We start from the raw sequence: 144,179 nt of genomic DNA, 5'->3' as shown, positions 1-144,179 counted from the left end.
AAGGAAGGAAATAGCTCCCCTGGCATGGACTTTGACTGGAGCAGCACAGGGATTTTTGCTGAGATTCATTGAGGACTAGAGGCTGTGAGAAGTTGTGGTGTAGCTTCCCAGCAGAACACCAGGGTATGGAGCTCCAAGGAAAACAGACAACCTGTTTAATTGTCATAATGCTTACTGTCCTTTGCCTCCAGGATGAGCAAAGCAGTAAATGTTGAGCAAAGCAGTAAATATCAAGCAAAGGAGGTTGATTTGTATGCGCAGCAATTGTTGGAATAAAAATCAGTTCAGACCCCAGTGACTCTTGCCAGCCCTTGTTATGGCTGTGGAGATCTGAATTCACAGCAAGTAAATACAACTGAAAATTCAGGGTACCCATCAGATTGTAACTCCAGATAGATCCTTCTCCTTTGCAGAATTGACTGGAAAGTTTCCACAGGAGCAGAGAGGCCTCAGGGGAGCAGGACCTGTGGAATTGTGTTGTGTGGGGAGCTCTATCCTCAGCCCTGAGATGCTGTTGGCATTGCATTTGTTGTTAAGTAACACAATAATCTATTGCAGAGAAAACAAAATGAGAACTCTGTATCAGAGTGTAGATGCCTGACATGCATTAATAAAACAATAAATGAAATTAATAATTTATACGTGGCTGTTTTTACTTTTTGGGTGGGTTGTTTTTGTCTTTTTTTTTTTCTTTTTTTCTTTTTTTTTAACACAAGTAGAAGGATATTGCCATTCAAACTGAACTGGAGTGAAATTACTTCTGCTGTAGATAAAACATATTCAGATGAGCAGCATGCTTTCCCCACAAAGCTAACTGCAATCCCAATTAACACTTCTCAAAACTGAATTTATTTTTTTCCCCCTGCTTCCTAATGAGGTTTTTTCCTCCCTGCTGTCTTGATACAAAGCTTTATGCCGTATGAGTGTGTTCATATGGTGCTTGAGTGCGTTATCTGACCTTGATTGGTGTTTTGGGAGCCAGTTAAATAGATTACATAGAGGTTACCTTGACAACTGTCTTTGCTGATTTAGCAATGCAGTTCATTCTTGGGCACAAGACTCTCAGCAACTGTGGAATTCCACTGACTTCATATTAATCATTAACACAATGTTCTGGAGAGGCTCTGCCGAGCTAGCAATAAGGACTGTATTGAAATTATTTTTTTTTTTTTTTAGTGGGTAAATGTTATAGACCAAGATATGTTTACAGTATGAAATGTTGTTCACAGTCATAAAATGAAAATATATGTTCCTGTTTATTTTTTCCCTCTCTTCTAGTTTCAACAATAATATTGGAATAATAAATCTCCTATCATGTCTGATGGGAAAAGATGGTCTTTTAAATGAAACTCTTTCCTTAACATTGATCTTACACCATACCTTCTTTTAGGTCTGTGCTGTAACCTCGCAGGCATGACAGATAGTTAAATTCAGTGTGCAAAAGCTTATAAGCCTGGAATCTGATCTCTATTAACTTCAAGGAGATTGCTTCTGATTTACATTAGTCTTCCATATTGGTCAAAACCTGGTGCATTTCAAAAGATGTTGGTAGACAAGAGAGGCACTTTCTTCTTCGAAACTGTTGTCCAAAATTGTTTACAATAGCTCAAACATTAAAGCTCTAGTGTGATCAGGGCTTTGTCTTTAAAATGAATATTTTTACTTTTAAGTACCCAGATCAACCAGAATTTTGCAGGAGGATGTCAGGATTCCGGGGCTGTATTTTATTGCAAGAGGCTGGAAACCTTGTGGAAATTAGACAAAGTTTTTTATGAATTAAATATGAAAATGAATAATGTAGTCAAGAACAGGGGCCACACCAGGGTTTGTCTTCTACTGTGATATTCAGTGTTTCTCATAATGTCCTGTACATTGTCTCCATTTTCCATATCTGGCGTTGTACAGCAAATCTAACTGGGTTTTGGGTTGAAATTGCATAATTGTATCATACAAAATGTCATGTACTAAGTCAGTGGAGAACAGAGTTCAGGTCTGTGCCACATAGATTTCACACATGGAGGGAGATTGTGTGGGGCTTTGGGGTAGATACATTGGGCTAAATATTTTGCCAGTGCTATCAGGTAAAGAAATACTAAACTTTTCCTTTATAACCTGCCATCATTAGGTTTCAGAGTTAGTCCATTAGAAGTGAAAAAGTCATTTGTCCTTCCCAGAGCAGTTGTTTGCAAACTCAGAATGACAGGATTAATCATGGTGTCTTCAAGTCCTGATTGTGAGTTACTGTTTGCCCAGTTTGAGAAATATTTTCTTTCAACTGAAATTATACTGAAGAATAAATTCCCCCAGATTTGTTCTTCTATTCTTTGAGCAGTTTGTTAGCTGGGCCAGTACCACAGACATGAGCCACATTTTGTGTTTGGGGTGAGGACAGTGCACACATGGCTGGGCCTGTGGCCACTGCAGCTACTGAGGCTTTTTCTAGGTGTTTTCTGCAAAAAGTACTAGATGTAATTGGAGGTTTTCTCTGGAGCAGTGTTTGGGTATGGTCTCATACACTGTTTTCAGCCAAGAAGGACTTCAGCACAGAGAACTCCACATAACCCCACAAAGAGGCAGCTCTATCTAAAGAGATTTCACATTTTTTGGAGGCAGGTATCTACAGCCATTCATTCATGGATGGCTTAGTGAGACATGGTATTTGCCTTTGCACTTCTGATTTTGTGTCCCCAGAGCTACCTTGGCATGCTGACAGCATCAAGACATCAGAGGCATCATTTGAATAGTCAGTAGAAACTGGATTGTGTTGCTGAGTTCCTGTACCCAAAAAGGACTTTTCCCTGGCTCCCTCCAGCACAGACTCTTCTGCATGCCCAACTTAGGATTTCTTAGCATAAAAATACACAGGTCTGCAGCTGGAGCCTAATTTTGGATGTGCACCAAAGTACCTCTGATACAGTATTTATTTTTTGCTGGTGCAAGGTCAGAATCAGCCTGAAGCAGCCTGGTGGGGCTTCCTGGAAGCTACTCAGAAGAACACCCAAATCCTTCACTGCAAGAGTGAGTGGAACTGCTCACGGATTGCTTAAGGAAAGAAGGACAACTTTGTTACTAGAGATTTTAATCTGTCACTTTAAAAGACAGTGATTCTTTCCAATACATGCTCCAGGGTGTTCCACAATTGGCAGAGTTGATTTGTTTTGGAGGCCTGTAACCCTGCAAGAATTCAAAAGTAGCACACTTTGGGGCTTCCAGTTTTAAGATACAAAGCATAGCTTATGGAGATTTCCTTGACACAGTTCCTTTTTTTTTTTTTTTTTTTTTTTTTTTTTCCACATCTAATGGGTTTGACTTATTGATTATTTGATTATGTGGTGCTGGAGTATTAGTCCTCCTGGAAAAGGAGATGGAACGGCCAAACTATAAACAGTGATAGGGTTGGTTTAGGGGTTTTTATTGCAACTAGGAAAGTTCCTTTTATCAAAGCAACCTACAAGCATGAAACAATTTAACTTCTACACTTTGTACTAATAGAGTTTCCAGCTATCTTTGACTCATTTTAAAATACAAGGGTCAACAAAGTCTTATTTTAGAAGAGGATCCATTGGAGACTGCTTTTAGCCCTGTGTAATTTTTACACCCATGTACTCATTCCTGCAAGTTGTGACCTCATGTGATCAGAATCCAATCCATTTCTCCCATCTGCCCATCTGTCACTGCAGGAAATAAGGGAAATATTTCTGTCTCTCATGACAAATAAATATTTCCCTTGGTCATGTGTGAATGTCCTGTGTAAACCCAGTGGCCCTATGTACTGATAACTGCCACATTTCAACATCCAAAAGGAAAAAAGGGGTTTCATAACTATCAAATTTCCACTGGTAGGAATTTTAAGAAAATGTAATTTGATGCCAAGTATTTATGCATATCAAAGTTTAATGACTAGTCAAGACAAACATCCATGGTAACATCTGGGATATATTTATGCTTTAGCCATTCAACCAATCTGGTCAGAAGTTTCAAATCAGTGTCTATCTGGGCCTGAGAAAATGTTTCCAAGATGATTAGATATAGTTTGAGATCTATAGTCCTGAGATTAATGGCTGTTCAAGGCCTTTAAACTTCTGCAGAAGAACAAAAAAGCAGAAACCTTCACAGGCTCAGATAATGAAAGAGTCACTTATGAATTGCCAGGAGAGTATTTTAACAAGATACTGCAGAAACATTGTTAAATTATGAATAGCAGCCACTATGGTGTGTTCTCAGAAGATATGGTCAAAACCATCAATGCTGAAGTTATGCAAAGAGTTAAATAGGGCTTTCTCCAGGCTGATGAAGCAAATGGCTCTGGAACCTATTAATTCTTTTCCCAGAGAATACTCCAGTGGTATTGGTGCCTGGTGCCTGATGGGCTTTGGACTAGAACAAAAAGCACGTTTAGATGCTGATACTTGAAGCTGCTCTAACTTATGCTTGGGGACTGTCTGGCAATTAGGTTGGGATCAGGGGATTTCAGAAGTCACCTTTGCACCTCCTGTTTTGAGCTGCAGTCTGCTTTTGTATCTTCTATCACAGATCATACTGGGGGATGGGATTGGAGCAGTAATTTAATATATTACTTTTCCCTATACACCAATAAATAGAAAACATTTTGTATTTTTTTACTGATTTACTCTTTTGAAATAACTCCAGAATTTAGGATTTGTACAACATTTGTTCTGGGAGGTAAAAAACCTTTGCAAGCTTCTGTGGTTATATATGTTTTTCTAAAAGATCCTTAATGGAACAAGATAATTCCACCTGTGTGTCATCATTCAATGTAAGGGTAAAGTTGTCAGCAGACTGCAGGGAGATGAGCACTCTGGTTTCCTTCATATTGAAGTAAGATATATGTGTGTTATTTCTTTACATGTCACCTGGAAGGTTTCCCCTGAGTATTGCCAAGTCATACAATTAACACTGCTGAATTCCCCACGAGAACCTGCACTTCTGATTTCCTACCCACACTGATTCCAGCCCCAGACCAGCTTCAGTATTGAGTAACACCAGGTACAGGTAGCTGGAAAACTTGTACATGTTTATGCACAACAAAGGCTTTACTAAAGCAAGACAGAGCACTAGCTTAGAATACAGAATGATTTCTCCATCTTCACTTTATCTTTCCTTTTCTCAGAGGGAGGGGAAATGGGGAAAAACAACCTCTCAGGTCAAGGTTGGAGACTTTGTAGTGCAGAACAACAAAGCTTGACTGTGATAATATACAGAGCACCTGCCCTGAGGATAAACAAACAGTTCACATTTTTGTGCTTTCAAGTATGGTATGAGCAAAATAGCACAAGCAAAAGATTCTTTTGAACCTTATAGGAAAGGAAAAATGGAAATCTTAAGAGCAAACAAAGTATTTTATTCATCCTGTGATGGATTTTGTAACAGAAGCTGAAGCATGCAAATCCCATTGATCAAAACCAGCCACATCATAGATGATGTGATTGGATCCAAGACAAGAAGATGTCCTCCCAGTTTTTACCAACTCATTCTTGAGCTTCCATTCCAATGGGAGGCCTGGAGGAATGGCAGGATATTCCCCTATCCATGGAATTCCCCCCTGGATGGGCCAAATCTTCAGTTTACAGGATTTGTTCTAGAGAGGACCTGGGTTTATCACCCAAGATAGTGTAGGGGTTTCTGACTTCCTATTAGAAGGCCTTTAGGATGTTTGGTCTCCTGGCCTAATAAAATACTAGGGCTATGCTAAATTATCAGACTTAAGGAATTACAACTCTGCCTGCTAAGAATACTGACGATACATAAAAGTTATTTGAAAGGTATAGAAAAGAAAAGGCAAAAAATCATCTTGGCATCAGAATAATAGAAGCATTTATATGCAAAGAAAATGTGTGTATGTGTTTATGATTTTCCTCTGGGTTCTATTTTCTGTAGAATCAAAGTCCCAGTTCCCATTTCATGATGAATCTTAGTCTTCACTTCTGTTAGCACCACAGAGAAATCTCTGACAAGACAGATGTCTGCAGCCACCAGAAGCCTTAAACTGAACACCTAAAAATAGAAAGCTGCAGAATTTATAAATATTTTTGCAAATCAACCTTTTATAACTACCCTCCTTTTGTAGCAGTGGTAGTTAGCATTGAAATCCAAGTACATTTCAGCAAAAGAGAAAGCTGACCAAGCAGCCCAAGAAATTCTGCAGAGTTGTGCAAATTGCAGGAGGCCCAGGGAAGGAAATCACTGCACGCCAATTTTTCCCACTGATTTCTATTGTCTTTACTTATCATACGTAACACGAGGAATGCAGTGTGGAGCACTGTATCTTCTCCACAATTGTTACCTAACTAATAGCCCTGATTATGTTTTATGGCTTTGTATTCACATTCAACATCATTTACTCTTCAGCTAGAAAATATGACTGTCCCCTGAGAAACATCCAGGCCTTTATTCTCTTTGTTCTCAAATTAGTTTGGAGAAGGATCCACCGGTAGCGTAGAAAGCCTGTATTGGATCTGCTAAGATCTCTTCCTATTCAGATTTGCTTTCTGTGGCTGGAGGCTACTCTTGATAGTTATTTGGAATGAAATATTGTTCATCCCCTTAACAAAGAGTGAGATGGTTCCATTCAGTACTTCCATGAACTTCAGACAGTGTTTATACAGTGTGTATTCAAAACACGCCAGCTATTTCTTACCATCCTGTAGTTTCCCTGACATGGGCTGGGCTTCTCTTTCATCAGAGGACTTCTGTTTACCTGGCATCTCTTTTTGTTCTTTTGTATCTTTCTCTGTGCACTCATTTCCTACACTGCCTGAGCAAATATGATTGTGAAGAAGAAGAACTGCAGAATTTCCCTGCACTGGTTCCTTCAGCTTTTCTTCCAAAGCCTTGCTCCTGTCTCCCGGTCTCACACCTGAGGTTAGTACTCCCTTCTTCACTTCCCTGGCTCCAGCCTGTGGACATTGCTGTGGAGCCTCTGAGGAAATCACTGTGGACAATTTCCATTTATATCTCATGTCTCAGTACCTCCTCATTGGGATTTCTCTCTTGTGCATCCCATAACCTATTTCTTCCTGGTTTCACATTGCTACTGCAGCAATCTGTGCCAGGTAGGAACAAATTCAGGAGACTCTTTTAAGTAGAAAGTTACTCATTCCAATTTCACCTCCCAGGAGAGACCTTTGCTGATGAATAGATCTCTTAAAATTGATCTCTACTACCAGGACTTTGCCAGGGAAGTCAAACCAGTAAAAGGTTCTTGGTCCTGTGCCTAACAACTGCCTGTATTGCTAACCAGACTTCTCTAATTATATAAAACATCCTGCAGAAGACTTCGTTTGCTGCTATAAATTGTGCTAACTCAGGTGATTTCCTTTCTAAGCTATTTTGGCAAAATGCTGCCTGTGCAATGCTTTGTAGGCTAAAAGGATCCCTCATGGAGGACTATTTTGGACCAGGTGAATTTTTCTATTGGCCTGCTATGAATATCTATGAAAATCTAACTTGGGTCATACCAAAGCCTTTAGCTTAGCTGCAGGAGTGGGAACACGAGAGAAGGAAAGCAAGAGGCAGCCAAAAATGCCCCAGAAAGATCTCAGTATGCCCAGTCCCAATATTTAGCTAAGTGGCTAAGTATATCCAGTGTCACCAGAGGATGTGAGCATTGACAAAACATCCTTCCTCTGCTGGGTGATGAAGTCATCATGGACAAGATATATTAGGTATTTTCTTATGCTTAAGCAGCCTGTTGAAAATGCTGGGCCAGATGCTCTGCTCCTTTAGATTAATGCCAGTGCACCTCTTTACACCAGCTGACAGCCTGGGCCATAATGCACTAAATGCTATTTATTATTTTGTTTTCTTAGCTAGAGTGACAATGGAAATGACAGTGATACACAGGTCAATTCAATCCTGCTGGCATAGCCTTCAGGGGTTTTATGTTTGGGGTTTTTTCCTCCCCTCTCCCAGGAGAATCTCCCTTACAGTTTTATATTTGGTAAGGTTTGTTAAATAAGCTTGGCATATTAGCAGTCTCATAGGCTTGTTATTTTCTGTATCTCTTTATTTCTTTAGCTTTATTAATCATCATGGTACTTGAAATTGCTAACATGAAAAACGCACTGTAAGAATAAATAATCATTATTATCAAAGTGCTTTCATTAAATGATCTGTAGGATTAAATCCTTATTAAAGCAGCATTATTGGTCATGATTATCATTATTATTACATATTAATTAGTCGTACCAAGATAGTGCAGCTTTCAGAATTATCTTTACCAAAGTCAGTTAAATACAAAGGTTTCAAATTGCAATAGATTTAGTGGTTTAGGACACGGTACTGGGATTATAGATAATATTATTTATTCAGTTCAGTACTTGCAAAGAGCTGATGATGTGCTCAGTGCTGTGCACAGCAGAATTTGCTGTCTGAAACATATACTTTAACAAAGGGAAATGATATAGTTGCATTAGTGTAGGGAGATTTTTTTCTGAAATCCAGGAGTTCAGTGTTGTTTATGGCTCTGCTACTTCCTGTGTCTATTAAATTTTGCGCTTTTTCATTCATTTAATCTTTCTCTGACTCAGTGTATTGATGTGCACAAAGAACATTCCATTAATTAATCTGTGTACAGCATTTTGAATTATAGGTACCACGAAAGAGTGGAGCTTTTTTCCCCCATACCTGAGGAGAAGCTGCAGCTGACATGGATTGCCACATCTGTAAACTCTTCATAGATGTGGTGCCTGTTTGGTTAATGTAGCTGTGAGGTGATGTGATGTGTACAGCACACTTCCCTCTTTTTCTTTTATCTGAAGTGATGCTATTACTGCTGCCCTTTGATGGAGTAACCCAGCCAAGCTTCCAGAGACATGGGATAAGAAAAGCCTGACAAATAAAATATTGTTATGGCAGGTGTTGTGAGATGGTACTGTTATATAAAGTCTTCCAAGCTCTTTTTATTCCCACCTTATTATGTGAACAAACCTTCAGTCTTGGGAAGACACAACGTGTTTGTAAATTTTCTTGTGCAAGGCCTTGGATAGAGAAAGTCAAATAAATAATTCATTTTGTTGCCTCAGCCTGTGGATGGAGTTGTTCTGCAGACAGATACTCTCCAAGAGCCAGGCATTAGTACTCAGCTAAATTCCTGAGCAAAGCCATTGCCCTGCTGCTGCCATCTCTTTTCCAGGTCTAATTTTGCTTGTTGCCTTCTCCCTTTATGTCATGCCTCAAATTTAGCATCCCAGGCTCTTCAGGGGTCAGACTCTGTGTGAGATACAGAAATCCAACTTAGGCACTGGTTCTGCCTGCGAAGCTGGATGAGGTGGGGTAATTAAAAATGACAGACCCAGGAGCCACTATAGTGAAAGGAGGTGGGACAGGAGGAGATGCCCCAGGGAAGCATGCTGGCCTCTGAGTGCATAGGTATCATCTGGGATGATGAAATTTCTCCTGAGGGTTGGTACTCAAAGGAAACTGGCCCAACAGAGGGAGGGAGAGTCCACTTTTTAATTTTTTTTTTTTGCCTTTGCTAATTTGACATCTAGGAAATGGAAAGCTAAAGGTTGTTCTGCTAAATTTGGCATACAGAATTAAATTTAGGTCTCAGAAGGGCTCTGCCCACCAGGATTTTTGAGTGCTGTGGGCTCTCTCAGCCTCTTCCACTGCTACAATTTGTGTTCTATGCAGCGAAATACCAATGGCTGAGTTACTTGATGAGCTGTCCCAACTTTGTCACTTGCCATGTGAATGATATAACCATCGTTTTATGGGATATTCCTGTCACAGCCTTTTCTGAATGTTTCAGAAGGGCTGGACCCTCGTAAGAGATGGAAAAGATCTGGGTTGAGGTTCCCATGCCAGAGAGGGACAGTGGGGTTTAAAATGTGGATCACCCAGGCCACAGGCACACAGCTCAGCTCCTACAATTCAGGGTTTAGTTTAGTTTAAAGGTATTGACTGAACTGGTCCCTGCTGGTTAGTAAATAGTCTGCAGAGCTCAGTAACCTGGTCTAGATTCTTGCCATTAATGTGCCACGGGGGGCTTAACGTACTGTGGACATAATGGCTCTTCCTTTAAAAGCACCAAACTCCTCTTGCACTCTGTCATTTTGGGGTATGCAAGGAATGCAGGAGCAGGCTGCTGAGAGCAGCAGCCAGTCATTTGAGCAGTCTGAACTTTTTGCTTGGCTGCCCTATTTTAAATGGGTACCAGTGGAGCAATAGATTGGCATTTGATGTTAGTTAGGAAAAAAAAAAAAACAACCCTACACACTTAAGCGAAACAGTAGCAAAGTGATTTTTTTTTTTTTGGTAAATCTCTGGAATTAATAATTACAGCTATTTGAGAAGAAAAACAGTATCATTCATACTGAAATATATTCTCTTCCCTCCCACAGGGGAAGCCTGTGTAGGTGTGGAGCTGCAGTCTGGGAAATTAAAAAATGCAAATTAAAAAATGCAAATGTAAAAGAGAGGCATTGCTTGCTGCAGTGCTCTAAGGGTCTTCTTGAATAGCAGCAAATTAAAGAAATGCTATGTAATCAAAGTTTATATCAAGCCTATGAAAGAAAAGCAGCATTATCTCTAAATATAGTGATAGTACTCTGCTCCTGATCCTTTATATTGTGTACATATTACCAGTAAATTACAAAGATACTGTATTATGGGTTTCAACAAGTCCTTGAAGAAAATGCACATTACCCTTTTATATGCCACTTTATTGTGTTGTATTAAAACATGATGATTAGGAAGGCAAATGTAGTTGGGCTACTTACGTTTTTTCTACTCAGTTCATTCAGGTCTCTTCACTCCATTTCCCTTTGCTGTCAGGACCAACAAGAACTTCCCAACTGGAGATTTTTCCTGCCAGTGGCAATACAGGTCAATCAGATAAACTGCACTGATTGTATGGAAGTTTAGATAGTTCTGTCTTCCACATCCCCTCTCAATTTATCCAGATATAACAACTATCCACCTGCTTTTCTCAGTTTCACATCAACTTCATTTGTGGTCTGTTTGCAACATCTCCCACAAAAGGCCAACAAAAAGCCCATGTAGGGAAAATAAATGCACATGCAAATATTATCTGTTCAGTGTTTCAAGATAAGCAGGGTGCAATGAGAAGGAAGGTAAGCAACGTGGCCACTTAGGAACTCTCCAGCACAGGATGGCAATATCCAAATGGATTAACAGCACAGAGAGTGGGCAATGTGGCTGAGGAAAAGGAGAGGGAATCAGGCAAATGGTGCATCCTAGCAACATGCAGGTAACCTGTGGTCTCCAAGGCAATATGTAACTGGTTTTGAGAGGGATGAGATCATTGCCAACTAAAATGAAAAATAAGCTGTGAGGGAAACTCATATTTAATTGATTGGTAATTACAATCACTTTCTCCAGCAGAACTCGGGACATGTTGGGCACGACTGAAAACAGACATAGACAACATATCTGGGAGTTTCACCAAAGGTAAGGAAACTCTCTTTAGGTTTTGCTTGCTCTCTTTGAAAGAACTGGTGTATTGCTTTGTGCTGTGATGATTTCACAAATTTCATTATTTTTTTGAGATTCTTGGTCAGCAAACTCGCTGGAGCCAGAGGTTTGCCCATGACAGTCTCTGGGCTCCTGCAGAGATTGGGCAGAAAGTAAAACAGAACTGGAAGGTTGTAGAGTCTTCTTTCCTCAAATGTTGCAGGGGAAGCTTGCAGCCACAGCAAGGTGCAGAGCCTGGAAGTTGTGGAAAGTAGAGCAGGTTTGTATAAAAGCAACACAGGCTTTACTCAAACGCTTGTGACCAGAGAATTCAGATTCTTTTTGGCTGAAAATGTGCCTGCAGTCTGAGCTGTACACAGAATGCAGCTCTGTGGATTTGGCAGATTGAGCAAATGAAGACTTCAGCAGAATCTCTAGGTACTTGAAGAAACTAGGCCAAGCACAGCCAGGTAGATAGCCGCTGAATAAAATATTTTTTAGATCCTGATTTTAATTAAAATAAAGCATAATTACCCCATTGTGGCACCACTACAGTTTACAATTCTTTCTTCATTTATTTAATGAATCAAAGCAGATAAATCAGTGCTTGCAAATAGTGCTCACAGAGTCTCCTGGATTGAGATGAAACTCAGATAACCTTCACCAAATACGTTAATAAAACCACAATTAGCAAAATACCCCAAATACCTCTATAGATGAAAAATACTAAAGGCATTTGAAAACTGCTCCTAACAATAGTTGTAAAAAGCATATTTTTAAATTCAATACTGTAATACAGGATGTGCTGCTTACTGTTCATACTCATAAGACAGAGGGTATTTGAATAAGATATCCTGCAGTGGAAAAACCCTGGCATTTTCAGAGCTGTTATGACCATGTGATGTGGTGAAGTGAGCAAAGATTCCTCCAGGGCATCTTCTTGAGGTACTTCTTATATTTCAATGAGTTTCCCTTTCTCTTGGTCTGTCAGAGAGGGAATTAAAATAGAACTGCACTGGCAGTGCAAAACACTCACTGGTAGACTCTGAAAGTCACTCATGATGTGACCTTTACTAGCTCAGGAGGTGAACTTCTCCAATCCCAACCGATTACTGCAAAGGACAGTCATCATCACCATTTCTTTACTCACTTATTGTATCTTGACAGACATTTGTAACTAGGCTAGCTCTGCTCCCAGAGGGCCACTTCATTACAAAGGTACTTAAGTGCTTCCATGATTAGCATTCCAAATACTTGGTGGTACCACATATGAAACACAGGTCTACCTCTCCTTTGACATTTTCAGTCCTAAATTGAGATGGCCACTCAAATTTTACATTCTCTGCAGTGTGCATTTAGCAGCCCTGAAACTCTTCCAAATAGTCTGGCTTCAGCTGCTTAGAAGAATCCATTACTCTCAAATTCAAATACCATCATAAAAGCTGCTGTAACACCAGGGGTCCTCAAAAGGTCTTTGCCCAATTCACCTAACATTATCAAAGTGCTTGTAGCTGGAGATTTATGTTACATTCCTTATTTTAGTCTGTTTTTAATGTAACTAGCATTGAGAAAAGATAGTGAATTTCTCAAGGTCTTAAAAGAATCTAATATATTTTTTCTATTGGGTCTTCTATTCTTTACACTCATCCCTTGCTCCTGACAGCTAGAGTGAAGTTCTGCTCCCAGGAGTTACTGGTTTTATGAGTGTCAGTATTAGCTGTTCTGAAGCCTCAAAAATGGCTGAAGAAGTTACTGAAGTCATTATCATTTCTATGGCAAAACAAGTCAAGTTGTCAGGCTCGTCCTTTTCAAACCTACTAAATCATACCTTCCTGCCCTGACATCACTGGAATTGCCCATCTGTTTCCTGTATTTTAGTGCCTTGTTGATTTGAGAAGTGCCTCACTCATGTTTCTAACTAAAAGTGATGTGCTGAAACACATCTGCAGGCATTGAAGCAAGCTTGCAGCACCTATTCAGTGAATGGATTGAAGGACTTTTGCCTGTAAAGCTATTAATCTTGTACCTTCCAAGCAGAGAAATCAATAACATTTTGGAAAGTCAAACTGTTCATAACGGAACTGTGGGTGGTGTCAGTGCAGAAAAAGCTCATAGTTAGTGGAAAATACAGAGGAATATGTGTATTTATTTGATGTTGGGTGGTGTGTATCAGAAATGTAGCAAATATCTCTAGCAAGAGATGAACAAGGAACTTTTTGTAAAAGCCTTGTTGGCCACAGAAAGGAGGAAACAGATCTAAAACCAGAAGAAGCAGGTCTGTAAGAAGTAATAATCAAATGCACATAGTAACTAGAGCTAGACTACAGTGCATAACCTTTTCCTTCAAATGTGGATTGAAATCTTTCCAAATATCAATTAATCCCTAATCTACCATGCATTTCCTAGTTGCTTCCTGTGCATTATTAATGGACTGGTCACCCTGAGATGAAGGTAGGAAGTAAAAGCAATTAAATTCCTCTCCCACCCCTGCAGATACAATTGACCTAGAGGATTCAGCTACAAGTAAAAATTAAAAAGCTCCAAAGAAGAATAAGCATGGCCTTCTTGCCTGAGCCAGACTGTGAAGTCTAAAAAGCTGCATGCAAGAGCAACAGCAAGGGATATATTTTATATATCCCTTTATATAAAGTACCAAATTCTGTGATTCATGGCTGATCAAGGAAAAAAAGCAGGTGCCCAAATCTCTGCTGGTTTTTCCTGGTGTTGCCCTGTAGCTGGATGAAAACTTTAAACCAGAACTCCAGACACTGATTCTTTTCTCAGTGTAGAAAAGAAAAGCTCATCTGTCTCCTGGGAAGTATTGATTCCCTTCGAATTCAAAGAAACAATTTTAACTTTATGCTTTTGTGGAGGGTGATGGCCACAGAGTTCAGGAAGGCTCCTGACTGTGTAATACAGTTCACTGTGGCCTGAGAGGGGTACAGTCATCCCAGCCTGCAATTCCCAAACAGGTCAGTCAGCAGGGGTGACAAGGAGAGCTCTGTGGCTGCTGTTTGCACTCTAACGTTAAAGGTTCGTGTTTGTTTCCACAGTGTTGTAACTCGGAGGTGAAAGTCCATCCCTTTTGCTCTGTTCAGCATCACTGGAGATAACATCCTAGGCTCCAACAGGTGTATTTCCAAATCACCCCAATTATCCTTCTGTTTAGAAAAAAAAGGTCTCCTGGCTCCACCACGATTGTGTTACCAAACTCAGGGTGCATGAAGGAGGGAAGGAGGAGGAAATCACTGACAGGAAAACACTCCCCCTGTGCCTCCACAGGGAAGAAAGGGGAAGGAGTGTCATGTGGTTGTATTAATGCAGAGGTTCACTCTGACTGTGGGTGAGTGAGCTCCTTGCCTGTACCCACCCTGTGTGTCACCACAAGTATTTCTCACTGTTTGCTCTCTGCAGCCAGTGAGATACACAGGGAGTGAACCAAATCTGGCTCTCCATGCAGCCCTGCTGCTGCCAGGAGAGCCCAGTGACAAAAACCAGGGTGGGCTCTGGCTAAAAGAGTGACTTGGGCTGGCAGTGGAGGAAGACTCCAGTGGGAAACAGGAGGTGTTTGTTTTGCACCCTAATGAAGAATGGCTTTGGAGACAGGGGGTGCAGAAAGGTGGGATGTTGGGCAAGACTGAAGTGGCCATAAAACGACAGGCAGGATGCAAATTGGTACTGTCAGAAAATACTCGAGTAAAATGATATCAAGTATTAAAAACTCTGCTTTCATGCCAGCAAGAACAGAGCAAAGCTACAGAACAGGAGCTTGATTCTCCTCCTTTTAATGAGACCACTGTACCCGTTCTTCATACCAACATAAGTTAAGGAGAGAACATCCACTTTGATTCTGAATTTCCATGTTTGTCAAACTGAGTTTCTAAAGTGGTTTTTTTCACCCTTTTTCTTTTAGAAAGACAAAAAATATGGAGATCACAGTGTATTCTGATCACTTGTCAAAATTCCTTATTTAAAATCAAAGCTATTGAATGTTCAAGAATCCTTTTTATGCATATAAATTACCGTGGTTTACACTTCTATGATTTAAAACTGATTTTATTAATATTAGCAAAAACGCTCTCACAGACAGACTGAACTCTTGTGCCTGAACTCAAATCCCAGCTAATTATGGGTCAGCTGTAAAGTTATAAACCCTTGAAAAACAAGATTTATAAGAGAAGTATTGACACAGTGTTAACTATAGCCATGTGAATGGAGCCACTGTAATATTGTTTGGAAATAGTGTTCTGAAAGGGAATCTTTTATGAAAAGAGATGCCAGCTGTTCACTTTGGAAACATTTATTTCATTGGCTCGTGATAAAATTGGCTGTGAAAGATATTATTCTGAAACACAGCAACTTCTTAATTTCATTATGACCTGAAGTCACTGAGAAAGACATGATGCCTAAGAGCAGTGAAAAAGGATTGCCACTGGTCGTTTTGCTTATATTGCTTTTCAACAAATAGACACATTTTCTTAGAATAGTTCATGCTGGACAGGCCCTCAGAAGGTCATCAAATAACCCCTGCTCAGAGCAGAAGAAAATAACAATTAATTATTTTTTGTTTCATTTTTGCAACAAATATTTTCTTTTTTATTAAAAATAAAATATCCACTTGCTTTGCTTTGAGGGAGCAGAAGTCTAGAAGCATGGCTAGAACCCTCTGCCAGCCCCATCCATGCTCCACAGTCCAGGATTGCACAGGGATAGGTGGATGGGTGGCTGTAACCACAAGAACCCAAACCCCAAAGAGATAATTAAGGAAAAAAAAACCAAATTAAAGAAACAGAGAGGGATGTGTGCTGTTGACTGGCTGATGATCTGCCACGTGAGAGTCAAAAAGCATCTGGGAGTTGGCAGGGGAGATGGCACAGCTGGAAATGCTGCTCCACTGGCACCTTTCTGCAGAGAAGCTAACAGGAAATAATTGTCTGCCCTCAATAATAAGACCTGGCATGAGTCTCCTGTGCCTTATTCAATCACATGGGCCTTGTTCATCTTACAGGAAAGTGATGGAGTTGGTTTATCTCTGTGTGTGCCCAGGTACACCTGGCTAGGAAGTCCTGAAACTATATCCTACATATCCCGTGTTATATTACACATATCTTAGATTTTAGCATATTTTAATGGTGCATTATATATATTTTTATATATTTATATATGTCTGTGTATATATATATATATGTATATATATATTTTTTTAAACATATTTTAATGGTTCAAAACTCTCAGAAATGCAGAGGAGGAAAAAACTTTTGTTTCTTTGGGTTGTTTTTCTCTAATGTCCATGCAGTGCTACGACCCAGATCTGTGTGTGTTCATTCCTTATTGCTCCATCTCTCTTTGTCCTTGAAGAGTGCTGATGAGCTTCTTGCACTGGCCAGGCTCTGCTGCTGTTACTGACTGCAGTCTCCATCCTCTGCCATGTCATTGAACTTCCACCACCATTGGCTTCATTAGCAATTATTGTTTTGGTGAAAAAAATCCTATACCACATATTATGGGATGACCTGAGGCCATTATGGAACTGAGCGTTCCCATAAGGATAATCTAGCCATAATATATCAAAGTGCTGAGAAAATATCCTTTGTCTCAGGTCATGTAACCAATGTGGCTGTTAAATGTTTTAAAAGCAGTTATATAACTGGCATTTAAAATGTTTTATTGAAAACCCTTAATGCTACTGTAACTAAAATGACCTTTCGTGGAGTAACACACATCACATCTTAAAATGGGATTTGATTCAAAATATCAAATGTTATAATGTGCTCATGGCTCTACATGCACCATCCTGTCATACCAACCACAGAGGCAGATGTACTTGCTTTGGTTCTTCAGTATTATTTCCAGCTTAAATTTATAACCTAGTTACTTTACAAGGAGCAATTGTTATAAGCTTTTAAACATTCCTTGCAATATTTGACATATGAGCACTTTATTATTGGTATTTTTTTAGGAACAGGTGGTATCTTTTAAGGCAGATGTTCCCAAACAGAGAGCATTTGATCTAGGGAGAGTTGGCTGATCAGAGGCTTCTCACTGGCTTCTCTTCTCTTTCTGTGCTATGATTAGATCTTTCCGAGAAACAAAAAAAAATGCATCCATTAATCTGTACTGTCATAGAAGAAACCACAAAACTGCAAAAAGTAGAAAAGTGATTTTACATGGTAATGCAAAGCAAAACAGTCATGATTTTTTTTTCTCTCTCTCTCTTAAGAGACTGCCCTTACTAAAAGCAATTTCAAAAGCCCCACAGAGAAACGTACACTTGAAAAAATATTAAATGTCGTGTTACAAGTCATATACTGCTGATGTCTGGAGTTCTGAACACAAAACCATTTGAATAGTAAGAGTGGAAATGTTTTTGAACTCAAGAAAGCAAAGCTAGAAGTAGAACAGAAACAGAAGTGGGAAAAAAAAAAAAAAAACCAAACAAAACAGATTCCCTGAATGACAATTGAAGTGAGAGATACTTTTTTAAAATGGAGAAATGCTCTTGCTGAGGCTATCTAGCCTACTGAGAAACACAATTCTTTTTTCACTTTCAAGTACTCTGAAGAGGGCTAGGTGGAAAAAAACACCCTCACTCCAACAGATGAGAGCAAAAGATCCTTTTATCTTTCTATTTACTTTCTTGTCTAGTAGCTTTTTCCCTACAACCTCACAAGCACTGGTCATTCCAAACAGATTATCCTCACTGTTTTACAGGTAGGAAGTTGAGCCATAAAGGAGTAAAGCAGTATCCAAGATCACCAAGAAGGCCTGTGAGAGGTAGAAATCAGGAGCTGAACAGAGTCTGTAACACATGCTTTCATCACAAAAATATTCTTCCCAAATTTCACTCCCAGTGCCTGTGCAAATATCTCACTCGTAATAAACTGATAGGTGTATTAGGGGCAGGACTTTTTGTTGTATATGGGATTGGCTGGAGCAGGATTCAGCAACCCAGAACATGAATTTGTTACCAAGGTGTTCATAAGCAAACTGAACAAATACATGGCCAAAAGAGACATAAAGCTTTGAAAAATACCAATAGAAATACTGGGGGAAAGTTTATCAGGAGCGTTAAGGAAATAAGGGACAGCAATGAAATTTAAAGTTAATAAAACAGATTTGGTAACTTCCCCATATCTGTTCATGCTTTCAGAAAGTCACCTCTACCCCTGTGAAATTAAAAGATTTACACAAGCTTTTAAATACCTTGGTGCAGTTCTAATAATTGAGCAGTTACAGCAGTAATTTGGCAACAGCGGTGGCAAATAAGAGAGGGGAAGCTTTTGAGGTTTGCTGGGTGCTTCTGGGAAAGAGAGTGCAATGGTGAGAGGAAAGGCTGGATAATGGGAGCACTGGGAGGCTGGAAGAAACCCAGAGCACTGGAGGAGCCTGGAACTGCAATGAGGAGAGATGGGAGCACGAGGTAAGAACCTCCAGCTAAACAAGTGTTGTACTGACAGAGCTTGAGAAATGATATTTGAGGTATGAAATTTGTTTCTTTGTGGCTGGCATTTCTGACTGTGAAAATTGCAGAGGTTGGCTGGGCGAGACAGAATTGGTGCTGTTGTTGTCAGAGATGCTGTACATAGAATGGGGTCGATTTCTGGAGCCATGGGAGGTGCCTTAGGAGAATATTTTTGCATTGAAGGAAGTCAAGAATCCTGTTAAATGTGTTTAAACAAAAGCTCCTAGAAGCCTCTAATGTTGTTAGCAATTGTACAAACCCCCTGAAAGTTGAAACCAGCCAAGTGCTGGAAAGAGGGAAGTTTGAGGGGTTGAAAATAACTCCAGTTATGAGGATCATACTGAACACTCAGATCAGCATTTGTGCTCAGTCAGCCCAGGACTTGTCTGCCAGAGAGTTTTGGTTTTTGCAAGGGGAGAACAATGGAACTGCACAGGCAAAAAATGATAGTTTGTGGAGGGGAATGTTTCTTGACCAAAAGGGAAAAGGGAGCATCGGCTAAGCTGATGTTTAAAACTTAAAAATGCGAGCAAGAAAAAATGGGAAGAAAAAGAGAAATGGAACAAGCATGAACAATAATCAATAGCTCCAAAGGCACTGGATAAAGTAGGAATAATGGTGGTGGCAGCTCCTGTGTGCTATCATCTGTGGTGAAGATATCAGTGAGCTCGTAGTGTGTTACTTATTTTGGTACTTTTGCAATAATAAATGAGTAGAAACAACAAAAACGTTCTAATAAATGTCACTGTGGAGCTGGGAAATCTGTAGGTTTCCCGTGGAATTTCTTCTAAAAGGGGAACGTGAAATAACCCAGAGAACAGGAAATCCCAGTAAATGTTTATACACCAAACTTCACTCTGATGAGTAGCTCAGTCCCCCTCTGCTACAGGGCCCTGGAGTAGAGCTGGCAATTAATCTCCAATTGCTTGGGTGGGAGCAGTTCACAGCTCAGGGGGCTCTGTGGATTATAAATCTGGCAAGCAGAATGGGAACTCGGAGAAGTGGTAATGAGGGAAGTGCCAACAGTTGAAGCTATAATCACCAGAACTGCAGGGCAGATAGTCGACACCTATGTGGCAATTTTCAATTCAATAACTGGAGCTAACGGAGTTGCCTAACAACACCACTGAGCTGAGATTACAACTGGCAGCATTATGTAACTGTGACAACCAGACGAAGTGAAAGGGAAAAAAAAGAGAGAGAGAGAAATGCATATGTATTTCCAGTCCTAGTTACTGAAGGAGCCTGGGGGATGGAGCCCCATATTTGAAAGCTGCAGAAGGAACACACTACAACCCATTTTGGATACTCCTCATCGATACCCTGGGGATCTACAGACACACACAAAGAAAAGGATTACACAAAGACACTTTGTTTTTGTATCCTTACCATGAAAGTGGCACCAGCACCATATTTTTCCCACTGACTGAATAATGCAATCCAAATATTCTTAAAGAACCTGGAGGCATGGCTAGCCTCAGCTCCAGCCACCAGGATGGAATTTTTGCACTGCAACGTTCTCGTGTTCAAATTTACCATAGCAACCTCCACATCACATTTAATACGCAGAGACATCCCTCCTCTTTCCTGTTTAAAGAGCCCTTGTTAAGTGGTTTTGCTGTATTTTAGATGCCAAGATGTCGGTAAGATTGATGGAAGGGTGCACAATCAAACTTGCAAGGAGAGCCTAGCATCTAGCTCATTATGTAAGAGAATTAGCAAGGCAGTTCTTTTGACATGACAGTCCATTATGGCGGCTGTCAATCATACCTTAACATATGCTTTTTTTTGTCCTCTTTGGTGATTTTTTTTTTTAAAGTTGCTCCATTCCTGTTCCTCAATAAGGCAGCATGTAGATGCTTTGTGTGCATGCACAGTGGCTGTTGCAGGTCTGGATGGGCAGTGCTTTCTCCACATAATTGCTGGGGAACATGTAATTATGCACGCATGTGCAATCCTGACTCATATGGCTCTTTGTCCCAATTGTATGTGCACAGAGGCTTCAGTCTGCCACAGCTTCTCATCCACCTCAGAGCTTTGGCCCTCTCATATGAGTTAGGGTTGCACAGGTATTTTGGTGCAGAAAGCCTGGGTTTGCTTCCTGAGGAAAATGCACTTAAGAAGGGCAGTTAATATATTTACTCATTCCCCCTTCAGGAGAGGGAAGAAAATCTTGAAAATCTTGCACTAAGACCTGTCTTAAAATGGTATCAGACATTGAGACCATAATTATATGTACCACTTTTCATAAGAGGACTTCCATATAATGAATTTAACCTGGAAAATGATTTGGTGTTACAGTAGTTGGCAAGTGAAGAAATAGATGCATGAGGAATCTCGAGTTAGACTCCAGTTCAATCTTCAAGTCTTCTACAACTGAGCCATCACCTATTAGAAAATAGGGATGGAAAGGAAGCAACGTCTTAGAAAGGCTCTTTACTTCTCTGAAAGAGCATCAAAGAGGAGGAAGGGACACCAGGAGGACAGATTGTGCAGATGAACTTCTTTATTTTTCAGAGGCAATCTCATCTCAACTGGTGTGCTCATTTGAGAGGGATGGTTACTGGCAGTAATGCATGTTAGGAACCCTGTGAAGTTATCAATATCAAACAATATTGCACTGGCAAACAGAGAATATGTATTACAATGGAATTGTCTTTTCATTGTATTTTTAAGAAAAAAAAAATCCTATATGTTAGAAGGCAGCTCTTGTACGTTCTAGTTTCATCTGCTTTCGTTCACACATGTGTATCAGCAGTACAGTTGAGACTAGGAGATTGCTTTACTGGTTTTTGCCCACTCACTGGAGGGAACAGAGAGATAAGTTGGAAAAAGAGGCCTCATTACTGCACATCCATCTTTCTGCCACTTGTTCTTTCTGAATGTCTCTCTCTTTTCTAGCCCCTGAAGAGTCTATGTTCTTGTCTTCTGGGGCAGCACAAAGGTAACTGCTAACACAGAGCTGCAATGGAAAAGAGGTAACACACTTGTCCTAGCAAAGATGAACTTCCAGATAGAGGATAAGCAAGGAAAAATGCTTTATCTTGGTTACACCTTTTTTTGGGGTGAGTAGGAAAGTGGGATTGCAATTTAAAAGCAGAGTGGGAATTCAAGAGTTTGGGAAGGTTTCTTCCTGAAGTAAATATTTTCAGAAAAGTCTTTTAAAATATTCCCTAATTTTCCTTAGTTTTTCTGACGAGAAGCTGTGTGCTTTGTTTCATGCTGTTACCTGCAATCCTGGGTGGGACTGGGGCATCCATTTAATGCAGATCCATTACCCCCTCTGCCCCAAGGATCACACTGATTACTTGTTTCCTGGAAATTGCTGACTGAGGCAAATGCTCTTGCTCACATACATTGGCAATGATTTCAGGGGGGTCCTCCAGAGCCAGGGCTCAAGAGACCTCCCAGCAGGACAGGTCTTGGACAATTGGTATTGTAAGCATTGGCCTCAGTCTTTCTGCACAAATGGATCAAGCATCATTGACTTCATTGGTGCTGCTCAGATGTGCAGCGGTGTGCAGATGTTTGCTTCTGACCTTTTAACACTCTTTTCCATTAAAAATCAATAAATGATGCCCTGAAATACCAAGCAGGATGCACATCATTCCAGCTGATTGCAGCTTAGGTGTTTTTCCTTTCTGTGCTATCATTTCATAGTCCTTAATAACTATTCCTTTTTTTTCCTTGAGGGAGAGAAAATGTATATATATATTCACAAACTGTTAAACAACTTCAAGGATGCTTCATTCTACTGTTCCAGCCATTAGGTGACTCTTCCCCTAGTCTGATCTGCAATGAAATCAATGGAAAGTGTTCTATTAAATTCATTTGGCTTCAGATCAGATGCTGCCATTGAAAACTATAATATAGGCAGCCTGGTCTTTGTGATATCTACCATAATGGCACAGTGTGGTCCCAATCCTGCAGTCTGACTCTGGGAAAATCCCTATTGACTTCAATGAGAGCTCTCCTAAACTAAAGATTTCACAATCAGGTAATGAGAAGCAATGAGCATACGCTGCCCTCTCTATTAGATCCTGTAGTCAGACTACTTCTGATGGGCTTCTATAAAGTGATTTTCTCTGGCAATCTGTGCTTGCAGCAGCACCTGCTCTGTTAGTCTCTCAATTCTTCTCTTCACAAAACAGCTTGACTCCGCAGGTGAAAGATTCTGAAATGTTTTAATTAACTAGCTTGAGCACCATTTGATTTCTCTCTCCCTAGATGTTTCAGAAAATTGCAAACTGCTTGGTTTTGTGACTGCCATCAAACAAGATTTGAACATATGAAACAGGCTGCTATAAGAGGAAAAGGTGCAGAGCTATAACGTAAAGTTTATATCAGGCCACTGTAAACAGTGTGTGTACACAGCTTGTTATCACTGGGAGATTTGCCTGGCAATGTTTCTCAGGCTGCAGGAGTAGTTCTAGAAACCGTGGGCCAAATCTTATAGCTCTGATTTAGTCAAAACTCCTGTTGAGCTCAGATCTTTTGAGTTGAGGCTTATCTTGAGTTTTAGAGAATGAAATAAAGGATCAATGGGATGAGCAAAAAAAAAAAAAAAAACCCACCTAGAGTTTTTTAAACTATTCATTTTTCAGGTTACACAGGAATATGCATTTCGGTAGGCTGGCATTGTACAGAAGCAATTGGAGCTCTCGGTCACACAATTAAATAATTACTGCAGTGTTCTGGCCATATTAGCATAGCTCAGTTCAGTAGGTCAAAGCTGTGCACCTCTCAGAGAGGGATCAAAGAGAGGCAATAAAACAGTGCTGGGAATCCTCTGAGACATCCCACACCTCAGGCTCCCACACCCTGCCCCAGCCTCTCCCAGCACGGAGATAAGGGCTTGGTGTCTGCCTGCAATGAAAAAGGTTCCTCACAAAGGCCTCAGAATGGACCTGCCTTTAGCAGGAGTAGTCATTACTGTTTATTTGCATGTATCAGTAAGTCACTTGCTTACAGTATTTGATATCAGGCTTCTGAGGGAAAAAAAAAAAAAAAGGGAAAAAGTTGGTGTGTGAAAGGAGGGAAAGCCATCAGATGTCTTTCGTGGCCAGTGGGAACTTTTTTTAGTCCTGCCAAAATGATGAAAATATACCTTTAGTAAAAAAGATAAAAGCTAAAATTCTCCTGTAACAACTTGCCTCCATGATCTGGAATATCACAAGGCTTTTAAAGGGATGAAAGCTGAACAGTTTTACCAGTAGAGCAGCAAAGCACAGGGTACATTTGTGGAATTCAGGATTTGAACATGATTTAGTCTATATGGAATGGGTTTTAAACGTTCTACACACAGTAAGAAACCATTTACCAACAAATCTTTATTAATCAGTGAAGTGCTGCTGGGGGATATATTTTTTTTATAAGTCCAGGATTATGACACAGGTATCTTTGCAGAATTACACATATTACTGTTCTGAAGTCAGAAACCGTAATCTTTAGGGGTTTTTTTTCCCTCCTCACATTAAGCCCAGTAAGCTAAATGAAGTGTTCTGTGCTGCATTGTGTCTTTTCATAGTTCCTGAACAGAAGCCAATTTAAATAGTTAAAATCCATTTACGGGTAATGTTCCTCACAAACACTGCACCACTGAGACTATTTGTCTTTCTGAACTTGTGCTAGTGCTCACTGCATTAGCAGTTTAATCAGATTTGTTAATGAATAATGTTTTGCTTGCAAAGTATATCTTACGTGCATTAAGCTCTTAATTGTGGAGTTGCCACAAGCCCTGGATAAAAGGCGGCAGGCACTGAACCAGTCAGGAAATCCAGATCCCAGCTGGGTTCCTGCTCCCACTCCATCCTCCATGGAATTCCCACTGGAGAGGTAACAGACCCTGCTGAGCTCTCTGAGTCCTCTGAGCACCATCCTGCTTCCCTCTGGTCCTTGGCAGGGCTCAGGTAGCAGCGACAAAAAAGATGATTTTTCTGATGTAAGGGTTTGTTTGGTGATTTTTGGTTGTGGTTTCTTTTTTGGCAATTTGAAACAGAAGAGTGTACAGGATGTTGATTCCTGAAAATACTGATTTAACCCCATAGAATAGTTTCCATACTGTTGATTACTGGTGTGGGTTTCCCTACTGATGCCTCTGCTCTAGCCTTGGAGTTGTACTTTCATTCTTTGGCTTAGCATTTTAAGAAATTAATCAAAAAATGGAAGTCTTGAGCTGTTTTAACCTGCTATTTCTTAGTGCCTAGACCTTACTTTCATATTGAAGTTTCATTCGTGTCTTTTTCTTGAGTGGATGTAATTTATTAGTAAAATATATTCACTGCTGGGCATCACAAAATTCCATAGACTGGAAAAATCTTTATTAAAGCAGAAGCTACAGTCTACATTCTGACTAGTGATAAATCACAGCATTGTGTATGAAACTTCTCACTTAATTGCAATGTAGAACAGTGGGGCAGAAGTAGGAAGTGAGGTTTTATTTCTCTTTGAAGTTAAACATTCTACTTCTCATTTTCTTATCAAATTTTCAGTTTCATATGCCTTTGAAATACAGTGATTATATAAAACACGGCTTTGAACAATGTCATAGAAAACTGTGTGCCAAATTTTTTTAAGGGTTGGAAGTACATATAAACAGAAGTTGCTTCACATACTGTCTTGTTTTTGTGGGGGGTTTTTGAATGCAAACTAGAGTACTGAATCCAAGTTAGGCACTTGTTTGAGGACATAATGAAATCTAGAAATTATCAAACAGGAAATCAGGTCTTGGATCCAGGTATTAGTGATCAATTCCTTCCTCAATTCAGGTGGCAAAACACTTTTGCAATGTTTTAAGTATGTTCATTTTCCTCCATAGGGATTTCACTGGGTTCTTTTCCCCCCCGGGGAAGGCTCAGGCTGGATTATCTCCAATTGCCTTCCTTGAGGTATCTTTTTCAATATTGTGAATTGTAACTTTTATTGAGTCATTCTGAAATCTGTCCAGCTTCAAAGAAATGAGACAGACGTGCCTCACCAGGGTGGATTTGTAGCTGTCTGCTCTGTGCCCCAGCAGTGTGAGGAGCAGCCCATAAAGGGCACAGCAGGGCTGAGAGCCCCAGAGTGCCTGTGGTCAGCGAGCTGGGCTCGGTGCTCACTGTCCCGTGCCTCAGAGGTGAAGCAGTGTGTATGAAAGCCACCCCAGATCCCTGGTGCCAGCACCTTTCCCCCTCAGCCCCATCCTTTGTTGCACCCAGCCGCTCAGCACTTCAGCACTTCATGGTCCTCTTCTCCTTGAGTGTCATCAGAAGCTGCCTGCACACATCCCGCCCCAGCGGCCCGGGGAGGCTCAGGTGAAAGGTGCTGCTGGCAGCTGCGGCTCCTGGCAGCAGCACACGGTACTTGAGTTACACTGGCTCCCTGTTCAACCTTCCCCTGTGCCTGCTTCACTCACTGCTCCTGCCCTTCCCCAGCTGATGCTGGGAATTGCTCTGCTCAGTGGTGCTAATTCAGGAGTGTGGTGCTGGTTTGCTGGCCTGGCTCTGGGAAACTCTCTCCTGGGTTTTGCCCTCTTAAGAAGAAAAAAAAAAGAACACCTCTGGGCTCTCCTGCTGTGGTTTCCACAGGTCTGGATGAGCTGGTGGCACAGCAGCGATGTGGCACCACGGTGGCACAGCTGATTCCCAGGCAGGGAGAGGAGCTGGGGACACCGCGAGGCTCCACCAGCGGTAAAGTCACCGCGGCCGGCCGGGGGGACAGGCACCGTGTCCCCGGGACACAGCGGGGTGTCCCCTCTGGGGGCAGAGCGGGAGGGTCCCTCCGGTAGAAGTGGGGTCTCTGTCCCCTGGGGGCAGCGGCTAGGTGTCCCCGGGCAGAGGCGGATCCCATCCCCGCCGGGGCAGAGGCTCGGTGTCCCCGGGCAGAGGCGGCTCGGTGTCCCCGGGGGCAGAGGCTCGGTGTCCCCGGGCAGAGGAGGCTCGGTGTCCCCGGGCAGAGGCTGGGTGTCCCCGGGCAGAGGCGGATCCCATCCCCGCCGGGGGCAGAGGCTCGGTGTCCCCGGGGGCAGAGGCTCGGTGTCCCCGGGCAGAGGCTCGGTGTCCCCGGGCAGAGGAGGCTCGGTGTCCCCGGGCAGAGGCTCGGTGTCCCCGGGCAGAGGAGGCTCGGTGTCCCCGGGGGCAGAGGCTCGGTGTCCCCGGGCAGAGGAGGCTCGGTGTCCCCGGGCAGAGGAGGCTCGGTGTCCCCGGGCAGAGGAGGCTCGGTGTCCCCGGGCAGAGGCTCGGTGTCCCCGGGCAGAGGAGGCTCAGTGTCCCCGGGCAGAGGCTCGGTGTCCCCGGGCAGAGGAGGCTCGGTGTCCCCGGGCAGAGGCGGCTCGGTGTCCCCGGGCAGAGGCTCAGTGTCCCCGGGCAGAGGAGGCTCAGTGTCCCCGGGCAGAGGCTCGGTGTCCCCGGGCAGAGGCTGGGTGTCCCCGGGCAGAGGCTCAGTGTCCCCGGGCAGAGGACGCTCGGTGTCCCCGGGCAGAGGAGGCTCGGTGTCCCCGGGCAGAGGCTCGGTGTCCCCGGGGGCAGAGGCTCGGTGTCCCCGGGCAGAGGGGACTCGGTGTCCCCGGGCAGAGGAGGCTCGGTGTCCCCGGGCAGAGGAGGCTCAGTGTCCCCGGGCAGAGGCTCAGTGTCCCCGGGCAGAGGCGGATCCCATCCCCGCCGGGGCTGATGCTCCAGGCGGGCGCGGGGCCAAACACCGCGGGCGTCGCCGCTACCGACGGCTCTCCCGCCAGCCTCCAGTTCCTTCCTGCCTTTATTTATTCCTTGCGGTGAGCACCACTGAATGCGCCGTTTTATCCCCAGCAGGGCAGGGCACACCCAGAGACGAGAAGCAGAAAGTTCATCGCGGCTCCAGCCAAGCCGGGATCTCTGCGGGGTCACTGCACCGCGAGCGAGCGCGGCGCCTTTGGCTGGGAAATGTGACGAGTGAAAGTTAGGAAAGAAGGCAAAAGCAAACGTGTCAGCTCTATCCAAAGCAGAGCTTGGTAAGCCTGCTGCCTGTTGGGTTACACCGGCTGCTGTAACCACTGTTTCCTAGAGTAAAGGCACAAAGAAACCGGCTTGTGACTGAAAACCTCATCTTATGCCTTTTGCCACTCCGGCAATGTATTTCAGCAGTAGAAGGATTGAACTTTTTGAAATGAATGTGCATGTGATTGCTTTCTTTGTGGGTATTTCTGTGATGTTTATGCACGGATGGCACACTCCAGCATATCCCACTGATTCTGAACCTTCTCCTTCTGCTTTGGGACTTCAGTGCAAGTTTATCTGACTGATCTTCCCAGTCACTGTAAGATTTTATTTAGCACCAAACACCGTGTTAAATTCTTTTTCTCCCTTTCCAATACACCGTGTACTTAGGGGGCTGCTGAGCACCCTGTGGCCCAAGCAGTGCCACCACTTGCCCTTCAGCTGAGAGAAGAGTATTTCAAAATGTTGCTAAGCTGACACTCTTTTTCTGCCCATTTTTCCCTCATAAAGCCAGTAGACCTGAGGGAAGCAATTGCTCCATCTTTGGCTTAAGATAACTTCTGACACCATGTAATGCTTTATAAATACTCGAGAGGCAGGTTTTTCAGGAGAGAAGGCACACTGCCTATTAAGTGCATGAGCAGTCAGCTGTGGCTGATTTTACTCTGGTGTTTGGAAACTTCTGAGGTTTCACTTCAGAAGAACCAGGAATTCACCTTTCTGGTAGACACAGGATGCTCTCAGCAGTTCTGTGTTATTATCAGCACAGTCACATATACACCAAAATTATTATTTCATTTCTTAGTCCTGTTCCTGCTTGCAGATACCTCAGCCCTAATACTCTTTGGGTAACTCTGCTTTGTACAGTCTTATTTCTTTTGTGGACACAGCTCTGAAATAAGACCAAATGCCAAGCCATGGGACCAAGGTATAAAGTGCATATAAAGAGCAGACTGGCTCATCAGCAGAGCAACCGGTGCCACAGCCAGGGGTTTGTGTACAGGTTACATTTTTGTGTGAACTGAACTATGCTATAAACACAAGAGAGAAAAATCCCAAGTCAATGGGAATACTGTTACATAAACAAAGTCATATTTGTTTCTTTGGCCTAAGAAAATGTTGTGACTAAAACATGGAGGGAGATCAAAGAGGCAAAAAAATTAAAAAAAAAATTAAAAAATGCAAACTCCTAAGTAACACAGTAATAATGTAATAAGTGGTGAGTGCAGCTTCCCTCTTCTAAACTGGTGAGATGTGCCAGAGCAAGTTCTTAAGCCCTTCAGTGATCACAAGTGGAACAGTGCTGCAGAGCACACAGGAGGGGAGGCTGGTCTTGGCCAGGTCCTGACTAACACTGACAAGTTAGCTGAGGGTGTAGCTGTGGCTAAACCACTGAGCAGCAGTGAATACAGTGAGTGGGGCTGGACTTGGTGTGAAAATGAAGCTTCCTCTCCTTAAGAACACATGGAAATATCTGAGGAAAACTGATTTTTAGAACACTTTAGGAACTGGGCAAATGACAGAATAATGATATGTAAAACAATTAATCTAAGACAAAAGGTGCATCATGGAATTCTCAAGACATCTTTCATAATAACAAAGCCAAAAGCTGTGCAAGACATGGAAAGATAATTTTCTTTCAAGATATGGATTTTTTTTTTCCTAATCTTCTGGCACACTGTTCCTGTTTAGAGGCCTGGGAGCCTCTCCTCCATCTGCCTGCAAGGCTGGGTCTTGCTTGCACAAGGCATCACCAGTGAGTAAAGCTACCCAGACTTCATATTCACAAACAAAACATTGCTTTTCTGCCTGTGTGAGAAGAAATAAAATATTGAGACCTTACCAGTATTCAAGAAAGGACAATTAAATGTTCAGAAACAGATCATGAGCTTATCTACACTGATGTTAACTAGGATAAAAATCTTAAGAGATTAAAATGCTTATGATTCACAGCCCATGTAAGTACTGACTGATGAGACTTAAGGAACTATTTCCCTCTAGGGCAGGCTTTTCCATAATCAACCATTACAGGCACACTTCCTCTGGTCCATGATACCAGACTACAGGGACAGCAGGTGTGATCCAGAATGGCAGCTCCCATCTTCCTGCAAGGTAACAGCTGTGCCTGGCAGTCCCGGTTCTCTTGGAGCCATGCCTATTGCAAATGTGCACCCCATTAGGGGGTTTCACCAAGGCAATAGGAGGGGTTCCACTTATTTGTCTTTCATCAATTTAATTCCTTCCCAGGTAACCTTGTTAAAAAGGCTTCTGAACTTGCTGTGGATTGATTGTTGATCTGATGTTTGTGGCTAGTCCAGCACTAGCCAGTGACTGGTCCAGCAAGGAATGTTCTCATTCTTGTGTGTTGCTGTTTCAAGATTAGACTGCAGTTAGCCTGAGGGAAAATATATATATATATATATATATATATATATATATATATATATATGTATGTATGTATAGGGAAATTACTTCATGCTCTACTTTAGGCAGAGTCTTGCTTCTGTAGTTACCACCTGCCTTACTTCAAGACCAGCAGAAACTGTGAGCAGGACTGTCAGGAAGGCAGGTGTGACTTTGAACAAGTATGGTCCTGTTAGATCAGCACTGAAACCTGTCGTGTCCTGCCACCAAAGACAGAGGTCCTGTCAGGCTGCTGCTTCTGTGCTCTGAAACTAATGTATGGATGTGTTTGTCAGAAAAGAGAGGGTGTCTGATGTGCACAAGTAGGGGAGCAGCAGCTGGGGTTGGGTGCCTGTGTCTTGCACATCTAAGGGGCAGCTTTATCCACTGACTGGAACAGCTCAACATCCACCACAGTGCTGTGATCTTTAACGAGTCTCCTGTACTGGGAAGGCACTAAAAATTGAAATCAACTCCCTTTTCTGTTGACAGCTCTTTATGATCCTCTCACTGGAAATACTGAAGTCTGCAGTTAAAACGGAAATATGTTTAAGAAGTATACTTTTGTCTGTGTTTGCCTTGGCTAGAGGCTGAAGTGAGTACAGTGTGAAAATGTGGCGCAATAAAAGAGGCTTCAAGAAAGAAAAGAGTATGAGATGTGCGTGTTATAGATGTAAATATCACTAGCAGAGCTGTGCTGCAGAATAAATTGAAAGGTTTATAATGGGTTTCTGTCAAGAGGTTGCATAATGGTTAGGAAAGCGATACATGGTTCAAGTCCAGAAATGGCAGCAGATGGAAAAGTATTGATTTATATTAGTGACAGTAGAAAAATAAAGGAAATAATTGAGCTACAACAGCTAGTTTCATGCTGAAAGAACAGTGTTCACATTCCAGTTGCTTGCTGCTGCTAAGTGTCATGGTTGACTCCAGGAGAGATGCCTGTATTTCAACCACTGACTAGCATGTTTGAGGGCCAAATAATTTAATAGCCATCAACACGGAATTTAATGGCATTATTCTGCATTCAGCTAGTGCTATTGAAAGCAGAATTTTGCCTTGGTATGAAACAAAACAACCTGCATTTCTACCAGACTAATGTAAAAGATGTAAAAGCACAATTGTGCTCAGCACTAGAGAATGGGGAAGATGTCAAAGATGCAACTCTAGCCTCTTACATGCAGATCAATCTATACTGACAGACTCTGGATGACTTAAAAAATGATCATGAGATCACTCCATTCTCCACCAGTGGAATGGAGTTTACATTAAATGGAAGATCACTGGAGCAAAGCATCCCCAATACCCCTTTGTTCCCCCTTAAAATCCCTAATGAGATTGGAAAGGCACAGAAATCACTTCCACTTGGCTTTATCCCTGTAGTGAGGGAGGTTTTTCTTCTGGTCACATAAAGCAAAATCTGTTCCTTTGTGCCACTTTTACAGGATCAGACATTTCTAAGCTGGGATTTATAAATCACCTGTATGGGGCTGCACCTAGACCAGATGGTTTAGGAGGATTCCCTGTGGGTCCAACATCTCTGGGTGTGCAAATCAAGTTCCCTGGTGCCCAGGCAGCCAGGCTCCTTCCTGGGAAACTGGGAGGGCTGGTGGTGGGTGGCTGGGTCTCCCTTGACAGGGGTTAGCAAGACAGCTGAGGCAGGAATCTGAAATGGGGATGTGCTCCTGTGTCTTCCAGGCCGAGCCTGTGGCATAAACATGGGCATAAACCTGAAGATCTGCATGCAAAGGGACTCCTGCTGTCTGTGCTCCCCTTCTCTCCCTTCATCTCTCACCTCTTTTCTGAGCAGAACTGCTGAGCTGAAGCAGGCTGGGTTCCAGTTGAGCCTCATCTCCCACTCGTGCTCCCCTTTCTTGGAGTTTTAGGAGTGACAGAATTCCTGGATGTGGTTTCTTTTGTGAGTGTAGCTGCGTGGAGAGGTGTGCCTGAATGCAGGTCTTCACGTTACTTAGCCCTGGAACAATAAAAGAATTAGGACTGGGTGTTTAAATCTGAGCCAAAAACTTATACAAGGGTCAAGTAAGGCTGTGAACTGTGTTGTGCAAAACCCTGTATTTTCATCAGCCTCCTTTGCACACTTAACCCATAAGGTACAGGCTCCTGCAGCTGGATTTGCACTGTGGTGAGGCAGCTTTTCTGGCAGAGGTGGCCACAAGTCCACATTTGCAGAGCAAAGCCTGAAGGACCTTGCTTGTATTCCTCTGCAAAGATGAGGTGTGCCCAGTTCTGAGGGTGCTGCTGACTCTTCTGCCATCTTTCACTGGTCCATCTGCCCAATAAGGGACAGTGCAGAGCAAGAAAGAGCACTGGGATTTCTGGAGGGACCTCGGCTTCTCCTTAAAGGACTACTAATATTGGCTGCTGCAGGAGCAGATGGGATTTGCAGGAACCCCAAGCTCCATCTGTTCACAGTAGACACGGTGAGCCCAAGATCCAGGGCACAGCTGAATGCAGTGGCCAGCCCAGCATTGTCAGCTGGAGGTGAGGAACAAGTGGGTCAGAGCAGCAGGAGTAGAAAACAAGCAGCAAAAGGCTTCTTTCACTAGAAAATGGCAGAAAACACTTTTGACCACTTGAAATATACCTGTGGTAGAACCAAAAGTCCAGCAAGGCCACCTCCTAAATAGGCCTGGCTGTCATTTGAACAGCCTTATTTCCCTCCTAAGCTGCCCATGGCTGTGGCTGCACTGAAGGAGCCAGAGCTGACTGCAGCATGCAACCTTTTACTTAGTGGGTGGAGCTGGCACAGCAGCATTTGTAACCTCAGAAGCCTGAATAACCCAGTTTCTAAAATCATCCTACTTGCCAGCCTATGCAAAGAACATATAATTAGAGCAGCTTTGACTATTTCTGTTGAAATAGCTCTTGCAGCTTCTTGTTAGTTCTGATAGCAGGAATGTTGCTGCTTCTGCACTAATTGCTGTAACAATCTTCCAAGGGCTCAGTCCTGCAGTCAGGACGTACCATTCCTGCTGAGCATGCTGCTCTGAAAACTGAGGGACTGGCAGAGCAGGGAGCAGTGCTGGCTGATGTTCTGCACGTTTTTTCTTGCAGAAAAGGAAAAGACATCCTTACTTATTATTGATCTGGTTTTTCAGTGTAACCTGCTCAGCTAAACTCCAGTGTAATCTCCTCTGCTTCCATCAGGCTCTCCACAGCCAACTTCTGTCAATGTCCATGAGCTCTGCTGTGACTTTCAGGAACAGTCCCTTACTGCTGCAAAAAAATTGGGTGAATGATGAGTTCATCTAAGACAGCAGCCCTCACTGATTAATTTGTTATTAATGTGGAGAGAAGATGCTACCGTAGCTCTCTGTTACCTGTGACACGTTTACTGTTCTCCACAATGGGAAAGCCTTCTTGCTTTGGCTGTGATTCTTAGTTGTCACCTGATATTGCCACATCAAGAGCACCAGTTTGCCTCTCCACAGCAAAAACTCCTAAACCTGCTCCTCTCAGCTGAGGCCACATTTGAAGTGGACTTGTTTTGTCAGCTGTGGCAATCTCAAACTCCAGCTGTGCATGCACTGATCAACATCAGAACTTTGCACCAAAAGACAAAAAGCTTCCTTTTGAAAGCCTTGGCCAGTCCTGGTGGGGTCAGGCTAAAGCATTATCAGACCAGGATCTTGCCTATGTAACATAGGTTAGAGTAGTGTATTTGAAATACTTTAACAGGGATTTATCCCTCACTGCCTCTGGGGCATTTCCCTGATATGTTGCAATCATCTGGATATTTTAGCAGAGTTTCAATAGACTTGCGTCAAAATCATTTTGCCATCATCTTGACATAGTAATGTAGTCTCCAGTGACTGCAGTGACATTATTTTGCCATCATCCTGATATCATCTATTACAGCATTGTGGTCCCCATGCTCTGGCATTGCTGAGCACTTTGCCTCATTATACTATTTTCATAAGCTTGCTCTGAAAATTTGTGCAAAATAGCTCTGGTTTTCATAGCACGTTACATGCATGGGGGAGTTCCCTAAAATCAGAAAAGATATTTCAAGTATACTGATCTGCTATTTTAAGAACACTCCAGATTTTAAACATTTTTCCTTTAAATGACCAAAATGTTTAATTCATACAAAACTGCCAGAAAAAAATGTTCACTTAGGAGGTAAATGATGTTTTACTCAGAGTTTGGCAGGAGTACTGGAAACTGGTTCCAAATTATGCTTTGTTAAACTCTTCATCATTAAAAGCAACATAAACTTAATCTTTTTGGGGTGTACACTGGAGGAAACAGTGCTTATTGCAGCCTGAAATAGCCTCAGTATTCTTATGTTTGTGATCCAGTGACTTCTGTGTTTGGGATCAGGCTTATTTTGAACAAGCTCAGTCCTTGACTGTGTCATTTTAAGTCTTAGTCACAAACATATCCCAGATATCTTCAGATGCACAGATAATTTCAGAAATTGAGGGTATTCCTGAATTGTCTTGGATAGGGAAAGGCTTATGTCTGGGCTTAGCCTGGCCACATTTAGCTAAAGCCATCTTAAACTTGGCCACATTCTGAGCTTAAGACAGTTTCTCCAGTGGGATTATTCACGTGAACGTTAAGCACACACGTAAGTATTTGGAGAATCCAAGAGTGCAAGAGAAAGATGTAAAGATTCTCACTGACTTTAGTGGCTTTAAAATGGCTTTCAGCAGCTTTACACAAAGTCGCTGAAGAGCTTCTACTTCTCATATTTGTAGAAAGAGGAGGAAAATTTAAGCTTGGTGCATCAGTCAGTGCACAGTGGTGAATCCTCTTGCAAACCTCTAAGTGCTGGAGTTTGAAGTCTGGAAAATGCTGTCTGTGGTGTTTCAGCTCTCTATGAGCACCAGGAATGCTTTCAGCAGGGGGTACCACACTGACATCACTGGAGACCCAGTTGACACAGGATTGATGCTAAGTAGCAGTTCATATTTTGCAAGCTTTTTGTAAATTGCTGTAGGGTCTCTGCTTCTTAACACCCTGCCTTGGTATCCTCATATCTCTATTCCATGGGTCTCTTTTTCACCTTTTTTAGTTAATCACATTTTCTAAAGGGAACAGCAGTAAAAAAGAGGTACCCACTGAAGGCATTAATCCTTTTTTTATGCCCTCATAGGAGGCCACCAGATTATAAACAATTTTTTTTTTCAAAGTAATTTGGTTATTTCTTAATCGGGAGAAAATAGCCAGGGTTTCTCTTTTTTTGCTATTGATGTTACCCTTTTCAAAAGTACACACATAGCAGGAGTTTTAAAGTTTCAGCTTTTAAACTGTGTTGTCTCACATTCCAGTACTGATCCTTGCAGTATTGTCTCTTGGTTGGCTGCCCTTTCATTTCTCTTCAATTACAGCTCCCTCAAAAGCTGTATAGAAAAAGATGCAAAAGAATAACACAGGCCATTATTCTAGGCTTTCAGTGGTGATAGACTCCACTATAGCAGACATTCAAATAATGACTGAACTATCACTCCCCTCAGAAGCTGTTCTAACAAAACACCACCAACAAAATTCATGAGGTTAGTTAATGTTTAGTCGTGACAAGTTATGGGATGATATGGAATCACTTTTTGTTCAAACCCAGAATTATGGTTCATGGTTCTGTTAGCTATATTAAATCTTCATTAGTCCAAAAACAAGACTGAAATCAGGCCATTCATACACTGACATCTGCTGAGCTTGCAGATGAATAAAACTTTGTGCTTCTTCCCTACATTCAATGGGTTGGCAAACGAATAATTATTTTCTGTTTGTATTTTGTTCATACAAAGCCATCAAATCATGGTGCAAATACATGCAATAGTAAATCTCCCATTGTCTCTAAGCAGAGCCACGTCTGGGTCTATCTATATGCAAGTTGTAAAGTCTGTCCTGAAAAAAAAAAAAAAAAGCTTCCTGGTAACCCTGTGAGTATGCCAGCAATCATAAATGTGGTCTGTTTTACAGGGCAGGCTGGAAAACTCCTTGTGCTGGGGGAAAAGTTCCTGACAGCAGCAGCCACTGTGCCCGGGATGGGAAAGCAGGCACGTCCATTAGTGATTCCTTTGTCAGTAGGACCAGCTTATCTTCATAATGCAGCCAGGGAAAGGCTGAATTCCTATCGGGAAAACAGACAAGGAGCTACTACCATAAGCTGAGTGGGAGGGGAAACATAATGTGGCCCAGGTCGGTGGACCTCTGCTGAAGGGAGTGAGAGGGGAGGTAGATAAAATGAAAATAGGGTCAGTGTCAAAATGTTTAATTAAGAAGCAGCCACAGTGGAGTGAGCAGGAACAGGAGATCACAGGAGATAAAGGGATGGTGGGGAAAAGTAACGAACCCAAAAAGCTCAAGGATCCTCTTTGAATTCTCTAGGGGTTTTTTTTCCCGAGGAGAAATATTGCTGCTGGAAAAGAATCCCTGGTAGGAGGTGCAGGTGTGAAGTCTGAGAGGGTTTCATTGATCCTCAGCATGGAGGGGGCAGACCCCGGGGAAAGGAACCTGCTGCCAGAGGGAAGGAGATGCTGTGTGAGGAGCACCTCTCCCATCTCAGTGTGGGTGAAGAGCAGGAAATGATCACATCAGGGACAAGCCCGTGTGCCCCAAAGGGAAGGAGGGAATGGCTTTTGTGAGCCCATGTGCTGAGGCTCAGGGAGTGAGATGTGTGAGGAAAAGCTCAATGTGAAGGAAAAGGGCTTTTTCTCTGGGTGCCCAGAGGCTACAGCCCAGCACAGTGTTTAAAACGCTTCTGCCAGGCTCTGCTTGCATCTTTCATTTTAAAACAATGACTATAGCTATTCCTAATTTATAGTAGGATGCTCAGAGCTGGCAGATCACCAGCGTTGTTTCTTCTCTCCTTGGATTAACCCAGTGTTCTCTGCATTTCCCCGAGTTGCTGCCACCAGCCTTGTTGTTTTGAATCCTGCAGCACCAGCTCAGTCAATCAATCACCACAATCAGTGCTGGCATTGAGGCACAAAATAACACGGAAAAAAACCCCACTGTGTAACCCAGGGAAGGGCTGGGTGGCACTGTGAAATCAAGAGCAGACACATCCTGCCGGTGGCTACATCATCTCCTCATTCCCTGCTCCTGTTTTTGTGTGTGTGTCAGTGTGCACATGTGTTGTGTGGCTTTCCTCCTTCCTCCTACAAGTTTGAGAAACTTGGCCCAATATGACAGAAAAACCTACTGAAACAGCAAAATACTTAATGGATCCTCTTTATGCCTCAAATCCAGTCCAGGCGAAGGAGAATGGGGGAAGGAATTGTAATTAAATAATTAGGTTTATGTATTCTTAATACGTGCTTTATTAGCATGTAACTAAGCGTTGTTAACTGAATGAAGTGTGTTGTGTAACAGATCACACCTCCTTTACAACTGACACCCTCAGATAGAGATCAGTGTTTGTACAGGAGGGGAATGCAAGAATTCTAGTACTTTTTGCCTTTTCAACCAGCAGACAAGCTCTGTCTTCTTCTGATTTCCCCAACTTTATTATCATTTTTACCGGTGTCATCTCATGCTGTGTAAGTTCAGATAAACTAACTTCCTCATTTTCTGGGAGCTGTGACTTTGTTACAGCACCGTGGCTTCAGTGGGCAGAGACAGTGACATGTGTCTGGGGCTGCTGGGGGTGGTAGGAACATGAATATGTTTGTCACTGTGAGCTGTGACAGATATTCCAGTTACCATTTTCATGGAAAGACTCAGCACCTGTGTCATTCCGAGCATTCTGCACATGGCTGGGTCTCCATTTTAAACGTGTTTGTTGTAGGGATAAATTCTTGGCCAGCGGCCAATGATCCCATGTCCTCTCTCTGCACGTGTGTTACCCACGGGTTGTTGTGCAGTGGGTAGGACACGATCTACATGAGACTAACTTGGACTTTCAGTCCTTTGTTTCCCACTGCAATGAATTCTTAGCTAGAGCACGGGGTGAGGCAGTGTTTTTGCCCAGCAGCTCGGTTTTCTCTGGACACATTGAGTGAAGTCCCTCTGTGTCCTTCAGCAGCAATTCCCGGCCGAGCGCCGCTACAGGTGCGAACGGCGGATGGTGGAAAAGACTTGGGGCACTTGTGTTTGCACCTTGGCAGGGGCAAGGCTGCCAGCTGAGCTCGTGTTCAGCGAAGTGCTGAGCAGTCAGCTCAGGTGCAGAGGGGCCTGCAGGAGGGATCACCTCTCTGCTGGAGCCGAGGCAGCGCTGACGCACCTGCGGAGCCGCTGACGCCGGGGATGCTGTGCCGGGCATTGCAGCAGCCAGGCAGGGCTGCCATGGCCCTGGGGAGAATTGGCCTTCAGGCTGGGGAACAGCAGCCCTCAGAAAGAGAAGGGGGTTGTCAGAGGTCATCTCAGTCTGCCACAGCTCTAAAAGCATGGCTTCTGTAAAGTGTACATCTTGGCACACTCTTCCAAGGAGGCAGGCTCTATGACGTCCCCAGGCAATCTTTGCCAGTGCTTAACTGGCCATATTATTACCCAGGGTTTCCTAATGTTTAACCTAAATTTCCTGTGCTCCTCTTTAACCCAATACTTCTTATCCTTATCCACACTGGATAAGGAAGACTACTTACTCCTTTCCTCTTTTGAGTGCATTATTCATATGTAGTCCTCCTCAGCCTTTTCTGCAGACTATATTGAGAGCATTCCTTCCAGTTCTCCCTATAGCTTGTGTTTGCTGGGCCTCTGGCTACTCTCAGTGCTCTCTGCTAGATCTTTTCTGTTTGGTATCTTCTGTAAAGCTGAAAGGACTTGCCACAAAGGGCCTACACTGCTCCAGCTGTGAAAAGTTGTATTGTATTCTAGGCAAACATCCTCAGAATGGCCTGGTATCGCCTGTGCAGCCCTTCTCACCTTTACTGTATGCAGAAACTAAGTCGTTTTGATCTAACATACAAGACTGGAGTAGAAGTATTTCAGAGGAGCAAATCCAGGGCAGATGCCTAAAGAAATGTATTTAACATCCAGTTTGAGAGAGAATTTTGTAGGTGGAGGGAGGCTGTATTTTTCCTAGCTCACTTATGGCCATGAGGAGGCTGATCCTGGAAAGCTTTAATAAAGTTGAGATTTATCTGTTGCTTCTCCTCCATTCCCACTGAAGGAAATTAAATTGGTTTAACAAATCTGTGTTTTTGACAAAGCCATGCTAACTGTTACTCATCTCCTTGTTATTTCCTGAGTGGTTACAAATAATGTGATTGTTTCCATATTTTTCCAAAAACTGACCTTCACTCGCTGCTCTTTAATTCCCCACTACAATCTTTTCACTCTCTCTACAGAAACACACTAGCTGCTATTTTTCTGTCTTCTGGATACTCACCCATATCCCCCAGGACCTCCAAGAAAATCCCTCATGGCCCTGAGATTGCTTCAGCTACTTCAGTAGGCTACTTTAGGATGAATTGTATCTGACCCAGCCAATTTGAAAGACCTGGTTTATCTAAGCACTATTTAATCTGTTCTTTCCCTGATTTCACTTGTGTTTCTACCTCTTTGTCACTATTGCTGTTTCCCACCTAAGCTCTTTTGACCTTTTTGGTAAAGATTGCAGGAAAAAACCTTCAGGCCCTCAGCATCACCTGTCAATAACTTTCCCTGCCTTGTTCAATAGAAAGCAAACACATTTTCCTCATCTTCCTTTCTTTATGAAGTATGATTACACCTTGTTTTCTTGTTGTCCTTTCTGCCCCAATGTGTTCTCATTTGACCTTTGTGATTTGGGCCCTACACTCTCTCTTTTCTTTCCTCCTGACCTTCAGTAATCTGACCTAGGTTCAACTTTCTGTGCTTCCTGGGGTTTGAGGTCAGAGAGGAGGAGTCCATGATTTAGCTAAGGTGGCTCCTTACTTCAAATGGTTTTGCTGCTTTGGGATAATTTGCACTCATGCTGTTAATAGAACTATTTTAAGGAGCTAACAGCTACTCTGAGTGCATTCCCCATGAGATAATACTTAAAATTCTCTGAGTTTATTTAATATGGCTTTTTTTTCAAGCCTATTGCTTCTATTTGCTATTCATATTCCAGGAGCAGTGGGTTTTCTCATTCCGTGATAACTGCCACCAAATTGCATTCTGTTTGCTTATTTTTAAACCTATTTCTCCTGACTCTTGAAATGAAGAGTAAAGAACATTCCCTTCAGTGGCTTCTCCAGCTTTTTTCCCCTGCATGACATTTGTCCTGTGATCCCTGTGTGTCCCAGCAGGCATCTCCATCAGCCTCCTGCCTGTGCCTCCATGGTCTCCAAGCCCTGGATGTGTGTATGATTCATCTTCTTGCCCTCCCAAAGAAGGAGTTCTGTCCATCTGTTCCTTGTGGCTTTGCTCTGTACACCCCACCCCACCCCCCTATGGTGACAGCACCTGTGTTCACTGCCTCTGTTATTATTTAGCCAGGGATTTTCAGCTGGTTATCTCTTCCTGTGTTCTGCACTGTGGGATGGATGTGTCTGTGGACAGCATTTCGTCCTCCTCCCTGAACAAGCTCCACTAGACAGATTAATATTCTAGTCATGTGAATTATCCCAACAAGTTCCTTGTGCTAATTGATTCGTAATTTTGAGCACGTAGTAAAACTTCCAAGTCCTCCTGTTTATTCCATGTATTTCTTGCATAAGTTCTTGTGACTACTTTTTTTTTTTTATTTTTTGTGATTGCACCCAGCATCTATCAGGAGTAACTCTGGGAAGTCAGTGGGTCATATTTTGCTGTCATTTACTTGAATGTCAATCCAAATGATTCTACTGATTGGCAAGAAGCTATTTCAGATTTACTTACACGAGGGTAAAGGAAGAATTTGGCCCCCTGAAATGAATTCTGTGTGAAATAGGTCTGGGCCAGGAAGGTTAACATGTTTCTCTAATTGCTAGATGTGTTATATTGTATGTAATCGGTGTAGTGGCAATAAAATACGACTGCCACACCCAGACTATTTCATCACTGAGCTTTTTTGAATCCTTTAATTGTCCTTTGCTTGTTACTGTGCTCACATTAATAAGGTGCAGAGTTTAACATTATTGAAAAAATAAATTAAAATTATTAAAAAAGAGAACTCTGAGATATGCATGCAAGCAGACTGTACCATGTACTTTGTGCTACAGCAAAGCAGCAGAATGAGGTAGAAAAAGTCAGCTTTTGAGGTTTTATTACTTTTTGCTTTGTGATGACTGGCTTCAAGCCCACACATTTCTTGAATACACAATAGGGAGTTGGGCAAGACTGCAGAAATAAATTTTATTAACACACAATCACTGCAGCACCAGACAGAATAATCTCCTTTAGTCTCCTCTAGCTGGCAGAGTCCTCTTTGTACCAGGTCAAGTCAATTAGCAGTATAATGTACAACAGGTTTTATTTAAAAAGGGTTTAATTAAAGTTTTGTTACAAAGCTCATACAAACTAACAATCTGTCTTTTAGGGATATGTATTATCTAGAAATTGATTTTAACTTAAACACTAATTTATAGACTGTCCCCTTTAATAAGTATAATTCCTTGGAAGATATTAAGATCCTCCTGCCCCAAATAAATTCAGGTCCTGATTCAGCAAAACATGTAATTACTAAGGACTTCAATGAAGCCACTCATGCACTAAAAGCTGAAGGTGTGCTCCAGCACTTTGCTGAATCGGGGCCTTACTGTAGAACCCTGCCCTGATTACACACAGGGGCCAATTCAGCCCTGTCTTTGCTGGGAAAGACACTTAAAACCATTTGTGATGTCTTTAAAATGTCTCACACAGGCCAGTAAGGATGGGAGCATTTCCTTCTTCTGCATATAGATGGTCTTCACAAATCCTGGTATCTTCTCAGTTCTTATATCTAAATACAGTGATTTACCTGTGCCACTGGTGAATATATTTTTCAAAAAATAGAAAATATTCACCCGACTAATTATATGGGTTTATTTCTTTTTTTTTTTTTTTCTCTTCCCAAAAAAGCAAAAACTTTCTGGCACCCCCAGAAGATGCAGCTAAACAGAGCTACATTAACTTAAATGGAGCTATGTTAGTTTGTGCTGTTTCAGGATGGTAGCCCAAAAGTTCAAGTAGATGCCCTTAATGAAGACTAGCAGTGCTACTCTAGTGATTGCTAACTACAAACTTTGACCTCATTGCAATCCTTATAGAACAAAAATACCCTTAAAACCTGAAGAATATGTCACATTTCAGGATAAGTGATAATTCATCATTGTATGTGACTTTTTTATTATTATTATTATTCACAAGCTATACAATTTAGAGTAACAAACAAGTGACTAGAAGGGATTTGTGTGTAGAAAAGATCCCAGGGGGGTTTTTTTTGGCTCTCTCCTGGGCAGTGTGCTTAACTTTGACCAAAACCTCTGGATCTTGAATACTCTCAGTGACCAGGAGGCAGGTGAGCTGGGCTCTGCAGTCTGCCTGGGACACCCCAAAACGTGCTGGGTGTTTGCAGCATGTGCTGGAGCCAGGGATGCTGGAGCCTGCTGGGGCAGCTCCCCATGCTGGGAGCAGCCTTGGACAGCCCCTGTTCTGGCAGAGCACAGCCACCAATCCCAACAATAGCCAGAGACACTGAGAAGCCTTAGAAAAGCATCTGTCTTCTCTTCACAGCAAACTTGGGAAAGTTGTGCCTTTTTTTGTTGGAGTGTTTATTACCAAAGCAAAGCCTCCTCGTTTTTTTTCTTTTTTATTTTTACTTTCTAAATCTTTGAGACACACATAGCAGCGGGTCAGAATTTGCTTTGATTAATCTCCAATCTGGTTCTGCTGTGTTCTTTCCCCGTGGTGTAAATCTAGGCTGCAGCTGGTAGGGGTTTGTTGCTTAAAAAGAAAAAAAGCCTCAGTTGCCAGAACATGCAAAGTAGCAGGCTTGCATTGCCTACTTCTACATCTGAATAGTCTGAAAACCAAAATATAACTCAAATACTACTTTTCCTGCCACCTTCTGCCTGAGCCCTCCACAGCTGAGGCAGGCAAGGCAGGTGTGTATTTGAAATACGTGACAGGAAAATACAACGAGGGGCAAGCGGAGGGAGAGAGAAAGAAGTGCATTCAGAAAACCTGTAGAAAAGAATAAAGCAAAACTTGAATAGAGCAATAAATTCAGTGAGACAAGTCCTACACTGACAGCTTCAGTGACATATCCCTTGATTTCAGGGAGGCTGCTGACACTGGGCTGTTCAGGAGATTTTGCTGTGATGGCCTTACTTGTTTGAGCAGAGCGGTTGGGTGGGGATGCCTGGCCCAAATATACATCACAGGCTGCCTCTGCTAGCTAGAAGAACAGGCTTGCTCATTTAAAATTGAATCAGACTTCGAGCTTCAGTTTGCAACAGAGAAACATAAGGAAGGAAAGAGTTTGCAAAGAAATTTTACACAATCTGATAAATTCTGGAACCAAACTCTTCAAGATGTGTCCAGGATTAATGCCCAGTCATGTTACAAGTTCAACAAGCTGGTCAAAGCATGTTTTACAAAACCTGAAGAGCCCTAGCACACAACAAGGTGTGGGGCTCCTCAGGAATAAGCACCAGGCTCAGGTGTGCTGGGGGCTGCTGCTCCTCTTGGAGGCTGCCAGGCTGAGGGACAACTGAGCCCTGCAATTAAACTGAAATATTTCCCACCCTTGGGTTCCTTGTTGGCCAGTTAAGAGGAATGGGGTGTCTTTACTTGCCATTTTACAAGTCTGTGTGTGGCCACATTGTCCATAGTGTGTGGAGAGAGACAGAGATGTGTGTTTAAGGACTCAGGTACTACTTCCCTGGCTCTGCCTAACTGGAATGGCTGTGTTGGGATGTGTGCAAAGCCTGCCAGGTTGAGCACTAATGACAGGAGCAGGGAGGCTGGGATGAGCTGGTGGCAGGGAACCAGGGGTGAGCTGCTGGGAATGGTTGGATGGTGCAAGGTGCAAGGAACTGCACTTCCAAGCAACTTCCAAGGTCCTGCAGTCTTCCAAAGGCATTTGCAGGTGTAAAGTTAAGTGTGTTTTTAGAAGCGCAATTGAGTTTGAGACCAAACTGATCAGCATTTTAAGAGCTCCAGCCCAGAACTGTAAAGCAAAATAACCCAGGTCTCTGTGTGCCAAAGGCTAATGTGTTAGCCCACTCTGTCATCCACCCTTTCCTTCCCTCCCCTCCAGAAACAGTCTCACCCACTTTTACTGTACTGTAATGGAAAATAGGAACCAGAATGCACTAGGACCTCCTTTACCTTTTTTTTTTTTTTTTTTTTTTTTGTGTCCAAATAGGTCCCATAGACCTCTCACCAAGTGATTTCAGTTCTCTCAGTCAAAGTAGCCACATGGGATAAAAGACAAACAGCATTAATCCTCAAAGGCAAAATACAGCAGAAGAAAGAGTTGCAGTGGAAATTAAAATATCTACAAATGAATGGAGCTAGCATCCACCGGCCTTTTTACATTCGGAGTGATCTTCCATTGGCAAAAAAAAGAAAAAAAAAAAAAAAAATTAAGGTCAACCTACAAACTTCCTCTGCTTCCTGGAATTCTTACATATTTTCAGTGTGATAGCATGATTTGTGTGTGTGTAAAAGCGAGGGGAGAGCGGCCGGGAGCTGGCAGGGATCCCCCTCCCCCTCGGTCCTGGGAGGATGCCTGAAGCATGAGCTCAGCTGTTGGGCTCCGCAGTGGTGTCATACACTTCCACAAGCAAATTCACAGTGACATGAAGAAAAGAAGATCTGGGGCCCCGGTCTCTAAAGTGTTCGCAGTGTCCACCAGGCAGCTCCCGCAATAAAGGGCTGTTTATTTGTTGAACTAGGGAATTGGTGCAAACGTGGAGAGGGGTTGAAAATATCTGAGCAATCCTGGAGTTTGCTTTGGTACAGTCACCAAAGTGTGTTTTCTTCTGTGTGAGTTTGCGCTGACAGAAACTCAGGTCTTTGCATTTCTGCTTCCTTCCCCTCCTCCCTCATAAATAAATACTCTTTAAAAAAAAAAAAAAAAAAAGGTAGCTCGCAATTAGCCATTAATTAAGTCCTTTACTGGTTTAAAATAAATAGTTGCTGAAAGCTTAGGATGAGGATCTCAGCACAAAGCACATCTGTACACCATGGTGTGCTTCTGAGAAACAGAATTTAAATGATTTGCATATGGCCACCTAAATATTTAATGGGTTTGCAGTTTAGGAAAGCTGGCTTAGAACTATGCTGTGCAGCCTGTCATCTCCTCTGGCTCTGCTGGCGATGGTGGGTCAAACGTGTTGTTATTTTTAGGGCCTGATCCTGGACTTTCAGAAGCTGCTCAGAGCCCATTTGGCACGGTTTGAAATGGGGGCTCCCCTGCAGCATTGTGCCTGCACACAGCTGAGCCTAGGACACGTTCGAGTTTCTAAAGCTGCTGGAGTGTTTGAGAATCTTGAAGCCCAAACCTGGCAGCGTTGTTCCCTTCACAAAGAAGTTTCCCACTAGCCATGGTATCAGTTCTCAAAGCTGCCTTACAGCCCCTCTTTCTTCCCCCTGCCCCATCCCCCCCAAGCATGTACACGCTCCCAAGCCCAGCTAAGCATTTCACGAGTGTGCAGGGCTGAATGCACATTCACAGGAAACAAAACCGTGAGATACTTTCAAAAATGCAGACACACACTCACACACACACAAGGCTTCTAGACAGCTCCAGGCAGGTGCAGTGTTCATGCTCCAGCCAACTGTCCTGTGCTGCAGAGGGACAGAGGGACAGAGGCATTCCGAAGGGACTGGCCACAGGAAAATATTAACTGCATGGAAAAGTTAAAGGGGAAAAAAAGAAAAAAGAAAAAAAAAAAAAAAAAAAAAAAAAAAAGGCAGCTCTTCCCAGTGGAATTGTAGCATTCTCTCCCCTCGTCGCATTCTTTTGAGCTCATTCATTCCTTTGAGCTCCAATAACAAGTCAGCTCTTTGTATATGGTGAGACTTGTAATGGAGAAGAGAGAGAAATTCCCTCAGAAGCAGAATCCTGTCTTGCATTCTTTGCAGGGATCACTGTGCTTCTCTGCCAGCCACAGAGAGATTTCTTCCCACTTGCACTCCCAGGCAGCCTCTCTGGCACAGACCTGGTCCCTGTGCTTTAGAGATCGAGTCTCTCATCACAAACACGCATCCAAATAACCAGCATTTTTTTTGGAGCCCTCATTCCAAGTGCTTCATCAGGTAAACACTGTGGCTGATGAGGCCAATAGCCCTGGGGATTCTTAATCTCATGCAGAATCAGGTTTTACTGGCTAAATCCCAGTGATCCAAAATTCCTGTTGACTCCAATGGGAGTTGCAGGTGCTTGAAAACCTCAGATTTATGGATCGCTTCATTCATCATTCCACTGCAGCCTTGTCTGGACAGGAAGACAGTAACCTTTAAAGAGCAACACTTCACAACCATTAAGGAGCTAATATTTTATGCATTTGTATCACAGTTGGCTCCAAAGCCAACCTTGGCAAGTGTCTGGAGGTTTCTCCTGAGAGTTATTTTGTGTGTTAATACTGCTGCTCTGTCTAAGGTGTTTAAGGGTTGTTTCTCTGATCCTTCTTCATTAGAGGTAATTGAATAGTTTAGAAGCCCGATCACTGTTTGGCTGAGTCTTCCAGTCAACAACCCCACTGACTGAATAATCGCTCACAAGACACAGAGGCACAGAAAGATAAGTTTATCACAATTTTCTAGCACTCAGAACATCTTCAAAGTGCTTGACAGGCCACTAATTACTTTTTTATAAACAGCTGTGGATTCAAACCTTGCCAAAATGCAGAAAGATTCCCGTAGCTCATTATTTCAATTTCTCTACTTCACTGGCGGCTTCGGCAACAACATCCTCCCCACAGTTCCCTCACTTGGGGGGAAAAAAAAAAATTCCCTCCAGTTGCTTTGCAAGGAGTTTCTGTGCAACCCCCAGGTGCCAGCCCCTTCCTCCAGGCTTCTGAGCTGCTCTGTGTTCTCTCTGTGCGAAGAGATTTCATTTCACCACCCCCAGCGAGACAGAGTCTACCTTCTGCCTGAGGCAGAGCTGCAGCTCAGCCATGCCAATTATAAAAGATGCCTCCCAAACGTGTATTCCTGGTTTCCAGAGTGACTCCAAAGTGCTACCACACCTACCTTCCGAGTGGCTAAAAGTCACCAAAAGGCAGCGTGGTCACAGGGAGTCACATTCCATGCTGATGAGCAGAGCATGAATTGCTAACTAGACAGTCAGGGACACTGGGATTTTCCTCCTGAAATCCCCAACGAATGGAGACAAATCTACAAATCTCCTTTTTTTTTTTTTTTTTTTTTTTCTTTTGTGGATGAATTGCTATTTGCTCTCCGTGTTTTGTTGGGACATTCCATGGTTTGCTTTCCTCCTAGGCATTACACCCAAACTTGCACTTGCCTCTTGCCCCACCTCTTTAGGCTGCTCTGTATCAGGTGAGCTCCACCTGAGAAAACTGCTGCAAGCTCTGTGCTCCATTTCATTGCCATTGACTTCAATCCTGCTGTCTCAAAAACACTTTCCCATGGCCCCTGTGGAAACTGTGATACCTGCTCATACCAGCATCTTTCAAAAACCTTCAAAATTATGTGAATTTTGAATGTGTGATCGCTTTCATCCCTGGACTGCTGACTCTCCAAAAGCCTCAGAATCACTGCACCAGAAATTTTATTGAGATCTGTGGTCGAGTGTCTAGAGGTGCAGCTGGAGCAGAGCAGCACGACTGCTGTACAATAATTCAGCAGCAGGCTGGGGTTAGGGTCACTTGTGCTATAGATATTTCAAATCAATCTGATTAAACAATATTAATTAGTGATAGTTCTTTTTTTCTAGTACAGTCAGAGCTGGTTTTCCCTGTCTAATAATGGAAGAATGCCACCACCTTCAGAAGTGATTTCTAAGGACTGATTAAGGAATATTTGTTCAACTTACAGAAGAATGAAGTCCTACATATATGTTAATACATCCCCACTAATACAGAATGGCTTTTTGTTGTTCTCCTCTGTCTGGAACGTGAACAAAAATTTATAGTCTCCTGCTGCATCTAATTAGTGAATCTGACTAAGTCAAATATTTCTAGGCTTTAACATTGAACAAGAGGCTTCCTGAAAGACTCAAGAGATGCAGTAGGATGGTTTTTAAAAGCTGGTCAGATACAGCAGAAGATAAAGGCGTGCTCTGGAGCAGTTGCATGGCTGTCTTGGTTCACATTCACAACGCAGAGCGAAGGTAAACTGCTCTCAGCATGGATATGTGGGAAGAACTTGGCCTTGTGCAGCTCCCTCCTTGGTACTAGCCAAGATAAAAATACATCAGGATTACCAGCATCGAGGAAACTAGCATATGGTGCTACCACAGAATGTAATATGAATATACTTTAGAAAACCATTATTTTTCTCTTGAGCAGTTTCTCATTAATCTAGGTGCCATTCATCCTCTGCCTGGATTTTTTCCACATTTTTTTCCCATGAAAAGAGAGGATATGCTTGAATTAATTTAATTGCCAGTGTTTTTTTTAAATAGTTGTGGCAGAAATAACTTTTCCTAGCCAGGTTAAAGGGCCCCTTCAGCTCAGCAGTTAACACCTATTGTTGCTGTCAGCCCCTCAGCATTGATTTGGGATCATAGTGCTCTTAGTGCTGAAGTGCCTTGGGAAGTTGCAGTGCTTCCTTTTCTCTCTCCATTCTTTTTCCTGCAACAGCAAGATGATCTCACCATAATCTGGCAAGGAGTTGTTTTCAAATACTTTAAGAAGAGCCAGAGTGCTCAAAAGGAATTCAGGGGCTCATTTCCGAGCCAGTTGAAAACTGTCCCCAAGTAAAAGGGGCTCCTTCCATCACAGGGTCACTGAGGGATCACTGGGGGGACAGTGAAGGTGATCACCGTTCTCCTGTGGGGCTGTTGTGTCTGTGGGAAATGGGCATCAGCCAGGCAACATCCTGCAGGGCTGGAAGCTGCTTTCCCACCTTTTCCATCCTGCCATGGCAGAACTCAGCTTCCCTCAAGGTGATGTGTAAACTGCAGGTGATGCTGCTCCAAACAGCAGCAGGTGCAGTTGGAAGGCAGAGTAGGAATGATCAGAAAGCAGAGCAGGAATGCTCACCACCACCTGCCTGAGAGGAAAGTGTTTTCCCTGTCCCAGCCACACCAGCCACAGCAGCAGGGAGGGAGCAAAGCTGGTTCATGTCCATCTCAAAATCTTTAGCTGCAGAGGTTGCACTGGCTAGTCCTGTGAGGCTGGGTCCTGTTCTCTTGTTCCCAAACTTAATCTATTCTGCACTCTACATAAACAAGTGAGAAAGGGAAAAAAAAAGCTATCCTGTTTATTCTGTCATTTCGGCCACCACTGTCAGCCTTGAACGTTTTGTATTTTTGTAAGCATGGAACTCATTAGAGCATGCAACTGACTTGAGAAAAGCGGTGGTAAAACAGGGAGGGTTTTTTGGAGAAAAATATAAAACCAAACCCATTCTCTGAACAATGAGATGCGTATGGATCAAATTCTGCATGCAGCAGAACTGTCAGCATCTTTCACCAAATTCCAAATACACCCTTGTACCCTGTAGCACATCATGGCAGCTCCAGCAGTAACTGAGAGACTTGTCTCCACCCTGGAGTACTTCCCTTGGGAAAGAGAAGCGAGCAGAGTGGGCAGCTGGAATTAGAGGTGTGAACACAGCAGAAGGACCAAGAGAAAATCTTAAGGAGTAGTGAGGCTAAATTAAAGAAACACTTTGCAGGAATGCTTTGGGTGACAGGAGCAGGAGATGGGCAGGAGAACAGAAGGTCCTGGGAGGGGGACACACATGCTGGAGCTCCCAGGGGTATTCTCCTTTCTGCCTTTTACAAGTGCAGATTGCAATTCAGCTATCACTCTTGGCCCTAAGGTACAAAGAGTAACTATTCTCATCATCCCTTTGCACTTGCGTGTTGTGTAACTGACTTGTAAGTTGTACTCACCTAAAAGTAGTTAAGTTCAGGCTGTTTCTTGAGTTATAGGTGTTATCTGAGGTCTCTGGTCTTGTGCTTTCCTCTGGGGACAGGGAGGGTGGTGGCACAATTTCTCAGGACTCTGCCACCGTATTTATTTGAACAACAAAATGTACAATTCTGGATGGATGCCATAGTTTTGTTGATATTGTATTGGACATAGAAATGTATCTTGATGTAGCTTTTATTCATTCCTGTACTGAAGGGAAGTAAAGCTTTGTATTTTTGATTCGAGAAATCTGACACTAGTTGAGGCACCACACATTTCTACAGAAGGCTGCAGCCTCTAGCAAACGGATGCATATTTATATGACAGGATATGCTCAGTAGCCCTGGGAAACCAAGAATTGAAATCAATAATTTCTAGTAAATCACAAACTGACATTGGCAGCATCCTAGCCTGGCTGAATATCTATCTGTATCATCACAGACACTCTTCTTTAATAAACAGAACATACAATGTTTCATGCATTGGTTTTGCATTTTTTTGGCAGCTACATCAAAATATAATTTCTAAGCATGATCCAAGGGATCTCTGACAAAGGAAAGAGGGTAACATTTGTTTCTGTGAGCTTTATGGGTTTAAATCTCAGGGCCAATTCTGCCATCAGGTAGTTTATGAATATTCATGTAAATTGTTTTGAGTTGAAGAATATGTAACTTTGCCATGTATCTGGCATGGAAAGAATACTTTGACAGTCATGAAATAGAGACTGTTTTAAAAAATAGCTTTAGCAAAGAGAGGACAGCTTTAGGAACGAAAGGGAAAATTAAGGAAAAAAGATCTATTTCCTGAGGAAAGCAAAATTAGGTGAATGTAGAAGCATTTTCCTATGCTTAGATATGTAAAGCCATTTGGAATATCTTGTCTCAGGTACGGGTCAGATTCTCCCTTTCTGTTGACTTCTAGAGGAATTGAGGCTGGTCTGTGTGTCCCTGATCATTGCCCCTGTGTATGAGCTGTGTGATCCAGCAGTGAGAAAAGCAAGGCTGGAATTATTGCTGAGCCTTCTTTGTGTTATTCCATATTCTGAGTGGTGTTTTAATTCCAGTCAAGTACAGGAGTCAAATAAGTGTGTCCTGCAGCCTAGACCTATTGCTAACCTGGAAATTTGGCAGGTGATGCCTGTCACTGTTTGCTCCTGATCCAAACCTCTCCCCCATGAGCTGGGAGCTGGTTCTGTGCCCATTTGGCTGCTGGAGCAGTTGATAAATGTGACAACGCTGCTGAACATAATGCTTGGGGAAAAGGCATCTCCTGGGGAGAGACAGGGGCTCCTTTAAACAATGCCTGAGTGTTTGCAGGTACCTCTCACCTCAGCAAATGACAGCTTTTATGCTTACATGTAACTGAGGCTGCAGGTGGAATGTGCAGCAGCCTCAGACCTGCAGTCCCAGCACAGGTTTGTGCTCGCTGGGCAGAGCCAGCAGCAGCCACACCAAGAGCACACATCACAAGCCAAGAGGGAAGATGTTTTATGCACAAGTCAGAACTGGAGAAATGTCATTCATTATCAAACATTTCAATGTATTCTTGCTGACAATAGAGCTATTAAATGCAATGTTATGTTCATTTGTAGTGGCTTCTGTGCTTTTAATGAAAAGTCTTACTAGCTGCAAGATGGTCAGAATTGAAATGTCTGTAACTCTTCTACAACAGCAGCTCATGGAATCTCAGAATGGTTTGGGTTGGAGGGGACCTTTAAAGGTCACCTGGTCCAGATCCCCTGCACTGAGCAGGGACATCTTCCAACTGTATCAGGTTGCTGAGAGCCCTGTCCGAGCTGACCTTGAAAGTCTCCAGAGATGGGACATCCACCAACCCTCTGAGCAACCTGTCAGCACTTCAGCACCCTGATCATCTGTGTGCTTCCCTCAGCACCTGGGTAATCCCTTCCACTTCTGAGAGACTCGTACAGAATGTTAGCATGTGCCTAAGGATCTCTGAGCTATGCAAATAATTCATTTCTGAGTTTAAAAATGAAGTTCAAAAGACATCAGTTTGAAACAAGCATTTGGCCACTAAGCAGGCGTTATCAACTTGATTTTAAGTGATACTTTAGTAGAAGACAGGCACTTCATGTGATGTGCTTTTCTGAAAATATGAAGACGTTACTCATAGAGTTGTCATCTCTTAAGTCTTAAGCAGAGAAATTAGCTTGGTGTTCTATTTTTCCCGTATAAAAGACAAAATTGTAATTCACTTTAACTCATATAATTTTCTAAAATAGTTCATGTACCCATTGAAATGTTAGTATGGCAATCCATCCTTTGATAATTTTACCTATAGACTCTTCCATGGGAACTCATATAAATTATGACTTATGGAAGTTGAAGGACTTACAAAAAGTTGATCATATGTGTTCTTCTTTCATGTCCAGTGAAAACCACGCTGAAAACCTTCAGTTAACTGCATACAATATCAAAAAAAGAGCTTTTTTTCTTGAAGCTTATTTTCCTAAAAGTAATGTTTCTTTTAAAAAATTGAATCAATACATTACCAATTATACACATATACATATATTTTTCTACATGACTTACAGAATCACTCAATGTAGCGAGCATTACTGAGTAAGTTAAAATTGTTTATTGATCCATTTGATCTATTTTTAGGTATCTTCCATATACTCCTAATAGGAAAAAGTCATGTATTGATAGGACTGAAAAGAGTGAAACTGAAAGACAGTAGATGTAGATTTAGATATTAGGAAGGATTTCTTTACTGTGAGAGTGTTGAGGCTCTGGCACAGGTTGCCCAGAGAAGCTGTGAATGCCTCATTCCTGGAAGTGTTCATGGTGAGGTTGGATGGGGCCCTCAGCAACCTGCTCTGGTGGAAGGTGCCCCTTGGCAGGGGATTGGAGATAAATGGTCTTTAAGGTGTCTTCCAACCCATGGCGTCAAAGAATGGTTTGATTCCCTGAAAAAGGACATGCAATTAATCACATTCAGAAATGACCTGACATGCTGTTTTACTCATCACGATTTCACCGAGGCTGATAGTGTTGTGACTTTCAGAAATGAATTGAAATTTTGCATGCATTAGTAATTTCATCCCCAGTTTATTACACTGCACTATGGGGAAGTACCCGAAGGACATGAGCCTTCCTGGTTCTGAGCATCAGCCAATTACAGATTGCCTTTGCTTAAAAAGAAACTTGCTAAGAGGCTTGCACCACTGCCTGCAATTTGTCCTGCAACTGTTCAGTAAAAGTTTCTTTTCTATCTTCTGTAACATCAGCTATTGCCTGTGGTTAGAGACTAGATACCAAATGAGCTGGATTGCTGATCTGATCTAGCATGAGAAATGCAGTGCTGACTAGTCCAACTGAAGGTTCATCTAGCCCAAGCCATTGATTTCACCTGATTTGAGCGTCCCAGAGCTGATGTACCACATCAGACCGGTGCCCCAGGTTTGGCAGGATGGGCACATTCAGCACTGAGCTGCTGGAGTGACATCCAGAGCCTACACAGCTAAAAGCCAGCGGGTTTGGAAAAGATAGTGTTGCCACAGTTCTGTCATGGCCTAACTGCTAAAAGTGTTTTGGTTTGATTTACCCCTGAGAGCACAGCCCACCTTACAGAGGAGAACACAAACCACTACCTGGCAAGCAGATCCCCCTGGCCACTAAAGGCAGCAGCATCATTCTGCTACAGAGCAGGCACAGGCAAGACTCCTATACACCCTACTCATGTCATCTTCCTTTTGGAGAAGGCCTTTGGTCTAGTTTTATGGAGTGAACATAGCAAATGACAGTTCTTAGGAAGTACTGTCATCCGTCAGGAACTTCGGATGTTTGGCAAGAGTCAGAAATGACAAAACTCCTTGACAATAACTGGTATGCACTGGAGGTGCTGCATAGAAAAACTGACATGGACCCACTGTTCATCACCTGATCATGGTGTTGTCAGTAGGTCCAGCTACAGAGTGTGTGAATGCCTGTGTGCCCCACATGTTCCTAGGTATGTATTTTAGTTCCAAAATCTCCAGGGAGAAAGATGGGAGCCCTCACACACACTTGTATCTTCAGGGGAGGGTTTCTGATATTGCACATTGGGCAGACAGTGGCACCTCCTCCCAGGTGGAATTTCATTCAAGCAGGATGAATGTGTACCTTCAGTGAGCCTGCTCATTTTAGGAGACTCCTGCTCAGCATTGCTGGCGCTTTATGCTGATGCCCCAATGCTGTGTTTGGACCTCAGGACCTCAGGCAGGGCTCTAGATTTGGTCTGGGCAGCCCAAATATCAGATGTTGATACACCTCCCTTTAGTCACTGATACCTTTTGAGATCTGGCCGTCAGAGGCTGTAGAATTCTGGGTGTTTACACACACAACATGTTATTATTTTTGTGTTTCCTTTTTTTTTTTTTTTTCTTTTTTTTTTTTAATTGACAAAATAGATCAAAGTAATTTTAAATAATGTAGAAGGCAAAAGCACTAGAAAAGCAAATGAGTAAGTTTCCAAACAATGCAAACTGAAATGCCACAAATACTGCTCAGGGAAGCAGGCCCATTGTTACAGCTGTCACAGGCAAGCTGGAGGCTTCAGCAAAGCTAAAAAGCAATGTTTCTCTGTTGATGAACTGATATTGCCAATATTTATTAGCTCAGGGTACAAAGATGGGTTTGGAGGTCTATAAGTTTACTGCAAGTTGAAGGTGATTGCTGTCTGGAAAACTTTCAGGAGAGTGAGGCCAGATTCTGGCTCAGCTTTTATGTATTTGGTTACAGTAAAGGGGTTGTATTCAAATAACTTTGTTCCTAATTTTACAGAGCATAATTTACTCATATCACTGTTTCAGGGATGATCTTAGAAACCAGACATTTTATTACAAATGCTACTAAGTCTTCCACACCTCATCCATTGAGTCAATGTACTGGGACAGGGTTTTCAGCATCTCCAATTTATCAGGATAGGAGTGACAATTGTAGTGATTTAGCAAGGCAATAAAATGAAATTATACCAGCAATTATTTGTGGACCCAGTGTGCTCTCCTAGCTGCCTGCAGCTTGCTCTTCCCAGTTCTTTCTGCACAGTCCAAGAGGAGGTCTGAATAGGTTCTCAGCTTTCAGTTGATGATCTATCAAAATTAGTATTCAGAGGTTGCAGCTTGTAGCAAGCACATTTATAGTCATATGAGAAGTGCATGGCTTTATGGGAGCTCTCAATTTGGAATTGTGTCTGTCTTCAAAAAGACATGTACATAGCACAAAAGATGAAAATGAAAGAACTCTGCTGTTTCCTTCTTGCTAACCTGGGTTCACCTGGGTGCGAGGAGTTTAACTCTTTTGTGTTAAGAGTGCTGAATATCATGTGTCATAAAGAGACAAGAAACTACACTCTGTAAGAATAACTCAAACCTTTACATTGCATGCTTTGGGCTCTCTTTTCAGTGATTTGGGCACTTTGATTTGGAGGAGAAAAAAAAATGTATTAATTGCCAGTAGCTTTCCAACCTATCTGACTTTGTACTAAATGAACTTGAAGCTCTGCAAGGAAGGTGCTAAACATTCTAAGCAGCTTTTTGTGCTTTTGTGCAGTTAAAATTTTGACCACAGGCTGGTTAATTTTCGCCTTCGCGCACGGGGTGGGGGGGGGGTGGGGGGGAATTAAATCCTTGGATGTGTGAGGTGTCCAATTTCTGTAGAGAAGAAAGTGTTACTTCCCCTTTAAGCCTGGCGCCGTTCGTGTGTGTGAGTGTGCGGTCTGTGTGTGTGAGTGTGTGTGTGTGTCTCCTCCTCTTTGAGTGACACAGCACTTAGATATGCCTATCAGTAACTTAAACCCCACAAACTCCACCTTCTAAGTGAGGAAGCTGTGGGTTGATGGAAATGTAGTGAGCAGATCGAGACAGACAGTGAATCATTAGCAAACTGCAACGCCAGGATGAACTTGTCTGGAACCTAAAAGGAGAAAACAGGCTGCGAGTCCTCTGCGGCGCTGGGTTTGCTCAATACAGCCAAAGTGGATCTAAAAGCCGGTTGATCCCCAGTCCAAGATGCTGCTGGTTTCCCAGCGGGTAGAAGCACCACGGATGGAGCCACATATTCCAGTAAGTAGTATTTGAAATCGATACGGGCTGGGAAAGTCGGAGCTGGTTTTAAAGGACTTAAACACCCTCGGAACAGTTGCTCGCCGGGCTCGGTACGATCGCCAGCCAGGCTGGAAAGTTTGCAGGGGAGGTTCAAGAAAGTGCCCACCTTGGGTTCGCTCTGCCCGCGGGTCCCGTGTGCCGGGGCCGCCGGAGGGAAAGGGACACAAACTTGAGGGGAAGAATTTCGCCCTCCATTCTGGTCAGAGCTGAAGTCGGACCACGGGAGAGGAGGGCAGGAGAGAGGGGAGGGAGTCCGTGGGCTTTAAAATGGTGGTGAAGAAGGTGATTTTGCGGTGCCGGTGCGTCCCGGGCACGGCGGCGGGGAACGCTCCGTGCCTTTCCGTGTCGGTGCTCGGGCGGTGACGCGCCGGGCTGCGGGAAGAGGCGGTGGATGCTGCGGGAAGAGGCGGTGGATGCTGCGGGAAGAGGCGGTGGATGCTGCGGGAAGAGGCGGTGGATGCTGTCGGGGGCGAGGACCCGCCGGTGCGCCCGGCGCCGCCAGCCCGCCGCTTCTCGTGTCAGTGCGGCCGGGGCCGGCTCAGCCATCGTCCGGGGATTTCCAGCTAAACTTGGATCAGACAGGCAGGGAAGGATAAACCCGTCATCGCCCGGGGACTCCGCCGAGAGGGTGTCACGCGTGGAGGGGCTAGCGCTGGTCCCTCCAACATCGTTTTTTTTTTAAAAAAAATAATTCCTGGTATTTGCGTTGGCAGCCGCGTGCCTGGTTATTTTGGGAACCTGAAGCGCACGTTCGACGAGGCAGGATTGCGAACAAAAGGCTCGTCCGAGCCCCGAAGGAGCGCGGGGTTGGTTATTCCTGCCGGGAGCGCGTGTGCGGGAACGGCCCCGAGCGCCGCCGGCCCGTCCGTGTGCGCCGGGAACGGAACGCGGGCACAAAACGCGTGCTGACTCACGCTTCGAACTGTTTTGGTTTCTTATGCTGCGGTTTGCGATCGGGGTTCAGAGCGATGGCAGGGTAAACACGGCGCTCGCTGGCTCGGTCCCACGTCCCCCCTCCCGCTCCCGCGGCAGGGGCTGCCCCTCTCCCCCGTCAATAGCCGGTCCCTCCTCCCGGTCCCTCCTCCGCCGCCTCTCCCGGCCTGTTGCTCGGCCCGGAGGAGCTCCGGGGCCGGGGGCACCGCGGCTTTTGTTCGTCTTTGGCCGGAGGGGGGGTTGTCACCAGGGTGACTCGGAGGGATCCCGGGGAGAACGGCCGTTTCTGGGAAGAAAACGCTCTTTGATTTCCTTTCACACACCACCCCCCCATTCCCCCCCCCCGGAACAATAAATTAAAAGGCCGCTTTTGTTTTCCACGGTGCTCCCGGCGGGGGGGCGGCGGAGCGCGGGGCCGGCCGCGGGGCGGGAGGCGCCGCGGAGCCGCGGCCTGGCCCCGCTGCGGCGGGAGGGGGACGCGCGGCCGTCTCGCCTCGTCCCGTCGGAAGGCGATAAAAACCAGCCCTGCGAGCACCGGCAGCTCGCAAGGATCCTCCTGGAAGAGCCGCCCTCCTCCTCCTCGGGCAAGCGGGGGGCACGGCGCGGTCCCTGCCCCGCCCGCGCAGCGGAGGATTTACCGGCGTCTGGCCCCTTCGGCGGGCCGGGGGCGCTGCGCTCCCCCGTGCCGGGCCCGAGGGCGGGCTGTGGGAGCGCCGCGAGGGCGGAACGCTTCCCCCGCTTATATAACGCCAGTCTTCCCCTCCTTAGCCCCGTAATCCCCGGGTAATGCCTAATGGCCGTGCCCCGAGGGGGCTGCGGGGCCGCGGGGTGGTGGCCGCTGCTCCTCCTCACCGAGCTCCCCCTCTGGGCCGAGCTGATGCGCGGGGGAAAAGAAAGGCGCTGATGTGCGAGATGAAGCATATGGTGCCCTCCGGGAAGACACGGAGAGCCGGCACGGCCTTGAAGCTGCCGGTCTCGGAGCTGGGTGCTGCTCCCCGCCGTAGCCCCGGAACGAGCTGTCCGAGCCGTGCCCTCCTGCTCCGGCCCGGGGAGGAGCCCAGTGCCGGGAGAACGGCGGGGGAAGGCTGTGACAGCGCCCACGGGGATAAAGGCTCGGCCCGGGGACACGGGGGAAACCCCCGAGCGCGGGGGGTCCGAGGGCGGCGGGAGTTGTTCGCTGAAGTTACAACGCCAGCACCTGAAAAAGCAGCGATCTGGTGCTGCCGGCACTGCCCATTTTCAGTCCTCTCTCCCTGCCATATGTTTTAGAAGGGAGGAGAAATAATAATAATAAAAAAAAAAAAAAGCGCTTTGGGAAGGATGCTCTCAGCTGAAGGAGGAGGTGGGCTGGGGGACGAGGTACAAGGAAATTCCATGTTAGGAAAGCATTAGCAAAGGGGCGACTTCTAATGTTTTCCTGCCACTGACGTTGACAGTGACACACATGTGTGGGTTGATATTGGAACGTCACAGAGTTTTTAAACTCAACCAGGAAATAGTCTGTTGCTCAGGGATAAAAAACAAATAGTCTGTACTGTAAGGCAGGTAACATGCAGTTAACAGCCCTCGAGTGAGTGAAAAGCTGTTCAGTGTTCACAGTTGAGCAGCTCAAATTTAATTCAGCTTTTTATTTTCAAATGTTTTTTTTTTTCTTCTATTTTACTTATGGTTTTCTATTTTTATTCCTTTTAAGTGATACTTCAAAATCAGAAAAGCACATATTGACAGGGCTTTCTGTTGGTCCTTTTAACTAAGTATTTTGAACTGTAAAGTGTCTTAGGTCTTTTTAAAGCTAAGGTAGTTGTTAGAGGGTTTGGAGAGGGATTATATTTAAAGGAGTAATTAAAATAAAGTTACATTTTTAAAATTCTTTTGTATGGCTTCCTCTTAACACGTAGGGTAGGAGTGTTTAATAAATACGGTGGTTTTGGTTTTGTTTTTTACCGACCCTGTTGTCAATGTTACAGAGTGGTAGCATTTGGAGATTTAAAATGGGATTAGGGAACTCTTGTGTTAGATGGTTTCTGAAGATGCAGGAAGATTCACTGGAAGAGTTGATGATCCCAGGTGTCAGGCTGACACTCCTGCCCTGACTGAAGTGGTCACTACCCTCCCTGGGTGTGACTGTAGGACAAGAATTGACCCAAGAATGGGCTTCCTGGGAGAGACAAAAGTTAGGGAGGCAGAAGGAAACACAAGGGCAAGAATAACACTAAATAAAATCCCTGAGTCGTCCCGTAGGTTTAGTACAGTGCAACTCACTCATTCCCAGTAATTTCATCAATAAATGTTCTCTGTTACTTGCTACTCTGACAAAAGTCGCCTTAAAATAACTTTTACGAGTACACGGCCATGGGAAAGTGAAGTAAATCTTGCAGAAGCTGTGACAAATGGGTTTATCCAAACTGGGGGTTGGAGTAGTTGAAGGTTGAGCTCCTGAAATCGGGAGAGGGGCAGAATCCCCAGGTTTTCATTGTTCCCTGGTGCTGGCTGTGTCAGCGTTTCTCAGCGTTTAGGCGACGGTGACTGTAAGTTACGATTCATTAGCAATTGGTATGGTCTCCAAATAAAGATAGCTAAATCAGTTTAAATGGTGCTGGCACCTCTCCAAGGAGTCCTCTTTCTATCTGACACATTTGCTGCAAACTTCTTTGAGGAACAATTAATATTGTACACTGCTATATCATCCTCTGTGGGAAGAGCAGTGATGTAACTCACTACTTAAGTCTTTCTACCTGATGTTCCAGTTTGACTTGCAATGTTTAAAAAAACCAACAAAAACAAAAATTTGAACTGAAAGAAGCAGAAGAAGACACACCAAGGCTTTGTGTTGAACTGTTTTATATCAATATTGATTTTTTAAGGGGGTTTGTGTTATAAAGAGGGAGCTTTTATCCCCCTGAGCTCTTTGGCAATTATCTTCCTGCCATAAATGTTGATATGCACATAATGGATGTAACTAAAAAAATCTCCTTATCCCAGCAGAAAAGGCTGACTGTTTGTTGGAGCAGAGAGAATGCTGAGAGTGTGAATAGACAAACCCATATGTCGCTGGTGAGAGAGATAAATGATGGACAAACAGGAGTTGGTTACTATGGATCAGCACAATAAACCAATTCCCATCATACACCTCTCTTAATAATATACCAGTCTCAATGCCATTGACGGGTAACCTAGGTAGCACCAGTCAACTGTAAGTTTTTCAACTGTTCTTTTATACATCTCTCAAAGGACAGTTGGGACATTTCTAATTTTTTCAGATGTTGAGTGCTAAAATTACACAGAACTTCCTTCCTTGCCGGTAGTTTTGAAGGGGAACTTTAGAGCACGGCTGTAAAATGCCAAATGTGTGTGATACCACTGGGTGCTTGTAGTAAGTTTTGTGTTGTGCACCCGTAAAAGGGGTTACCCTTGCTGAAAAAATACATGATGAAACTGGTTGGGTGTATAGTACTGCCCTCATTAGGGTTGTTTCAGGATTGGACTGGCTTTTGGAAGATACTGGAATATTGTTTTAAGTGAAAATAGAAATAGAAAATTGCTGTTTAATTTTTAAAAGCAGCCCTGTAGAACAGGCAGTGATCAGTACCACAATTTTAACTTTCTGTAATTTCAGGGCTGCCAGCAGCTGAAGGGAAACTTTGCAAAACAGTCTGTGCTTGTATCACATTCTCTTTCCCTTGTTCTGTATTATCACTGCTAGTGCTTTGCACAGAAAATTGAAGTCTTTGTCATTTAGAGTTTTCACTTTATGTCCTTGTCCTCTGGTAGAGATTTTTCATTGCAGTTGCTATGGACTGGCCTGTGAGCTCAGTTCACAATGGAAGTATATCTCAGGGTGACAGCACTAAGCAGGGCTTGTGGCTCTTAGGATATGACTCCTGGTTTTAGAAGTCACCAGTTACACTACCAGAGAGCAGTGCAGTCAGGGTAGGATAACTTGCAAATGCAAATGAGTTAGAAGGAATTCTTATTCCTCTTGGGAGCCCTTCTCACTGATAATATTTTTCATTTTATTAAACAGAGGGAAAAGTATTACTTAGTCATTACTTTCCTTTAAGAAGAAAATACTTATTTTGTGCAGCATTTACTTGCCAAGTTGCAGTAACTCTTTCAAAGCTGCTAACCTTGGTGTGCACCCTGGGTGAACTGCAAGGTGTTTGTTGGGTTCCTTCAACTTCCTCCTTCCAGGGCCCAGCCTAGCAGCCCTTTTTCATTTTGCAGTGGATGAGGCTCAGATTTGATCCAAGAATTCTGGGCTCAAGGATCAGGCCCTTCAGGACAGACAGGGACTTGTGGTGTGCCCCCACCCTGCTGGCTGTCTCCTGATGGGGGAAGCGAAATGGAAGCAAAGCAGGGCTCAGTGCACTGTCCCTGATGGGTGAGTCTTACCTGGCTCTTGTTGGAACCCTGGAGGCTGAAAATGTCAGGCTTTCTGAGCTGAGGGGTGCTGAACTGCAAGAACTGTACCAGGCTCTTTGCTCCTGTGGGGAACTTGTTGTGCCCAAAGGGAAGAGCAGAGGGAAGAGCTGCAGGTTTCCTTCCACCCCTCCTTACCCAGTAGCCAGCTGGGCTGGAGGACACCTGCTGTGCCCAGGGAGTGTGGCTGGAGGCTGTGCCCCTGGGGCCAGTGGGCACCGGTGGGGCCCAGGCGTGGGAGATGCAGGGGGATGCAGGATTCCGTGTGGCCCTTTGCTGGGAGCGCTGCCTGGTCGCCACAATGAGCCATTGATAAGCACTGACCTGATTAAAGGGCTGCTGCTGTCGGGAGCCTGGGCTGCACCCTGGGCCTCTGGCAGGGGCTGCTGGGCTGCCCAGAATTCCTCTTGGGGAATGGGTGGCCAGGCTGAGGAAGGGGAGACCAGAATTCACTGGAGTGTTCCTGTCTAGAGGAAGGGGTCATATTGTGACTTGTTGAGCTCCAAGGTGCTTTTCCCTGAAGGGACTTGGCAGTTTTATTGATAAAGGAATGTTACATAAGTACCCCATCAGGCATGTCCTAATTTGTTAATAATTGATGATCTGGGTGGTACAGAAATGCTGATGGTGTTAAACGGCTTCCACACAGACCTGCAATCTCTGCAAGGCCCCCTGCTTGACTTTGACTTTAATACAGGCATTTTGCTTTTTTTCCCCATTTGGTTTTGGTTGGGGTTTTTTTATTTATTTTTGTGATCCCACTGCAGGTGACTTCCCCTTTGGCCAGGGACAGCTGGGTCCTCAGCCTGGTGCAGACAGGATGGAGGTTCCCTCTGCAGGACCAGGTGTTACCTGTGGGAATGTGCCACCCCACATCAGACAACCCCTTGAGTGGCAGCAGCATTAGCCCAGGGAGAAGCCTGTTCCTTGCACCTTCCACCTTTGGAGGGAAGGTTTGAGTCTGGTGGGAATGGAGGCACTGGTGCCTCTGCAATTGCTGCACCAGGATTTGCCAGCACAGGAGCCAGGATGCTTTTTGCACAGCACAGGTGCCCTTCAGTTACCCCCCTGTTGATAGCAGGTTGTGTTTGCATGGATTTAAAACCTGGCTACTTTCATGTGCCACAGCTAGAGAGATTGGAAAAAACATTTATCTCTGCTGTCACACACACAAAAGAAATACTGGGTCTCATCATCATGATCTGGCTGTCTCTTTATTCTTACATGGTTTTTCTTTTCTGTGTGAGTTTCTTTTTCTCTAGAATTAAGTACCTCAAAACTGAGCAGATTTGGGAGTTACACCTACCCCAGACCTCCCCTATTTATTGCTTTCAGAGTAACCCAGCACGTTGACTCTGTTGAGGGCAATGCAACCCATTACCTGCATTAAAATCCGAAGCAGCGAGGTAACTTTCTAGTTCTGTTGTGAAATATAATGCCATTGTTGGCTTTTATGAATGTCTCGAGGTGGATTACACGGTGGTTAGCAGGCTGTTCTGCTGGGCAAAAGACTGTCTGTAATTTCAAGTGGTTGATCCTGATCAGGCAGTTGGAGCGGCTGCAGCAACAATCCCTTGGAGCTCTAAATCACATTTGTCACAAGATCTGCCTGGTAGTGTTGGCTGCTCCAAGACTTACTCCAGCTCCTCAGCATTCCATCCCTTTGGTTGGATCACAGTGGTGAGGGACTTGCCAATCTTCCCTGTTCTTTGTGCCTAATTCTGAAAGACTGGCAGGCTTTATGCTCTGTTTTCTGAAGAGGGCCCAGCTTTACTAAGCTGCCTGTCTGTCAGGGATTAATTTAACCTCTAATTACTACATTTTCTTCACAGTTTGCTGCACATGAGCGTGTTGTAACAAAAGCACAAAGAAGTATGTCATTTTATTTAGCCACTACTCTGAAATTAATTTAGGGGGTACAGAGTCAGATCTGACACACTTGGTGTTAAAATAATTGTGCTGGCATTAGAATTAAAGTACATAATCTTGTTGTTTCTAATGATACAACAGTACTAGTGTAAATAGTGTTGTTAACTCGTTAGCTATAGCCACAGTAATAGAAGTGATATCTGCTTACAGAGAAACACTCAAATAAGCATCTCAGCAAAAGTTTCCCCCAAATAATTCAGGGTTTCCTCAAAATAATGGCATGGTTTCTAGTTGATTCCCATCTGACATTTTGGTTTAGGGTTAAATATCTAAGCGTAGCTTGTTGTTTTTTCTTCTCAAAAGGTCTGCCAAATTGCAGTAAATAAACATTTATGATGGCTTGGGCTTCTTCCAGCCTGGATAATGGTTTTTGATTTTTTTTTTCTTGTTTTAACATGTGGCATCATGGGAACAGTACAAAAGGCCGTATGTCCTCTTGTCCCTGCTCACAGTGACATCAGCAGTGCCACAGTTCACACTGAGAGCAGCTTGCTGTCTTGAAGGAAGAGAGTGAGTCTGGTGCTGTTATTAAACATGGGATGACTTTCTTCTTTTCCAATTCTGTAATATTTACAAGAATGGTGTCAGGTGCTTTGTTGGTTGTTTTTTGTTTTTCTTTCTTTTGGAAAGGTTAGGCTTGGGAAATGTAAACTGTCTCCAGTTTAGGTAAATGAAGCTAAAATGTAGCTAGAAGTTGTTGGTGTTACATCAGAAATGTGCAGTAGCAGTCTTGTCATCCAGCACCGTGTTCATCAACTCCGAGCCTGGCTTGTTAAGAGACTTTGAAAGTGTAATTTCTCATGTAATGTTGGACATGAAAAATCATTGGTTATGTACTGATAGTTTATTTCTAGTGGAAACAGAAGATTGGTTGTGTATTTTTGTGTTGTTACAAAGCACGGGCCCAACTCCGCAATTCTCCTTCAGTAATAACTGTAAGTGCATTTGATGGGAAACTTCCCCTGAAGATTCCCCAAGGTCAAGTAGGACACAGTCACAGAGTCACATCTTGTATTTCCTTTCTCAAAAGGAGAAATAATGTGGCATCGTTATCCAGGCCTGTGACAACAGTGACACAGGATTGCCAAAAAGACTAATGGGAGGAAAGTGATGATTGATTCTCTTCACAGGAGTAGATCAGATTATTTCTCTGAATTCTTTCTTCAGTTCTCTCAATTCCCAAACTGTAACCAGTTACTGTAATTATTTACTCTAATTACTTCCAATCTACAAGTAAATCAAATTAAGATCAACTGATGTGAGGGACGGGGTGGTTCAGGGAGCTGACAGTCAGGTTTGGAGATGCTCTCACTGCTCAGAAACCACAGGATGGTTTGAGAGCTCTGTGGAACAAGCAGGGGGTTTGTGGATGAGTTTTCATATACCAAGCCAAGGCCAAGTAATGCTTATTTTAATTTCAAAGTTGTCAATTTATTTTTTTTTTTTCAAAGAACCTGAATGTCTGTAGGTATATATTGCTGGAGGCAATTTTTGGAGTAAGTAGTTCCTAAATTCCTGCTTGTCCATTTCAAAATGGGAATAATGGTGCTTTACCTTCACACTAAGTATCCTTAACTAGTTAAATAGTTCATAAATCATCAGTGCTTGTTACCAGCTGAGGTCTTTAGGGTCCTTTCAAATAGTTGGAAATTACATTCAAAATAAAGGCAGGTATATCCTACTGGAAGCCCTCCCCCAGCTGTGAACAACAGTTTTATTTCTTTGCTTTGGCTGTAATGCCAACGCAGGTGGATTTTTTTCCCCCTCAATATGACATTATAGTATCTTTCTTTTTGCTGAAATTTCAGAATTTCATGTAAGGGTAAAGAAAATATTTAAAGACGAAAGTGGCATCTACCCCCAGCGTGTATTTTAATGTTTCATTCTCTGTCATGGGTCTTCATAGGTTTAAGTTTTCAGCAATGGTAAAAAAGTCAATATTTTACAAAGACATTTGTAACAATTCCAAACACACTAAGTAGCTTTGTCCCCATGCATTAGTATGTAACATTTAGTATGTAAACTTTGCATTAGTGTAAGAATAATTATGCATCACTCATTTCATGTGGTTATCAGGATGGATAGTGAGTATAATTTCACTTTGCTTGGAATAGTTACTTAAAATCTTACTAGAATTTTCACAAGTCCAAGTTTATATAAGGACATGATTTCCAAATGTATTTATACTTCAGTACCCCAGTAGATCTTGGTGATGGTCAGGTACTTTTAAGGACTTCACTTTTTCTGTTACCTTAACTTACTTGTTTTCTTAATTAATTGTGTTGATTTAAATACATTCAGACAGAGAAAAACTCAAGTTTATAGAGTCTTCTCATCAGAAATACAGGAAAAAGGTTTTGATCTCTGACTGTCAAATGGTGACTCATTAAAAAGGAATTTTTGTTCCTCCCTTTTCAAAGGGTTACTCACTACCAAGCAGTAAATATCTAGTTTTGATGCTACTGCATTGAAATGCTTGACATTGTTGTTATATTAAGCCCAAAGCCTGCAAGACTCTTTGTTCACAGGCTTCATGGGGTTTTTTGTTTGTTTTTCTCAATTAAAGAAACACATTGGGGGATTTTCTTCAAGCTTTACCCTGTCAGTTTGAGTACAGACCTTGTTTGGATTTTAATAACAGAGGGCCCTGTCCATACTTTAAGCAGTGGGTCATTCAAATTATTTTTAAAAACACATGACCAAGCAAGCACTAATTTCTTTCCAATTTTGCATTGGGTAACATTAGACAAGGACATTGGAATTTGTCTAAATCAAAAAAAAAAAAATTCTTTGTCTTCCACATCAAGGGTTGTGTGCTAAGCATTTTCTAATACTGCATTGCATAAAGCTGAAAATAAATTGTACTGAAGAGAGATCCAGCCCAAGGCATGCCCTTTTTCTCCATTTCCATATTAATCTTGACTCTCTGAGCCATCTCTTCTGTCTTCCTGTTCTTACCTATTCTACACATTTGATGGAAGGGCACAAAGGCATGTTTGAATCTTCCATCTCCTCCCCTCTTCTTAGGTATGGATTGGTTGGTTTGAACTTACACAGCACTGGAAAGATGTTTTCTTGGTTGCAGCAACACTTGTGTTTGACTTGAAGCAGAATGAGAGTGCATTTGAGCTTTTCAGTACTTATGAGATGTGAATCTTGGTCCCTGATCCCAGGAGGTAGATCAGACTTAATTTCAAGTGAAAGTCCTGCATCTTCAAATAACTTCTCATGTCAGTTAAAGTTCAATATTCTTGAATTCCAGACATGTAGATGAGTCAAAGCTGAAGTTTAGGGCAAGTGTGAAGGATGTTAGAGAAAATGTAGATGTTTCTTCTGACGCTGCTCTCCCCTCCCCTTCAGGGCTCCCACAGTCTGTCAGCTGTAACAGAGTGATTTGATTACTTTGTAGTGTTAAGCTAAAGGAATAAACCGGAGAGCCTTGGGAATGGGGAGCCAATCCAGCAATCAAAACCAAACAAGTTAATAAACATGAAGCGTTTCTGCTCGGTGCTGCTGCAGAAATGCTGGTTCCAGAAATGCTTGGGGCAGCCGTGGCCCAGTCAATTAGTGTGAGTACATCCCCTGTACACTCCACCATTACCTGCAGGCTGGGGGCTGACCTCCCTGTTTTGAAGGAGAAGCGTGTTTTCTGCTGGTCGTCAATTATGAAGATGTTGAATGTCTCAGGATGAACTGTTTGTTGCTCACCACCTCGCTTTCCATCCTCTCTACATACCTAGAAAAAGCTTGAATTAAGCAATCTGAATTTCCCTTTCTTTAAAATCATTTTGGCCTTTCACATTATCTACACATTTCTATTTCCCCCTTGTCAGTTCTTCTCTCCTCCAGCCCAGCATCCCACAAACCAGCCAGAAATAGAGCATTTCAGTGACTGTCCACAGAGGTGGTTTGAAATCCAAATGACACTCTCAGAGTGGTTTTTGGTGCCCATGTGCCAGGCTAGACACAGTCCAGAGTCATTTGGAAGACGGTGCACATAGAAATACTGTGAGCTACAGCAGCAGTGGCAAGTGTAGAGTAAGAAAACCCGTACTACCTGTGTGCTTGGAACTGAGTGTGGCTGTGGGTGCTTCTGCAGATAAGACCTGGATTACTTTCAAAGAGCCTTATGCTAGCCTGTAGCTTTAATTTTATCATATCTAAGAATGGCACTAATGGCAAACTAGCCAGGAAATGACCAATTCTGGCTGCCCACAAGACCTCCCTGTGGAGCCATCTACGTGTATGTTATTTCAGGGTATTCAGTGGCCAGCTAGTCCAGCAAACATCCATTTGTTGGTGTTCGTGCCTGGAACAGAAACAGGTACAGCCCTTTGTAGAAGAGTGGCAGAAAATGTGCCATGGAGTGCTTTGCCATCTGCTCCTCAAACCGTAGCAAAGCAAACTGTTAAACTTTGCATGGAGCTTAGGGCTTGATTAACTTCAATTACCGTCCTGTGGTACATGTTTGCAATGCCGAGGGGATTAGCTGGCGTGTATTTTCAAGAAATACACGTTCATTATTCAGAAGGGTTATGCAATAACCTCCAGTGGTCATTTCCTTTTGGAGCAGAGCTGTGTCCGTGGTGTGGCTTGTTTGTTTGTGTCATCTTGCTGGATCCTGGCACTGAGGAGACACTGAGGAGCAGCACCAGAGGAGCTGCTCTGTGGCACTGGCTGCATGGGCTGGTGCTGCTGCAGACACTCATGGAGAACCAGAGACCTTGGGCTCTAGAGGTGAAGAGGTCCAAAGTACGAGGAGGCAATGGTAGGGGAGAGAGAGCTGGGATGGGCTGGGCTGGGACCAAAGGGAGGGCAAAGCCAAGCAGACAGGAGAGCTAAGGACAATGAGCAGGTGTCTGGGAGATGATAGAGGCACAGCAGGTCCAGAGCTGCTGGAATCTCTCACGTGCCTGGTCCGCAAGGTCCAGCTTCTCCTACGACTTCCATTCAAGCAGTAAGTGCATCCTGTGTGCAAACTCTATCTGTGCTCCTTGGGCACTGTCTTCCAGGCATTGCTTTGCTTTATTTCTGTCGTCCCTTTTAAGTTTGCAACCCTTGTTTTTTCCCTTGTGCTCTTCCTTTCATGCCTTTGTTGTGGCTGCTCTCCTCCTGGGATCTCACCTGGTGTGGCCTTTCCAGAGGCAGGGAGCAGCACAGTGACAGGGCTGTGCACTCCCCGTGAGCCCAGGGATGGCTGGGTTGGGTTGGTTTTGTCAGAAGGGTTTTCCTTTGGGTGAGCACGGTGCTGGGGCAGCCCAGATATTGCACAGCTGGCTGGAGCACCCAGCTGCTGCAGGATGCGCCCCTTGGATGTGAGCTGCTGCTGACTCTGGGGCAAGAGTCAAGGTGGGACTGTCCTGCCGTCCTTATTCTGTGCATTTGCTGGTTCAGGCAGAAAGAGAGAGGGCAGCTTTCACCTGGCCAAGCTGCAGTTCGCTGCCAGCAGGCCAGCAATGGCTGCACGAGCTGAGGTTGAGCTGCAGAAGTTGCTTAAGACATGAAGTAAATAATGTGACCTACATGGAGCAGCAGAAGCGCCCAGAGCAGCGTTGCCAGCCTGCCCCAGGCCGCCTTTCCCTGGGCCAGCCTCAGGGACATGTCTGCATGAGAGCAGTGCACCTTGCTGGGCACCAGGGAGCTGCTTCAGAAGATCATCCGAGCTGCTAATTAAACATCTTTCCAAATCTCCTTCAACAGCAGTTTGGGATCTTAAGGTGGCCTTGGATTCTGGGAACCAAACACGGTAATGTTCTCCTTTACAGCTGGTCCCGAAGCATTGTAGCTTCCCCGAAGTAAGGAGATGTAATTCAGTGTTTATAAAGGCAGACAGGAAAGTAAAAGACTCTTTGGTTCTCTCTGAGAGCTTTTTCAAATGTAGAAAGAATGAGTCACTCGACATTTCATTACTGAATAGGAGCTGATTTACAAGTGTGTATGCCCCGAGATGAATGTCGGTGGATGAACTCCAATAGTTTCCTCCATGACCATGCTGTAAATGGGCTTCAGCCAGTTTGATGTAATTCATTCTGTGGCACTGTGCTGTCTTTTGAAATGGAAGCATCATCCTTCTTATGATCTTCTGAATGCTAGAAAGCCGATTAACATGGGAATTCCTGATTAGCTTTAATTCAGCTCTACTACTCCAAGAAAGCATAGTTCCTGAATTGCACAAAGGAAGCCTCTTCAAGCACAGGATCCAAATCAGTGTACTGAAGATCCTGTTGGTAGGTGTGGTGACTGTGATTAATATTTACTTGATGTCTTTCATCTTCCAAGTGCTTTACACAGAACGAGCATTTCATCTTTGCAGAAGATGCATGAGTTAGGTGAAGTAAGTTTTATTCCCTCAGCTTTATTAATAAAGGCAGGGAAACGGAAGCAAAGAGATTAAAGTAGTTAGGTCATGGTTACAAAGAAGGCCAGCACTGAAACTGTGTAATTTCATGTTTCTATTTCTGAGTCCCGACTAATGTCTCTTCTTGCTAAGGACAAGCAGCAGGACAGACTTTGGAGTAAGAACATCATAAGAACTTAGGCATCACTTAGCCTGGTGCCCTGGCAGCCTGTTCTCCTCCCTTGCGGAGGCATTCCCACAGGCTGCCACCTGCAAAGCATCTGTGGATCTTTCCTCAGGCTGATATAATGGCCCAGTTTAGTCATTGGTCTGGTTGGACCACTGAGAAGTAAGTGTGCATTGAGATTTCTGGAATAAAACATTCTCTGCTGAAGTGAATGTGATGAGATGCATGTACTATTTTAATCGATTCAATGGCTTTACTGCATTAGGAAGTGCTTAAATTGCATTGTTGAATTTTAAGCATACAAGTGGTCTCATTAATCTGGGAAAATTATTTGTTTACCTTTGGTTTGGATAGGGCTACTCATGGAGCTCTATTTAAGTACACACTGAAGTTCATTGCCAAATCAGGGCCCTGGTTTGCAGCAAAGGCCGAGTCACCCTGAACTGCAGCCTGCCAGGGAACCTGTTGAGGGGCCAAAGGTAGTTTTTGGCTTAAAGACCTTCCTATCAAAATGAGTCAGTGGACAAAGCTTATTATCTGAGAAAGTTCTTGTCTGAGGAGGCATCTGATCTCCCGAAAGAGAAGCCTGCCTGGTAGATGCACAGGAGCTGTGTGCATCCTCAATCTGGTTGTGCAGCTGGTTGACTGTAATGGAAACCCTCACCTGGGACGCTCCCCTGGGAGCCTTCCTCCTTCTGGGTGGGGAAAAGCAATTACCTCTTAGTTCCTCCATTCCTACCCTAAAGAAGAAAGAGCAGATGCCCTTGCCTGAAACTGAAATCCACGCAGCGATGGTGAAGCTGTAGAAGCCACTTCATTCTGTCTAGATTTGAGTGTAATTTGAGCCTCGTGTTTCACGTGGAGTAACAATTTTAATGCTGCAGTGAGGAGTCACTGGGTGAGAGGAGGCAGGCAGGAGAGAGGAGCAGTGCAGCCCCTCTCCCCTTGTCAGGCCATGGTTCAAAATGCTTAATTAGTTGTTTCAAACCGGTGCCTCTTCTCCTTTGAGGCAGGAACGATGTATCAGCAAAAGCTGGCCAAATTGATGTAGCAAATCAATTCGATGGTAATCCGTTTATTTAAACTTTGGTACTTAAATTTATAAGCTCTTCTGGAGTGTGCCTGCGCTGCCGTTCATTAGCCCGTATTCTTTTATGCTCTTGCTCGGAGGTTTGTGCTGCAGATAGCAAAATGGCCAGGACATGCCACTCCAAACTGCCTCCAAATGTAATTCAAGCAGGTCTGCAATAATAGTGCTAAAAGAAGAGCTATTTAGCGGCATTATTAATGGGCAAAGAGTTCAGGCAGGATTATGAAAAAGTAAATTTTTATTAAGAGTGGAGGAGCTAGAAGAATGGACTGATTGCCCTGAGTCCTCTGGGCCCTTGAGCAATCAATTTCCCTTTCTAGTATTCAGTTACTTGCTAATTGTATTGATTTTTATCAAATATGTGTACAAATCAATTTTATATTTTAGTGCTATTAAAAGCTTCCTTCCTTCCTTGCAGGCAGTGCTGCTCTGATCATTCTCATTGTCTTCCTTTATTTTAATGCTTTTATCCTAATGCATATTTTCGTTAGGACACGCGTGTTTTTCTTAAGGACGTTGGGATTTTACCTCGGTGATCAGGGGTGGAGCAAATAGGTGTCAATCAGTCCAAACCTCTGTGAAGTCCGTGGAACTGTCTGCTTCAGGGAAAATTGCAGGAAAGGGATGTGTGGTGTCATAAAATGGGTGGGTGCAAGTGACCACACAGTGTGACCCCCTGAAGAACAGGAAGCACAGCTGCCACAGGATGGGGATTGTGCTGCAGAAAGCTTGTAATGAGAAACAGAGGGGATAAACGCTGAGCGTGATGCTCTTACTGAGTAAAGGGGGAAGTGAATCCTGGGTGAGAAAAATGAAACTCCTGTTTTATTAGGATGACCCCCATTGCTGCTGCAAACCGAGTCACTTAGGCACTTCAAGTGAAGTGGATGCTGGAGACATCTCTGAGCAGAGTGGATGTATTGAGCTCTGAACAAAATTCTCCATTTGTGTTTGTTTATGCCCATGGCGATTCAAATTGTTCCTGTCAAAGGTACCTGTTTTCTGAGACAGCACACGCTTGTGCTCTCCTTTTAATGTGAGCCACACAGCTTGGCTTTGGGGAGAATCTCTCGGCTCTGTGTGAGCCTGAGAAATGGACTCTCATCATTTAAATGTTTGGTGTATGCACGGCAATGCCAGAGATGGTGGGGAGACTTTGGGCTTTTAGTAGCGTGAGCAACAGTTACAAGAACAAGGGGAGTGAGCACTCTGCTTTTCCACTTGTCTCTGACTTCATATTAAAACTGGAGAGTTTATGGTGGTGTGTTTTCTGTTCTTATGCCCAGGCACTTCAAAAAAATATTTTTTATACTTTTCCTCAGGAGGGAAGAGTTGCATTAGCAAGTATTTGTGTATATGCACATGTGGTAAAAATACACCTTACATTAAATCATTTAAAATAGTGCTACATAGAGCATTTCATATTTTACATTTTATGTTCTCCTCCCTGGTTCGTTCTGCTGATGTTTTCTTCCTCTCACAGCAAGCCCAGCAGCAGCCACAGCTTTCTCAGCCTCTCCTCCTTGCCAGTCACTGCTCCCAAAGGCAGAGGTTTGGGAAGACAGACCCAAACCCTCCTGTCTCATCCAGTGGCATGAAAGGACCAGGGTGCTGGTTCCCCAGGAGCCCCCAGACCACAGCTCAGTGGGGAGCAGGCATCCTTTGTGACCCACCACATGGTTTTGCTGCACTCCCCAGCTGCCACAGCGGCTTTTCTCACCACTTGGGTGTGCTTGGTATATTCGGCTCCAGCCTAGGCACTGAACCACCATCATCAGTATAATGTTTTAGAAGCTGGTTAGGAGAAACCAGTCCTCTTGTGCTTTGATCCGTGTGTGCAGGGAGTTCCCTGCTGCGTTCCCAGCTGGAGTGGGGGCACAGATCCATGCACAGCCCCCTGCACCCCAAAGCAGCAGAGGCACTGACTGGGCACTGCCTGCCCGGCCAGGAGCACGTTTTGGTCATTAGGCTTGTACAGCACCTCTTGTACACAGAGAAATCACAGCCTGGATAAGCCGTGTGAGAGGTCATTATAACACAGAGAAGATAAATGTACAGGTTCTGCTGGAGGCTGTCCTCAGGCTGTTTGTTATGTGTCTCTAACACTGTCACTACATCACACACTTCCTCGATCTCCGTATTACCCTACAAGCCTGTCTAATGGGATCCTCTGCTGCTGATTCCAGCTTACCCTGACCTACTTCTTTCTTGTGTCCCAGCAAGCTGTCAGGAGCTATCAGAGCACTGGGAGCTGAAATAAACACTCACTGAGGGGAAAAGCAAGGCTGTCTCTAGTGAATTTAATTAGCTTTGTTTAACTGGCTTGTTTGCTTTGTAAATCACATCATTTTTAGTCAAATTTAAGGGATAAAAAAAAAATCTGTAATTAAAATCAAATGATGCACGACCTTATTAAAAGTCAAGGGTTTTAGAAGTTCTGTACAAAAAGTCATTTAGTTTGTAACACGTTTGCAGTGCTCTGAATATTTTAGGGAGAAGAAGGATGAAACTGAGATTCTTTTTGGTTTGGGGATCTTTCTTCTGACTGCAAGGAGACTGGGGCTTTTTGAATCATTATCTTTACCTTTTCCTGAATATGAGTTAAAAAAAAAATTGCTTTGGTCTTTTTGTCAACATTACAAGCTCACTGCATAAAATTTCAGAATCCAGATAAAGATTCTTACTTTTCCTTTCTTCCCTATGCCCAAAGCATCAGTGTATTATGCACAGTTTGAATCCTTGCTGTTGTGTGAGGCCATGGTTTAATCCTGGCTTCCCTTTGCACGTCTGTTGCATTTTTGAGTGTTGGAACAGAAGTCATTGTAATTTTGACTCTGCCAGACAAATGAAGCACTGACTCGGCAAGTCGTCACTGGGTTGAGTTTGAAAGTGCTTAGAGTGTTTTTATCAGGCAATACATTTTGTCTTTCAGGTGCTTTACTATATTTCAGTGTCACACATACTTCTTCTAACAACTGATGTTCTTGCTCTTGTCAGTGTCGGGTCTAATCCTCTTGTTGTTGAAATGATAAAAGCCCTATGAATTCCTAATATGTCTTATCAAAATCTGGCTCAAGTATAAAATGTCTGACCCCAACTTCTGATTCCTGTGCAGCAGAAATATGTTCCTGCCTTGCACCGTGCATGCATATTGATAGAGCCTCCTGAGCACATGGCTTAGAGAGATACTCCCATCCTTGTGCTGAGCTGCAGCATGAGCAGAAAAGGATTAAAGGACCACTGACAAATGAATGGGTATGCATGAACTTGCAGTCTGAGAAACAGTAAAATGCGGGGTAAAACTACTACCCAAGAGTATGAGAGGAATTAAAAATCTTTTTCACATAGGTGCAGAACTTCTTTGAGTCTTTTGAAGAAGATGTAAGATAACCCGTAGTACTGCGCCGAGAATTACTCGTGGTAATGATTTCTTTGAGGAGTATAATGAGCAGTTTGATTGCTCAATGACTTCTGAGTGACTCACTAACTTAAGGATCACTGTGAGGTTTCGGGGAATGAAAAGGGAAATATTCTTTTCTCCGTGGGAGTTTTGGAGGTCCCTTGGCCCCACTGGAACACGTGGTGCTGGAAGCTCTATGCTGTGCCAGGGGTGGAAGTTTTATGGAAGTCTTACAAAAAGATACTCAGAGGGAAACATGAGTGGCTTGACAAAATTGAATTGAAACAGGAATAGCCAGGTGAGGGGGGGTAACCAACACCAAGTGGTGGAAGTCAAGTGACCAAGTTTGTGGTCTTCCAGCAGTAGGGAATGAGGCAAGGAAAGTTAAGACGTCCAAGTTCAATTTCAGTATCTTCCATGACTCCAGTGAGCACAGAACAGAAAATGTGAGGTATTATAACTTCAGAAACTTTGCTCACGTTCTGTGGCTGTACCAGATCCTGTATATATCCCTTGTGCATTCAGGTCTTAAGTATTTTTGGCATCTGTAGCTGAGCTGTGTAGAGTGGGAGGAATACAAGTACTGCTCCTGGGTCAGTGCTCCAGAGAAAGTGACTGAGGTGCAGATTGAGGAGCTTTTATCACAGGCATGGAAACAGACACGTTTTATAATCTGGTCCAGTGTGAACAGCAAGAAAAATTTATACTCTTGGTACCCTATTGAGGGGTGAGTGGTGAGCAGGGAGTTACTAAAACTAAACACTCGTTTGGACCCGTTAGCTGCTGAGAATTGGGTGTGAGGACAAGGAGACCTCAGCACTGTGGGGAAGTGGGAATTTCGTGTGTTCAGCGACAAAAGTGATGAATGGCCGTGTGCCTGTCACCTCTGCCACAGCAGCAGCATCCCTCCCTTCATCCCCTGCCGCAGGAGGAGGGCAGCAGGACAGGGGACTCCGTGCTCAGGGTGGGGGTTCTGTGCTCCTGGTGGAAATCCTGCAGAAAGGGACCTGTCCCAGCCCCTCCTTTTGCCCTTAGAGAAGCGGCCGGTGTGTGCTGAGCACCGCTGCAATCCGAATAATTGTTTCATTCCTAGCCCCTCGTATTGGGCTGTGCTTCTGTCCACTGATGCTTTGCTTAGAGGACACAAAAAGGGACAAGTGTTCATAAGACTTGAGTGGTTTACTTAAATCAACCTCCTCCTACCCACTATTGACAGATCAAGAGAACCAATGAGGCATGTTTAATTACACATGCACCCAGTTTACAATTAGTCTGCGGGCTGATGGTTTTTTTCCTTTTTTTCTTTTTTATTTTTTTCCTCCTGACACCACAAAGAAGAATTTGGTCCTGCAAGAGGTCTTACTGAATGTGAGATGAGCAGAGCTGCAGTGGGTTTGGGTGTTTGTTTTTTTTCTTTTTAAATGTAAGTGGAATACCTTCTAGGTCAAATGATTTAATCTGATGCTCTAATGTGACATGGTTTAGCAATCCTTCTGCTCCCCTTCTGCTTGTAATAAGTGACAAAAATATGGCTTCTTCCTTGATAAATGGGCTAACAGTATTCACAAGGCAGGTAATAGAAATCCATATTAATAGGTGGAAATTGGCTCTTGATGCCAGGCAGGAGAGTCTAATGAAAGTATTATTGTTTTAGCTTCCAGCTCCTTTGGAAGCTGAAAGGTAAATGCCCATATTATGTTCTTATTACCTATTTATCACACCATATAGCTGAGTGGATATTTATTAAATTACATTCATGTTTAATGCCTGCTTGTATACTTTTCACTCAACGTGTTCTCAAAGGAAATCCTCTGGAAGTGTTTCAGAAATGCACAACTATTTTCCCATTCTCTTTTCGTAAAGTAAACCCATTGTTGCCAACTGTCAATATACAATTGGCTTGGAAATTAAATTGTTTCCTGCTAAGCTGTAAGAACCAGCTAATCCTGCTCTATTTAATTTAGGAAATAAATATTTAAAAGTCTGAAAACACATGGTATTTTTGGGTAGTGTTGATTCTATTTCAGTCTTTGAAAATACCCAAGATCCCAAGAGTTGGGCTTACCTATTTTCAGCTTTAATTTAGCATTAAATTGCTTCATCAGGGATTTTATATATGACCTTCTGTATGTTTGTGATTCTTTTGAGAATATTTAAAATAATACTGAATACCATCAAAGATAAGAAATTAGAAGCCTGTTTATTAATACACCTACTTATCATGCTTCCCCAGTTTTACATTCTTATTTTCTTCTTAAGCAGCACTTTCAATTAATTCCATCTAGATTAAAAGAAAAAAAACCAAAAAACTAAAAGAAAGAAAACTAAAAGAACCAAAACTAAAGCAAAAACCCCAGCAGAGCTCAGGTATTCCCACACAGCTTCGACCAGGAGAGTGCTGGGATCTCAAGGGCTTTTCTGTACATCCTGAGAGGCAAAAAAAAAAAAAAAAAAAAAAAAAAAAAAAAAAAAAAGGAAAAAAAAAAGGAAAGGAAGGTGGGCTTGCATTTTCTTCCACTGTATTATTTCCAGTTTGTCCCTCTTGTCAGAGCACTGTGGGATGATGCAGTCGCAGTGAGTCAGGTGAGTCAGGCTGAGAGCCAAGGGCTCCCTGGTTTTCTGTGTGCCTTGTCCAGCAGAGTCACACCACTTCCTTCCTGAGCCAGCATCCTGCACTCACACACCACGCAGGAGAGGTGCCCAGCTGGAAATCTGTGCCACTTCATTTCAGCAATCCCAAACGGGACCTTGGACTCCCATTCTTACGCTGAGAAGTCGCTGTAATGTGTAGAAATCTGAAGCGTGTATTCTTTTTACTTCACCAAGTTTATTTGGAGATGCCTCAGGAATATCTGGGGCTTGGTGCAGGCAGCTCCTGTGCTCACACAGAGCCTGAGCAGCTCTCACAGGCACCCTGGCCAGGCAGGGAACAGCTCAGGTGAAATGCAGGGGCTCCCACCCCTGGAATCCTGCTCTAAGATCTGGACTTAGATATTACAAGAAGGCAATTTTTTTTTTTTTTTTTTTTTTTTTTTTAATTTAAAGGCTTTGATAGCTCTTGTCTGCTTGAAGTTTAATTCCAGTGGAATATTGTATCGATCCATCAATGCAATCTGTTAAATGCTGCTATTTGAACCACTCTGGCTTGTTTATATTAAGGATAAATAAGTAACCCAGAGCTGCTGCACACATTGCAGCTCTCTGCAGCGTGGGCAATAATGCAAACACTTCTGCAACAAGCAAGTTAATCACTTAATCACTTTTATTAAATTTTTGCTGCCACTGCCCTTTGAAGACCTAATCTTTGTCATTAGTTGATGTCAACAATGCCCAGTGAACATACTTTCAAGTTAGAGAGACTGAAAAAAAAAACTATATAAAAGAATACCATGTTATGCTTCACTTAGTACTCATTTATGTAAGAGAACAATTCAGAAAACAGTTGTAATCATGCTACCAATCTTTTTTATTTTTTTAATGGTGTGGAGAGAAACAATAAATCAGTCTTCTGGAGTATGTGGATCATATGAGCAAGTAGCAGTTCAAGCAAATTTTGGCAGGTTTATTGGGTTTTGAAACTTTAGGCATCTTGGATCAGCAAATATTAGTGATGTTTTTAGAGCCATTGCAAGCTCTTGCTTAGGCTTTGTATATGTATAAAAATATATAGGCTAAGAGGTTTATATATGATGTGTATATATATATACATTATATATATCTATATATATAAAAGTGTCTGTATATGTAGAGATGTAGAGCAATTCCATCTCTGTTAAGCATTTTAGTTGTCATGGGAATAAGCTCTTCAAACTATTATTCTTTCAGTTTTAATAATCTCAAGTCCCTTTTCAGTGCTTGCAGCTCTGCTTTACCTTTGTGTTCATTCAATATGATGAAGACTCCATGGGCTGATTAGTTTAATTTCTCTTTATGGCTGATATCTGATAGTTTTCATTCTTTTGCCTTCTCAGATCTTGATCAATGCTCTGGTGTGTTTGCTGTCAGCACTGCAGCAGGGAATGGTTGTTCTGTCCTTTGTACCCCAGTAACACCTATTGCAGCACTTGACTGGTTCCCCTTTTTGTAACACCTTGAAAATATGGCTCTGTTTGAGTCAGGATTTCATAAATCATATTGATAGAAAAGTTGCATTCGACCCTTTTTTGTGTACCATGACAGTACAACAGAATTTATAGCATTGGAACTCATCTGAGAGACACCCACAGTAACACTGGTATTTTCTGACCTGCCGTAATTTCTCTTCTTATTCCAGGCATCTGTAAGTGGCTGGGGAAATTTTTTGTTTAATGATATTCTTTAAGATGAAATTCTGCCAGTTGGTGTTCAGGCAAGTCTCTAATAAGATGTTTTGTTTTTTTGATTTGTTATCTTGCTCTCCGACAGTTTGGAGCATATTTGAGTTATTTTGAGTTTGGATTCCGTCCTTGGAAGTCAACACGAAGCGCTCAGCATGAGGCAGAGACCTCGTAGATCCTACAGCAACACGAAAGCAGCTCGGTGGCCCTGCAAACAACAGCCAAACCACTTTACAAGTTTAATATGTTTGGATAGGAAATGCCCAAGAAAATGTATTTGTGAGCCCCGCGTTGGTTGTTAAGTCACGGTGACGCACAGCCGAGGGCCGGAGGAAAAGTTCAGGAATTGCAGAGCGCAAGGAGGAGCTGGCCAGTGGAGCATTTCTGGGCAGAGTTTGTGGGCTGTTTATTGATTGCTCAGGTCATTGGTGAAAGGTCAACAGCTCTGCTGTGTCGGCAGATAAAGACAGAGGAATGGCATGTTGAGGTCACATTGGGAAGGAATTCAGTCACGCTGAAGAAAGAACATTTTTAAACCTTTATTTACTCAGAAAGGATTGTGAGGTATTGAGCTTGCACATGTATGACCCTTCAGTGTAAGATTAAGAAACCTTATTCTCGCCTTTCCCTGGGAGTTTTCCCCTCTGCTTTGCAATCTGCTTTTAGAGTCGAACCATTTTTAGCTCATTGCTTAATTCCTTGCTCCTGGTTTTGTGTCTGGGAAGGATTAGAAAAAATATTTCCTTGTGCAAAGAAACACCGGTGATTTTTTTTTCTGAACAACAAATTCTGACGCGATTATGCCCTATGCTTAATTTAAATTTTATTTTCCCTTCAAAATGCTTGTAGAGTGCTGAGCCCTGTTTGCGTTTATTTCTATTGTGTTTTGCTTTTATTCTAGATGAAGGTAACTATTGCATGGCAGGGCTGAGATGTAACACATGGGAAAGGTGAACTGTTCAGGGCAGAATTTAAATCAGGAGGACTGGGGTCTTGTCTGAACAAGGCAGTGACACTGCTCATCAGCCGGTGTGTGCTGCGATTTAGGCAGGCAGGGTGAAAACAATCCTTTTCATTTTATTTACCTCCATTAGGAGCCAATTTCAATGAGCGCTAATAGGCCATTATTGCACTTCAGAAAAAGGGTTCTTGTACAAACACTTAAGTTCACGGTTTTAACTAATCCAGCGCAGATTTGTTTTGCAGTAAGCTGTGAGTAGATAGGGAGCTGTTTTCCAGGTTTGGGGACCAAAACATCTGTCAAGAAGCATGTTGTTCTCTCCAAGGCAAAGTCCTGGTCCAGACACAAAGTGGGTGGCAAAGAGCACATTTGTTTCTTTAGTCAGATTGGGCACAAAGGCAATAAATGAATAGGGTTTGCTTGTATAGAAAAGATGTGAGAAAAGGTTTGTGTGTTGGAAACAGGGTTGCTGTGAGTGATGATTTTAATATTGTCACTTAGTCTGGGCTTCTAAACTCCAAAATTACAATTTAAAAAATATTCGTCTCTTTAGTGACTCAAAGCTCCTGAGTTTATGATCAGGGTAGATTTTTTAATATTTTAGTAATAAAACTAATAAATCCTGCCTTTTAGATCTTCCAGGACTGCTCAGGTAGTTTGCCTCCCCCCTGCTAACCTTGATGTAAAGCACTATGTAAAGGTAAACGTGTGTGGCAATCCTACAATTCCTCATAGGTTTTCTGAATACTAGAGAAGAGTTATGTCAGACCAGCAATGACTGTAATAAAAGAAAAAAAAAAAAGTAAAAATAAACTGATTTTTTATTTAATTTATTAAGGAAAAAAGGAATCTTGTGAAGATGAAATGAATACACTGCTACTTGCCTGTAGTTGCTGAATCACATCCTGCTCCATCCAGAAGTAACTACATGTTGGCATCTAAATGGCTGTTGAGTCACCTCTGCAATATGGACTGGTGATTTACATTCACACACCAGAAAAGTCTCTCTGTTTAATAGTGTGAAAAAAGAAAAATACCAAAAAAACCCCACACCTCCAGGGAATATCCCAGAGGAAAAACCTCTGGATGGGGTTAACATTTCTATTGACAACAGACAGGCAAAAGCTTGCAAGGGCCCTGCCCCATGGAGCTGCTGGAGAAGGTGCAGAGGTGCAAACACCTGCAGTTTTGGCCAGGAGCTCATCCAGGAGGCAGCTGCTGGAGGTGCAGCTCTCTCCTGTTCCCAAATGCACACTCCCAAAGCCTGGAGCAGAAGAGCCTGAGGAGCAGATTCCTACAGCTGCTGGCAGAGCAATGTGCCAGTGCTGTGCCCAGAACACCGTGACCGTGTTTTCTCTGTGTGTGTGTGTGTGAGTGTGTGTGTGCCCTCCCTTCGAGAGAATCAGCCCTTTGTCTGAACAACTCCTTTCTCCTTCTCTTTCCTTGCTCAAGTTTTCACTTGGTGGCTGGGAAGCGGGGAGGGGAGAGGAGGGGGAGCAGCCTGCAAAGATGAAGCAGCTCATGAAAAGAAAGCTGCTGAATGGGCAGATTGTTTTATCTGGATGAGTTTTGTGTTCCTGACTCTGTGTTGCAAGGGAAGGTACAGTACAAACAGTGTTCTGGCTCACACGCTCTTGCTTCAGCCAGGAGATCGCTCTTTCTCCTGCTGCTGCTGCTCAAAAGCCCTGAGCACTGTGTTATCTTTTTTTCCCCCTCCCTCTGAAGGTATCTGTTTGCTGCTGATGGCATTTCTGTTTAGCCAGGGCTGTGTTTACACTGTAAGAAATGGGAACTTGTCTGGAGGATCCTGCAGCTCTGTGTGCCCCTGTAAATCAGCATTTCCTACCTCCAGAAGGGTCCTTGTTCCTTCCCAGCCTCATCTGCTTAACAGCCTGGCAAGGAACCTGGAAAGATGAGGATAAAACATCAGAGTGAGCTTCAGGAGGAATTGTGGAAGCCCAGGCTTGGAGTGGGGAATCCCAAATTACCTTTCTTTGGCTGAATCTTCTCCTGCTTCTCTGTTCTTCCATCAGAAAACTTCAGGAGCAGCTGAGGCTCTGGTCAGCTGGTGCTTGCTTTGGTTGCCCATGTGATCCCAGGCTCCAACTGGAGCTGTGGGCTTTGAAAAGGAGAGGAGATGGCCTCTGTGTCATTAAAGGTCATCAGGCATCTGGTACGAGCTGAAGGGATTTTGTGGAAGCAAAAAGAGGGTGTATAAATTTTAAGAGAAGAAAAGAAGAGGAAAAAATTTAAAGGAAGAAAATAAGAGGAAAAATATTGATGGTAAATTTAGTGCTTTGGGTTCAACATGGCAGGGAAGGACAGGAGGTGGGATGTGTGTGTCCAGGAAAATCATCCTGATTAAATAAGTCCTGTTGATTCAGGGCCCCTGAAAAGAAAAGTCCTCTTCTAATGCAACTGATTTGGTTTTTTCGCATCCTGAACTGTGTCAGTGAGACACTGAAACCCTCATCAGTGTGGGGGGGAAGGAATGGTGCTGCTGGCCTCTTCTGTGCTGAAACTGTCATTTAGGAATAAGGGAAATTTTTGGGCTGCTGGAAGTTTTCTGGTGTTTCATCCAAGAATAAAATGCTAATGCATCCCCCCCCCTACTAAAAAAGGTAGGAAGGCAGTGAGCAGGACTCTCCTCAAACACAATGGCTCTATCTTGCTCTGTTATGCCACAGAGGAGTGGCTTGCTTAATCTCTGAAATTAATAGAGCAGAGAGGAAATGGCTCTTAAAGAGATGTGTGTCTGCTTCCTTCCTGTGCGGAGCGCAGGGAGCCTGGGGCGCCCAGGCAATGTCATTTCACATAACTAGAGGGCTCTTCTTATAAAGGACAATTGCAGTAAGTCGAGCAAGGCTGGAATTTTTTTCACTTTTCAGGGTGGTGTTTTTTTGTTTTTTGTGTTTTTTTTTTGTTTGTTTTTTTTTTTTTTTTTTTGTTTTTGTTTTTTTTTTTTTTTTGCCTGCTAAGGTGGCGGGGATTTTTTGTTTCAAACCTGGAATGTTATTTCGGTGGAAGATGATGCTGTGAGAGTTTGTCCCACATTTGCTTTCTCAAGAGATTTTTTTGGGGGGTGGGGGAAGCAGGGGGTGTCTGCCTGTTGTTGAGTGACACCAGAGAAACCAGACTGCTGCTCCATTCGCTGCCACGCTTAGTACAGCAGTCTAAATGTGTTTGGAGCTCTTGTCCTAGGAGAATGTCAGTTCAACCAGAATTAACGGAGTGTATTCTAGTAGAACAGCTCCTTTTTCACACTGTGTTGGCCCTTTATAGCAGTGTGTTACTCTTGGTGTGAAGCCAAATTGACTGATAAGCAGTGCACTAGATTTTCCTGCACGTGGTCCAGGCTGTTCACATCTATACCAACATTTTTAACTTGAGGAAAAAGGCCTGGTGCTCACAAAACTAAACCCCACCTAGCCACTGTCACTTCAGAGGGAGGGAGAGAGAAAAACTGGCTTGTCAAGAAGCCTTCAGGATTTTTGAATTGCTTCAGGGAGAAAGATGAGGAGACCAGGAAGAGATGCTGTGGGGACCAGGGTCCTGGGTACCTCCAGCCCGTTTGGTTTGAGAACAGGGAGGATGCTGCTCAGCACGTTTCAGGAACTCACTTTAGTTGGGCAGATGATGCTTTGCTCTGCTTTCATTCCTTAACTTTTGTCAATAATTTATGTTTGATAGTGCACAGTAGAAATATCCCTCCAACTCTGCATTTGAAACCTCTGTCCAAAGCAGCAGAACGTCACCCAGCCATGTTGTGTGCCTTGTGCATTTATTAAACAGAAGGGGTGTGTGGATCGTGTGGGGTTTGAGTCACAGTCAGGGGGAATCTGGAATAAAAAGGCTGTCTGTAAAGTGCAGGACAGTTTGTTCCCTCCTAGCAACATGATGTATTTTACATATGAACAATAGTAGGTTGCTTTGCAGAAAATGTGGTTTTGATATTAAGATTATCAGTGCTGCCACCCCTTGTCCCTCATTTATTATGGGACTCACTGCAGCAAAACTGCCAAGTTCTCAGTGCTTTTTCAGCTTTCATTCAGCCACATGATTTGTAATGACTGTGGTGAGCTGGGGAAAGGAGGAAGTTTAAATTTGGGCAGTTATGCATCTATCTGCAGCTAACGAGGCATCTAATTTCTATGCAAATCTGATGCAGCTTCACCACAGCCCTGGCTGTAAGTTCAAGTATTCTGTAGTATTTTTCAATATTTCTCTGCACCTTTGCCACTGCCAATGTTTTAAGCCGCCATCTGGTTTGGATTTTATTTATCTCAGAGATGACGTGGAGAATTGGCTGGTGTCAGTGCTGCTCACCCAGCGGTGTGGAAGGCTCAGCAACCTTTGGCTGCCTGACCCCACATTGCCCATGGCTGCTCGAACCAGGTCCTGGAAAGGGCCAGTGTTCACTGGGAATTGGATTGCTGCAGTGTCCTTTTCCTTTTGATGCCTTTTCAGGAGCCCTGAGCAGCTACATCCATCTGTCCCAACCATCACTTTAGTGCCCTGTACAAAATTCCTCTTCCAAGCCTGGCTAAAGCTTAGCTTCAGAGTCCCTGCAGGCTCCTGGGGGCAGGACCAGCTTTTCTCCTGGTTTCAGGCAGGTACCCAGCCCCAACCATTGTGACCTTGTCTGTCTTGCAAGGAATTATTGTGCTCCACGCAATGCTGCCTGAGAACAGGAGGCAGCACAGCACAAGGTGGGATGGCTACAGTTTAAAATAGAAGATGGCATAATGAAGTTCTTAGGCTAAATGCCAGTGTAAAATTAGCATTTAACTTCCCCCTTAGAATTTGCCTGTTAATTAGGTATCACTGTCTATATTGGAGTCATTTTTAGAAGTTGTTACAGCAATATTAACATGACTGAAATACATTGCATGAAATTATATTATGCATCAAAGTTTTCTCCTGGTGGGGGCTTAGATCATCCAGCCCAGCTGGGAATGGTATTATTTTACTTGTTCTATTATAGACATCTAGACACATACACAGCCCTCAGACTTAAAGGAATGTGTCTGCAAGGTAAAATAATAAGCATATACCAGACAGTCCACAGGATTAGAGGCCTATTTAAATGAGAAGAAAAAGTGGAGGGCAGAGATGAGAAGGGAAGGAATTCTGTGCCTTGTAACAATACCCTGTTTCACCTTCCAGCTAAGACTTCTCAGACTGGAGCAGGGCACTGAACTTTTTCTTCTGAACCTCTCAACCTATAAAGCCAGGTGTTAGCATCCCAGAGTAGGTTTGGATAGAGGATTTCCATTACATCCTTTCTTTGGAGTTTTGTTGTTTGTTGGTGGTGGTTTTTCTAATAAATTTTAATGCAGTGCCATTCATGCATTTTGATATCAAGTTTCACCAACTTGCAAAAAGTTTCACTTTTGGACATTTCCCCCAAAACAGATGTGTAGATGTGGCACTGAACTGGTGTTGTTGGGTTTCCCTCTGCTCCAGGACCTCTCTGAAATCCTGGAACAGTCTGGGGTCCAGGGTGTGTGCAGGGCTGCCTGTTCTTGCAATGCCTCCCATTCCCATGTAGTCATTGGGGGACCCCCAAGATGTGGGGTCCCATCCAGCTGGCCTTTGATAGCTCTGCCCATTTGTTTTCCCCAGCTCTGTTTCTTTTCTTCCTCCCAACCAGCACAGAGTTGGAGGGATGCAGGCTCTGGGGTCCTATGCCATGCACCACAGGAGTACCAGAAGGCAGGCAATTTGCATTTTAATAACTCCCTCATTATGTATTTGTCTGATCCTGTCAATATTTTGCATTTTTTAAACTTTGCTGACTGCAGACATTGCGGGCTATCAAGTCAATAATTAGATTGCCTTATTTTAAACACCTCGGTTATAAAAATCAGAGCAGCCCAATTCTGTGCCTGGAGAACAGCTGGAAGGCAAAATTGTATGTGGAAGGCAAAAGATTTGAGGAGAGCATTGCACACGAATTTGCTGTTGTTGGGAATGCCTTTGGGAACTTAAAACAACGTGGGGGGAGAGGGGGGGATCAATCCTTTTTTCAGAAATAAAAATTACAGAAATTAAATCTTCATCGCAGGGCGTAGCATCACCTTGCCTGTCGAGTGAGTGTGGTTCTTCCCACACCAAGTTGGAAACCTCACCTTCATTTTATTCCACCTGCCTGGTGAGGTGGGGTGTGTTGTTTCACCTAAAGCCTGAGCTAATGGCAGAAGCATTAAATGCAAATTGCACCTTGAGGACCCCCCCTTGAATCACACAGCACCTTGTACTGCCACTGATCCTGGGTTTGTGTCAAGTGTTGTCTGAGGCTTTAGGATTATAAATGTTTGTGTTAAACATGCACCTTCTCTTCCTTGTAGTGCAGTTATTTGCGTTGCACGTGGGGTTTGAAAGAAGTCAAATATGGAGCATGCAGAAACAATAAAATCTCTATTCATGTCTAGATGCACAGGTATTCAGAAAGTGAGAGTGAGTGCTGGTGTTGATGTAAAAGATGTGGAGATCATTTCATCCTCAAAAGATCAAACTGTGAGTGGATACACAGAGAAATGCCCTCTGAAATCAGCAGCAAAGTTTCCAGTTGTTTCACCAGCTCAGGTCCAGTTATAAAACTGAATACAGATTGTTCTGAGTATAGAATATCCTAAAGACAGATTGCAGAGAGAAAAAGCCCAAGTTCTGCTTTTATTTTAAAACATATTACTGATGAGCAGTGAGATAGCCAAACAGAAATGTGTTTGATGATGGGGCAGTGGAGAGCCTGATGAAATGTGGGAATGTGACAAAATAGGTGCTGGGAGGACATCAACACAAATGAACCCCCAGGAACAGGAGAGCACAGACAAGGGCAAGGTTTGCTTCTTTAAATTTGCACCAGGAACGAAGGGAAAGTTGTGTGCAGATGCATTGGAGAGGGAGGAAAAACATTATTAGAAGCTGCATTATTTCGCTTGCTGTAAATAGTTTTTTGTTCAGCATGGAAAGACAAGAGCTCTTCCTGGGGTTGTTTGCTTTTCTTGCGTGACTGCTTGATGGTTCAGCTTGTTAATGGACCAGGGTTCTATTAAAAGGGTTTGGTTGTTTGACAGCCATGTGTTTCAGAAGCTGGGAGCTTACTGTGTGCTGGTGAAGGCTGCCACTGTTTTCTTATATGGAGATACACATGTTTTTAAGGGGTAATAGAAATTCCTCCTGTTCTTGGATTGCTCTCAGAGTTAGGCACAAATCATTAGAAAACAGTGGAAATGTACTTGAGGTTAATTCTCTTTCCTTCCCGTTCAATCCATGAATGGGATTGAATGTGCTTCTGTACGTTTTAGGGGAAAAAGAAGTTTGGCCTTTTTCAGAAAACTCAAAACTAGTGTGGGTCAGTGAGAGATCCAGAGCATGGCAATGTGAGAGCCTTCGAGGAATCCTGTAACAGCTCCATTTTGGAAATGGAAATGGGCAGTCCTGAAGGAGCCCATGGTTTTCAGAGTTGCTGTCTGGCCATCCTGTCCTGGCCCCATCCCGAGAGGGACCCCAACACCCTGAGCCCTGGCAGTGGGGGCACTTAATGACCAAGCAGAATCTCATCTTGCACAAGTGCCTGATGAGGAAACCTGGTGACACAGCTTCTGGCCAGCTCACCTTTCTTCCCAGGAACCCCATTTCCTTGGCAGAGCTGAGCAGTGGAGCCTCGTGCTCGCTCGCAGGAGCCTGGCCAGCTCCTTCCCCACAGCGCAGTGCCATGTCCCACACTGCCTTGTAAATGAGCAAAGTTTGTTTTCAGGGAGTTGCTCATATTGACACTTCTGGCTTGCTGTCTGTCTTGTCACAGAGCAGATTTGTCTGACATAAACCAGGAAATGCTGTGTAAGGCAACACGCAGGAACTTCCCTAAATCAACAGTCTGCCCCAGTGTCACCCCATTGCTCCCACGTGTTATTTTTGGTGTCTTGTTGTATACTAAGGAAAAGTACTTCATATTCAACAAGGAGATTTTTTATTCCCCCCCCCCCACTGGAGGACTGATAAATTGTGGTGCATTTTTCCTTTAAAGGTACACTTGACATTTATCTGTCCCTGTTTGTAGGTAATGAATGGGGAAACAAAAGAGGGAAATTATATTTCAGCTTTGGGTGGTCAGAGGAAAAGAGAGGTAGTTTTACTAGGGAAAGACGTGCTGTATCTCATTACAATTCCTTATTCTTTAGGCTGTCATTTACACCTGGATAAAGTAAATATAAAATGCTGCCAGGTTAGAACAGTGCTATTTTAAATACACTGTCCAAACAATTGTGCAAAGAAACAAGGTGAAGGACTAATTCTGTGTTGGTTTTCTGATTAGATTTGGAAATAGAAGCAAAGTGAAGATGACTGTTAAAAGGAGAAACAAAACAGCTGAAACCTCCTAACAAATGTGTTTAATCATAGTACACCTTTTTTGTGCATCAGCACCGCTCATGTCTGTACAGAGCCCAAATAAAATCAGTTCTCTAACTGTTTTTACACCAGTATTAGTGTAAAAAATAGATTGAGTGTTCTGAAATTTTGTTGATCTTACCAAATTCATGCAGTTAAAAATGTACTGTACGTTTTCGATTTGAGTACAAATCGGTATGAAACAGGGTGTAAACCTTTTCCATTAAAGAAAAAAAAAAAATCAGTGTGTTTGGCAATGCGTTTGCCTTTCTATCTGTTGTTGGCTCCAGATCTGACTCAAACGTTAGTGTAAGAAAGGCTGCACTAAAAAGTGCAAGGTCAGGTCTTGGTGTGCTACTCAAACGTGTCATGGAGGGAAGAGGAGGAGTTGCTGCCATGCATAAGGTTGGCATTTCCTGCCCCTTTCCCACATCATGTCTGGTAGATGCAGGCTGAAGAACAGGAAACCAGGTACAGCTTCTTTGCAGTCTCTTCAGGCAAGTTCAGAAGGAAGTAAGTTAGTTTTGAAGAGCTGGAGATGTCTTCCCCCACAGGGGTGCACAGGGCTGGGTGTGAGCCGTGGTGAGGGGCCAGTGCTGCTGCTGGGACACTGCTGAAAGTTTGCTTCAGAGGAGAAATAGGCCCTCTTATAGGAACTTGGAATGGGAGACTGATGAAATGCATACTGATGCAGGAAATGCTGCAAGGTCCTGGCAGAGCTCTGAGTAGGTACGGATGGAGGTGAGGGGTTGCAGCAGTGGTCAGCACTTGGAAGTACTCGAGTCAGTCCATTTCAAGAAGTTTCATTTCCTTCTTCAGAGCAGTACCTGACAGCCTCTGTGCCAATGTGAGATGAAATGGTCACCTTCAGCCACTTTGTGGTGGCTCACCTGTTCCATCTGCATTGTGTTCACAGTCAGTCAGTGCTTCTCAGCTGGAGTTCAGCTACTTTCACCTGAGGGGCTGTCTTTTCTTACAGAGGACAGTCACCTTACCGTGTCTAAGATGTCCTTAAGGGGACTTTCTCTCAGTACACTTAAGATTGCTGAGACTACCTGGGCACAGCACATGCAGCGTCCTGCTGAAGTCCCAGCATGTCCCAGCCAGGTGGGTTGCATGAACACAGTCCCCACCCATGCTGATTAGTCCCAGAGCTGGCTCAGTGTGGCCTTGGCTTCAGGATCTCTGAAGGAATATGGTCTGGAGTGATGAAGTCATCTCAAGCAGCTCTGTTGAAATTAAGTGAACCTCTCCTCTCTGGATTAGGGTTAAACCGGTGCCCCTTCAATTCCTTGAGTGCCCTGAAACTTGAAGGTGGACACAACACAGTGTTTGGTGACAGATGAGAACACTTCCAGGAAATCCAGACTTTTGTTCCCAGATTGCAAGGTCCTTGCAGCTCGCAGGGAACACTCCATGGTGCCATCCAGACAGTCATTTCCTGGTGGTTGCAGCAGTTAAATCCTCACTAACCCACGTAAGGATAGTTGGAAAAGAAAGTTCCTCTCATTCTTAAAAAAAATAAAGGGCTACCTGCCCTCCAGCTGTGTGTTTTGGGAGAATTCATAGCTGTTGGTGCAGGTTTGCAGAGTTTGGTGAATGGTTGTGTGTGCTGCCATCCAGCCAAGCCAGCCCCTCTCCTGCAAGTGACAGAGCGTCCCTGTGCCTGTGTCTGCTGCTGGCTCAGGCCCTTTTTGGAGGAAAGGCGGAATTCTCAGTAAGTCACAGGATTCAGTGGCAGCTGTGATAAATTTATGTAGAAAAAGAGTTTTGCCTTTGCTTTCAGAGCCTGGGAGAAGAGCATGTTCTCGAGCTTGAAAACCTTTAGGGGAAGTAGTGTAATTCTTGTGGGTAAACTGAAACGTCGTAGCTAAAAAGCAGCAACAGGTTTGTCATCCTAAACTAGGTACACGCAGTTTAAGTGTTCTGACCTTTCAAGAATGTGTTTGTTCAACTCCAGACATCGTGTCTGTATTAGAAAATAGAAGGGTCATTAAGTGTTGATGTTCAAAAGTGTACAGTGAGTTTTCCTGTAATATCATTGTTCTTAGTACTAAGGCCAAGTCTTGCAACCCACATTTCTCTGTTCAGGAGCCCTTACTAGGATAAGGAATACAACCCAGGAGGTCAGCCTCGTTCTCTGGGTGGAGAGAAAGCCTCTACACGTTTGAAAATTTAAGTCCTTTAAGAAGGGGCTCAGGAAAAATCAAAGCACCTGCAGGGTTTTTTTGGTTTTCTCCTTAACCTGATGCTCCTGTTGTGTAATGCGAGCATTGGACAAAAAGCTGTGATACTCTGAATTGAACTTGTGCTGTGCTTAAAAAGGAAAAAAATAACTCTGACCAGAACAAAACAAAAACAAAAACCAACCAACCAACAAAAAACCCCAAAAAACCTCCACCACGTGTATATTGTAGACACCCTCCTAGCCCTGGTACTGTTCCCTCAGTTCTCACCTCCCAGACACAGCCATACCTGTGCTAGGGTAGAGAAAGCCAATGAACACTGGTTGTTTGGAAAGTCCATTAGTGTTTAAAGAGTTCTAATAAGAGAATGTTTGATCACATGTAGTATTGGGGAAATGAGGAGTCTATTTGTGAAGCACTCACAAGGTCTAGGGTTTTCTGAGGGTTTTCAGGTTGTCTCGTCCCCTTGAAATTAAATTGCAGCCAAGTGTCTAGGCTCATCTGCAAGGCTTAGCTAAGACACTTAATGAAAAAAATAGTTCCTTTACATAATCCCCTTCCTTTCACCATTAACAGGATGTATGGAATTCCATCAGTATTTCCTCTGTAAATCAAGATATTGGAGGCTATTGTCTCCATGTGCTCAGTGTGCAAAGCATTTCATACTCAAAGCTCCAAGGGTCAATCATCTGATTAACACTCCCATTCCCCTGATGAGTCTTTTCTCTCTTTGTGGTATCCCTGTAGTTTTGGACTGCCTTATGCAGATGACTAAAAGCATTTCCTGTGCACTCAGAGTTGCCCCAGCTGCTGCAGCTGCGTGTTGATGCTGCACCCATTGCAAAAGTTCCTAAAGGGGATGAAGGAGGGAGCTCCAGCCATCCAGGAGGCTTCCCTGACATAGTCCCACTACAGCCAGCACTAAGTTTCAAACTCTTCTTCTCCCACTGCAGTTCATCTCCCCAGAGTTCTGCAAAGAGACCAGGACCACATAAAGTATTCCCATGTGGAGCAGCATGCTTCACCCTGTGTATTCCAAACTCCCTCCTCTGTTACGACAGATAACTGCAGTCTGGCTCCAAAGTCTGTATGGGGGATTGGTAACCCTCCAGGATGGTACTTGGCACTCAAGAGCTAACACATGTTTTTGTTACATGAGCATGAGTCTAATAAAATGGCTCACTGGTTTAATATGCCCCTTTGTAAAAACAAGGCGCAGTTGGATTTAGAAATTGTGATGATTTGGCAAGTTCAATTATTAACTTCTCTTGCAGGGTTAAGCTTTGACCAGAAATTTGCCATGAACCCATGGGCACATCCTGCTAGGAAACAACATGCAGAAATCCTTTGCTGTCCTACTTGATTTATCTGCACAGTGCAAACTCAGAGTGTAGAGCTGTATTTTCCCCTGAGGAAGTCACAGCAATCTCCATCACCACTCCAGAGTAGAATGTGCTGAGGTTTTATTGTTTTTGTGCTTGAAAACAGTTCTGCTCTGCTCAAGACAATGCATCTTAGGAAACTCTAGCAGGCCCCAGACTGGTCTGTTTTATACTCTGCTTTCAGCATGTTTTGGGAGAAAAGTTGGAATGTAGTGAAGAGCCTGAGCTATGTTAGCTATGCGGTGTCCTGTGGGATTGTTTGTGAACACAGCAGCTAAAGATAGGAGTGCACCACAGAGATGCTAAAAATACTGCCCAACTCCACGGCGGTTGTTTAGCATTTGGAGTGCTATAGTTGGCCTTCCACAGACAAAGGGAAGATGCAGTTTTGCAATTTGAATATGCAAATGAAGTCCTGATCTTGCAAATGTGCAATCATATGCTGAAATCTGAAAAGACCACTTGTATTCCTGAAGTTAAGCATTGGCACGATTAAGAATTTAATCAGTCGGATACAGTGTCATCAGAAGTTGGTGTGATTGCATGGCAAGGCAGAGACTTTGCTTCAAATAAAAAAAAAGCCAAAAAAAATCACGTTGTGTGATTGAGATCAGATCTTTACATTCCACATGTTGATACTCGGAATTGTGTTGTCTTATAAATCATCTCTTATTAACGCAGCAGGTTGCAAACAGTTTCTTCTTTACATTTATATGCATGATTTAGTAAACAGTATTTTAATATCAGTGGGAACACATGCTATGCTTCATGGCTTTCAACCGTGTGACCTTTGAAGGCAGAACAAAAGCTTCGAAATTAGAGTTTACATAAAACTGAGAAGTGTAGAAAGCTTAAAAGGCTGTGTAATTCACTTCTGCAGCAAGAACACCATTTTCTCTAACATTGTTTGCATAAGTCAGCATTTATGTTGTCAATTTGCAGTGATGAATGTGTGATTAACATTGCTTCTAGGACAGAGGAGAGCTGGTGTCTATAGCAAGTCAAGAGGTTCTCTGGTTAAAACCCAAGAACTTAGGCATTGCATATTCTGGCATAATTTTTCCAACTCCTGTGTATTTTTAATTCACTCCTTTGGTTAGGAGGAAAGAGCAAAGAGTGAAATGTCATCCCTGATGAAGTCAGCATCCCAAAATATTTATAGATTCATAGAATCATTTGGGTTGAAAAAGACCTAAGATCATCGACTCCAACCAATTTAATTAATTGAGGCCAAGATTTCAGCAGCTCTGTACAGAACAAGGGCTTCAGGAGTGGAATCTATGTTTGGTTTAGGGTTTGTAGTACCACTGACATGCAGAATCCCTTTAAAGGTCCCTGGGTAAGTTCCAGAGCCATGTTCAAAGAGCAGGTATGAGCAGGAGCTGTGTGCTGAGCTGGTTGTCCCCCTGCTGCAGGAGGAAAGGTGTGTGCAAACAGCATTTATCCAATGAATCATGTTCATATTCCAGCTGAAGCATGCTGAATACAGCAGAGGTGCTGGGCTGGTAAAGATGAAAGTGGTGGGATAACATGAAGTAGTCAGAAACAAATTAAATATTCATTCCTCTGCCACACAAAGGATTTCTGCTTCTGGCTGTTAGACAGACTTCTCTCTACACCCACTTTCTGTGGGACACACTAGATTGATTAGCTTTTTTCTCTAAGTGAGGCTTGGTTTTTTGGATCTGTGTTAATCAATATCCTGTTTATTGTTTCATTTTCTGAAAGACAGAGAACATCAAAGGAGCAGGAGAGGAGCAGTTCAGGATGTTGCTTTCCTTGCCCACTTGTTCCATCCTTCTTAAGAGTTGTGCTCCAGTTTCTGATACCACTTAGGAGAAACCTCAAACTGCTTTTAAATGTTTTGTCCTGCCCAAGCCTAGAGGAGAGCTCTAGATTCAGTAATAGGTAATTTTGCAGTGCAGGCAGTCAGCAGAAGGGCACTGGGCTGGCAGATGTGAGGGTGCTGCTGTCAGTGTTTGGGGCAGCCACACACAGGACGCTGGAGCTGTTATTCTTTGGAGGAGTAAGTGTGAGTACTTCAGCTGTTGGAATAAAAATGCCCTTTTTTCAGAGTGAAATCCCATTGTTGCTTACTGTTCTGGGAATCTGAAAGCTTTTTGTCTCTAGGTTTGACCTAATTGGAGGCTCTGCCTCCAGGCCGTTAGTTCCCCAACCATACCTTTGGACAGAATGGCACTTGTAGTTTGGTAAAACCACAGGACTGAGTGTTCTGAGATATTAAAAGTATAATACAATATGGAGCAGAAAAGAAGTGTCAGACTGGGTTTTATCTGGTTATCTAGTAAATGGAAAACCTACTTCATAATTTAGGAACACGTACATCCTGTTTCTTCTCCTTGTGGTCATTGCATAACTGTGCCAGTGTTAGGGGCTGAAAAAGAACAGGGAAAAGGATCTTACAAATCCTAGGAGACCCAAGTAGCAAAAACATCACTTTTTGCTCAGTGGAGAGGATCTGCAATTCTCCAGCCTAGACATTGCTGTGAGAAATTAATGTAGTCTACAAAATTACTGCAAAGTGTTCCATAGGACTTTGAAATTAATGGACTATAAAAAAGATATAAAACAATACTGCTGGTATTAAAACGGAGGTAAGATGAGGTAATACTGGTGGAAAGGCATTGACTCTTAAGATTGATCTTGATTTATAGCCAGATATGAAAGAAATGCTCTTGCACTACAGCTCCAAACCAAGAGGCAGAGAACTTGCTCTGTCTTCAGCTGTCTAGTTAATAACACTTGTCATTAAATGGAACGTGGAAGTTACAGCCAAACAATATGCGTGACGTGATTGCTCCAAGTCCTCAGATGACTAATTACAAGGCATCTGCACAGAGATCTCCTGCTAGCAGCACAGCACAGGAGCAGGCAGCAGTCCTGTTCTTCCAGATCCATTTGTCAACGGCAATTTTTCTCCTGGAAAAATTTCCATTTTCACAGTGCCATTAACACCGAAAGCAGATGAATTGCTAAGGAAAGACAAGATGGGAAGGCTCTGAACATTTGTTTTGATAGGGCAGATCTCTGTTGGTGCCTACTGAATGAGTCTGGTAATTCTGTCTGACCTCAAAGGTACCAAAGCTGCTGATTTTTCTTCTTCTTCTTCTTCTTCTTCTTTTTTTTTTTTTTTTTTTTTTTTTTTTTTTTTTTTTTTTTTCCAGTGAATGCTACTTGGCCTCTTGCATGCATCTTGTTTGAGTAGGATGGCAAAATAGGTGTATTCTTGGCTATGTCTCCTTTCTCCTTGAAACTCACTGATACCTTTGTTCAGACATTAGTGATGTTTCCTGTGATTTTTGCACAGGGGTAATTAGAAAAATCTTGTTCACAAATGTGCTGCTCTGTAGGCTGTAAGTTGTTCCATTTGAAAGCAAGACAGATCACACATACTTCTGTCATTATAATTGCATTCACACAAATCGGTGAATGGGAAAATCATATTTGTAAGTATTTTCTTCCCCTAAATTTTTTGTTAAAATTTAGGGAAAAAAGCTAATACCTCAGGCTCATGGTAGTCCAAGATGAATTTCCTATTAGTTTCTGTGGCTTAAGCTTATGGAAGATCACATTATTCTGGTTTTGTCTAGTCATGATGTTTGATGTTTGGGATTTCTGTGCTTACCAGCTAAAAAAAAGGGCACAGCTCTGTGTTTGCAGCCAGCATTGCTTCCCTTGCTGCATGGGGACTTCAGTGCCAGCTCTGCAGTCACCTCTCACAAGTTCACCTGTATTCAAGTGAAACAAGAGATCTGTTGTACTGCAGCAGTGTCACAGGGAATGGGGATTGATCACAGCTCTGGAGCCACCCTGCAAGGCAGCCAAAGCTGTTGTGATCTCTGAGAGTGCACACTCAGGGGGAGTGTGAGCACAGCCCCTGGTTCCTGCAGTTTGCACTCACAACAGGAGTGTGACATGTATTAAGGGAAATTGTTCCTTTCTTTCTCTTCTAGCACAGCTTGAGGTCCCTGATTTACAGAGGGAATAACGGGGGAAGATCTCGATGAGTGGTGCAAGAAATGGGGCAGAGGATCAGCACACTCACATCAAGTCAGCTGATGCTTGTGTGCTGAGGGGAGATCAAACTCCCCAAATGGAGCAGCAGTGTTTAGGAGGTGATTTGCATGTGCACAGCTCAGAAGAAACTTCCAGTACCTGTTGTTATTATATTTGTTTTAAAGATGGGAGTTTGGGGAAGCTGTAGTGTCAGGTAAAAACAATCCACATAATGCACACGAGCCAGCTAATAACCAGTGTCCTTTCATGGTTAGTGGGACTGCTTACATCCCTGGTTCCTCTTCCTGCATCCTCCCTTCCAGTTGCCTATTTCTGTGAGCATGATGAATAGAAGGAAATCCACCCTGTGAATTTTCCTTATTCATAATCCTTTCTCTACCACCACACGAATGGATCTGCCACCTTTGCAGCCTACAAGTGCCCAACAGACCCCAGAGTGGAGTTTCCTCTGGTACTCCTTACCTGAAGAACTGGGGAATTGCAATTTTTAAGCACATTGATCTATGCCTCTGGTAGCTTGGAATTGCATTGTGATCTTTTTCCTGACACTGTAAAATGTCACCTTAATGTCCATCCGTGCTCAAATTGCTTGAAATCAGAAGGGTTAAACAGCCCAAAGTAGTAGGAAGAATGTGATTTTAGCTTATGTTTAATCTTAGTGTGGAGAAAGTGAGTGGTAGTTTTAATTGCCTGAGCCTCCTTGAGTTCTCCTTGCAGCCTGAGATATGACTTTGATAAAATGTAGTTTATGTTTCTTGTAGTCAGGTACTGCTTTGGCTGCTCTCAGGTCAGCAGGAGGCATTTTCCCTTGGACTCAGGTATATAATGTGAGTGTCTGTTAGCAAACTGCAGCCAGCATGCACAAACAGAAACCTACAGATGTGCTAAATGCACTTAGTGCAGTGCCAGCTCCTGCTGTACTGGGGTGGGATTGTTGCCCAGGAGCATTTGGGCTTTGCTGTTCATGTGCAAACCAGCCTACTGCCCAACACAGAGGGTCTGCAAGTTACTGCTGCTCTTTAAAAGGTACTGTTACCTATCAGATCCACTTTCCAGCCTCTAAACACCCAGGCACATTCTCACTTCTTTTTCACCAGCTGTCCCTACATATTAGCAGGACAGTAAAATCTATCTCGAGTGTGGATAAATGAGAATAGAGAGCAGAAAACTTTCCAAACTGTGAATTTAAGGCGCGGGAGAAAGAAAAATGGTGAATTTTTCTTGTTTTGTATGGAAAATTGCCAGTTCCATTTTCTCATGGCATGACTGTTTTTGTCAGAACAGATAGAAACATTTTAGGCTGATGGGCAGATAGGTCTCGCTGAAGCTTGTTGAAGCCACAGAGGCTGAAGTCTTGATCACTGAATGCTGCAAACAGTTTGCCTCTGGCAAATACATACTTCCAGTTTTGGCAGTGTCTAATGTTTGAAAGAGACAGAGACTGATAGATTCTCTGGTCAGTTCAGTTAAGCAAACCTTAGAATCAGGGTTTTATACTTTGCAGAGGGAACAGTTTGCAATATCCCTTGAGAAAATACTGAGGGAAAAAAACTACTTCTGTTTATCTCGAGCTTCTGCCTTGCTCAGTCTTTCCACCAAAAATTAAACATGCTCTATCTGTCAAAATAATTCAGATATGCCAGATCTTAGCAGGCTGTTAGTGACCTGGATTCCCCAAGTGTCTTGCTCTGAAAGGCTTTGTGCAAAGCTGCCACCACATTAGCAAATCCCAGGATCTGTGGTGAGTCTGTCTTCCCCACCCACCCCACCTCCTTCTACAATAATTTCTTTTCCTCAGTCAAACAAACAGAAAAGCCAACACTTGGGATCCCCCAAGGGTCTTGAGACTGTTAGTGGAAGAAGGTTATCTGACTCACATCCTGGATTTCCCAGTCATGGATCCATAAACTTCAGTTTATTAAATCAGGAGAGTCTGGAGGGGCAGGGGCAGCTGCTGGGGGAGGATGTGGATGGATGGCAGCATCCCACTGGTGCCTGTGCTCCCTTGCAGAGGCTGTGTAGGTGTGGGAATCGCTGCTGTAGGTTGGATCTGTCCGTGGCACTGAGCGGCGTGGGATGGTGCGGATCAATAATCAGCACCCTGCGGTTGTTGTAAATCAAGGCTTGACACTCTGACAGGCTGCAAGCACAGAAAGAGGCACTGAAATACCTTGCCTAATGTTTTTGCTCTCTCATTTCTGCAGTATGTTGGCCTAAATAGGAATCTCTGGTTAGAGGTGGCTTGTTCCAGGGTCTGTGAGGCTGGAGAAACAAGGCTCCAGTACAGGATGCACTTGCTCCTTCCCACTTCCCACTTGCAGGTGAAGGAAGGCATGAGTTCCACGTAGAGAATTAACAGGGGCTGCCAGGAATTCACAGGGAGAGCTGGAGCAGCAGCTGAGGACAGCTGATGTGTCACAAGAAAAGAAAAGCTGAGGGCTGGCAAAGCAGGAGCCAGTCCAGAGGTGCCCAAGTGTGTGTGGTTAAAATCCAATGGAACCATCACAGCGTGTATTTAGGAACTATTTGATCACTCTGCTTCAGTTTTTGCCATTTCCTGCCTTCCTTTCTCCCTTCATTGAGTGACAGTAAGTTCCTCAATGAGGCCAGCAGCACCTCCTAAGTTTGGAGGGTGCCTGATGCCCAAGGTCACCCTCATGGTGTCCCAACAAGCCCAGCTTGAGGAAGGCACAGCCAAGGACTGGCTTCTGCTGAGGCTGCCTGTCCTTGCACAAGAGCAGCCTGTGGAGTGCTGTCCCCACATGGAGGGGATCAGTTTGGTGCAGGGAGGGAGCGTGTGACAAATGAGCTGTTTGTGACCACAGCTGTGCAGCTTCTGTGGCCAGAGCAGCGTAAACAGTTATTATTTATTCTGGTGGTGCTGCCGTGTCCAGCCAGCAGCACTGCTCCTGCGTGACTCAGGTCTTTCCCAGAAAGGCAGCCTGCTGGTTTGGGAGAGGCCAGTAGCGCTGGGATCACTGCTAAAAGCAAACCTGAGATAATGGAGAACTCATAATGGGATATTCCCTGAATCGGAGAGCTGCCTTTGTTTCCCAGGTATTCCCAAACAGAAGTTAGCCTGTGCATGCCAGTGCATTTTAATGCATTTTGACAATGTCACAAGAGCCCCTTTGTTGCTTGTCTGCTTCGTCCTTGCTCACACATCTGAATGAAGCTTTCCCATACCGAGCCATAGGCAGCCTCCAGCCAGCCTAGGAGACTCTGTGTGTGTGTGTGATGCATTTCTAAAATATTTCCATTCACTTCTCAGGTGTTCAGTTTGAAACAGAACTGCCCGATACACTAATCAGCAGAGAAAGGGGAAGAACATGCTTTGGTGTTCTTCTCTTTTCTGTTGATTTTGTCCAGTTGTGTAAACAAGGAAGAGGAGAAGGAGTTGGAATAAATCGGGTCCTTCCGGGGAGTCTGGAACCAGATGAAGGAAGTGGCCAATAAAAATATTTTGGTAAAGTTGAGTCTAGAAAAGCATAGGTGGCCTTCAAAGAGATAGTCTTGAAATGTCTGGGAGTACTGGATGAATGTTCTGCAACAGCTTCTTGAATCAATGAGGTCAGGCCTCAACAACAGTTAGCTGTGGTGCCTTATTGATGCTCTCCTGCCACTGCTCTGACTGGCGTGTCTGAGCTAGGCAGGGTCCCAGTAACATGAAATTGTGTTACTGTCCCCTGCGCTGGTCAGGGCTGCCACAGCAGCATGTGCATGGAGAGCAGGGACTGGGAGCTGGGGCTCCTCAGAGCCAGCACCAGCCCAGAGTGTGCTGTGTGGGAGTAACAACCACTGAGGTGTCAGTGGGGAACACTGAAAACCTCTCAGCCAGAGCAAGGAGGGATTTCTCTTTATAATGGAAAACTTCAGACTTAAGTGCCTGGTGACTATAGTCTGTTTTTTACATTGGTGATGTGCTTGAAGCAGAAGGATGATGGCACCCAAGTGCCCCTTTTAAGCAAAATTATTCTATGATTTGTTTAGTTGCTTTAAGGAGCGTATCTTTCTCTCTCAAGTTTGGGGCTGTAGTCAAATCTATCTTAAGCAAAAGCAATGTTACTAAATTCTGTGGAGTTATACCTGCCTGCACTGGGAGAAATTGGTCTTCTGGATTTTATGGTACTTGTGCAAATACTCACTCGGGAAACAGGAATCTTGCTTTCCAAGAGAACATGACACCCAGCTAATTTCACTGCCTCTCTAACAGCAAATCTTCTCGGGAGGGCCTAAGCAACAGCATCCTATTTAAAAGTCTGTCCCAGTTTTGGAATACCTGTGCCATCGGGAAGCTATGCCCTTATTTTATCTGTTTATATCTAGTACCAGTCTAGGGAAATGAAGTTTTGTTTTCTCATCACATTTATTCCCCAGTGCAACAGTTAAAAAACTATTTTTTTTTCAGAGTGTTTAGAAAGCCCACATTTTTCCCTGGTAACTCAGAGCACAGGAATGTCCTATGGCAAAGGAAGAGCTGGCAAGGACATGCATGCCAGCATGTCAGCTGGCCAAGGGTGGGAGATCCCCCACCACTTCCTGCCTCAAGGTTCCCAGGGTGCAACTTGGGAGCACAATCTGTTTGTTTTGGATGTGTGAAGCCTCTGTAAATGCTCTCTGTGCATGTCTGAGTTTTAAATATATGTAGTTATGCTCTACCAACATGTTTCAGCCTACACAGGGCAACATCTGTTGAGACACGCAACTCTGGCTTAGTTTGAGCAGAGAAAATGAAGGAAAACAATTTCATCCATCATTAGACTAACACTTGGGAAAAGATTTAGGCCTGGTTCCATATCCTAAAGCTAAGCAAATATTGGCCTCATCAGCGAATGTCTGATGGTGCAGCAGTGTCTGACACTGGGACAGTCTCTCACAGCAGCAATTCTGGCCAGCACAGACACTGCTGCCCAAAGAGGCTCTCAGGTGAGCAGACAATGTGCACTGGAAGCAGCTCTCCTCAGTTCTCCCCAGCTGTGGTTTTGGAGCAGAGCCCACGTTAAAGCAGATCACCAGAGACAAGCACTAATAACTCTGTAAGGAGCAGCTCTTGGGGAGTAAAGGGACAACACCCGTGTGAAAAGGTCTCTGCCAGGATGCCAACGCTGCTGTGTCTGGTGGTGGAGGGGGGATGAAAACCTCCTAAAAGCTGTTCAGCAGCTCACTGTGGTCTGCAGGCCTGCCATGATGATCATGGACAACCATCTTGTAGCCTCTCACTCTTCCAAATGTCGCTGTGAGCTGGAGAGCAGCATGACAATGTCTGATGCTACCCCCAAACTGCATCTGCACCCTCAGCAGCTGTAGGCACAAATCTGCCCTTATCCCTTTGCCCACCAATTTAGAAATAAGTGATGAGAGGGCACTGGTGTGAGAGCAGCTGAGTGAGCACCAGGCAGCCCTGCCTCCTTTGGGGATTGCCTGAGGATGGGCTGAATTTAGGGGTGGACATTCAGCTGTTTGCACAGTGCAGAAGGAGCTGCATGTGGTGTGCCCACCCTGTGCCCTTCACACATCCTGTGGTGACAGTGCTGTGACACTGTTGTCTGAGAGCACCAAAGTGCTGCAGTTGTCAGGCATATGCAGACTGGGGCATAACTGTGATGTGTTTAAAAATTAGTGTTACATTTAGAAGTTGGTCATGTGCAGCGTAGTCCTAGAATGGATCTGGTTGTGCTGGGGTTGGTGGGAAGAGTTTTCTGGTGACATGAGCTTTTATTAGATGGGATTTTTTTATAGCACTACATGATGGGAAGCACTTGGACTTGCAGCCCAGAGCTGGGAGAGGCTTTATTGGGAGCTGGCTTAGAGGAACCAGTGTTCTTTCATTTTCCCACTGCTGATCAGATACTTTTCTATGCACTGCTTCCCTCTATTCATAAACAAGGTCATAATGCTTATTTCCCTTAACCTGAAGCAGCAATGTTAAGGTCTGATTAATCCTGTGACATACAGGTCATGCTTGTTTAAATTGAAAGCCATAGATGATTTTATGTGGAAGAGATTGCCATATACTGAAATAGGATGCGAAGCATTGTTTTCAGTTTCACTTTCTTTATATGTAGAAGGCAGGTTTCTTTTCCCTAAGATTTGTGAATTTACAACTCCACCGTTTCTTGTAGATCAAGATATTTATATAATCGTATTTTGAAAACATGTCCATTTTTATGAATGAGTGGCAATTCTTCAAAAGAATGAAGCTCACAATGCCTTAGACATAGAAGAATAAACAAAAATTAAGAAGTTTAGCTGTTACTTACTCTTTCTGGAATTTAAAACATTTGTGATTAGGAAGTTTGAAAGTCTGTTTAGATAGATAGCTGAGAATTTGTTTTGTTTTGGTTTGTTTAGAAAGTATGCTAGTTATTTCAGATGTTTGGCCTATAAAGAATGTAAAACAATTTAATTGTCTCAGGTCTGAATTTAATCCGAGTCCCTGGCAGAAGGTCACTAAATTCAGCCCAGGGTTTCATTCAGATTTGCCATTTAGACCTAAAAAATGCTACCATAAAAATGTTGGCATGTTTGTTATGCAGGGAGTATAATGTCTTAATTGAAATGCAACCAGAAACTATTTTAAAAACTCCTATTACAGTTCACATGACAGACAGTATTTTGTAGCTTTAACATCTGTTTTAAAGCCAACTCATGAGATTTAGCCTTTGTCTGACTATAACTCTCTTGATTTCAGTGAAGTTGCACAGATTTAAATCCTGATTGAATTTGTCTCACATGACTGGGTTTTTAATTGTATGATTTAATTTTCTTTATCTTCAACCCGGCGTTGTAGTGTGGAGCTTCAGCTCATGTCAGAACATGGTCAATAATGGATCCTTTCTTTTTCCTTTCTTATTTTCACAGTTACAGGGATCCATCAAAAGAAAACTGGAAGATGATAGCTCTCCTGCCTCCAGTGGCGTGCCTGATGTCACTTTCCCAAATGACAGTAAAAGACTTTGTCTTGACGATGTAAACCTTGCCATGGGCCAAGGGGCCAATCCCACCATGGCATGTCCAGAAATGCAAAGTTCTCCATTCTCCACAGGCCACAGCACTTCCTCCCTGGCAGTCACGGGGCACCCAGTGCTCCTGGAAAACAATCACATGAATGGTGGTGGCATTGGCTCCCCGTTCTCAGTGCCACCCAACACGGAAATCAATCAGAAGGGGTCCATAGGAGGGCAAGCCAACAACATTGTCCATTATGATGAAAAAGGAAACAGCTTACAGTCCGTGGACCAAGAGCTGCAAGATCTATTGGAAGAGCTGACCAAAATGCCTGATCCTTCTCCCAATGACCTGGATCTGGAGAAGATTTTGTGCAGCAAGGCTGAAGATCCGCTTGGTCTGAGTCACTCCCAACCTAACCTAAGTACCACTCCAAAGTCCTCCCCACAGACTTCCCACTTGGAGAACCACGTTGCTAACAAAGATTTTTCTCCGGGCTGCAATCCAACCAGTGGAGGATCCCCTCAGATGAGACCATCATCTGCTGGAGCCAACTTCCAAGTTCCTCCCTCAAACAAACCCGCTGCATCACCCATCTCTACAGCAGCTCAGAACAAAAACCAGCCACCACCGATGCTCCCAGTGCCCCTGCCCAACATGCCTGGCTCCAACTGGCATGCCCAGCAGCTAAAGCAGCTGGCAGCCAGCAAGCAGGTGTCTGGTACCAAGCAGCAAGTACAGGCTCCCAGCTGGCCAACTATGTCTCCTCCTGGTCTCTCTCCACCTTACAGGGCAGGATCATCCCCGCACCATCAACCTTTCAGTCCCCAGAATGTTATGGTGTCTGGCATGCCTGCTAATAATTTACCAGGAAACAACATTCAGAGTCCTCAGAACACTCTGCTTTCAAGCATGACCTCCAGCAGCACCCCATCCAATGGCCCCTCTCCCCCTTATGGCTCTGAGAAGCTCTCCAGTCCAGCTCTGAGCCAGCAGCCCTTCAGCCCTCAGAGCTCCATGCTGCCTGCTCTGACAGCAGCCAGCTTGCCAGCCAGCAGCATTAAAAGCCCACAGAACAACCTGGTTGCCAGCATGGCCTCCACAAATACTGGACCTTCTCCACCGTACAGGCCAGAAAAGCTGTCGAGCCCTGCTCTGCATCAGCAGCCCTTCAGTCCTCAAGGTACATTAATCTCCAACATCACTCCCACCAGCAACCCCACAAATATGCAGAACTCGCTTTTTAAATCAATGACTACAAACCAGACCAAAAATATGAACATGATTATGCAACAGCCATCCAGTAGCTTACAGCCAGGTCTGGTGAATGAGAGCCCTGTCAGCCAAGACCAGTTTTCTTTCAACAACACCAAACCACTGTCTCACTTTGCCTCGGAGTCAGCGACTCAAAAAATGTCCCCTCTGACGGCAGGACAAGGACAGCAGTCCCTCATTCACTATCTCCAGCAGCAGCAGCAGTCTCCAGCCACGCAGCAGTCCCAGCAGACCAACAACAGCCAGTTTCTCCAGCAGCAGTTCCGACAGCTGATGCAGCCACATCGGATGCAGAGACAGATGCAGGCTGCCACGCTGCCATCTCAAAGCAGACAGGTGAGAGCCTCTCTTCTGTCTTACATGGTTTATGTGAAAATACCGAGTCATTTATCTTCTGGATTTTTTTGCTTTTCCATTCGTGTTTCAAACGCGGCGTCACTCAATTTCTGAGGTGTGCACTGTGCATACGTGGACAAGGCAGTAACTACCTCTGGTGTTATCAGAATAAATTTATCTCTTCAACTAAAAATGGACCATAAATCCACCATGTTTTAGCCTGGTGGAAAACTTTGCGCTATTTTAAAATATTTTTTTGCATGTATGGGTGATAGTCTCTTCTAGCTCATATTATAAGCTCCAGAGATAGTCTCGTTGCATGTTTTGTGTTATCCTTTCAGAGGGAATATCTTCTTTTTATCTTAGTGCCCTTCAACAAATTTGTCTCTTTGTAATGCTTCTGAGGCTAGAAAAGATCAGGTGGGGTGAGAAGTGAAGTTAAAATGTGTCCTTCATGGACAGCAGGTCAAACAGTACAGCTCCTGCATAGTAAAGAGGCAGACTTGAAATACCTGTTAGGAGCATTTGCCAGAAGCCATTCCCTGCTTTGGATGAGGGCCATTCCCCACCCATGGGGATACCGATCGAGCTGGTAAATGCAAAAATGCAGCTGGCAAAAGTGAGGCACAGCCCTGGTTTCTGTCGAGCGACCTTCTCCCTGGGGCTCAGTGAGAGGCGTGAATCTGCTACCAGCCCAGATCAGAGAGGTGTGCTGTGAACAGAGACCTGGGAAGGGCTCGGGACTGGGTCTGAGAGCAGCCTGGCTGGGAGGAATAGACGTCTTTTTGTTCACAAGAATAGCTGGAAACACTGAATCTCACCACCAAACCAAGGGCTTTGTTAGGCTGAGCCAACACTCGGTGAGCAGACTCCTCCAAGCTGTGCACACAGTCACTCCATCAGCAGCTTGGGAAGGACTGAGAGGGACACTTCCCTCCCAGCAAAGCAGAGACTGATCGCTGAGATTCTGCTGGGATCCGCTTGAGAGCTGAGCTGTGAAATGCACTCCAGAGCCAGGTTCTCTTTGCCCTTGTGCCCTGCAAATGGCTGGTTCTTAAGGAGGGGGATTTCATCAGTCTTGGTGTAACGCTGGGGAAACTAAATATCGTAATGTCCTGTAATAGCGATGAGAAATAGGGGAGAGTTGCTAAATACCAGGTTCTGAGTGGCAAGTCCGTGAAGTGCATTGCCACTGTGCCCCTTGGGGACCAGCTCTCTCTTTTCCAAGTCGTGCTCACTGCATTCTCCCTCACTGAAGCCCAGAAGAGGGGCAGGGAAGGACTGGTGACTCCCTGAATTTAATTGTGCAGGTGAAGAACAGGTAACAGTAGGGCTCTTTAAAGGGTCACCAGTATTCAACAAAAGAGTTGAAATTTTTTTAGAGCAGTTTGTTGCTTCAAGCCCACGAGGACCCTGCACTGGGACCCAGACTAAACACAGAGCAGAGTCTTGGGATCCAGGTCTGTGGATAGACATTTGACTGAAGTTCAGCAGTTCCATGACTTGCTGCCCACCAGATGTTTTACTCTGGAGGCAGGTGTGGGTGAAGAATACATTCATGGTGTTTTTCCTGCATCTTGGATGAGGACTAGTAAGTTGTTAACCACAGTGACATGATCACTTTTGATCATACGTCCATAAGCTTTGAGGGTTTGTTGGTTTTGTTTTTTTTTTTTTTTTTTTTTTTTGGGTTCACCAGTGAGTCTGTGAAGTTGGAACATCCTTGTTGAATTCCTGAGGTTTCTATGCCCCAGTTTTCCCTGCTTTGCATTTTAGTCTTACACCTCTGAACCCCTTGCATCACTGATTAGACACCAAAAAAAAAAAAAAATCCTGAAGTGAGTCTGTCTAATTGGCTGAAATATTCCTTCTTCGAGCAACTTTCCTGGTGCTGTGCCTGTGCTGCATTTTCAACTGATTCTCACTGTCGGGGAGAGAGTTATTATAATCTTGCTGCTATCAGTGAAGATCAAGGACAGTTAAGACAATGATTACAGGTGATGAGCATTTTACATTTTCAGACTAGTTAGGTAAGCTTATGGTGCCTCCCTCATTTTACAGGGAAGACTTATTACAATAATTACACACCAGATGACAGTGCTTCAGTCTTACAGTCTGTTGAGCTGCTGAGGAAAGATGGTGGATGTTCAGGAGTGGAGCATTTTTTGTAAGGTTTTGATGACTTTACTGCAGATCTCATAGAAGAAAATGGATCCTGAGTGCTGAATTAAAAGAAAGATTACATAGGAAAATTATCCTGTATAGGAATCCTTGAGTCTGAGATCCCTACTACGTTTCTTGGAATCTAGCATGGAGATATGTTGTTTGTCTGCAATAGAGTTCTTATTTACATTGAGATTTTTTAATCTCAGTGTACTGAATTTTGGACCCCACCTGCTCTGTACCAGTTTAACTCCATTAGAGTGAAGTAGCCCCAGTGACTGTGGTTTTGATTTCCAGCAGTGTATCCCGAGCTGAATTTGAGTTCTGCAGAATTTCAGTGCCAGTTCCTTCCTGGGGCAGGTGATGAATAGGACTTTCCAAGCTTAGAGCACTTGTTTCATTAAAAAGCACAATGTTAAAAATTCAGAGGGCAGGGGAGACAACTTCTGCATCTCAAAAATCCGTAAATTTCTGGTGGAAAATTACCCCTTTTTAGCCTCATTCAAAAAAAAAAAAAAAACTCGCTCAGAGAAAAATAACAGCACTCCCTGAAATGTTGTTCAGTGCTTAAAAGTTATTCCCTTACTCTGTGCGTGCGTTTGCAAATGTGACTAAAATTTATAAAAAGAAAGCATAGTTCTCTCTTCTTTGGAGCAAGAGGTGCAGCTTTGTGCAGAAGAAGAATGTGGATGGTGGCCAGTTGGAGGGAGAACAATAAACCATGAAATTTGATCCTTGTAGCAGGCACAGGAACACGGGGAGGAGAGCAGCAGTCGCAGACCCGCAGCGAGTGGGTTTTTTTGCTGTTGTTTCGCCGTGTATTTTAATAAAGCAAAACTCTCCACATTCCAAAAGCGGGGTTACTGCTGCTCTGCCATTCCCAGAGTTAGGGATGGATCTTTTGGGGTGTAATCGGTCTGTGTCCCAGATCCTGGACACAGGCTGGATGTGATGGGGCTGATGTGGTCTGAAGCTCAGTGTGTTTATTGCTGAGTGTGGATGGGTGTTATTGATGGAGGTTTGTGCTGTGTGACATCGCAGAGCCTGGCGGGGATAACGCTGCGCTCTGGCCACGGGCACATCTTCATTTTATCCCTCTAGGGCTGATGACTGTCAGGGAAATCATATTCAAAAGGTCTGGACTCATAAATCCCCGATATAAGGATGTTAGTAAAAGCCAGAGTGGAAGGTAGTCTCCAGAACTCACACACGCTGTTTTCGGGGGTAAAGCCTCACCTCTTGACTTTATTGGCTGTTTCTGGGAGCACCAAAAGCTGCATTTGCCCAGGCAGGTTGAATAGTTGGGCATCTCCCTGATTTTCATGTCTAAATAGAGTTTGTACTTGCAGATCTCCAATGCTGGAATGTCAGATACACTGGGCCCAGTTCTGCCTTCAGCAATGCTGATCCAGCAGCCCACTTCCAGAGGAGCTCTTCTGTCTGTGAGAACAGACACAGGGCTCTGTGCAGGGCAAGGAGGGATCTCCTCCTCTCTGAAAGCAGGAAAACCGGTGAATATAACTGATACCCACAGCTGAAATCAGGCTGGAATACAATAACCCCTTGGGGTGGCTGTTCCTTTCGCAAGCCCAGGCTGATGTGAGTTAAAACCCGGCAGTCTCAGGGAGGAGGGCAGGATTGCCCAGCCAGTTCTCAGTGTGTGAAGCGCTGGGAACCAAAACACAGCTGAGAAGGTTGTTTTGTTGGGGGGATGTAGGTGATAAACAGCCATTGTCTGGGAGGGACACGCTGTGTCTCTGAGCTCCACTTGCACCGTAGGAACCAAATGTGCTATTTTTAGAGCTCTCTGCATTCCTGCTGACATCCAGAGAGTTGTACACTGGATTGGCAGTGAAGGGTATATTTGTTACATCTCCGTTGCCAAAAATACTGATAGAGAAAAAATGACAGGAGAAGAGACAGAGAGAAAACTTAATATTGTTTGCAGTAAAAGTGGCTGTATTTTTACTACATATGGACTGCTTATGAGATAGTGAAGAACATGCTGAAGACCAAAATACCCTTTAAAAAGCAAAGTATTTCTCTGACTGTGGCAAAAGCAGCAATACATTATCTGAGTTGGAAGAATAAACTGTAGGTTGCAGAGAAACATCAAAACTTCTGACCTAGATTAAATATACCTTCTTAAAAAGGTTTTAAAAATCTTCTTTCAGAGCATGAGTTTTCTAAATATAGAAACAAAACCGAAGAAGAAATGCTGTGTTATAAAGAGCAAACTGACCCAGAGGTTAGAATGTCAAAGGTTAAATAACTATAATGGAATACAAAATACAGCTTTTATTAATATAAAGAAATGGTAATACCATGGCCTAATTTCTGGGTGCCTTGTATTATGGGAAGTTATTTCTGCCTGTGAGAAGTCAGTGCACTGTGACTGTTAGGTGAGACTGTTCTGACTCAGCAGCACTTTGTAAGCTCTGATGCAGGTTGATAAAGAGTTTGGAAAAGCAGAGAACACAACCTGCATTATCTGAGTACATACAGTCCTCCTGCAAGTACAGAGGAAAATAATGTTTTGTTTGGGATTTCCAAGATGTCACAAGGCAACTTCCTAATACATGAAACAAAGAGAGTATCATGTATTATTAATAAAACCAAAAGTACTGGCCAAATAGCATCTGAAGTTTCAAACCCTTGCCCTTTTTCTTCAGGTGTCAAACTTAGTTTAAAGCCACTTTGAATGAAATTCTGCTCCTCTCCTCTCCTCTCCTCTCCTCTCCTCTCCTCTCCTCTCCTCTCCTCTCCTCTCCTCTCCTCTCCTCTCCTCTCCTCTCCTCTCCTCTCCTCTCTCTCCTCTCCTCTCCTCTCCTCTCCTCTCCTCTCCTCTCCTCTCCTCTCCTCTCCTCTCTCCTCTCCTCTCCTCTCCTCTCCTCTCCTCTCCTCTCCTCTCCTCTCCTCTCCTCTCCTCTCCTCTCCTCTCCTCTCCTCCTCCTCTCCTCTCCTCTCCTCTCCTCTCCTCTCCTCTCCTCTCCTCTCCTCTCCTCTCCTCTCCTCTCCTCTCCTCTCCTCTCCTCTCCTCTCCTCTCTCTTTCCCTTTTCTTTCATCTTGAGAACCAAGTTTTTAAAATAGTACCTTTTTTTCCTTTTACCAATGCTGTGAGGAGAAAACCAGATTTGATTTCAAAGGGCAATGGTAGCACAATACCAAAGCAAAGCCTTTGAGGGATGGAGAGCTTTTGAAGGCAAAGCAACAACCCCTTCAGCTAATTAAGTGCCTTTGAATAGGGGAATAAAGGAAGCTGGTGATGAATCTGGATTACAGAGAGCAATAAGGCTGAGCCTGGGGTTTGACATCTCCACAGATGTAAAAACATCTTCTTGAATAGTCATTTCTGATTTTATATTTATCTGTGCATTTGCAAGTGAGTTGATACTTCTTTTCAAACTTTGAGATGATTCTCTGTTCTCAAGAGAGTCTGAGAGGAGCTTGACTGAAGCTATCAACTGCCATCTTCTCCCTTCCCTCCCCTGTGAATAAATAATGTCAGATAAGTTTTGGAAAGTAAGATGTAAACTTGTGGAACAAAATGGGGTGTTTGGCCTTAACATGTCAACAGTAATACAACATTTTCAGAAGTGCAGTAATCAAGATTAAAAAAAAAAAAAAAACCCCAAAAAAACCTTAATTCACATCTGATCTTCTTAGCTCGTTCCTCTTTTGCAGTGTTGTTTTAAATCTCCTGTGTTGTCTTCTTGTGTTCCATTTTGGTTTTTCAAAGCATTCCCCTGTTGCAGTGGAGCCCTTGCAGCCATGTCTTAACCTTCCCACTTCTTTGGCTTGTTTTTCAAGATGTTTGCAGGCACTGATGTTTCCAACAGCTCTGCCTAATGCACTCATAATTCCTTCCAGTTTAGCTCTCTGCTGTGCTGAAAGCACTCTTGGACACCACACAGCACATCATTAGGGGAAGCAATCTGCAGAGGAGAAGCTTGTAAATAGACCAAATCCTTCTAAACACCATGTGGGGAGCATCCTCCCCCTCTCTCACCATCACCCACCTTTTTGGATCTGAATTCAGTGTGGACACTACACCAAAGCTGCAGCACTTTCCTCCATCCAGACAGGTCTTTCCTTTGGTTACAACCTGTTTAATAAAATGGAAGATATTCTGCCAGCAACTGAGCATTTAGGACACGGTCAGCTCTATGGGAATCTCACACTGGACAAATTAAAATCCAATTGGAAAGAAAAAAGAGGCTCAGGAGGTACTGTGAACAGCAGTGAGGGGTGCTGGAGGCATTAAAAAAAAATCTTTCCCTTCCTTATGAGCAGGACAGTGAAGCAATGCCTGCAGGGCTGAGGAAGGGTTGTCCAGGGTGGAAAAAGAGGAAGTGAACATGTGCTGTGAACACAGAGGGAAATGTGACTTACCCCAGAGAGATTTGGGGCAAGGTGCTGCATTTCAGCCTGGCCAGGCTGCCTGCAGTGTTTGCCGGTGCTGCAGACGGGCTGTGTGTCAGAGGAGGGGGAGCCACGGCACAGGGGCTCTGTGTGACCTCTGAAAACCCTTGGCTTTTGTGGGTGCTCAGCTCTAAGCAACAGACAATTGCTTCCTTCTGCAGGGCAGGATGGGAGACAACCTGATCTCCCAGAGGTGTAGGGAAAGTGGCACTATCATGCTGAAAAATGTCTGATTCAGCAGTTGTACCCAAACCCCTCTGACCCTGCCAGCAAAGGTGGACAGTTCCTCTCAGGTTTTCCAGGCAGGTTGTAGCAGTTCAAAAGTGTTCTGGGCTGAACATCAGCTGAATCAGGCCACATCTGCAGAATTTCTTGCCTTTTTTTCTCCCCCCACATAACCCATTTTGCTTTATTATCAGAGATTAGAAAAAACCAAAATCCATGCGCAGAAATCTTCAATTAAAAGCAGTTGAGCAAAAGGTTTTGACTATACATGTTTTCTCAGCCGTGCTCTTAGATACAATGAAGTTTTAAACATCCTGGGAATCTAGGGAAGAACTTGACAACCTTCTTCTTCACTGCTTGGCTTCAGGATAAATGCCATGACTTCCTTCTGTGTATCATTCTTAAAAATAACACCTTGTAGGGTGGTTAGTGCTGGGTAAGGTACATCCTCCCTTCCAGGTCAGCACACCCATAATTCTTACATTGCAAAGGTGTGTTCATGGCCCAGCATGAAAATGGAACAAGGAAATGGTTTCCATGACCCTGTTGTACACCCAGCTCATTTCAACTGTGCTGTAAATCCCCAGTAATATCAGAACATCTTCGTTCCATTTTTCCCATGTTTTTGGGAAGGTGGGGTGTATGTTGTCTATAATTTTTGTCTCTTTCTCAGGAAATGACAGTTTGAGGAATTTGTGTTGAGCTAAAAGCAGCCTGGCTTTTGGAAAATGTGCTCACTCCCCTAAAACCATGCCCTGTTTATTGCCTCAAGTTTGAGGGCTAAATTAATAAATAATTTTAATACTTTCTGCAGTGATATTGTTGGAGCATGGTATCTACCCTTGATTTTGGGGGGTGCTCCCTACCTAGCATTGTCTTGTCATAGTCTGAAATTCTCAGTCAGTACTTCACAAGGCAGAAATATGTGCAGAACCAAAGTCCAATTTAACAACTAGAATAAAGGCAAACAAGTGGGGAGGAGAGTCCCTGGGATGATGTTAATGCCATGCCTGGCTCCAAGGTGACTGGAGCAGCCCTACTTTGCCTTCCAGTTCTGCTCCTCTGTCATTCCTGCACACCAGCTCAAAGGACAAACATGTTTTGATTCAGATGCAGTACCTAGAAATAACTTTCCTGGTAAAATGAACCCGATGGGTTTTTTGGGGTTTTTTATTATTATTATTATTATTTCTTTCCTTTGGGCATTTTGGAGAAATTTCAGTGTGTGGGTGGGGGAAAACAAAGCCGTGGCTGTAAACAGGAACTGATATTGTCTGTGGGACTGAATGGGGAGAGAAACTGAACTGGCTTCGGTGATTCTCTCATACATCTGTGAGTCTGGAAACACTGGGATGATTCACAGTTTGCTGATTAATACAGGAGCAAGCAAAATGGTGTGAATTAACAGCCATTACAGAGCTGCACTGGATGGCAAATATCCCCCCAGAACAAATGATGTTTCATGAAGATTGCTTAGAGGAAGAGGTAATGGGTCTTAAATACGAATTAGAAGCAGTCCCATCAAAGCTGTTAACATTAGGGTTTGAAAGCCAAACACTATTATGAGCTTTTTTCAAAAACTGTACATTTAGGAAGCCTATCAGTCTGCTCTGTTGGTTGTGTAATATTTCTGTCTCGAGCACTTTGGATATTTCAAGCAGCCAGCACTAATAATTGATAGAAATCCACAATCAGAATGCAGCAGCTTTTCTTAGGGCTTTGAAGGCTAATCACTGTATTACATGTTTTAAAGTTAATTTTTTTATAGCACATATAAAGGCAAATATCATCATTATCATAATTCTTAACAGCACTACCATTAACAAGAAGTAATCATGTATTACAATTTAACCCTTGGCATATAGGAATGTTAAAGGATGAAGGTAGTAAATGCATCACTTCAGTATAAATAATACTCTCTGTAAAACCAGCAAAACTATTTAACATTTGTCATTGAATTAATAAAAAAGCAATTCCTTGGATCAGTGTCAGGCAGATGCAGATGTGAATGCAGGTTATGCACAAGCTGTGCTGAGCTATTTTCCCCCACTACAGAATTGATGAGAGACCCACAAGGAGGGGTAAGCCCTTTTAATGCAGCCAAAATAGTGCGATATCCTGGCCTAAGACATTACACTAACAGCTTGATCTTGTAAAGATTCAAACACACACGCCTAAATTTACGCAGTGGGAGGTCATTCCAGGACGACTGCAGGATTATTTCTGAGAGCAGAGTGAATCATGTATGTATCTAGGCTTTGTGTGCTCAAGAAAAACCAAAGGTGGAGCAGAAGGATGCAGCAAGGGGCCCAGCAGTCCTTGGCAATGCTATATTAGTGCTGCAGCAGAAGGGAAAAAAAAGAGAGGGACTTGGAGGCTTTGATGCACTTGTTCCTGCCTCAGCACAAGTTTACATTTGAATTATTTTTGGCTTTTCTGGTGATTTGGTTGTTGTTGTTGTTACTGGGTTGTTGGGGTTTTTTTTTTTTTCTCTCCAGGAGTTAGTACCAGCATTTTACAAACTTGCCAAGCTTCGAATAAATTAATCAGTTTTAATCAGTCCAGGGGTTATTTGAAGTCGTCTTGTGTTTGTTTTTTAAAGTCATCAATTGCAAAATGAAAATTTGCCCTTTGTAGGAAGAAAAGCTGCCCCATCCTCTCAGGCACAGCAATAAAAAAAAAGCAAATGGGGGGGAAAAAAAAATCTTAACAAAACGCTTTTCCCTCTCTTTGTTATTAGCAGGCTGCTAATGTTAATATGTTTCTCCCCTTTCCAGCAAGATGAGGACATGCTACTCCGGAATATCAGTAGTATATATCCCTGTCATAAACGAATCAATTTCTCTTAGTGCTGAAATACTCAAGGCTTTTGAAAGCTTCTCTTTGCATAATAATTATGTTTAATATTTCCTTCACTGTCTGGCGTTAAGAATAAACAGCTCCAGCCCTGGGTTGAAGGGTAGTTTACAGGGTGCTCCTACTCAGGCAGTCTGTTTTCTCTCCCCTTGCTCCGAAGGCTGTGTTTAAGCAATGAATGAACAATCATATGAGCATTATCCTTTTTTTGGTTTGGTTTGGTTTGGTACAACCCCCTTTTTCTCCTCCTTTCCCCCTCAGTCAGCACACTTTCTGCAGTGGCATTTTGCTTTTCTGTATGGAATTGTGTTTAGCTGCATGATGAGTCTGAGATCCTTTTCCCTCCTCTCCCAAGAGATGCCCTGTGACTTCCTCTATTAGTCCATTAATCGCCGTAGCTCAAAATTCAGCCTGATCAAAGGAGCAGAACGAGGTTGTAAAGTGCAGATTCCAGCAATTGACTTGACTGTTCAGATTCCCTGCTGAGCTCATTTAGAGCTGGAATTAAGCTATTCCTGCTGTATTTTTCGTCCTTGGCTCGGCTGCGCCGGGGAGTGCCCAAGGCAGAGCGGCCACTGAGTCCCCCAGAGCACCTTCCATCCCCTGTGCCAGCACAGCAGCGGGTCAGCTCGCCTTGGATTGATAACAATAAAGATAACTTTCCACTTGCTTTAGTCACTTGACTCCAGGAAAAGTGAAGAGCCAGCTCACCAAAGGAGTAAACCTTGATGATTCCGAAAGAGTAAATCTTGATGATTCCGTTCTTACTTCAGGCATCAAGTTCCCGTCTCTTTAAGGTCTTTACTGAGGTTGAGGAGCTTTGCCACGAGTGGGAAAGCAAGAATTAAAACAAAAATGTGAATGGGGAATCTGTAAACAACGCCAGGTTTCTTGTAAAAGTTTTCTTGACGCTGTAATGAGTCACTTCAGGAATATAGTTGGTGTTAATGCCTGTTTATACATGCAGTTAGAAACTGGTGCTGTTTTCTCTCATTAATGGTCTTGTTTTTCTTGTTTGCTTAAGGCAGAAATGCAGACTGCCCATACCTGTGGTGTTTGCTGCAGATTAACATCTGCTTTTGCAATTCTTACACATCTCAAATTCCTGTTGATGCAACTGGGAGTACGAGCTCTCCAGGAACAGTGTCGGACTCTTGATGTCAGTCTCTGTGATTCCACAGTTCCCCAAAGTGGGCTAATAGCTCTCAAAGAGAGGCAGAGTCATTTGACGTGTAAGTTCTTACCTCATTAAGGTGAATTATTGTTACTGAAATGTGAATGGCATTCTATTATCAGGGAATATTATGTATATAATGGTTTAAGAGCACCTAAGGTCAGCAAGAACAGAGAAACGCTGATAACATCACCACAGACTGTGTGATGGTCCCGAAATGTGAGTAAATCTTTAACTGAAAAGGCTTTTGCTCGACATATCAGTGTTTTCCCATAGTTTAGGACTTGGACTAAAATCCCCAGCATTTATTTATGTCCCAGTTTTTTTCTTAAGAAAGTTTAAACTTACTACTTAATAAGAACTTTTTCATAAGAAAAAAATTTCGGCATTGAGGGAATATGTACCAATCTATTTCGTGCCCAGTCCAGAGTCTGAGGTTTTTCCTAGATGGGTGGTATATATCTATGTGTCTGTGAATTATATTTTTAAAAAGAACTGTGGCCTTCATAAGGGGACTTATGTGGAATAAGGTTAGTAAGGAACCCTGTCTTCAATGTGTTGCTCCATTCTAGGTTGACACAATATATGAAGTTACCGTGCTTTAATTTATGGAAAGCTAAATAATAATAATCCTCAGATTTCATCCTTTATAAAGCATTTATCAGAATGGTGGGCTAAAATCTTGCTTTCTCTATAATTTCTTATTTTTTTCTGCTTATGATAACAGTATAGATATATTTCATAAAGTGAAATGCTGTCTAACTGCATTTAAAATACACATTTTGCATCTTTCTGTCTCGATCAAGCCAGGGGAAGGTATTTACCTGCTGCCTAGATTGCTGTCAAACATAACTGAAAGTAGAGTTGAATTGTACTCTGTTCTCCTAACAGACCCTATTTGCTCCTCTGATTGGGTACTAAAAGGCTTTTATTGTCCTGCTTCACTAATATTTTCTAAATAAAACATTTCTTTTTTTGCCAGTTTCCGAATAAATAGCAGAACAAGTACCACCTTAGACAGGCTGGAAGGAGACCTGTGCCATGGATTATAAACCCAAACAGTTGGCCAGAATAAGGAATTAAAGTAATCCCTGATATTAGGAAGATGAAAATGAGATGACCTTCTGTACATGTGAGTTTCTAACCCAGCTGCAGCACGGGCTCCCCTCTGTCGCTGTTTCTCCACATCTTTAGTGGGCGAGGAAACAAAAGCCCGTCGGTTCAGCCGGGAAACTGGAACACATCGCTTGCAAATGTTACAGGCTTTAAACGCATTGTATTTTTAACAGTAGTCCGGGATTGGAATGACAGGAAGGAAACGAGCAGAGAAGAACGTCCTATTCTATCTCTACATAAAATCTTGCTTGTGAAAGATACAGTTACCACAATAATGCTGGGATGCCAATTGATTCATTGTGCCGGGAGACAAGCGCTCAGCCCCAGAGCCGGCGGGGTCATTTTCTTGCTCCAGCTCCACTGGGGTTGTTTGCTGAGGAAGGGCAGGAGAGGGTTATAAAGCTGCTGCCACTACATTCAGGGCATGTTTTTCTCCGAAAAAAAAAAAAAGAAGAGACACCACCAGCCAAGATCTCTTTCCTTTGGAAATTGTGGCTGGGAAGGGCCCCTTTGGCTCGTCAGACAAAGTGGGCAGTCAGACAGCCCCTTTCCTGAATGGCAGGCAGGCACCAGACGGCTGAAGGAAGAGAGGCACCAGGCTGAATTAGATTGCCTCCTGCTTTGGACAGTACGGCACGGAGGCAGGCTTAATTGCTTTGCAGCTGTTCATTTTTTCCCCTTCTCCCTCCCCTGCCTCCTGTCCCTCCTCCCAGCTGACTCCCGAGGCAGCCCCTGGAAACCTCCCCAGCCTGGGGGCACAGCATCAGAGCTTTGTGGACTCGTTTGTATCAGGCTTTAGACTCTTTCCTCAAGCCCAGCAGCAAATGGGAGCAGAAAGCACAAAGGAAAAAAAAATTGGTGTAACCCGGTGGTTTGTTGTTTTTTTTTCTGTGGGGTTTTGTTGTTGTTGTTGTTGGTTTTTTGTGTTTTGGTGGGTTTTTTTTCTGGGTTAGTTGGTGGCCTGGTTTCTGGAAGCTGCAAGGACAGGGGCAGGGCAGCACCAGGCTTGGGTGGCATGGTATCAGGAGAGGTGTCAGCAGCAGCAGCGCCTGGCATCCTGTCTGAGCAGACAAACCGGGAGAGCTTTCCAAGGACCCCCCTGTGATGTGGCACACTCCCTGCAGCAGAATTTACAGGACATTTGGGGTTTGCTCTCCAGAGCTGCCTCTCCCTTCATGAGCTCTCCCAGCCTGGTGGTGTGACTGTCAGCTGGGGCTGGTTTGGTGATGCTAAAAGAGCCTCGACACCAAAATGGTTTTGCTGTGATTATTCAAGGCAAGAAAAAAAGAGGTTCACTCTTTTGAGCCTTGGAGAACTTGCAGTTCTCCAGCCCACAAAAACTGCCCAGGCCAGACTTGCAGATTTGCATGTATCTCTCATAATCCCAAACTGTCTGAACCTCGTGTTTGTTCAGGAAACAAGGTTTGTTTTCTTAATTGCTCTCACTCCCGGATTTAAAACTTTAAAAGGTGTTTCCGTGCTGGAGCAGCGAGGCTGTGGGCAGCACTGTGCTCACCTGCTCTGCAGAGAGGGGCTCGGGCTGCTCTCAGCCTTCCCAGCCCTCTGCACCTCCAGCAGCAATGTCAAGCTAACCCAATTTTTCAGCTGGTATCGAGTGCCACAGGCAAGCTTCGGAGATGTCTCTTTAATTCCTGAACTTGTAGAATTCTGTGAATATTTTCCCTCCAGTTCTACTGACTCATGCAGTCCAGGGAGTGGAGGCACTGAGAGAACATGAACACTGTAACTCAGGCCTCATTTACTTATCTGGTGAAGCCAGTTGTCAGTAAGCCTTTCACCTCTCTGTCCACAAAGATAGCACCTCCTGTGAGTCTGTTTGGTCTCCCAGGTATAAATATCATATAAATACAGTAGTACTTGACTGTGCTGGGCCAGTGCACCTGCTGTGCTGGGATGCCCTGTCTGTGGTGGCACTCCAGTGGGAAATGCTGCTGAGCCCACAGCCCCGTGCAGGGCACACAGCTCGGGGTTGTTGGGGGCACAGGCTCTCGTGACACATTAATCTCTTCATTCTGAACCTCTTTGCTGCTTATTTTGTATGATATCCTTACCAGCCTAAACCAGAACTTGAGGTGGGCACCAGTGCAGGGTTTTGACACATTTCTTTTAGGAGCTGTAATGGGGATCATTGCTCAGTGCCACTGGGGAGACTGAGGGTGTCATTCCAGGACAGGGAGTGTAGCTACGAGGTGCTCTGCTCAGAGAGATTTGTGTCTGTAAGAAATGGAGTTAGAAATAAGTTACATGATGGCAGTGACTCTTTTTTTTCCCCTCTCATCTGTTCAACATGCAGCTCTGATAGCTCTGCTGGTTAGATTTGAATTGAAACTGGCTCCACCAGGCACAAAGGCTCTCGAGCCTCACTGCTGAGACCGGAAATCCATTGTGGCTCCTGATTAGTGCTGGTGAAATCGGAAACCTTTCTTGGGGCAGATAACCATCTCGCAAATGAAAATATAACCTGTTAATCCTGAATTTTAACAGGATGGTTGTACGACTGCAGGCCAAATCCGGGATGTGTGTTATCCGTGCACCCCTTGGTCAGAAAGGCTTTGCTGATAGGGAAGGATGGGTTTGGACCCCTGCAGTACCCTCTCCTCAGAGCTCCCCTGCTTAGTGCCAGGTCTGAGGCAGCAGAGGGTGATGGGGGTGAGGTGAGGAAAGAAATTTGGGCTCCCACCTTGGGACCACCCCTCTAAACTTCTGGGCTGAGTTACCTTAATATTGGGCCTCTGTTTGATGTTTCTCCCCATGACAGTCACCACTGCCAAAAGGTGGGCTGACTGTCCATGCAGTCCCATAATAATCCCTTTAATTATGGGTAACAATAGGTTCTGTTTCTTCCGATGTTAATAACAAGTTCCAGGGTATAAATAACTCTGCAATTAAAACACCTAACGATTTACCATTTGACACCTATGCAGTCTGCTGGAGCCTTGGCTGTGCAAAGAATTTTTTCTCCTGCCCTGAATATTTTATAATTGTTCTAGAAAGAGCACATGGATGCTCCAGTCATTAAGAAATGCCAACCAAGGTACATTGTGGCACCAGGGAGCAGAGAACAAATAGCTGAGGCTGTGCTGCAGCCGGAGGGAGTGCTCCTTTCAGACCTGCAGCCCTGGTTTGTTTGACTAGTTCTGTATATTGACCTTTGTTTTTTAAGGAAAACACAAACAGTGTTGCTTTCTTATAGGACCCTTTAACTCCTTCAGAGGCTTTGTGGTGCCTGTAGATGAGTGCAGCACGCGTGTGGCCATGTACTGCAGCCTGGAGCACCTCTGCTGTTCTGCTTTCCTTGGCTGTTTGCAGAGAGAACCTGCATGGCCCCTCCTTTGTGCTCTTGGAGCAGGCAGTCTGTATGTAAATACATGGAAATAGACCTGGTCACATTTGTCGAGGAGATGGGGGTGATGGGGAGAGGGAAATTCACCTCTGCTGTCCATGGGGAGGCACAAAAGTCCCAAGTGTCCTTTCCGAGACCGCCTGGGATGTGTTTAATGTGGAGCCTGCGAATGGAGCTGCTTAAACATTGCCAGCGTGCCTAAAAATATAAAAATAAAAGCAGTGCTATTTTAAGACTCGAGGCTCAGGGATTATAAATAGCCCAAGTGGTGTGTTACTCCTGGCTGGGTGTGTCGGTCCTCAAACATCAGCACTACTGTCACTTCCCTTTGAAGCGGCTTGCAGCTAATGACTGCGGCTCTGTGAGAGCCTCCTCTGCATGCCCCTGTTCTCCCGACAAGCACAGGGCACTGATAAGGTGCTCTCCAGGCTCAGTCCATCGCAGCAGCCCCCAAATGGCCCCAAATTGAAGCACACACGGATGGTGCAGCCTGGCAGGGAGCTGGGGTTCAGCGGAGAGAGGCAGTGCTGAGTACAGCACAGGTGGTTCTGTTGAGAACTGGAGCTGGGGCTGCTGAACCCCAGGAGAAAAGGCATTCTTTTTTCTATGCATCTTCTATGCTTCTAAGGCATCTTCAGCTAGAAGAAGAGTTGTGTGGTTAAGTGCTGATTTGGGCCTTGTGAGCTGTGGATTTAGCGCTGTCCGCCATCAGACTTCCTCTGTGACTGGTTGGGATACATCTTTCTGCTCCCAGAAAGTCATGTAGACTTCTCCTCTGTGGCCAGAGGAGGAAAAGATGTTTGGAGAGAAATTTCAGCTCACCATAATGTGCACCTCCAAGGTGTGGTGGAGGGGCTGCAGTGAGGGAAGCCTGGAAAACTCACCCCTGCCTGCTGGAGGCACCTTTATTCCCAGTCTGTGGTGATCCAACATACAGAATTAAGTGTAAAGTCACACAGGTACTTTAAATAGCTGACTTTTGACTTTCTGACTTTCACAAAAATTTTTTTGTTTGTTTCTGTCTGTTATTGAAGTGTGGTGGCTGGAAAGGAGCACCTTTGATGGTGTGGGTGAAAGGCAGGGGGACAGGCTCTTCCTTGGAGGCTGGTTCCAAGAGGAATTCTGGCTGACTCTTGCACCAAGTAATGATATGTTTATTTGCAATATATGGAGCCAGGAGCCGTCTCTGGGTGATAGGGATCTGGAGACTAGTAAACAAAAAAAGACAGAGAACTCAAACTGTAAGAAGAGTTGTTTGGGTCTAAGAAAACAGCTATAAACCAAATAATGATGGTGTTCAAAAAGGTCTGGAGTGGTGTCTGTCAGGACAAGGTGCACATGTATCTGCCAAGGCTCTGCACTGGTAGGATGCTAAAATCTGGGTTATTCTCACAGCGAGCTCTGAGCAGCTTGTACCCAGAGGGTGAAGCAAAGGGAGCTTGTTGGCCATTTCTTCTTTTCATAACAAACAGAAATGGGCCAGGAATCTCTACTGGTGTAGATGAGTCTATCCCAGACAGGCAGAGCTTATTTCATGTTCTTGCACTGGAGGAAAGCTGGCAGATAGGCATCAGTAAAAGAAGTAAAACACCCTGATGTCTGAAGGTTTCCAAGAGCTCATGCTGAATTCTTACTCTGTAGCCTGCTTGTAACACATTTGCCTGTGTCCTGACAGGATGTTCTGTTAGCACAGGCACCAAGCCATTGGTGATAGAAAAGGTGATTTCCATCAAAAAATGAGGAGAAACAACAGCAGTGACAAATAAAAATCTTACAGGTTCAAAGCTGACAGCTCCATCTCCAAAGCTGGATGTCTTCACCCAACCACCTTAGAAACAGGATTTTAGTAGTCTGCTGACTGCAGTGGGCCACCTGCATTCTCCACACTACTGACAATCAGGGAATTTCTGGGGGCCCTGAACACGGATCCGAAAAGTTACAGTAAAGTGCCAGGGCAAAGATGAAAGCCTTTTTCTAGAAGTGAAGTTGTTAGTTCAGTCTGAGAGCAGAGACTTCTCCCATGGCTCTCTGTGGTCAGAGCTGCTCCTGGAGGGCAGTGGAAGGACTGATTTAATGCTGCATGTCTCCTTGCTTTTATGCTGAACTCTAAATCACGCCTGCGTTCGGCGGCAGCTCAGCAGCGAGTGCAGCACAGAGCCTGAGACCCCTCAGGGTGCCACAGGCCCCCAGATCTCCTCTGCCCTGGCCTGGGGGATGTTGGCAGCTGAGCTCTGTGCTCTGTGAGGATGTGGACAGACACACATGGGCACAGACACGCACAGATACACACACACACACAGCCCGTTACATTACGAAGAAGCTCAGCTTGCTTTTTATTTCCTCTCCCCGCTCCCCCCTTCTTCTTTTCTATAATCATTGCAAAACAGGAACAAATGAGTGTGTCACTTTAGAGCATGAAAGCACTCAGTCCGTACAGACGGATCTGGCGTCTTTGTGCTGGCGGTGACAGGCCAGCGTCACTCCATAGTGATCCCACTGTTCTCCCCGGCCCCGCACCCCTCTGCCCTCCCCACCCCCTCCGAGATTTGCTCCGTGTTTGCCTGCCTCTGTTTTTGTGGTTGGTAACCAGCAGAAGAATGGAATGGATTTAATGATTTGTTGGCTGCGGTGCTGGCATGATTAAGTCAATAAAGCTGCAAGCTGAAAACAGTGTAGTTACAGTATATGACTTTAACCTTGTTAATGCGTGTTTACGTCCTCCTGCCCGATGTATGGCTGTATATTGCATAAAGGAGATCTGACCAATCTTTAACCCATTAAATAATTCATAAAGTGAGAGCAGACATCAGCTACTTGCAGAGCGGATCAGTAACCATGGGGTCAGCAATAACTTTGGCTCCCTGGACCATATCCAGCATGTTTAAACTCTGGTGATGTCACCAGGCAAGCTTCTAAGCTTAATCATTTGGATGGGAACAAAGGGAAGTCAACTGTTGACATGCAGTGTCCCTGCAGAAGGGACACGTGTGAGTGCTCTGCAGCATCTCTGCCTCCCAGGGAGCATGGCCAGGCTCCAGCTCCCAGCCTCTTTTGGACATTTCCCTCTTTCCTTACACCAAAAGTGTGGCTGGCCAAATGTGCAAAGGCACATGTTTCCTAGAATCCTGTTATCTCAATTGACAGAGACACGGAAATCCCACAGAATTTCAGAGAAATGTTGGCTGACGTGAGGAGATGGTATTTGGTAGGTTTTCTCATCCTGGATAAATTTTGAATGAAAAACATCGGCCATGTAAATGATGGAGAAGAATGTATACTGGGGATGGAACAGGGCAAAGACAGGGATGTGGGAGAGGATGTGGAGTGAAACTGGACCATTCTCCCTGCAGTAAAAGTTGTCATAATAAAGTGTCAAGCAGGACTTGCAGGAAGATCCCAAGATTTTCACACACAACTACCTCAGCTGGTCTTTTCTTTTTGTAAAGACAAAACATGGGGCTGACTTGTCCCAGCACCAGGCTCTCTTCACACAGCTCCCAGCTGGGCACGGAGGGATTCTCCAGTTGCTGTGACGTCCAAAGCTGTTGCAAGCAGAGTTTTTTGAGGACTTAAAGGTCAAGTCACGGGATCATGGGGCATGTAGGTGGGACATACTGCACTCCACTGGGCTGTGCAGCCAGGTTAGAGGCCTTGGGGGACCATTACAGCTCTGTTTAGTGTTGTTCTCCAGCTGTGGCCAGACCTGGAGGAGAGGTGCAGAGAGGAGAACATGACAGTTACTTGTCTGTGGAGTGAAGCAGGAAAAGCCCTTCCAGCTCTCACTAGAGAGGAAAGCAGCTCTGCCAGGTCTGGGGTCATGACCCCAGGGCATGGGAGAGGCACATCTCAGGGGTAAACCCTCACATTGCCTCAGGAGATTTCCCTCATTCCCCTTTTCTGGGAGAAACTTGAATTCCTTTTGGAGGGACACTGAGACAGGGAGCAATGGAATTGTTTCCCCATAGTCACGTGAAGAATCTCAGCATGACAGAACTAGAAACTGGAACTGGTCATGTGAGCCCAAGTCTTCAGGAACGGCTTTTGTCCTGTGACTCAGCAATGAAACAAACTCATTGTTCAGGATCATCTCCTTTAGAGGCTCGGGAATTCACCTGTAATGATCCCAGCTTCCACTTCTCCTTCTGCCAAATTGCATGCTTACAGTCTCCTGAGCTCACCCTCCACTGTGTGTCCAAAGGGATCTTAAAGGCTGAACTCCTCCGAGTCCTGAAGGCACAGCACAGGGCCAGGGGTGTTGGCGAACACACCTCCAGTTTCTTCCTGTCTTCTTGCTGAGGCTGTTAGAGACACGCAGGTAAAAGCTCACGTGGGTATCTGTGAGGCAGATGGCTGAGTACAGCAGAGCCTGTCTCAGAATGCACCCCTTCCACCCAGTAATGAACTCTCCAGGTGCCAAAAGATAGGCACCTTGTGCTGGAGATCAGAGCCAGGACCTTCAGCCTGCTGTTGCCAGCATCTGCAGGCAGAGATCAGACCCCCGGAGCTAATGCTGATTATTCTCAGTCACTCAGTTATTCCCTGTTTCTTTTTGGTGGTTCTTTTGCAGGTTCTCAGTTTAATTTACCCTGCCTTTTTGTTTTGTTTTCTGGGTTTGGTTTTTGCTGTAATCCAGAACAGCAGTCTGTGCTTCAGAGAAGACGCTCCAGAATTTATGGCAGGTCATATCTGACCCGCGTAGAAATGCCACGTTCAGTTTTCTTGGTTTTTAGCTTGGAATATTGTCTGATGCACCTGAAAATCTTTCTTTACTGGTCTGTTGATTTCGATTAATGAACCCACATACACCTAGTGATGTTTTATTATCACTCACCCACTGTATGGCGTTCTAGCAGCTGGTAATTTTTGTGCATTGACTGCATTTTTTTTTCTGCTTGATAGAAAACAGAGTTGCTCCAAGCATATGATAATGCTGAATGGGGGGATCCCAGCTTCTGACCCATAGCTAATATCCTGCAAGTCACATGGAGCTACTGGGGATTCTTGAGCTGCAGCTCAAAATGCCTGTGTTATCAGCAAATAAACACCATTAATTGCTTCTAATATGACATGCAGTGGTTAAATGACAAGATCCTTATTAATATGTGTGTATATCTGCCTTTCAGTGTGTATGAGGGGGAGTATGAAGTGGTAAAATTATTTAAAATTAGTAGGGAGTATTTACAGGAAGACATAAAGAACTGTCTGTTGAGGAAAGCAGCATTTTATGTTCTTGTTCTGGTTGACCTTGCTCCAAGGACAAATCAGAGCTTTATGAAATGAAGCTGCAGATGGCTAGTCTCAACTCTGTAATAATGAAATGACACAAGAAAAAAATGAGACATCTACAGTTTGTAAATACAATCTGAATGGAAGGGGGGAAAAGGGATTTTTTAAGGGGAGACTGAGTTGACTTGGTTACAACAGTTCAGCTTCAGGTGTTTTAATAATAATTTCCATTTAAAAACATAATGGAATTGCTCCTTGTTCCCCATACTCAAGGTCACCTTAACACATTTTTCATTTTTAACGTGTCAATATCTTGGTTTTAAAAATTTGATCATGAGGACTCCCTAGTCACAGCCTTCTTTGTATCCATTACTTTAGCATATTATTGATCACTGCATTTTGTTTTGTAAGTTATGGTGGCGATTTTTGACATCTGATTGGGCAGAGGATCTGATGAAACCCTTTTTAGATGTTGGACTGGTTTCATCTGTTAGGAAAGAGTAAAGGGTGTGAGAAGTTTAATACTGAAAAAGTGATGTGATACTTTTGTGTCAGAGCATGCTTTGTTTGTGCACTTACATGAGAAATCAGGAGTAATTATGCTGGGTTTTGCATGTGGGGAGGTTTTCATGCAAAGGGCTTCTCAGAAGTTGTTAGGCAGCCAACTGCTCTTGAAAGTGAAGAAGACTTGGGCATCTGCCTCTGCAAATTGATCCTTTGCATGACAAAGAAAAAGAAATTAATGGAGATGTTAACTTGGAGAAAGCAAGGGGATTTTCAAAACCTCAGTGATCCAGACCAACCCACTGCCGTTCACAGAACTTTGCAGAAATGGGCAGGTAAAGAACTGATCTATCCCATTAGCTCGAGATTTTCTGACTTCCACTTTGTTGGTGTGAAATCTTCAGTATTTATCAGATCTCTTCTGCTCTCCCTAATACATAAATTCACCAGCCAGTCATTGCACTTCCCTGTAGCAGCTTCTGCTGGGTGTTGAGCTAACTTGACTCCTTTGGAATCTCATCGACACCTCTGAGAGCATGACTGGACATAACACAAGGATTGCCTGAGTCAAGCCACTTTACAAGACACAAGATGGTGTAGTTTGTCATCACAGCTAGCACAACCTTGTAGAGACAGGCAGAAGGACTCCCAGCCGAAATTGGGTGAGATAAATACAGTTTTAGATTATCTCATTCAATTTATAGGCAGGCTGCCCTCCATGGGAACAAGAGTGTGGTGTCAAGGGTTGGAGAATCACAGCAGCTGTACAACCCAAATATAAATATCTGTTCTGTGCAGAGAATTCAATTTTGGATCGTGACTGTGTGTTACACAGAGAGGTACAAAACACCAGTCCCTGCATCTTTGGGTGTGTACCCAGAAAAACAGTAACAGACACAGCTTCTGTCAAAGGCTGCTGGTGTTGGATGGGTCTGGCCCCAGAGTGCTGCTCTCAGGTGGAAGATGAGTGTGTGAACACTGCAGGCACCCAGGTCCCAGTTCCATCAGTCTCCCTGAGAGGTTTGCCTTAGATTTGCGTGGTGGATCAAAGCTGTTCTCCAGCCTGCCTTCACCCTTGGCCTGGGAGTTTATCTGGGCCAAAGGGAGCTGCTGTTGCTGCAATCTTGATCACACCTCTTTACAAGCACTGCAGTCCCTGGGAAGTTGTGTTTGTCACACACCAAACTTCCACTCCTCAAGCTCTTGGCTGCTCCCAAAGCTGTTTCCCATGTTCCTTATTGGTGTTACCTTACTGGTAACAGCATCACAGCCTGATTTCCATATGCCTGCTAAAGGATTCATTTTTGTCAAAGAGAAAAATCACTATTGCAATAACTCACTCTGGATTTTTTGTCTTTTTGTTGCCCTGGTTGCTGGTTAAGGACATGTTTTGGTGGGTGAAACCAGCTCTGAAAATATTGGTAAATTCTTTGCACAAAAGCTTTATCTAATTAAATTAATTTTTTAAGAGGAGAAGTGGAGTCAGTTCACATCTTATTAGAATTGTGGGTTCATTTTAAAAGTACTTTGGATACTTTGATGGAACTTTGTTTTGTTTTGAACAGCATGAAGTATAAGAACAGCTATAGGGAAATCAGTGTTTCATCTGCTTTGCTTGAAGGCAGGAAGAAGATCCTGATAAAATTGCTAGCCAGATGTGGTGATCTTGTCACTGCTCCTAGCCAGGAAGGAGGACTGCCTTTCATGGAAACTGTACATGCTCATGCTGTATAAAAAAACCCAGAAAACTGAAGAGATTTTTGTTTTTTTAACAAAACCATATACCCATGGATCACTTACAGTCTTCAAACAAAGCCTTTTCCTGACTGACAGCCTCCAAGATAAGCTTAGAAACTTGAGTCTGGCAGTATTTCACATGCTTGTGTATCAAGTAAATGGGTGAAAGATGGGTAAAAAAAAAACCAACCAGCTCCGCTGAACTGCAGTTTGTTTTATCAATGTTCATACATTGTGCTAAAGCAAACACGCAAACAAACAGAAAGCTTTGGAGCATTTTTGAACTGAAAGGCTGTTTTATCTTGAAGAGCATCTCTGAATTGTGAGCAGAATAGAGGAGGGAAAAAAAAGGCAGAAAACTTCCAAAGAGCAGATGGAGAGTTTTGTTAATGGCAAGAAGCACAGGTAACCCCAGACTTCCACATGAAGCACAAGACAGTGGCATCTCACAGAAATCACACTCCTGAGTGGGCTGACAGGATCCCTTTGAGAAACCTGACCCTGCATTTTGTTTGCTTTATTTGTATGCATAGGTCACTCTATCTCAGCATCTAAGTGCATTAACAGCTGTGGAGGCCCTGAGCTGCCTTTGTGAAGGTGACATCGAGGTTTCCTGTGGGGATGCACAAAGTCACTACACACACCACGTGTGGCTTCTGTGTAATTCTAAGTCCTGAAACTCTTAAAACCATGAAGTTAGGTGAGACAGCTTTAATGCTGTTGGTGTTTTAATTGCTTAGTCTGTAGTGTTTGTAGCGTGGTTGTGCCCAGAGGTCTCAGTCCTGGGCTTCAGGGCAAAGTGCTGCCCAAACTTGAACTCCCACCAAAGAGATGCAGCACCAGCTCCTGGATGGAAAAGGATGTGTCAGGGGGCAGGTGGGAGTGCAGGGAAATGCAGGGGCATTAGTTTGAAACTAGTATTTGCATTTTCTCAGCAGAGTAGAGAACTCCTTGCATGTAACAGGTGTTCTTAAAATACAGAACAAAACTTGGTTGAAACTTCACCCCAGCCCTGGGGAATAGGTGTTCCTGCCATGAGCATGGATCACTCACGAGTCCCCAGCCCAGGAGCCAGGGCCTTAGGGCAGGGCAGGGGTGGCTCTGCTCAAGTCCTGTAGCCATGGTTTTCTAGTTGTTTCTTGTGTTTCTTATTTACTATGTGATATCGTGGTGAATACTTCAAACTAATTTATCTTTGGTTGCCAAAAAAAACCACCCCAGACCTGGTGGAAAAAGCAGTTTGTCCCACCTCGTGTACTTGGAGCAAACATCCACCCTGAGTGCCCCATTTCCTTTGGTCTTTGGTTTTCATGCTGTGGCTCATCTCAAGAGCCCTTCTGGTTTAAGCTCTGACATCCCTGGATTCAGCTGGATGCCCCATTGGAAGTAGAGGGAATATTTCTCAAATCAGCAGCATCTCTTGAAATGGAATAAAATTTTTAAATTCAGGTACTAGACATATTTTAATTAGCCCCTTTAATTAGCTCTTTTTTCTGTTCCTCCACCACTGCTAATGCTTTCAGTTAGGAAGTGCAGCTCTTCCTCGACTCTGCAAATACCTCCTGAAATTTGCAGTGCTGCTTGCCTCTCTCAGAGTAACCTTGCTGTGACCTGGTTATCTATTAGAACCACAAAGAATTCAGTCTCTAATTAGTCCATCTGTTAACTATTCAAATTCATGACTTAGTTTTATTGTCTGAGCCTTTAACATAATGCTGAATGGTCTCACCTGGCAGCTTATTTCTTATAAAGCAAATGTGCCTTTCCAAGAGCCATTTTGGTGCAGATAACTGTCTTTTCAGCATTGGACAAATGAGACTGTCTAGCTGCCTGCAGTCCCCTTCCTGCCCTCGCTGAAATAAATTGTACCTCTCCAATAGCTCTGGGCTTAAGTCAATACAGTTTAACATGTACAATTTCTTTGTTATATTCTTTGGAGTTAACACCGTAAGAGCAGATGGGAAAGTTTAATAATGATAAATGAGTTTAATGTTTTCGCATAGTCCTAAAAAAAAATGAATGCTCTTTATTAAAGATTAGAGGGTTTTTTACATACTTGCCAAAGAGTGATTACAGCTCTGGTTCAGATCCTCAGAAAGTCTTGCTTTTAAATTCCTTTTGGACTGTTTGTTAATGAGGATTCAGAGGAATTAGGGGCCATAAATTTACTCTTTCTTGCTTAAGTGAAGCCACAAAAGTGATTACTGGATATATCACGAAGTATTGAGGACTGAAGTTTGTCAACCACGCTCACACAGGAAGATTCATCTCCACGCTTCTTTGCTGCAGCTGTGCATTTTCTGTGTAGTCAGATGATGGAGCTCACCAGTGGATTTTTGGAAGGATGTCAATTCATAACTGTAAATAGCAGGGCTCACTGAACGTTTGCAGTGCCATTCAGCAGTTTGCTGGAGCAGACCCACGCCGGGTGCAGTGACCAGGGGTGTCACTGGGCTCTGCAATGCCCTTCACAGTCACAGGCAGTGGCTGAGCAGTGACAGGAGCATGGCACATTCCTGCAGGCCTGGAGACTGGCTCTGCTCTTCCTGCTCTCAGAACTAGTGCATGAGACACCAAGTCAGAGTTGTGTCGTTTTCCCCAAGGCCTTTCTGAGCAGAAATTGCCCCATTGGGAAGCCCAGGGAATGCTGCAGGAGCTCTGGACCTGCTGTGACACTTTGCCTGGCAACAGGAACACATGTTCTCAAATGCACTCTGCAGGATTGAGTGGTGTGCCATTTAATTGGGAATCCTGCCTATTTTAATATGAATTTTGGGAGGGGAAAAATGGAGGAAAAAAACCCTGATACCTACATTCAAATGCCTTTTTTTTTTTTTTTTCTTTTTTTTTAAAGTCAGGGACTCAGAACCTCCCAAAGCTCTCTGCACCCTCCAGTGTAACTGCACAGCTCAGCCACACGGACCTTTGGGTGGGAGCACCCACTTGGAACATTCCCAGCTTTGGCACCAGAAACCTCTCTTTCCTAGACTTATAATGGGATAAATCCAAACTGCAGACGAGTTAAGATTATGGCTGCTTTGGCTTGGTTTTACTAGGGGAAGGAAAGTGATTTTTCTTGGGAAGTGATGAAAAGGAAAAATGTTTAAAGTTCATTAACCTTTGGTACAGATTGCAGTGTCCTTTAGACTACACCGTAGCTATTCTTAGTCATGACGTGCAAGTGGTTATTTTTTATTGTATAGGAATACAGTAGTTCCCACTAGTGGTGAAAAGAGAGAACTTTTTCTTTTTCCTTTCTGTTTTTCTTTTTTTGTCTTAACCTAAATGTGAACTCGTAAAAGTCAGGATTTCTAATTCACTCTTTGGCTCCTCATCTATGCTATTTTGTCCTAATTTCCCCAAAAGCAAACTGCATATCTCTAGATTGTTTCTTTACTGGCTAATTAAGTGTTATACAACTTGGCTTGGAAAAAACTCGGCAACCCATTCGGTGTATTTGCAAATGAACTTTGCTGATTGTCATTATTGCTATAGGGTGCCTGCAGAAAATCCCATATAATTAAGCAGTTGTAGTGCCACAGCACAAGAGCCGCAATTAATAATGTGATTTACACTTCTTTACCATTAATAATATGGAAAAATCAACATTATTTTCTTGATGCTGTTTAGGAGAAATTAGAATGAGGTGGACATGATTAGGAAAAGAGACTTTAATGTTATGACTTGTTAATGCAATAGCCCAGAGCAAGACATCAGAATGATTGTCCTTGCACTAAAACTCCTTTGCTTCAGTAAGCACAGACCCTCTGCACGCCACAAGACAAGTTTGGAGGAAATTGGATAGATGGCAGGGATTTTGGTGCTATGAACATTTCAGCGTCTTTCATGTGCAGAGTACACAAACTGAATCTCTCCACTTTCAAATATTCCCCCAGAGGCAATCTGCATTATTCAAAGCTTAACTGTGGCTGCAGAATCCTGTCTGACATGAAAGCAGACTTCCAGCTTAAAATGAACTTTCATATTTACATCTGTAGTAAATCATATTTACTTTTTTCCTCCCCTCCTCTTTTTCCGTGGGAGAGAAGGAGTAAAATGGGTAGGAGGGAAGGAGGAGGAGGAGAGATGTCCAGCAGAATTGTAAGCAAAGCACCAGTAATAAAATCTAGTCTTATGAGACTGCCCATGAATAGGAATGATAATGAGAGCAGTGATGAGCTGCAGGTTTGTGTCTTTTAGTAAATTATCTAGCAGGCATTTACATTTCATCAATTGTGCTTTTGCATAATAGACCAAAGTGCTACAACAAAAGGAGGCACCATAAAAATGAGTAATTTCAGTGACCTTCTTGGTAATCCCTCTTAGAAAGAATGTCTTGGAAGGAGTTGGATGATTCCTCATGGTGGAGCCTCTGGAAAGGTGCCCCAGGCTCAAGGAGCTTTGCTGGTGACAAATGCCTTCCAAGGCTTCCTTCTGGCCACTCTGAAACATGGCTCGTATCCTGTTTTCTCCATCTGAGCCTCCTTCTAATTGTCAGATGTCAGAAGGCAACAACCATTTTCTTCTTGCTTATCTCCTGATAACATTGATTCCCAAACAAAGGATGTGGGCTTCCATTCTGAAAACAAAGGAAGCATGGCCCAGCTAAGGATGCTGGATATAATATACATACTTCTCCCTGCCAATAATAACAAAACATCATAAATAATATAGAAGCTGGATGTGAAAACAGAGAATGGGGAATATGCTTGTGCTGCTGTTCCTGGGTACAGCACTCACAGGATCTTGGCCTTAGTGAGGCCTTGACTTCTTCCCTCCTTTTCCTCTTGTATTCTTCCTTGAATACCTGACAGCTCCTAAGTTATTTAGAACTCAATATTTTTTAAATTCTTTTTCCATTCTGGCTTGTGTCTTCACCATGTTCTGGTAAATATTTTTCTCTCCCTCCCCACGTACTCTTTCTTTGGAGGCAAGAGCTCAGCTGTCAAAGTCAATTTGGATCTTTCACTGAGGATTTAGAAAGAGGCTGGTTTGTGCCAGGCAGGAGCAGGGCTCACTGTATTTATTATTACTGAGTTGTGCCCAGGCATGACCTGCCCTTGCATTTCTGTATGTTCTTCTCTCCTTTCACAGTGACCTTTTCTTGTTCATCGTCTTGAAACCCACAAGAACCACTTCAACCCCAGGCCCACATCTTCCTTATCTCTATGGGCCCCAGGTCTGATGGCACCTTTTCCATTCCTATGCCTTTAGTTTGCTCTTTGACCGTAGGTTTTTCCTTTACATTCAGATGCCAAATCCTACCCTGATGCAACTTTCCTTTTTTTTCCTTCTGTCTTTCAGTGTAACAGTTGGAGAAGTTGTGAGAAATGTATGTGATGCTTTACTCACACCCCTTCTGCCAGCCAGGCAGCCCAGCAGTGGTAGTGAACGGATCTCTGTGGCCTTGGGCTACTCACGAGGAATTTTGGATTAACCTTTAGCTTCTTTCACTTCTCCTTGTGCTGATCCTTAGAAATCAGAGCACTCCCCCACCTCTCACTGTAACACGTGGGGCCGTGTGAGTCCAGGAGGTGTTTTGGCCTTGGGACAGCTGAAGACTGAAGAGAGGGCATCAGCAGAGAAGATAAGGTTTTCTGTTGTTACCTCCCTGATGAGATTAATATTTTATTTTTTCCCCATCTTCCTTGGCAGGATCAGAACGCTGGAATTGTTGCCAGGTTGCAGGAGCCAGGCTCCATCCCGAGCGGCGGCTCCGTGCCGGCCCCGGCCACCGTCAACGGCTACACCATGAGGAACCACCTACTGAAGCAGCAAATAATGAAAAGGCAGCTGATGCAGGTAAGGTGCCCAGTGCCTCTGTGGGCTGCTCTGCTGTCCTCTTCGCTGGGAAGGACAGGATTAACTGGAATGAGGAAATCACCAGTCAGCAAACACTAAGAGTGACCCTGGAATTGCGAGGCTGAGTCAGACTAAGGCAGTGGTGAGTCTAGGGAGAGGCCAAGGCCAAGTGCTGCTCCGCCAGAGTGGAGTGCAGATCTGCCTCCTCATATGCAAGGGAAGGATTTGGTCACCTCCATATCCCTGACATCACTTTTGGTCAGCCACAAACGTGGGAGGGAAGATGCAGAGAAGGGAGGCTTGGAAAGTGAGTCAGCCCCAGAGAGATGTTCTCCAAGCTTGCCTTTCCCTCTCTGGTTCCCTGGGGATTTGGCAGAGCAGATGTTGGGCTCCAATTTGTCCAGGACTTGACTGGTCTCTCTAAACAACAGAAGCCCTTGGAGGGCGTCTGTTTGCAACAGGCTGTGTGGGGAAGCTTGGATGGGGAAATCCCACAAATGAATTGGGTAAAGCAGCTCTGACCATGTGCCTCTGACTTTCTGAATGTGCTGCTGGATTTGGGTCAAGGAGGCTCATTTCTGTGGATGGGAAATGAGATGAGAAGTAGCTCAGTAAAACCTTGAATGAAGTCCTGTCCTGCTCCTTGATCAAACTCCCTTTCAAACCCAACTCTGCCTCCTGGCCATCACTTGACTTCAACTTTTTTTGGGCCCCTCTAACACAGAGGGAGCTCCACCCAGAGAGCTCCCCAGGTCACAGCTGCTGCCCACAGCAGGGATGTGAGTGCAGTGGTGGCTTCTAGGGCTAAATGGGAGATTCAGATCAGGTCACCTGGAGCAGCCCAGCAGTGCCTTGCTCAGGGAGCACCTGCTGTGGATCCCTGGCTCCTGTGTGCTGGTCAGAAGCACACAGAGGGATGGTGCACATGGGCAGAGCCTTCTGAAGAAGCAACAGCACACTTCACTCACAGGCTGGTGGACACAGGAGTCTCCATGTTTGTCCAGCTCCCCTTTGGCTGCCTGTGCAGCATCTGCTGAAGGTTGCAGTTCCCAGTGCTGAGCTGGCACTGCTGATCAGGATGCCTTTGCAAGAAGGGGAACGTGAGAAATTAAGATTCAGTCTGAAATGAGCTGTCTGGGCTGAATCTCATCAGAGTAGGGGGGTAAAGGGTGTATGGGATAGGTTGTTAATGATAGTGGCTACACTTCAAATGTCTGCTGCTCTTCTGCTTGTCAAGAGACTGCAACTTCACTATTACTCCCCTTGTTTTCCAGGAAAAGCAGAGACAAAACATGCTGGGAGTAACATCTGAACAGAGGAGCTTGTTTGCAGCTCAGCAGATAAACCAGTTCCAAGGTAAGGGAGGAAAGGGCCTGAAAATGGTCTGAAAATCCTTGAGGTGCCAGGGCTTGGTGTCTGGCTAAATAGAGACACTTAATGATTCTCTGCCCTGAATTAAAAGCATTTTGCATTTTATCACATATCATGAGATTCCCCTGTTTCCTTATGGCTCCAGTATAACTCTGTTAGAAAGAACACAAAGGAGGAAGCCCCTGTGACATGAAAAAAAAAGACAGAGCAGCAGTTTCTAAAGGTTTTGCCACGTTTCTAGGGTGAATCTGTGCTCACCAGCTAACGTGTCTCTTTGTCCACAGCCGTGCAGCAGCCCATTGCTGCTGACTGCAACCAGGTGATCCCAGCTCCTCCATCCAACCACCGCATGCTGCCCTCCAGCCCAGCCATGCTCCAGAGCACCCTGGGCTCTGGCATGGCCTCAGCCACGGCCAGCCAGAGCAGCGGGACCATGGTGATGATGCCACACAACCCTGGCAAGCAGCAGCAGGGGATTTTCCCACCTAATTCTGACTTTAACATCCCGCTGAGGCCGAGCCAGAACTCGCTGGGCATGACCTCGGGGTGCCAAACTGTTCACAGCCACTCCACTGCGAAGGCGGGAATGCCGATGGGAGGCTTCAGCTCCGGCTCCTTGGCAAACCACTCGGCAGCACAGCAGCACCTGAGGCAGCCGAGCGTGCCCAGGATCCCCAACGTCTACCCCAACTCATCTGCCCAGATGTGGACGCCCACTACTGTGCCAAGGATGCCAAATCAAAGCCAAATGGATAGCAGCCTGCAGCAGTTTCCTGGGAACACGGTGTTCTCCAAGCAGAGGCCGGGCACACCGGCTCAGGCGTTCTCCCAGCAGGCTGTGGTGCCCCCAAACCAGATCGCTCCCGGCATCCAGGTCAGGCAGATGCAGAAACTGAGCATGGTGCAGTCTGCCCAGGGCTTGAGCTCAATGAGTAATCAGAACTTGAGACACAATTTAACCAGGGGACCGTTGCCAGCTATGAATGTTATGAAATCGGTGCCCCAAGGAGTGTCCAGTTTTAACCACCTCAATCCTGCTCCAGGCCTTGGCCCACCGAGCTACCCTTCCACTGGGCAGCCCGACGCCTTCAGCAGGATGGGCAGCACTGCTGAGCTGCCCCAGTATGACTTTGTGTCCCAGCACAGCAATTCCATCATGCCTGCCAACTGCAGCGACACCGACTTCCTCGACTCTCTCATGAAGAACAGCAGCAGCAGCAACGACGAGGAGTGGTTGAACAATCTGACAATGATAGATGACATTTTGGGACAGCACGCTCAAAGCTCTGGACACGTTTAGCTGGGAGAGAAGCAGCCTCGTTGTAAATAACACACATATGGCTTTGAACAGAACAGACAACCCGTGAAAGCCACTGCCTCGTTCAATACTGAGGGAATAGACTCAGCCAATTCTTTGCCTGCATCAAAGTTTAATATTGGCAGTTTTTCAGATGACTGTATATATTTGAATATTTTGTAAATTATGTTTTCCTAAACCTTAAATGTAGAAGTATTTATACTTCTTTGCTGGACTCCCTGTAAATAAATCTATAGCATAACTTTTGGTTTTATTATAGGGATTTCATTATACCTTGTTATAAATATGCAAATAATATTGTTAGTTTCAGTAATACTGTGTATTACAGCATAAAATACTTATGTTTTTGACATAACTTAACACATGATCTAGGGGTGTCATTGCAACCAGACTAAGCAGAAATCAAATGTGGCATCTATTCTTCCATATCAAGAGAAAAGATTGCAAAGTTGCATTAAAAAAAAAAATAAAATCCCTGAAAGAAGCTGCTGATTCCTTCGTCGCTTAATCTTGCAGACCAAACCTGGGGCACAGGTCCCATCCAGGCACCCAGTGCATTCAGGGATCAATTTGTCAGATCCTGGGCATGTTCTCAGCTTGATACACTCCAGCAGGTCGCTGTGCCACTGACAAGGTGCTGGTGCTCCTGCAGGGAGAGTGTGCTCGTGCCCTCCCAGCTGCTGCCAGCTGTGTGCCTGGGGTCGCAGGCTCAGCGTGCTGTGGCCACACTGGACAGGAGGTGCTGGGCAGGCACTGCTCACCCTCCAGTCACTGAACCCTTCAGCAAAAAGGTAGCTCTGGTTCGTGCACCTCTACCATGTATATTTGTAGTGTACAGGTGATTTGTTCCTGGTTTTAAGGCTTTTCATAATTTCTGTTTTAATGTAAGACTTTTTTTCAGGGGAAAAGTCTATAAACATTAATAGTTAATTTTTGATGTTTTTCTGTCAGCTACTATTGTCCTCTGTATATTTAAGAGTCTGTTTATAAAAGATTCGCTGTACTGTAAACTTCTTAAAATGTTCATACTTTGTGTAATCATATTTTAATAGTCACATCATACTTCGCAATACATTTGTAATATAACGTCAGCTTCAAGCACAGAATGTTTTTTTCTTCATACCATAATAAACTGCCAGGGGAAAATTGCATATCTTTATGTGCTCATTTTTCAGCTGCAGTGTTTTGTACCCACAGATACTTGAATTAATTTGATTTGTCCAGGATGCTACAACGTCAATCTAATAACATGTACAAATGCATGTGTGCTGTTGGTAGGAGCAGTGGGCCAGACAGAGAATTTAAGCAGGCTTTAATTTTATTTTAAGGTGGGATTGCTGAGGCCCCCTATCCTTTTCAAGTGTAATTATAGGTGAATGTGAAATTAATCTCTGTTGGGTTGTTTTTTTTAACATAGCACCATGTTTATTTAAGTGACTGTTCTTGTGTCTGAATGCCAAGTGTGAGGCAGTGAGAAGGGGATCTTGCTCTTTATGTGACACCTGCAAGGGCAGTGCTGGGTACAGAATGTGACTCCTCTGACACAGAAATTGTCTTGTGGGAGAGCTGGTACCTATCCTGAGGGAGGCCAGGCTGAGAGGAGGGGTAGGAAAGAACAGGAAAACTTTAGCAATGTTAAATAAATGCACAAATAGAATCTGGAGCTAAAATTGCCTCCATTTAACTGAGCCAGACACCACCCCAGCTTCCTGGTGGAGATGTGTCGTTGCTGCCCTTTGTCCCAGGCACACTGTGGGCACTGACAACCTGAGGAGATCTCCTGGGAGGATTCCTTGCTGGACAGAGGGGTTTGGCAAAGACATTCCTGTGCTGCAGTGGGTCCTTCTAGGAGCCTGTTCTCCAGAGCTGAACAGCAGACAACAGCTCCTAAAGTCAAAATGAGAGGGGATGGTCAGGGTTTAAAGCAGGCAGGCAAATGCTCAGCTGCTGGTGTGCAGATGGGCAGGAGACCCCCCCAGGTACAACCAGGCTTGTCAGAGATCCTTGTAGCTTCCTGATGGCAAAGGCAGATCCCACAGAGCCAGAGGTTTTGAGGGGAATGACCCCTAACCAGCTTCATCTCAAGTTTGATGTGTACTTGTATGAAACCAGGGTGAGGAAGAGAAAAGCCTGGTTTTCCAGCAAAGAAAACCAAACAATTGCCCAAAACATGCTGTAGAACTCAGCAAGTGTCTGAAATGCTGCCTTGCCTCTGGACAGCAGAGAGGGGAGGAAATGCCCATGAGTGAGTCTGTGGTGAGGACAAAGGTGAGTTTGTCTGGCTGTGAAAACTGGCACCATTTCAGCAGCTTTTCTGTCGGGAGCTGTGTCCTCCCAGGGCACAGGGAACTTCAGGGAGTGGTCTGGGACTCCAGACCGCAGAGATCCAGAGGCACTCAAGCCCTCCAGGCCAGCAGCACAGCAGCCACTGATGGCAGAGAAGGCTACTGTCCACATGCTTCTCTTTGGAATATTAATAAAAATAGCAAAAATGTCTTCTTTTCATTCTTCATTTTGTTTGTGTCGATACATACTTCATCTTTTCAGTTCTGCATGGTTTGGGTCACAAGCACTGTGTGAAGGATGTCTTCAAAAGCCAACTGTTTCCAACAGAATTTTTGGAAAGCAGTTTATCTTGTACCTCTGTTATATACACACTTGTTTTCCCTCTGGGTTGTTTTTGTCTACCTTTTGAGCTGGTAGAGCTTTTCACCCCTCTGTATCCCATTCCTCACCCCTCAAGAGGGAATGATGATCCATCCTTGCCACAGAGGTGTTACTGGAAGAAGAACAGGACTAAGTATAATTATTATTATCTTGCCGGTTGTATTTGTAATTACTCTTTAGTAAACATGTTTTTTGGGGAGTTGGCACATAACCACAATGACCAATGCCCTGCTTGGGTTGCAGCCTGAGCACAAGGCTGCTGCCTCTCCCTGGGTCTGCCAGCAGCTTGGGCTGGAGCACAGGCACAGGGAAGTGCAGGGCAAAGGCATGATGACCACAGAAAAACATTCAAGCACTGCAGTCCTGGTTGGTGTCAGGCTGTAACAATTAATGACAATTAATTTCTGGGTTTTTTTCCTGGAAGAAAAATACCTTTGTCTGTACTCTTCCTTGTCTTCTCTGTGTTTAGTGTGAAAATGCTCAAAGTGTCATCCTGCCTTCACTCTCACGGTCTGTGTCATTAAGGCAAATAGTTACAGCTAGTAAGGGCTAGTGAGCTGTAGGACTAAACATAACTGCACAACCCTCCTGCTGTGTTTACTGGACCAGCAGATCACCCCACAAGATGTACATGGACTTACACTGTGAGCCAAATTCTGGCTTACCCCATGCAGTGTAAACACACAATAGATCTCCTGAAGGCAGTGGTACAGTATGGGATTTATACAAACATAAATAAGAGCAGCATGTGGTGCTCTGGCAGCGCAAACTGAATTTGGATTTCTAAAATAGTTACAAGGAACGAAGTGTCTGACAGCACTGGCTGTTGAAAGCCATCATTTATTTTCCATACAAGTTACGTCACCAGACTGCCCTCGTAATTATGGCCATGAAAAAACAGAGGCAAGGCAGTAAGCTTTTCCTCTTGGATTCTAAAATAACATCAAATGCCCATAAAGTCCAGAATTTCCAAAGACCTGAGCTCACTGAAAGCCTCTCTCACTGAGGGATTAGTAGCACAGGTAAGCCAGACTTACTGTGGAAAAATTCTCTTTGTGGATTGTATCAATCTAAAGCAGCCCATTTATAACAAAAGAAAAACAGAAAAACACACTCATTCCTATTAGCCAGCAGGCAGGGAGCGCCTAGGAATAGATGTCATGGGAGCCTGGATCAGACAATTTCCCTGGGAAGCATAGCCCTGACTTATGCAGAACCTGAGCCCTGCTGCTCAGTGGCTCTCCAGGATTGATTACATGTCTGTCTTAAGAAGCTTTCAACAAAGGAAGCTGCACTGATGTTGAAGTGTAAGGTCAAGCTCTCCTCTTGTGTAGGATGTTGTAAATCAGGAGCTATTCCACTGCCTGCTGCAGGGTAACCCCTGATTTACACCTCTCTGGGAGCAGAGCAAGCAGCTGGCCAAGAAGCTGGCACTTGTCCCATGGTCCTGCCTGGGTGACCTCACGGTGGGAGAGGCACCAGGGATGTGCAGGGTGGCCCCAAGGGGGGATTTGCTCCCTGCTGGTACTGCAGGGCAGCAAGGACATGGGGAGGCATGAGGCCAGCAGCCACTGCAGCAGCTCTGCCTCTCTTCTGCTCCCATCTGCACTGGTGGGCAGGTGGCACATGATCCTGGGGGGACACTTGGCCCCTGGCACATCTGCCCAGACAGTTATTCAGGCTGAGCTCAGGTTTTTGTGCTAAACTCCAAATTAATGCCTGTTTTCTTCTATTCCCTGATACAGTTAGAGGTATAGATAGATTAGACAGAGATAGAGATATATAGATACAGGTATAGAGATTAGATAGATAGATAGATAGATAGATAGATAGATAGATAGGAAATTTAAAAAAAATAATAAAAAAGTCTAGAAAAGAGTGAGATGTTTTAAATACCAATAAGGGTTTCTCCTGGGCAGGCTAAAACAAGTACTGGTGAGCAGATGCTGGAGTTCCTGAGAACTTAACACTCTGGCTCAGCACCAACACAGAGAATCCAGCTGTGTATGTTGGTGCTGGGCTGTGTGCACCTGTGTAGCAAAGTGCTCCTGTCCATGCACATAGTGTGGCCATGGAGCCTGATTTTTTCACTTTTTGGAGCTCAGGTTGGATTTTTATTCATTTTCTCAGGGTTGGCATGACAGTGGTCTGGGTTGCATCATGGCTACTAATCAGCTAATCATGCTGATTAAAACAGCCCACTGCCACAGCAGTGATTTGTCCACACAGCCCAAAGGGCCTGTGGCTGAACCCTGCTACCAGTCTCAACGTGTGTCAAAGCCCAAAACCACTAAGAAGCTCCTGAGGTTTGTGCATCATGTTGTTTTTGTCCTTATCAAAGTTTTTGATGCTGCAGTTTAATGTCTTTAAACAACTTGGCTGGAGAAGAAGAAAGAAATGCCCTTTTAAGCTTAAAGTTGGATTTGTATTTAAAACAGGACATTTTAATTGTTCTGATGTTGGCTTAATCCCTTTTCAAGGAGGGAACCCTGTGGGTTCCCTGTCCTGGAGCTGTGCTGTGTTTGATGGATGACTGGGACAGACAAAACCAGGGGCAGTGGCAGGGATGGGGAGACAGGCCTATTTTTGCTCTCTGAGGGGAAACCAGGCCAAAGCTATAAAGCTGTGAAATGTCTTTTTTTGTTTTGCTGGTATAGAGTTGTGCTTTACTATCCAGCTGCAGAAACATGCTTCCTTTCAAGTTTACAGACTGCTCCTTGTCAACGCTGCTGGCTTTGTATGGCAGCCAGGGAAAGAGAATTACCTGGCAGCCCCTTGTTCCTTCCCTCTTCTCAGCCCATAAATTACTATTCTCTCTCACCTATTAGCTGACTGCACTATTTGCCTAAGCAGTTTCAATTAACCCCCTGTTTGAGCCTCACAATCCTTAATAAATATATATGTTTTCCTGTGCTCTTTTGGGGTGGTTGATGATGTCCATTAGCAGTGGGGGACCATGAGGCACAAAAGGATGATTTTTTTTTTTTAATGCAACTTTCCTCTTGATATGGGAGAATAGATGCCACGTTTGATTTCTGCTTAGTCTGGTTGTAATGACACCCCTAGATCATGTGTTAAGTTATGTCAAAAACATAAGTATTTTATGCTGTAATGCACACTATTACTAAAGATACTTAGGTGCCTAATGAGGCAGGCAGACACCAGTAGGATTTTTCAAGTGTAGTTAAGCAGGACCAGCAGCCACATCTCATGGGCAGTGGGTTGTGTGTTACCACCAGTAGCTGTGCAGATCTGGGAGGATAAACTGGTTGTTTCTGTGTGGCTTGTTGTGGGCAAAAAGGGGCTGTGAGTCAGGCCCTTTTGTGTCCTAGTTTTCCACCCTTAAGAGCCAGCTGGCTACCAGCAGGGATAGCATGCAGCCTGGCAGGTAGGCAGAGGAGGATGAGCCATGGAATTCCACCTCTCCTCTGTGCTGTACTCAATACCTTGTTCCCACCTCCGTGATGTGGCACACCTGACCCTGTCCATCTTAAAGAGCAGGTGGAGTCCTACTCCTGAAGTGACACCTCTGAAAAGGGCCAACCTTTCCCCAAATCCTGTGGCACAGTGACCTCCCCTGGAGCCTGCACTCAGAGTGAAGACTGCAGAAATGTAATGCTGTGTCTCTGTTAGTGGAGAGCGGGGAGTGTGGGAGGTGGGCTTGCACAGCTGACTGCTGTGGAATGCTCCTTTGCTGCTCTCTAGAGCCCTTTCCTTCCTTGAGGAGCCTTTCTAGCCCAGTGGTGAGCTTGTCACTGTAAACGGGGGCTGCTAGTGGCTGTGCCTCAGCTTACCTACCCCAAAAATTCAGATAGTTTGAGGGATAACTGTTTAACACTAGATCTAGTGTATTTTGAATTTGGTACAATTAACCAACAGTGCAGAGTTATCTATTTGGGGGAGGAGGATGAGTGAGAGTGTGCTTAGACACACAAGAATTGATTGCATCAGACTTCTGGCTGGAAGTGAGCTGTGATATGGATACAGCATTCAACGGAGAGGAGACAAACATTATTTACTAGAGATAGCAAAAAAGGTCATTGTATTCTGGATTGGTTACCAGTGTATAAGCCAGAAAAGATGCCCCCAATTCCAGCTGCTATTGCCAAAAGCTAACATGCTAAGCCATGTGTAGATCTACCACCACAAGAACATGCTTTCCAGAACTCTAATTCACAGGGATGTGAAACTGCCTCACCATTGTACCCCCTGCTTCATCTTGCAGACATCTCCATGACAAGCTGGTTTAGAAACTCAAACCTGACACCTCTTGAGCTTCTAATGGATGGTTAATGTACCCAAGATGTAGTGAGACACCATCTGCATCCATGCTTGTCCTGGCATGGAATCAGGCAGGGAGACTCTTTTCATCTTCTTGCACCCAAAAGTCTGATCCCAGAATAATGCTTCCATTTTAATTGTCTGTCAATTGGTAATTTTATTCCTCTTGTCAGCATCCACAATAAGCCTGAGAAGTTTTGCCTCTTCTGTGGAAGTATTTATATCTGTAGTACCTCTCATCCACATCCTCAAATCATCCTCAAACTTAATCTGAGCTATCCTAGAGAGCAAATATATTCTTTGTGTATTTTATGCAGGGCCCAAACAATGAGGCCCTGGTCTCTAGATGCTACCATAAGTCTACTAATAAATAATAGCTCAACACTGAGATTAACACTGCCACACAGAGACCTTCTGATTTGGTACATTAACTTCTTATTCTTTTCATGCTGTGAATGTAAGCTGTAGCTGGAGATAAAAAGTGCTGCGAAGATTACTGTAAATGCTCTGATCTTCTGAACCCTGAATGAGGGTTGCTGTTGTATAATAAATTGCATTAAAATATAAATGAAAAGAAATCATGTACAATTTTTCCAGCAAGAATTATTCACAAGCAGCTTCATGGATGAAATGACTGCATTAGTTCCAATAAAAGCCATTATTTCTTTCAGGTGGCTGCTTGAAGATTTGCTAATTGTCTGAAGAACCTATATCAGCACCTGATGTGATATTCAGGGCTGCTGAAACCCCACTTTGTCTCAGTGATTTTGCAGAGCCAGGAGAGGGTTGGTTCCACTCCTTAGAGCAACCAAAGAAATTCTGCTTCATAATAACATTATTTTTCCAATTCAACACTGTGTAAAGATGTACCAGGCCAAATGATCCACAGCAGTATGGCTCTTTCAGTCCCACAGGAATGACCCTTGGTCCCACGGGACTGAAGAGAAAGATCTTCATTTTTTGCTGCAGTGAAGGTTGCTGTTAACACCATGAACATCAGTTGGTTTTAATCCTGCCTGTACATGGCAATTTCCTCTAACAATGGGAAAGAAGACTGCACTTGAAACCCAGTTTCTCTTCTTCCCACCATGAATATTTAGGCAAACTGACTATGGTGGTGTGTTTTCTTTTTCATTATAAAGATTAACACGTCAGAATAACAAGATTAGATCCATTTTGCCTACAAAACATGGTCAGGGGAAATTTGAATTAAACCAGAATCAATAAAGCATGAACTTTGGAGAACTCAAAGCTCCTCTCAGTTCCTTGAGCTGTGCACTGGCAGCCTCTGCTGACAGAGGCTTGAATCCAACAAGAAGGTCATCACTAACACCTCATAGGGAAGAATTTCTTCCAAATTATTGGATCAACTGTGCTTTAGAGAAACAGGAATCAGTAAAGCTCTGGTGAGCAGTGGTGCCTGAAACAGCTTGCCCACTCATTGGTTGCCTGTTGTGCACAAGCACTCACAGATGCTGACAATATAACAGCAAACGCTATCATGGAAATCAAGCAAAAATATGATCTGATCTAAATAGATGCACTATTAAAAGAGGAAAGGCTTTCAAAATGCT

The 144,179-nt window shown here is 44.0% G+C and overlaps 1 protein-coding gene across 1 annotated transcript; it reads left to right on the top strand.

The window, feature by feature from the left end:
* Positions 1-55,889: 55,889 nt before the first annotated feature.
* Positions 55,890-136,808, top strand: MAMLD1 (mastermind like domain containing 1). Its single transcript, XM_066334051.1, has 5 exons — positions 55,890-56,205; positions 102,681-104,378; positions 132,822-132,968; positions 134,243-134,324; positions 134,624-136,808. The coding sequence occupies exons 1-5, from the start codon at positions 56,152-56,154 to the stop codon at positions 135,637-135,639; spliced, it is 2,997 nt and encodes a 998-aa protein (XP_066190148.1). The 5' UTR covers positions 55,890-56,151; the 3' UTR covers positions 135,640-136,808.
* The last annotated feature ends 7,371 nt before the right edge of the window (positions 136,809-144,179 follow it).

Source organism: Sylvia atricapilla, chromosome 21 (genome assembly GCF_009819655.1).
Source record: "Sylvia atricapilla isolate bSylAtr1 chromosome 21, bSylAtr1.pri, whole genome shotgun sequence".
Taxonomy (NCBI): Eukaryota; Metazoa; Chordata; class Aves; order Passeriformes; family Sylviidae; genus Sylvia; species Sylvia atricapilla.
The sequence above is the reverse complement of the archived record's forward strand: the minus strand, read 5'-3'. Positions and strand labels throughout refer to the sequence as shown.

What these genes read in the sequence shown, in the direction of transcription:
- MAMLD1 (XM_066334051.1), top strand. Translation starts at nt 56,152, where the DNA reads ATGCTGCTGGTTTCCCAGCGGGTAGAAGCACCACGGATGGAGCCACAT. An exon ending in GGATGGAGCCACATATTCCA is followed by an intron (nt 56,206 to 102,680) that starts GTAAGTAGTATT and finishes TTATTTTCACAG; the next exon opens with TTACAGGGATCCATCAAAAG. An exon ending in GCAGATAAACCAGTTCCAAG is followed by an intron (nt 134,325 to 134,623) that starts GTAAGGGAGGAA and finishes CTTTGTCCACAG; the next exon opens with CCGTGCAGCAGCCCATTGCT.